The sequence below is a fragment of the Gymnogyps californianus genome, chromosome 1, assembly GCF_018139145.2.
Source record: "Gymnogyps californianus isolate 813 chromosome 1, ASM1813914v2, whole genome shotgun sequence".
In the NCBI taxonomy this organism is placed as follows: domain Eukaryota; kingdom Metazoa; phylum Chordata; class Aves; order Accipitriformes; family Cathartidae; genus Gymnogyps; species Gymnogyps californianus.
In genome coordinates this window covers 72,367,678-72,511,856 of record NC_059471.1, presented here as the reverse complement: position 1 = coordinate 72,511,856, position 144,179 = coordinate 72,367,678, and the positions used below count along the sequence as shown (strand labels likewise).

General features: G+C 40.2%; 3 protein-coding genes across 3 annotated transcripts; 1 reads left to right on the top strand and 2 right to left on the bottom strand.

Annotated features, from left to right (window-relative positions):
• Window positions 1-28,435: 28,435 nt before the first annotated feature.
• LOC127021046 (cytochrome c oxidase assembly factor 5) lies at window positions 28,436-37,703 on the bottom strand. The gene is made up of 3 exons (XM_050903967.1): window positions 37,546-37,703; window positions 36,950-37,033; window positions 28,436-34,819 (listed from the first exon to the last, which is right to left on the bottom strand). The coding sequence occupies exons 1-3, from the start codon at window positions 37,645-37,647 to the stop codon at window positions 34,778-34,780; spliced, it is 228 nt and encodes a 75-aa protein (XP_050759924.1). The 5' UTR covers window positions 37,648-37,703; the 3' UTR covers window positions 28,436-34,777.
• Window positions 37,704-37,834: 131 nt separating this feature from the next.
• Window positions 37,835-42,687, top strand: UNC50 (unc-50 inner nuclear membrane RNA binding protein). Its single transcript, XM_050893486.1, has 6 exons — window positions 37,835-37,877; window positions 38,528-38,811; window positions 39,703-39,823; window positions 41,654-41,793; window positions 41,870-41,971; window positions 42,534-42,687. The coding sequence occupies exons 2-6, from the start codon at window positions 38,532-38,534 to the stop codon at window positions 42,668-42,670; spliced, it is 780 nt and encodes a 259-aa protein (XP_050749443.1). The 5' UTR covers window positions 37,835-37,877; window positions 38,528-38,531; the 3' UTR covers window positions 42,671-42,687.
• Window positions 42,688-47,878: 5,191 nt separating this feature from the next.
• On the bottom strand, window positions 47,879-125,682 carry MGAT4A (alpha-1,3-mannosyl-glycoprotein 4-beta-N-acetylglucosaminyltransferase A). The gene is made up of 15 exons (XM_050893472.1): window positions 125,383-125,682; window positions 97,183-97,350; window positions 94,462-94,602; window positions 91,171-91,304; window positions 77,872-77,918; window positions 77,164-77,277; window positions 76,468-76,543; window positions 74,905-75,019; window positions 66,105-66,235; window positions 65,153-65,260; window positions 64,554-64,747; window positions 52,135-52,213; window positions 50,467-50,533; window positions 48,724-48,836; window positions 47,879-48,551 (listed from the first exon to the last, which is right to left on the bottom strand). Exons 1-15 carry the CDS (start codon window positions 125,474-125,476, stop codon window positions 48,525-48,527), a joined length of 1,608 nt encoding a protein of 535 aa, XP_050749429.1. The 5' UTR covers window positions 125,477-125,682; the 3' UTR covers window positions 47,879-48,524.
• Between the last annotated feature and the right edge of the window lie 18,497 nt (window positions 125,683-144,179).

Sequence of the window (144,179 nt, the reverse complement as noted above, 5' to 3'; positions counted from 1 at the left end):
CATTGTCCTCTTTAAGTCCACACACTCCTTTTTGTACTATAAGGAGGAGCTATCAAGTACAGGCTCTTCTTGAGGAGATGGATGACACACAGGAGGAACGGATAACTAACAAGACCACTTCTTTACATCTTGGAAGTTTCAGAGGCTGCTCATCCTCCTTTTTCCTCAGAAATCTCTTACTCGTCAGTTTTCTCACAGTACAAAGAGCAGTGGAGGGAGGTGAGGAAAAGGTAGGTAGAGAGAGAGCAGTATTATGGTATTCCAGTCTCAGCCTAGTTTCTAAAAACTAAAGGCAGTAACAGCTGAAGTACAAGACAAATCTGGTTTAGATGCAGCATTGTGGAGAATAAAGCACCAGTCAGAATGAAAAACTGTCTTTAGCTCACATAACACTCAACATACCCCAATTTGTGTTGCAAAGCAGACCAGCCCTAGTTTTTCAAAATGGCCTAAAATTAATCCCAGCAAAACATGAGCCACTGGATAGCATCCTTAGCATACAATTTGGGAGAGCACTGAGAGCAGCTGGTGCAGAGCAGGATGTCTCTAAGCTAATCTCTAAACTGCTGTCAAGTCCCAGTGTGCTCCTACTATCATCTGCAAGCACAAAAATGAGACAATTCAGGAAATGACTGTTATTCCTTTTTCTCTCTCCTCAATCTCTCAAGCCTGAGAGCTAACAACCCTAATAAGAAAAAGAAAGAAAAAGAATAAAAAAGACAGAAACATTTTTTAGATAAGTAATTAAACTGGTATGTCTTATTTTAGACAGAGATTACACAGTTAAACATCCAAAGAGTATTCAATCTCCTGGAAAATTTTTATCATGTTGCCAGTTTGAATAAACAAAATATGATCTATTTTTGCAGCACACAGACTGACATATGGGTGCTAAAGAAGGGTGAGACTTGTACACTTGGGGCTGATTAAAGGTAATGCCCCACTCATGCACACATGCACCACAATCAAGCACTTACCTTTACTTGCAGGTGAAAACACAAAATCAATCAGCTAGTTTTTTAGTCATTTTGCTCTATTTTGCCAAGTCTATCTCCTTTGTCACCCTTCAAATGATTAAAACAGAGCTGCCACAAAGTCATTCAGACCTAATTACCTACTTCAAAGATAGGCCTATAGGCAGGTATAATTTTTAAAAGTAAAGGCAGGAACGGTTTTCTCCTGGCATTCTTTTAAGCAATGTAAAACTTGTGCCAAAGAAATAACTATTGTAGTTACAAGAAATCCTTTAATATATTTCTTGAAGACATGTCACTTAGAACATGAAGGTACACAGACTACAAAACTTGAATCCCTTTAGATTAAGTTCAGCAAATACAGAGAATACATTAAGATGACAGTACAGAAGTACAGACCTACCCATCTTACTGCACAGGTCCATATTCATCCACATGTGGCTTAATGCTGCACTGGGAGACTGAAGATCAAACCAAGGAAAGGTATGCTTGCAAAGAAAATTAAGGCATGTTTGCAAAGCAAATTAAGGCAGAAAAACACCTTAGGATGAAACTACTGGGAGAAGCATCATGTTGACAAGATACACCCTCTGTCATTGTGTTGTCCCAAGGCTGGGGCAGGGTCATAAGTTTTAAAGCAGCTGTGGACCTGTGCAGTGTATCAGGAATTATAAACTGTGTGATATTCAATGTTTTCCTTAAATGCCCAATTGCTAACATTGTAAGACTAGGTGAAAGTCTCAGGTCTGACTTCTAAAATTAAGTAACCATCACTGCAAATCTCTGCTCTTTCATGATTTAGCAGAGGGAAGTTTGAAGACATGAACCACAAAAGTTCAAGTGCTGGAACTCAGTTAGGACTTCCACCTCAGGATTATTTAAAACCTTGTCAATGTTTACACGTAGGTTGAATAGTGAGTTTTGACCACTGGCAGCAAGGCAGCTGCACCCAAACCAGCTTCCAGTTGCTTGGACTGGAATACTGCAGAAATACTTAGCCCAGGTTCAGTAGCAGAAAGGAGAATCCATGTTGTCACATGGATTATTCTGTTCCTTTTGAAATTCTGCTCCTTTTGAAAGGAAAGGGAGAGGAAATGCAGAAGAGCAGACACAGAGTAGCTGCCACAGGCAGCTGCTAGCTATCCTTCGTGAATTCATAGGAGACCCAGGAAACCTGCAGCCACAGCATTTCAGCCATGGGACCAGAAGAACCAGCTAGCCCAGTGAAAGACCATGACTTCTACTTGTCTGTTGTGAATCTCTTCAACAGGGCCATGACATCTGAAACAAGCTTGCATCTTGAGACATGAGAAAGTGAAGAACTCCTAACACTGCAACTTGCTCTTCACATGAAAATGCACGTGACAATTGAAACAGACATATAAAGACGTGCTCCTGCAGTCAGACTAGGGCCTAACCACAGAAATATGTTCTCTTTTTTTAAAATCCAGCAACCAAATAAAAGTAAGGCTTAGTTCAGTGTAGTAACGTTATAGTATTAACCTGTGTATGGGTGTTGTGGTTTAGGCCGAACCAGCAACAAAGCACCACATAGCTGCTTGCTCACTCCTCCCCCCGCCCCGGTGGGATGGGGAGGAGAAAATACAACGGAAGGCTCGAGGGTCGAGACCAGGACAGGAAGGGATCACTCACCAATTATGGTCACAGGCAAAACAGACTCAATTTGGGGAAAAAGAAATCAATTTAATTTGTTACCAATAAAATCAGAGTAGGATGATAAGGAATAGAACCATATCTTAACAACGCATCTTCCCCCCACCCCTCCCTTCTTCCTGGGCTCAGCTTTGCTCCTGATTCCTCTACCTCCTCCCTCCCAGCGGTGCAGGGGGATGGGAATGGGGGTTGTGGTCAGTTCGTCACACATTGTCTCTGCCGCTCCTTCCTCCTTGGGGGGAGGACTCCTCACACTCTTCCCCTGCTGAAGCGTGGGGTCCCTCTCACGGGGGTCAGCCCTCCACAAGCTTCTCCAGAGCAAGTCCTTTCCATGGGCTGCAGTCCTCCACAAACTGCCCCAGCGTGGGCTTTCCCATGGAGTCACGGCCTTCTCCGGGCCCAGCCACTTGCTCCAGTGTGGGGTCCTCCACGGGCTGCAGGGGAATCTCTGCTCCACCGTTAACCTCCATGGGCTGCAGGGGGACAGCCTGCCGCCTCACCACGGGCTGCAGGGGAATCTCTGCTCCGGCGCACCTCCTCCCTCTCCTTCTTCACCGACCTTGGTGTCTGCATGGCTGTTTCTCTCACATCCCACTCCTCTCTTCACTGTAGCTCTTCTTCTTCCTCCTCCTCCATCATCTTCTTCCTCCACCCTCTTTTTCAGCAGTCTTTTCCCCTTCTTAAATCTGTTATCACAGAGGCACTACCGCTGTCGCTGGTTGGCTCGGCCTTGGCCAGAGGCAGGTCCGGGTTGGAGCCAGGGAAGCTTCTAGCAGCTTCTCACAGGAGCCACCCCTGTAGCCCTTCTCCCGCTACACAAACCCAACACAATGGGGCAGAGTGAATTGCAGCTTATTCTTTCTAAAATATGTGATGCCTTTTAAAAGACTAGTAAGATTAAGGGACTGATCAAGAATAGCAAATCTCAAAGAGCAGATACAACTAGTACTTTCTATCCAACCCAAATATTATTCTATAAAAACAACACTTTTAAAGCAGTTGCGGGTTTTTTTGGTTGGTTGGTCATTTTTTTTTTAAAGGCGTATTGGTTAGAATCAAAATAGCATAACACAATCTTAGACACATGAAAAGCACTGATGCAAAAGACAGAAATGCCATTCTTTAGCTCAGAAGACCTGCCTGTCACAATCAGATATTCTACATTTATGGCTATAAAGATAAAAGCTCAGGATCAAAGTACTGAAGTTATAACTTGTTAAACACATCAGCTGAACCACAGCAAACACAAAGCACAGTCACTTAGCTTAACTCACTCCACTGTGAACTACACAGATAAATAACCTTACATCTGCAGCGAGCTAAGAACATGCCTGCATAAGATTACTACTATATGCTGGCCTGTTAAACATCAGTAACAGGATAAGGAGTCTGGTCCTCAACTCACTGACGTGAATAGACAAAATCAGCCCAAATACATCTTTGACAAGCTAGATTGATTGCAGATCGAGGGCTGCTGAAGCCGTGCCGGAAGAACACCTTTTGACATGTCAGGCCATCCCCGCGAGAGACTGTTGCATGGTGAATATGATATAACAGTAACAAATGCAAAAGAAGTAAGGAGATAGGTCAGTCAAGGATAAAAATCAGGACTTATTACTCAGAGGTTTTCTTACGAAAATTATGATTGTTGTTCACTTCCACTAATCCACTACTAACACTAGGATCAGAGAGTTATCAAGATGACAGCTACGTAAATAAGGTGGAATTTTTCCCAATTAACAGTTCTGCAGACATATCAGTCATTCTTTGGGCTTCTCAAGTGGTTACGTTAAGTAAATTTCCTATGCTAAAAATTAGTAGATACTGAAATAAAAATCAGAGCAAGTACTGTGCTGACTTTTAACGTTATTTTAGGTAGTCTACACTGGACACCACCCTAAATTTTCTGTATGTCATCAATTCTAGCAATGTTTTTTTTGGCTCTTGGCAATGAACTTTTGCTTTTTCTTTTCCACAACCATGGAAAAAGTGAGCTAGTTCCCTCCATAAGGACAGTGCTTTTCTCTCAGAAGGACAGCACGAACATGAGACTTTCCCCTAACAAGACACAGGCACCTCCTGTGCATTGCTACATCGCAGGGTGCTCTCTGATCAATTACTTCTGCCCTCTGACTCTACAGCCACACATCCAGAAGCAAAGCCATCTCCCTTTCTCCCTCTAGTAACGCCCTTCAATATGTTTTTGAAAAATGCTCAAGGACAAACTGGTTTTCCCTATGGTTATAGGTAATTTCTTTAACAGAAGTTATTTAAAACACTGATTCCAGTCAGATAACTCCTTATTCTGCAAGTAACTTCACCGATGTCAGTAAAACCTACTCAGCACAAAAAAAGCACCAATGCTCGACTTCAAGCTGTTTTCAATATGTAGGACTGGGTGACACACAGGAAGAATTCAGTTTCCCAAGGCGGGAGTTTTGTGCCTCTGAGCACAGCTGCCAAACGAAGAGGAGAAATCCAATACACATTAGCAATCATGATTGTCTCAAGTGTCTTGTGCAAATTTGTCCCCTTTAGAAAATGGCTAGGAAGCACTAATCAATATCTATACATAACTCTGAATTGCTTCACTTTGTGTATGGCTGAAATATTCCATTTGGCAATGAATTAAAAAAAAAAAAAAAAGGCCAGAGAATCTGTGGGGACACAAAGCACATCAAAAGGAGAGATTAGCAAAACCTAACACATTTGTGATGCACATTTCTGGGTTTTTTTGACAGGTATAAACAAAAGTGACTGCAAAACTGGAGAACCTCTACTGTAAAATGTAGACTACTTAAGAAATCCTTCTTAGCAACTGTCTCCTTGTTTCATGCTTAATACAGGAAAACCACTTTAAATATTCTAGTGACACAAATTAAAAACATTAACAAAAAGCACTTAACTTTGCAGAGACCTCAGGTTCCTCTGACACATGTTGCCTTCAGATAGCAATCCCCAAGTCCCATCTGAAATCTGTCAGTGCTTTAGACCTCAACTTGCCTCTGGCTTGCACCTGTTATCCCCATAACCCTTCAGCAGAAAGAACTCATGCCACTAATATGTCATGCAATTTTTCACCTCTTTGCTACAAGACTTTCTAACGTGCCTACCTGTAGAAGCCCAAGCAACTTGGTTCAAGCCAGACTGGTGCTGGTTTCACCAGTAAAACCTGCAGAAAAAACAATCTGAGTCAGTCCTTCACTCCCATCCTACTTCCAACAGCAGGCTCACGTCCCTCAGAGTGCAGACTGGGTTGAAGCCCAGACAAATAGGAGTGTGCTTACAGCCTTTACAAAAACAGTAATACTGATGCAAACAAGCACATCCTGTTTCAGCTGGCTTCCAACAGTTACCTAAAAACCTCTTAACTTTGCTTAAACTACATTTAAGTACCAGCCTTGTATTTTGTCTTCCAATTAATCATTTCTCAGTTCCAAAGGTCTACAAGTAGAAAGGAGACACCGAAGCTAAAGCAGGGCTTCTCTATTCCCCAAAGAAGCAACATGCAGCCACCCCAACTCACCTGCAAGAGCTAAACCTTTCAGACTTTGTTGATGAACCAGAACATGATGTCATTTTGTTTAAAAGAAATTACTTTTTTCATCTAAAACCAAAGAGCTACAAGTTCTAGTAGTATTTCTGTTTTCTGTACATTGCTTGTTATCTTTCCTCATGTTTGCTTGTCCTATTTCAAACTTCTTGGGATTTACATTCCAGAAGGTAAGAACAGCTCAGTTTAAAATTACTTTCAGTGGTCCACTAGATTTTTTTTCATTTATGCACACTCTAAGAGAGAAATACACTTTTTAAAATAATTGTGAATGACATGTCCTCTGTCTGTTCACATGATTAATTACAAATTATTTCCTTCCTCCTCAGTCTGTTTCACTTTGAAGTTCTACCTTTGCAGGAGCAGTTATTACACAGTAAAATCATTCAGATGAGAAATTCAGGTAAAATGCAAATCCTGCAAAAAACCACTGTACTTAAAATAAAATAAACAGCAAAATGAGTATAAACAAGTACTATGACTTTTCATCATTCATAGCTATGGAGGTCTAAATGTACACTCTAAGGGTCAGATGTTCACTGTATACTTTCATTAGAGTGCATGGTTTTAGAGGCAGAAATGTAAGGTTACAGGACTGTGACTGAACACAAGAAGGTGGCCTTTTCCTGTACAACAGATGACATCTGCCTCCACCTAAAACTACAGCGAGTGTTGATCATGAGACTTTCAGGTTTAATTGCCTGTAACCACAAGCAGTACAAACCACAGTAGGAAGTCAGTTAATGAACTTGCAACAAATGTAACAATTGCTACCAAGACAAAATTATGAGGCTGTTTTAAGTAACAGTACTCCTTCCTTCCTGCATTACTTACATTTTCTCCTGCTACAAAAATTTAGAGATGCTTTTTTCACCTCCAGTGTCTAAGATTTTCACAGAAGTAAAGGTTTGATCCAACACCCACTGATGTCAGAGGAAGAGACAAATCAGACCATAAAGAGAGGGAAATATCCAGGTTGTAAAAGGCCTGTTCGACCAATTCAGTGTCTGGCTTCAGCCGTTTTTAATGACAGCAAGAAGAGCCAAGAACAAAGACTCCCTGAGCTGGAGACTTGGCAGGTATTATAAGCAAAGACGAGGATGGGTTTTGTGTAGTCTTCATTCTCTGTGTACTTACCATCATGAACTCCATTCACACACTGCGACCTATTTCAAAATAGAACTTGAAATTCTTTTTTAAAAAAGGAAAAAAAAAAAAAAGAAAAATATTGGAAAATACCACATCTCTTCATCCTATCTTCTGTTACCTACAAAAGTTTCTAGTGTTGTCCCTACTTACCTGAACATGCACCCTGTACAGTCATAAAGCCAAATTTAGGAGTTTGTGTGTATGTGTAATTTACATGCATGTGTAAGTTTGCATATTTGTAAATGTTTCTCACCCACCAATGTGTATACAAACACCTATTTCTGAGCAGAAAACCATCTACAGATGTCTCATTTATTTGCTCTCTCTGTGCCCCTAGCCAAAAAATAATAAATGTAGGTTCCCAGAACTTTATCTTAAGCAAATCTGTCATTATTAGGTCAAGTTCAAAGAGGAAAGCAGCCAACAGGTCAAAAGAAAATAACCCATAATATTTTGATTGGCCTTTTCATCGTTTTTGGTGAGCTCCTGAATAACACACTGTACAAGAGACAGCTACCAATTGTTTTCTGTTTCACTGAAATTAAAAGCCGGTTTCAAGGGCAGCAACAATTTTGTCCAGCAAATAAATTATCATAATAATTTACCGTCACGAGTTGTCTCCTTTTTTATACTTCATTTTCCTTGAGCGATAAGAAAGCACTCATTTTAATTTCTCATGCATTAAGAAATTCTCTGTCTTAAAGCCTACATTCACATTGCATGGGAAAGAATACATACTTTTTCCAAAGCAAGATCATTATTGATCGCACTGTAACAATCAGCAGCTGCCATACACTTCATATCCCTCTGTAAAACCAAACTTACATTCAAGACATACCTATCAAATTCAGGACCCCAGCCTCATTCAACTGTCCAAAGAGAGACAGCTGACTAAAAAAGCACCCGGCATAACAATCTAAGAAACCCACAGTCCATATGCAGCACAAGTTCATACGCTTGTGCTGCATATGTTAAGAACCAGGACTAAGGGAAATGCTGAACACTCAGCCCAGTACCACAGTGCTTTCTTGATGAGGCTGACAAGTCTCCTCTTGCACTGGAGGGGGTCCCAGACTGGGTTCTGTCTACCCACGGCTGCTCACCCCTGCTATCAGTGATCACTTTGGACAAAAACAGAGGTAGTAAAGGAGAGGAAAGCCTGCAGATTCTAATACAGATGGCGACTTGTACCGAAAAAATCAACAAAACCACCCCAAAACCTAAAGAACTACTACGATGCTTGTGCTTATACTTTTTCTTGGGATATTCTAAAAGGACTGGAACTGCCACCAGTCAACAGCCACATATAGCCTTTTATATCACCCTCCTATGAGCCATGTCGCATTTTTTCCCCCATGATGCAAGCAGCCATAAATAGATGTGGGAATCCAAAAATATTAAATGAGTTTTGTGGGATTTGTTTTCTTTACTTAAAAAGGGAGGAAGGATGAAAGAAAGAAAAAAAAAATCATACAATGCAATACATTTAATTACATTTAGAATTGTCTGGGGAAAAAAGAGAATGATCTGAACAAATTTAGCATCTGAAACAAAATCCAGAGTTTTACAGCACACCAAAATAAAAACACACAGACATACAGAACTGTCCCAAAGCCAGAGTACAGGATGTGTGTTTACTTTATGTAGAAACCATCATTGCACACAATAGACATTGATATCTATTAGTTACGACATGAGAATATAGTTTTTCCCTTCTATTTGATCTACAGTCACTCAGAAGAAAAAAACAAGGAATTTGACTAGCTTACAGATGCTGTTGTCCTGTGCTTGGTCTGAAATGGTTTGCTTTTCCTTCTCAAGTATATCTCAGTAAAATATAAACTCCAGAAACTTACTGTTTTTCTTGAATATTTTGTTTTTCACTAACTATAAGGTAAAAAAAAAAATCTGAAACCACAATCTGAAAACCAAAGATTCAGGAAATTTCTAAAAATATCTGTGAAAATGGTAACTTAAATCATGAAAAGAAATCTCTCCAGACAAATACTTTCTTCACAAAATAGAAATAAGCATCCTGCCATATTTACTGTTGGTTTGTTTGTCTTATAATTATAAATTTGAGCAGTGAAAATAAAAAATACAAAGCTTCCTACATCTGCTTTGTGAAGAAAGCTCCAGAGACAAAGAAAGACTTTTTCCGTCTTGAGATCTCCAAATATTTCTATTGTCCAAGACATTATACTTCGACTTAACATTTAGTGATTTTACAGAGTTTTTACTAAATAGATGATTTTTACTACTGTAACACAGGCAAAATAGTATTGAACTTCCATTTATTGGAGGTATATTAGAGAACAGAATTGGTGACACCCATGTCACCAGTTAGAGTTCAAGCTTTGCTGCAATTTTAGTTGAGAAAACATTTTTCTCCAAAATCTAGAGCATGCAATTACTAAAGAATTTGGAAAGTGTATGGTATCACAGGTATCACTGAAACTTTGATTCAAGGAAATATTGATATTTCATTGATATTGATCTTGAAACTTTGGCATACAAATGTAAAATTCTGTTTCTAACAATAAGACTGTTAGCTATCAGAAGAGTGAAACATTAAACAAAAATCCCAGAAAATATATGTCTGCACGTATAAAAGCAATCACTATTCAAAGTTTCCAGACAAAACACAAGGTGAAAAATAAGTGATGCATCATTGCTGCTAAAAGTAAAGCCTATTGTATCCTTTCTCTTACAACTTGAGTACATGTTCAGAAAAAAACGTACAGAATTTTTTCATGCAAACGTTTTCAAGTACAGAAAAAGTATATGCATAAGCATACAGAAAAAGCATATGCATAAGCATACAGAAAAGCAGAAGCATTCAATCCAAGCAGAAGACAAGTGCCTCATGTTCTTCAAACAAAGCTCTTAGTCTGAATAAAGGAAAAAGTTTAATCACTTTGCTCAGTTAAGCCTGTACATTTAAGAAATATTTCTGGATAGGAGCTTTGAAAATGATCTTTTAAATGTTTGTATGAAACCAAGGTGATCTAAACAAAGAGGCCTTTTTTCTCTGTAGGCATCTTTTTTCATTAAAAACAGGCCTTTCAGTCAAGACCTGCAGTGTGAAGGAAAATATACTGCTGTTGCTCAAACTTTATACACTATTTGTTTAAGATTTAATTCCTCTGAGCTGTCAAAACACAACCTTTCAGCAGTTCAAACCTTCAACCAAAAAAAAAGAAGACATTCACAAACACCTTTGGGCTCACAAGGGGAGACCTGGTTTGCATCAGAGCTGACACAAAAGCCTTTTGCAATGGACAATTCTCTCACACAGTTAATAGCCAGCCTAAAAACAACAACAACAACGTCCCCCAAGATACTCATTATGGACATAACACTGCAAGTTTGAAAGTCCTTGTGCATAAGCGTTTTTATTTTGGTTTAGTATCAAACATTTCTACTGTGCACTTTGGCTACAGCCAACACTGCCCTGGTACCTGTTCATGCTGTGAGTGGCAGAGCAGGGCTCTCCACTTGGAGCAGGCAGTGTCCTGCATTACCTCAACACACAAACAGCCCTTGCCCTTCCCCTTCCCCTCCTATTGTCAGCAAAGGAGGGACAGGGAAGATGAAGGTCCCCAGTACTGACCCCTACAACTAAAACGTATGTGCACACACAATCCAGGTCCATGCGCTCCCTCCCTGCCACACAGGTTGCTTTGTTCAGCTGGTGTTAGCGGGACCCCACAGTTGTGCAATTACCACCTCACCAGGATGTTGGGCTAAGTCACATTTCTCCACTCAGCTCTAGTCCCACAACTCCAACAGCTGATGCAACAACAGAAAAACAGCACCTGTACTGAGTTATAAATTGTCTTCAGCAGAGAGCATGGCATTCTAGATGCCAGCTACAAAGTACTATGTTGAGCAAATTACGTGAGAAGTTTCTTCTCATACATGCCCAAGAACCTAAAAATGGCTCCACCTTAGCTATACCGGAGCAGTTCCCCTTTTGCCCTGCACGGGCCCATTTGTGTCTGTAAAAAGTATCTTTTACAATCAGATCTAGACAACTACTGCTAATGACTCACTGAAGTACCATTACTAATCTAGGATTTATGCCATCATTTTTCAGTCAAGAGTGATTAAAGAGATTTGGCAATCCTGCAAACATAATTCAGCATCTCTGGCACTGTTTAGAAAACTGTGATCACAGCTTTGCATGTATTAAGACTGGTGGCCATCTGCAAAATTTCATGCTGATGCATCCAAAGAACATATATTCAGCCAGCCATTTGAACTGTGGGTGAAAAAGATGCGTGGGAAAAGAAGAAGATAAGATCCAACAGAGTATGATTAAGCAAATACCCTGTTCTAGAGAGGCTAAAACTCCACCATTAAAAACAGACCCTCTGTGCAATGCTGTATCAAGTGTTGCATACACATTTTATAAAACCAAAATATTTTTATATTAACAACAAATTAAAAACCAAGACTTCTACTAAAAATATAGACAACTGATTTTGATACATCACACCTTAAAACAGTAATTATTTAAACGTGTTATCAAACTGCAACAATGTTTCTCCCCCACACTTCCCCTTTCCTTTTGACTTTGTCTGAAATCAGTACTCTAACAACAGGAGCAAACCCACATTGCTTCAAGCATTCTTCTGGCACCAAGAAATGGAAGCAGGGTATAAAGTTAATTAAGAGTGCGATATTAGAAGCTGTGGTATCAGCAAAGTGAAGGTGCAGACAGCAGCAGATTTTCTGTGACTCTTTACTAGAGAACTCGTCTCCACTTCCATCTGAAAGCCAAGATCTAGTACTCTGAATATGGAAATTCAGTTAAAGCCTGGAGGTTGAACTGCTGCCAGCAACAGATTTCAGATTCAAGCAGATGGAAGACAGAAACTCCAGCTCTGACAGGTAGGGACTACTGCTGCTATGTGGGGCTACGCCTTCGTTTGGAGGGTTTTCACACAGTTGTTGGCAAATCCTTTTCAGAGGAAAAAGTAGGCCAGTCAGCCTGACAGTGCAAACAAATGACAGTATCACATTTCCAAAGCCTTTCAATGTGTTGCACGTCCTTCTGATCATTCCCCCCCCACCCCGCCATTTTCCAGTAGAAATCATGGGGACATCACATACCTCCCACTCCGGCTTCATGCCCCTCCTGTTCTCCAGAGGAGACCACTCCCTTCCTACTCAACTTAAAAACTTTGCTCATCATGCGTGTCATTTCAAGGATTTCCACACTGGCCATTGCTACCAGGGACACTTCTCTTCTTGGGTCTAAACCCTGCCCTCATTTCCACCCCTGCTAGCACCAGAGCGTTGCAGAGGAATTAAATACCCAATAAATGCAATGTCATACACACGCACCAGTACCAAAATACCACTTTCAAATGTGAATGTGACAGAAGAGGAGGTCTCTGGGAAAGGACTTTTTTGAGCATCTGAAGCACACTGAGCCAGAATATCAGGTCTGAACAGCATATGGCAGAGTTTCTTAGTGTAAAATCAGAGGCACAAGAGCAGGACACGTGTCTGAAAGGCAACATGGAAAATGGCTTTAGCTGGGCTGCCACAAGAACAGAAGGGCTATGAACCATTCTGGTATTTTGGTAAATATGGGCACATGCTATATACACATACAGGCACAGTCTCTTTTTCTCACACAAATCTTCACTAGATGTTATTTAAGAATATTCAAATGAATGCCCAAAACCATGCAAAAAACAACAAAATAAAACTACCCAGCCATAAAAAGGAAACACGTAGCTTTATCTTCCTTTTCAACCTTCAGCTACCTCTCCATTACCTTACTCACAGCGCCTGCTCTCAGACCTGTGCAACATGTCATTTAGGAGAAACCAGGTCTACACCCAGATTACTTCCAACCACACGTACCACAACAGGAAATCACAAATATATCCTGCATCATTATATCATCTCATTCCTGTCTGCAAACAATAACCTCAGACAAATGCAAGACCCTATTACAAAGTATCTCCACTAAAAACAGCAAACAAAAAAAACCTTTTCCCTACAGTTACCCAACTGCACAATGCTTTTAAACACTATTAACCAAACCCTTCCTCAACACACAACCATTCACCTTGTAAGGGGGTGCAACAGCTGCTCAAAAGTAAACAGGGAGGCAGGTGACCAGATGGGGAAGGGGGCTGATTTCCATTTGACAGCCTGAGAAGGCTTACACTTTAGGAAGGACAGGAACAGCTCTTCAGAAGCAGAAGCTGTTCCTCTGACCAGAACCAACTCTCATGCCACCTAGTCTGGAGGAGGATAGAGTTGTTTCTTACTCAAGGGATGTTACCCTCTCAATTTCGGTTCAGTAGGAAACAAAAACCCCTTTACATCCAATAAGCCATGGTACTCAGAGCTACCTGACAGAAAGGACTACAAGCCAACATTTTAGTAATGCATCAAAGTTCCAGCTTCAACACACAACAGCCACAACAGTCTCACCTTAAAAAATATTCTAACCAAGCATCCAGTCAGAAGTAAAAAGCTGTTCATTTGGGCCATGAGATAAGAAATTGGTATGTATCCTGGAGCTGATGGAAATGGGAAAGATGAGATCACGACTGCAGATTACTGACGATACGATAACAAGCCATTTCCTTAGTGTCAATGGCTTGTTGAAGACATAGTCAATTGAGCAACCATGGTTTTATTTTTAAGTCACCTTTCTTCCTCTCTGGAAATTAGCTACATTTGCATATTTCTTTCTACCCACAGGGTAACCATTAAAGAAGTTTTTATATTAGTAATCATCATCACTAAAATCAAAGCATCTGAGAGAGTATTTTAGGATAACCATGCAAAGTGAAATATTATTTCTATATGCATCGACTGCAATTAATAGTTTTCTCTAATTTAGGTATCTGTAGTAGTCAACGTGGGAACCTCATGTTTCACTTTCGGGTTTTCTTTTTTCCTGTTATGCTTTAGGAGGCTGATTCTGAAAGTATAGCAAATTCCTATCACTTAAAAATTCTACACGGCCTCTGTACTGGACCTTGTACCTCACACAGTGCCTTGAAGGTACTCCTTTCAAGCATTAGTTCAGTATTTTGAAAATTTATTGTGCAGTGGGCTGCTTCTCCTTTCATTTTCTTTCTGAGAAATGTGAATCTCCCAATTTTTAGACTTTTGGGTGCTTTCACTTTCTGACTGCTAATTCTGTTAATTCAGTAGTACCAAAGTTCCCTCAGAGTTCATAGTTCCCCTTCCTTGGTTTTTTTCTTTGCTTGCTTTTTCAAGTCTTGCTTCTTGCAGTTCTCTAAGTTATGCTCTCATGATCTTCAATCATAATTCTAGAGGGTCTTTCATTATCTCCTTCCCACCAACTACATCATAAAAATAATGACAGATAAATCATATTTTCCCTATCTTCTCCATAAATTAATGTCAAGGTCTTTTAAAGTCCGTTTCCCTAGAACTCATACATATGGCTTTTCCTAATCCTGCCAAACTTTTGCAGACAGCCCATGCCTCTCAACTTGTGCTCTTTAAGTACCTTTTCTATTCAGGTATATCTCTTGCCACCTTCATGGCTTCACTGTTTCAAATGGTCTCAATTCTAATCTAATCCTAATCTGCAAGCATAACTGCAGCAATGAGGAAAAAGGGGCCATCGAAAAAAATCCCCATTTCCTTCTACTTATGGAACCAACACTTATATTTTCTTTTTTATTCCCCAAGCTCCTGACACTTTTTAGGTGAACCGAAGCTCTCCTCCTTCCAGAGCCACACAACATTACCCTCCCTAGAGGCATATGTCTTCATGGGCTCTCCAACCTAGCTGCTAAACAATTAACCAAAAAATGGGCAAGAACATAGATGGATTTTTACCACTTCTTGCCTCCTCCAATCCTTAGACGTCACAGTTTAAATTAGACCAACGGTTCACAAGCTCTAATTTATAAATCTCAGTAGTAGGTCCCAGATGGAAATTACCGGGGTACACTGTGCTCTCAGAACCTCAGAATTCTTCTGGGAGGGCACTCATCATGACAGGGAGGGTCACAGTACTGGCTATGGGAGCAGGCTGCAATGAAATGCTTCCCATAAAACACCTGGCTCCAAACCTCTAGTTCAGAGACTGCATAGCTCCTGACACTGTTCTGCTGCAGAAATACCACAAAATGGACTTGTTTACATTTCACTAATTCTTCACTTTCTAAAAATTCCAGGTAGATGTAATACATATAGATACTGATGTTGGCATCAATCTGGCATCCTGTGCATAATTTTGCACCATGAATCCCTAAGACAATGAACCATATACAATTACACAGGTCCAGACATATTTAGAAGCCCATATAAAAGTGGGTTTTGCCCATCCTCATAACCACTGTGAAGGGCCTCAGAGAAACCCAGAAACACAAGAGACTTTGTAGAACCTCCAACAATTATTCCCTCAGGAATCACTGTTCCTTCTGACTTTTACCCACGTCTCACAATACTCAGCCTTTTCCTGAGAATCTCAGGTCCTTGAAGCATGTATTACACATAGGAAAGACAAAACCTTTCACCTTATCAGTAATCAGAATAGAGCTTGCAAACATGCCTTACAAGTCAACTTGTAAAGAGGGCACGACACATGTTAGTTCTTCAGCACCATTCACAGGCACAAAAAATTTAAAGACAGGAGGGTTTTCAGGAAGAGTGGAATATGAGGTGACCACACAGCATGCTATTTTACTCAGTATTATTGAACAGGGACCATCAAGATTGGGAGCTTTTAGACAGCTTTTAGCTGTCTCCCAAAGCTGGGAGACAAATATGAAGTCTATGGCAAAGATTATTTCAAAAACTCTCACAATTTTGAAGGCTTCCTGTGATTTCCAAATGCCCAAGGTTGATAATACTACTGCCACATACATTCCCGACACCCTTTTTTAACTGTGGCATGTAAAAGTTAGGCCTCACAACCTCCTTTGTTCAAGAGAGAATTACTCATGACCTTATTTTACGTGAGACATGACCACCATGGCTTCTCCTACGACAACCTTTCACTGATTTTCACAACCAGTTTCAAAGAACTGTTTCCGTTCCCCTCCTATCAACCTCACCCATAAAGCTCACCAGGTGCTTGTCCCAAGTGCAAATTTCCAGAGTAGGAAGTAGGAAATGGGAGGGGGAAAAAGGTGCACTTACAGCAAAATAAATTTCCGCCCTCAGACTGAAAGCTCTCAGGAGCACCCTTGCCGAAGAACTACTGTACCACTGTGTATCTCTCCAGCCCCTATGCGTCAGACATGGTGTGGAAGGGAAGACAGGTTCCAATGATAACTCCTGGGATGAACTATCCTGCTGATATACACGTCAGTGGAGAGGACTATGTTGTTTGCCTTCTTTCCTCACACAGCAGTGGATACCCCAGGAGGAAACACATTCTGGGGATTTTAATGCTCCCAAGCTAGACAGGAGATGTTCAAAGCAACCCTAGACTGCTACAGCAAGATGGTAATAAAACAGCGCTCTGCTGTTCCAAGAGTAAGAACATGTTACTTTCCGAGCTGCAGTACCCCGAGATAACTCTGAGGTAAGGGAAACCAGGGGGGAAAAGTGCTTTTGTCCCCTCAGAGCAACGGGACAGAAACAGAACAAGGAGGCAACATAAAAGAACCACAGAAATAAAGGATTTCTGTTCCTATGCCAGGTCTTTAGCCCCTGAAACATCTATGTGAGACATGACATTTACATAACAAAACACTAGAAGTTTTCAGTGCTCTTCCTGAGAAGGGAAATCTCACTAGGAAAACACTGATCCTCACAATTCGTTCCCCACTAATTGTCTCCCCACGTGCCTGCTTTCTGCTAGGACTGGAGAGCAGTGTTTTTAGAGCAGCTCTTGAAGTCTCCCTGTGCTTAGCAGCTAGTCTAATTGCTGAGCTGCCTCTACACAGCAGAGCAGAAGCCTCCACTCCACCAGCATCTCTTCTCCCAGGGCAATACTATCCTGCTGAGAAGTAACAGGCATTATGCACTCACTGAAAAGCAGCATAGTACACATACAAAGAGCTAACAGTGAGCCTGTGATGACTTCTAATGGCTTTATTTACATCTCACCAGTCCGTTTTTAGCAGCAGGCTCGTTTTACCTATGAGATTTTAATACAATTGTTCAGTTCACATCCAAGCCTGCAGGGTGCTGAAGTTCCCAGTTTCTGACAGCACCTGGACACTTATCGCTCTACTGTAACCGGGCTACTTCTGCTATACAACAGAACTGCTAAATATTTTATGTAGGCATGTTCATTCAATATATTAATTAGATATTTAATCTGAAATGTTCTCAAAATTGAGTAAAGCACACACATCCAAAACTCTCATTGCAGATTCACTCACTATAGGAGCTTTCACATAGATTTCTCGACTGACTGTATTTTGCTGTGCTCTCTTTTTATAGAGTATATAACCTTCTGGTCATAACAGATTGCTTGCTCCCAGCTGGAAAGCCTCTTGGGAACACAGAACTGTAACCTACCATTAATATATTAAGTACAGAACATTTCAGACACCATGACGCAGAAATCACAAAGATAGAAAGCTACGTGAGAACCTGATGTAGAATTAACAAGGCTTGTTCCATATTCATCTCTAGCTCAAGTGAAGCAGTAAACCTACAGTTCACATTGGAAGCCTGTGTCTCAGGCACTGCTACCGTAGCCATTAGTACTTCCAGCAGAAATACAGTTCTTACTGATACTTCTTGGAAAGGGTAATTTTACTAAATTATAGACTGGGTCAAACTAACAGGAAAAAAAAACTATTCTTGGGTAATCTGTTCTTGCCAAAAGAAACATATTGTAGAAAAGATTCAATCAGAGCATATGTAGTTTTCTCAAGTCTTATAAACTTGGTGAGATGAAGTCTGTCTATTACGTGATGAAAAAAACCCCTAAGTAATGCAGACAACTTAGATGGCAGCACCCATACGTTTTGAGTTAGTGCTCAACAAATGCTTCCTTGTAGTTGTTTGGGAAAGGTACGTTGCCTGGGGAGAGAAAGAGTTTTGGTATACATCAAAGCAAAGATGCGCTTCAACATTTCCACCATTCTTACCAAAGGGGAAGAGTAGGAAAGTCTCTGTTTATATTGAAAGCAGTTCCTTGCTACACAAGATTTCCCCCATTTTCTAATGGGCAAGTCATCTACATGCCATCACTAGTCCCGCATTGTTTTAAAAACCTCTTATATGCCACTGCATGCCAAACATTATGCTGTTGTGTCACTGCACAATAGCTGAGATACATAGGTTCACATGAAGTGAATGAAAAGTGCTGTAAAGCACTTTCTAATCCTTCACCAAGAGAGAAGCAATCAGAAGGTGGGCCTGGTAGCACCACTACCTGTAACTATGGCTGCCTAACATCACTTCTTATAAGGCTGCTGTTTTCAGTTGCTTACATTTTCCCAAAGTGTGTGCCCAGAAATTTTTCATGCTGAGTGTTTGTGTCAGACTGATTTTTAAAGAATAATCGTTAGTTTCAGCTAACACAGTTCAGCTACTGCCAAAAGTAAGGGCTAAAGGAAAAATGTTTTGCGTAAATTTAAAAAACAAAAACTGGCAGTCTTTCCTTTCTATCCTAATCCTTTAAAAAGTCACAGTAAACACAGATCCAGTAGAGATTCACTCACAACTGAAATCTCCAAAGATGCCAAAAAAATGAGTACTCTTCACTTCCACAGGTGACCTAACTGCACATGCACTGCCCTACAGGCAGACTCACTGCTCCAGCCCAAGGGGTTCGGAAAACAGTTCCTTTTAATAATCATTCAACCTCAGTTTGGCTGAACATTGAACTGGGCCAACAGAACCTGTATCTCTAGGACAAGCCTTCAGGAATAAGAAAGAAATATCAAATTCAAAAGCATGGGGAAAAAATGGCCAATCCGAAGGAGTAGGAGAAGTAGTAATAGATTCGAAGAGCAATACCGGCAAAGTTGGCTTAAAAAAATGAAGGTGTCAGAAGACCAGGACTGAGGTCTGGGTGTAGAAATAAGGTCAGAAATTACATGGCTGGGAGGAATCATTGCAATAAAGAGCTGGGGAGCAGACAGGTATGCGCAGACCAAAGAAACTGGACAAGTAGCATAAGGAGGAAAACCAAGGAGGGCAGCCTAAGCTGGCGCAAGGAGGCTGGGAACCAGCTGTGGGAACGGGAGAGATACTGGACACAGACTTCAAGGGAGAACCAGCCTTCTTCGGCAGAAACAATAAAGTATCAACTAACTTGGGGTGTCCAACTCGAGACATCCATGATTCAACTTTGGAAGTATACAGTCTTTTACATAATATATGCAGAAACAGCTGGGAGGGCTTAGCAGTTCTGTAAAACTGAAACTAGATCTTAAACGAGGCACCCCAAAACTGAGAAATATTGTATTGATCAATGGCAAAAGGACAATTTTTAAAGACTTGCCTCGCACCACACAGGAACTGTGGGGAGTGGTAGGGTTGCGTCCCAGGCCTCTGGAAGGATGCAGCTCTCAATCAGGAAACAACCTTGTCCTCCTCTTCCCTCAGTTCCCTGCTTTGATTGCTGTACAACTTCCAACCTCTGCAACAAATAAAGCTGTTGCACTCACCGATGTTCTTTACTGCACAGTTCATCCCCAGATTAGGCCCCTCCTGTGCATTAAATACAACACAGAAAAGTAGATCATCTAACTAAAGATTTAGCATAATTGGAATCCATGAGGCCAAACTGTGGTTACATGAATTGCTCTTCTAAGACAGCTATTTTGTCAGCAGTGTAAGTCATTTGTGGTTAAAAATGTTGTCTTCATGCCTATAGCTGTCCTGTTTGAATGGGGCAGCATTGCCTTCCATTCAGCATGGAACCAACAGTGCTGAACACTTCCCCTGATCCCAGAAATGGCAACAGATGGTCCACCCACACTTTAGGAGCAAAAGTTATGATCACTAGAAAACCTCAAGGACCATGTTCATCCATGTTTCTAGAAGTATGTGACTGGACAGCAGAACAAGTTCACGAGTCCACAGGGAGTTAAGTGTCACACGACACTACCGCCTAGCTTCCATCTGTGACACCAACTTTTAAACATGGCTAGACATACATGACTTTTCTACTGATATTATTATCTACTGGTCTCATATTAATTGTTGTTATATCTGTCTGTGTGATACTGTACAATTTTGAACTTAAAAAAGTGACCCATAAAAACTGGAAGGGATAAGATACCCACAATGTAATTCTCTTGTGCAGATAATGTCCATACTCACAAAGCACCCGAGGAATGCTCCACAGACTTCTGGACCTGGACAGGAAGACTTATCCCAGATTTTACATTTTATATGTAGCATCTCCCACAGACAATACACAAGCACCTTTTTTTAAACAAATGCTGTAATGTTCAATAAATTCTGATATTTACAGAACTGCTATCAGAATTAACAATGCACTAATACTTACTGCTTTATGGTAAAAATGTAACAGAAAAATGGCACACAGAGCTCAGCAAGTAGCTCTGGTGACTGAAGAAATTACCACGCTGCCGTTCAAGTTCACGGCCTCCCAAGCAAAGTCAATGGACCAGATCAAGTGAACACTCTTCAGAAATGTCAAACCAACAGTTTAAATTAAGCTGCTGAACTTTGCGCTAAAGTTGCTGAAGCGCAGGCACACATTTCGTTCCACCTGCCCTGCTGTGGGAGGCAGTAATTTCCAGCCTAGTGAATGTAAAAAGTAGCTACAGGATCAAAAGAACTGTTGGTAGCAAGACAAAATGCAGCAAGATGCACAGAGAAATCCAGGTGGGTAACAAAAAGAAAAAAAAAATCTTTAGAGGGTCTATCAATAACTACTTTATTCTGAGCAACACTGAAAAAAAACACAAGTTGTTTTTTGAAAGAGCACCATGAACAATTAGAGGCTTAGCAAACTATGAAAAACTATTCCCTTAACACTGGTCATCACAGAGAAAATGTAGAAAAAGAGCTGGAAAAAGAACAGAGGAGACTCCAAGCAGGCTAGTAGTTTTAAAACACCTTATACAAAGCAATTTAATTCTGATGTCTTACTATAACTCTTAAAGACTGGACAATTCTTGAAAAATTCTTCTAAAGCCTGACTCCCAAGCTTCAGACTGCCAAGGGTTAAGGCTTGAAACAAACACAAACCAGAATTATAGAAAGATCCAATGCCTAACCCTAGCAGTAAGCCTAGTACTGCACTTTCCCCAACACAATAGATTTAACAACAGAATGAGCGGAAGAACAAATTCTCAGCAAATCTAGTGTCCTCTGTGCCTCTGCTGTTAGCCATAATTTCTACTTTAGAGACTTGTCCTACTCATCGCAAGGAGAAATTCCAGGCATCAAATTATTTCTAAGCACAGTTCATTTTGCTTGTACATGCTTCTGTAGCAGGAAGGAAGTTACAGAAAACTCAGTGATACAGCAGGGTACTGCCAGGTAAAGCAGCTATTCAAGCACAGAGTTAATCTGGACTTCTTAGCCTTGTAAAAAAGGAAGGAACTCAGCATGTGCAGAGGCATTCGCAGGCACTGATTTTATTTGTAGAATTCTGTACAGTTTGCTACACTGCAGTAAGGGTACCTTAGCTATAAACTGCCCCAAGGAATTGAGGCGTGCTGTTTCCAAAGATTTGCAACATCTGTACATACACGCTTCCTATAATTAGCCATATGGTGGAAAGAATAATTGTTCTTATAAAAGTTTAGATGGGTGGTAAAATGTATTACTTTCTTAAGCAAGACGAAAATAGCCATGCTTGTGAGAGCACACGACCCCAGCTTCTCTAAAGCATCTTATCTAGCAATGGGAGTTAGCAGCATGCAAACCCTGTACCGGGCCTTTGTCTGCAGGTTCTCATTCAGAGTGGCACAGCTCCACTCGCTTCCCATATGCTCAGGTTCAGGATGCATCTGCCAGGGAAGCCCAGCGCTAAAGCCTAGCCCCTGCTTTTGCATTCTCCCCAAGTACACCCCAGCTGGAGCTACAGGTTCAGAGCTCCTCCAGTTTTTTGCAGAAACTACAACTTTAAAGTGCTCCACTGGCATATGCTATGAAACATAGATCAGAAACACATTGGATGCATTTTTGTATCACTCTCTCTCCTCTTTCCCGTGTGGGCCATCTACTCTCTCATCCTCCCTGCTCTTTTCCCTTCACTTTCCCCCTCTATATCCACACTCCTTTTCTCCCACGCTACTCCCTTTCACCTCGCTCAGTTATCTCCTCCACAAAATCTGTTCTGTCTGCAACAAACTGGAAGAACAGAGCTGTATTTAGAGAGCATCATCCCTCACACAACAGGCTTCTCTGTTAGCACGGCAGAGCAATAGGCCATGAACAAGGTGCAGACCTTTGTGAGAAATATAAGAACATCAAAGGGGTTATACTCTCATGAGTGGGCCAGGTCTACACGTAACAGCTCAAGAATGTCAATGTCTTTTTCAAAATATCCTGCTGATTTCATACAAGGTCTTAGCGATATCTCACTGCTGTATGTAATAAGTACTTTTAGTGAATACAGACGCACATTCACAAACCTCAGTTGCAGAGGAATTCCTGATCATGCATTATAAGCTGCACAGAAAGTCTCCTTCACCTAAGATCAAGATCTTAACTTGCCTGGAGATTAGGGGGAAAACTATGTTACTCTCTCGTATTTCATCAAGATGGTTTTAGCTAAGTTAGGATGTACCTTGGTACTTCAATTTCCCTATTTACTATTTATTCATATTTGGTAAAAATATCATAAATCCAAGAAACTCACACTTGGTGGAAGTCTAAATGGCCAGGGATAGCCTTCATGCTGAGTGAATACACTCTATTGCAGCTTTCAAATGTTGTTTTCAAGAAGTGCTAACATATTTCTGCAGTGCTGGCACCTCCCTTTCCTCTGCGAGGGACAGAAAAGTGGCTGGCTCAACGGGCTGACAGAAGCAGAAGCACAATGTCCACCTGTGCTGGCTGATGCACCGTCATTAACCCCAGTTTCTGAAACAGGGAAAATACAGCAGTAACTGCCAGGGAAGTCTCGGGTGTTTGCCTTCCATTATCTCGTACACACGTCCCTTACCGCGTACCATACAAACCACAAAAGCCAGCTGTGACCCTACCACTCCCCTGTGCAGCTGACACACACATCCTCCTCTCGGTCACGTCCTTAATTTACAAACATCCCTGTTATTTTCCTTACTTCACCTAGTCCGTGCTTCATTCTCAACCTGCCCTGCCTTGGTTGTTCTTTGGTTTTGCCTCGCACGCTGCCAATCTGTGGCAACGCTTCCCTTACAGTAAGCAGACCACTACAGAGAACAGAACGTGGGAAGCAAAGGAAGGAGAGCAGTGGCACTGGGAAGTGGCTGTGAAGCGGGAAAGGGAAAATCCTCCTTCTATCTGAAAGCCAGAAGAATCAACTTCATCTATATTAAAGAGCTTATCATATTACGTTAAGTAGCAATAGGTGTGATTTAAAGACATCTGAGGCTATGCCTATCTGTCTGACAGATGTGGACGAGGTAGATACACCCCAAAGCTTTCTTCTTCCAAGGTCAACATTTTCCAACAACGTTTCTGCAAAGGATGTCTGTTTGAGATTTAGGTAGATAATCCAACAATAGAGAGGAAATTCAGTTTGTCAGAAAAGAAACAGGAAGGGAAGTGACAAGCAGAAGCAAAGAGCGCGTAAGAGAGAGCTCTGAGCTATGCTGCCTGCATTATCTGATCTCCTATCTCTCTTCAAGGACAACAGGTAGAGATTTCAAACTTTGTCTCCAAGCAAGGCAATTGCTCTCCACATCCAGGTAAGAAATGGGGAAGTTTTTCCAACAAAGTAATCTACAAAGCAGGTCCAAGAGGTATTCTAACATTCTAAAGGTGCATCTTATGTACTAGCAATTAGGTAATTAAAATTTGCTGTAACAAAGCACATGCCAGAAGCCTGAATTAAATGTTAACAAGGAAACAAGAACCAAAAGGGGATCTTTGGCCTTCTTATTTTCCTTCCTAATTCCAGTACAATAATACAGAGATTAAGGAGCCCAGAACATATAGGAAACAGAGAAGCCATTTCTCCTAGCAGTCATTTCACTCCACAGGGAGAACTTCTTCCATTTAATACAGCATCTGTGCAACCAGACTGAACTTGGAGCAGGTCTAAGAGACGGCTGAGGATGTCCAACCTTCAATACATCTGAGATCATAAGACCGAAAATTCTACTACCCTAGTAGGGGTACAGCCTTCTGTCTCAGCTGACAGCAAGCAAGACAGCAGTAAATGAGTTTCTGCAGAGGTGTGATCACTGTCTTCAGTAACGGAGCCAAACACCCTCTGAAGATCACATGGCTCTTTTGCCACACTTTGGCAGGGTTCTTTGTTTCTCCATGGGTCCCTACAAGCTACCACTCACTACAGATTAAGTTAAAATCAGCTCGTTAAAAATAAATTAAATCACAAGCAAAGCTGTCATGTATCAAGAAAAATGCATACAGCCTAGATACGGATACTGGAAAACAGCACTGAAATCATGATTTGCTAACAAATCTGGTTACTGCCAGCAGGGAGCACTGAATAAAAGAGGTCACATCCACCCCAAAATTTTGGGAAGTGCCAGAACTTCTAAATTTAAGAATACTGAATTTCAAGTTCTTGCCAAAAATACATATGTGTCCGTCCACCCCATTTGCTCCCATCTAACATTTGCACTGAGAGTCAGAGAGACTTGTGAAAAAAATGGCAAGATACTGGCATTCTCTGAGTTCCTAGAAGCAAGGCAGCCCATTGAACTAAAACCTTCAGAAGCAGCAAAAAAACCTAGTAAGTTTTTAAATTAAGGACTTTTGAAAAAAGCATTAGCAAACGGTGGCTCCTCAAGGGGAAACAAATAATCTTGTTTCCAGGACAACAGGGTTCTGCTACCTCATCTCCCTTGCTTTAGAGTTTGAGGGCGTACAAACACAGAAGGATCTCTGCTTCTGTTGCTTAAAAAGTAACCCAGCAAGACCTTCCCAGCTAGCTCTCTACTGCCAACACAGACAACCTCAATACTACAGACTTCTGCAGAAAGAATGATATTGGCCTGCAGATGGAGAGCTACTGTCAACACAGAGTGCTTGACTGCCCAGGCAAAAGCCCTTCTACCATCTATGGAGCACATGCAGTCCATGCTGAGCTTTGACCAGCATATATTGACTTTGCTCACTGTATGGGGGAAAATGTATGCCACTGGGACAAAGCTACAGCTTCATTCTTAGCCTGTTCCGTCAAAGCCACGTGAAACGGATGATGGTGTACCAGTACTGCAAAGGCAGTGCAAAGGCATTTCTACTATATTTCACAACCATATTCTAGCTTAATAAATGGGAAAAAATCTGAAATATGCACCAAACTAAACATACAATCTGTTTCCTTTTAAGGCTTCTCGATATGGGAAAGGAATCATAAAAGCTGGTCTGGAATAAATTAAGGGAGGTTAAACGTTCTTAAACATCCTATCACTTTCCACAGCGCACCCTGCTCACTAAGCTCTGCTCTTCAATTCCTGTTCCCTGAACGATGGCATCGCTGCTGAAAAAGCGGAGCTCACCAAAGAGCATGGGTGCACCACGCGTCATCAGACAGCAATCACGAACGGACCCTCTGATCGTCACTTTTTCAAACTCCTGCTAGCAACCACGAACGGACAATCCCACCTCAGGACAGGGCCTCCTGCACACACCAGTGTTTCTGTGACTCTTTCTGAGCACGAAAGCGTGCAGGTGTGGAGGGCGTAGCGCTGCTTACAGTCCCGACCACACCACCTCACCCTGGGGCCACCCTACCACCGCAACACCAAACGCGGCAGATCACAAATTTCTCAGGGACGCGGGGCCTGCCAGCCCGCCCTTCTACGAACCCGCGCCGCGGCACAAAGCCATGAAAGCAGCATCCAGGCTAATACCGGAAAGCGCCAATCTCATAAAAATACCTGGAAACAGGAACGCACAGGAGCTTTCAAGCACCCCCTTAAATAACAAATTAAAAGGGACATCATGCCTTTTTTTGATGTCTCACTCTTGCACCTCTTCCCGAGACAGCTGTTTATACGCCCTTATTTATACACGACAGCCCGGCGCAGCTCACGTACACTCACGCAGACGCCCAGGACGAACCTTAATAAAAGATAAACGCAGTAACGCCGTCAAACGCAGCAGCGCGCTGCAGATGACAACAACGATGACCGAAACCACGACACGGCACGAACCAAACCCCGGGTGCCAGGGCCTCCCCAAGATGGGGACTCGGCGGGTGCCCGCCCGGGACGGACGGCAGGCGAGCGGGCGGTGCGCTCTCAGCGGCGGCAGGCGACGAAGCGCGGCGGCGCTGCCCCCCGCCCAACGGCCGCCCCCCGCGCGCGCTGCCACCGCTCCTGCGGCGGAGCGCCGCGCCGCCCCCACCCCCCGGAGCTGTCAGCGGCGCCTCCCGCCTCAGCCGTACGAGACCCGCCGGCCCCAACCGGGCCTGGCCCCCGCCCCGGAGGCGCACCTTCTCCCTCCGGCCCCCCTCCTCAGAGCGCGGCGGAGCAGCTCCCCGGCTGCCCTCGAGAGCCCGGCAGGCGCCCCTCGCTTACCTCCGCAGCCCCGGCTCGCCGGGCACCGCTCCGCGGCAGTCGCCGGTCTCGCGCCCCCAGCGGCTCCGGCGGCCCGACGCCCGTCCGCTCGTGACGGCACCGGGAGCGGCGGCCCCGCCCCGCCGCTGGGCCCGGCCCCCCGCGGCCGCCCGCCGCCGCCGCCGCCGCCGCCGCCGGGCCGCCCTGCTCCGCGCCGCGGGGGGCGGGCAGGTGGGGAAGGCGAGGGCGGCAAGTAACGGGGACGGACGGCGCGGCCACGGCAAGGCCGGCATCGGTGTCCCCCCCCCCCCCCCGCCCCGCCGGGGCTGAGCTAACCCTGTTTTCAGGATGCCTCCGGTTAGCCGAGGCTCGCCTTCCGGCCTGCGAGCGAGCCGCCTGCGATTTCGTGCTTTGTCATCTCCGACTCCAAAGGATCCCAAAATACAGAAACTGGGATTCTCTCTTGTATCACCATCTGCAGCCAGGAATTGGGGGATTTTGAGAAAGAAAATGTCACGGGTCTGAGAAGCACCCGCATTGCGGCTATGAAGCTTGGGCCAAATAATCCAGAGTGTTTCTTCTCTAATAAAAATGGCAGCATGTTTCCTCCGTTCATCCCTACTCATTGTCCACACTTGAAGTTGCTTGATAGCTGGCTCAACCAGCTGCATTTGTTGAAACTGCTGTATAGCTGGAGTCTGAGCTCTGTTTCTTAAATCAATTTCTATACCATGCTGCTATCAATGAGGGATTTAACTCACTCAAGCAACGTTAAGTGTAACTTGAAAGAAGACGACATCACAGTCCAGCTCTGGCTCATTCTATTATTTTTACACGGTGCAAAAATGCCATGGAGAAGACTGGTTACTCACAAGCTGCCCTGTGGGAACTCCCAGGAGGTACATGAGGGGCTCCTGCGCGCAGGAAACACGCTGAAGTGAGGAACTAGTGGGACACACACAGACACACTTGTCTGGATGCCTCCAGCCAACTGTGCATGATCTGCAGAGAACCGCTGCCAAGTACCAGCTGAGTCAGTCCCAACACCACTCTAGTGTAAGAATTTTAATTTGCCTGTTGCAGTTCCCCAGTGCTGGAAGCTGCCAGCTCAAGTCCTCAATATGATCCAAATTTGGATGGAGAAGCCAGGAGATGCAGCTTGAATTTTTCATTTTTCTTTCCACCTGTCGTTGGTGAAATTCCATGCAAGCACTTCTGCTTCAAAATCCACAGAACTTATAAATTTTCAATGCCTAGTCAAACATATGTGATTTTTAACATTCATCTCTGGTCATAGTTTAGCACAAAGCCAATGAACCATGCTATGTTTTTAAACAAAAAGGAGACAGAAAATAGGAATTCCTCTGCATACCATGCAAGTTTAAAGCCATCCTCTCATAAAAATACTAAATATGCTTGGCCAGAACAGGCTAGAAAGCAAGTAGACGCTGTCACTAGCACCCTTCAATTTGAATACAGAGTTCAACAGGGTTAAGAAGTACAAAACATTGTAGTTTATTTGTAGCTGATGACAATTTTTAATCATAATGAACCAAAATACAACCTTTTAAAAACAGCAGGCTTGGACAACTCCCCACCAAGGACCCTGGAAGAACGGTGTTTACTACTGATGTTCACTTAGCATCAGTGAACCGGAACAGCACTAAAACCCGACAGACCACAAGGGTGCTTATGTCGCACCAGTGCTGAAGGAGGATGTGGAGAACCACCATGTTATTTACAGGCAGAGCAGTCTGAGTTACCCACAGCAAAGTAAGAGAAAAGCCAGCAGGGTAGGAATAGATAGGGTAGGCAGGTTTATCATTTACCTGATTTTTTGGTAAGATTATAGATTTGTTTGATTAAGAAAATTCAAGTAACAAACCTCAAAAACTAATTGGCAGAGGGCAGTTGTATTTGAGTAGAGGCACTCGGAAAGCTGCCCTGGGACCATTACCAGGTTTAAGACTATTCAACATTCTCCTCAAAGATGTGGAAGCAAGTATGAACTCACTGCTGATTCTATTTGTAGACAACGCAAAAGCTGGCACTATGGTGAACAAAAGAACTGGACCATCACATTAAGAGTTCTGGAACAGCTGATACAGCAGACTGTTAAAAAAAAAATTTTTTTTTTTAAACAGCCAAATCTCAGGTTATACATCCAGGAAAAGAATACAAAGCCATACCTTGAACACTGGGAAAACAGCAGACTGAAAAACTATTGACTCTGAAAAAGGCATCAGGGTCATAACGGACAAGGAATTGAACACGAGATCCCAACTTAACACTGTGACAAAATGTGACGTGCATCTTGGAAGCACAATCAATAGCGTACAAGGAATAAGTGGATTTTACCCATATGTAGATCACTGAAAACACCCGTAACAGGGGTTTGTCTCCTTCTTAAAAGGAGATTACAAATTTGTGAGGGGACTAAGGAAGACAGGCATAACACAAGATTTTAGGAAGTCAATCCATGCTTTTCATCAAAAAATACTAAGAGCATGCTTATTTTTTTTTTAGTTTTAAATGCATTCAGCAGGAAAATACAAGCTACTACTGACCTCTTTTGCAGAGCCATCCCTCCCCTTCTCCTGTAAGTGAAAGCTGAAGCCAAATTCTAATCACAAGACAGACACACACTTTTAACAGAGGGATTACTAGCTATTGAAATACACTATCAAAAGAAAACATAGATTACATTTTATGCCCTTTTCAAGAGCCAATGCCTTTCTCTAGCATAAAAACCTTCACAGGAGGTCAGACTAGATGAAAGGTGTCAAAGTCTCTTAACTGCTAATACAAAGCAGGAAGGGACACCTCACTGGATGTCCCGTCTCAGCTGATAACGGGCTTTATGTAGTTTCTGCCTTTATATTGAGCAATGCAAAATTTTACACATCTGATAATCAATCCCCTCAGCACATTGCCTATTTACCCTCATCCTCCTCAGTATGCTAGCGATCCAACAACCTGTAAGATTTCTTCCCACTCAGATTTCCAGAAACCATCCTGCTATAGCCATTAGAGAGCTATGGCTGATACAGAATCAAAAGCCTGAGACAAGCAGTATCTATCAAATACTAGACCTCCGAGACCTACGTACCAGAAAGACTTCAAAACTTCCCCCACCAAAAAAGCCTCAAAAATTCCTGCCACAGATTGACAGAAAAAGTCTATATTCCTTATCCTTCATGATAATGAAGGACAACACAATAGAATTTTACAGTAGCACGGTTTATCATTAGAACTTATGAATTACAAGCCAATTTCCATATTCGCTGTTTTTCCCCAGCTCCTTTTAAAGTAATAGTAGCAATATTGCAAAAATAGTTTTGGATTCGCTTGTATCATTGCCTCTGTTACTAAAAATCTTTAAGAAATTATTCCCTTCCATGTCACTGCAGCCCAATAGTACCTACACGCAAAGAAAGAAAATGGCACATGAAAGCTTTCATCAGGGCAAACAAACCTCAGCTCGATATAAAAAATAATTTCAATGTTTCTCTACTAAAATACATTATTTGAAATGTATCACCTGCTACTGACATCATTAAGCAGCTATTAAAATGCTAATCTTGTTGCTCCTTCTCCTTTCAACGTTTAAGGACATTATTAATCAACCTACTGTAAATCTTGAAAATATAGTCCACTTCAAGAAGTTGCTCTCTATGTTTAGAGAGTTTTCTTCCTACAGAGAGTCAATCAAATCATCATGGAGTGTACCACTGACAGAAAAAAATGGTTAATAATTTTCTGAAGATATCTGCAGCAAAACCATGCCAGAGACAAACAATTCAGCATGCACATTTGGAAAAAGAAAAAGGAGAAAGGATCTTAAGGTTTCTGGTTACTATTCTGTCAACTACAGTTTATGACGGAATTTAAACTCTGTCATGCTCTTCAGCTTTAGACAATGAGATACATATTTAGAATAAATACACATATTCTAAATGACCACGTATCAACTGCTAAGGCAGCACGAGTACTTGTGAAATTCATCATGTCAACAAAGCTGCTACAGTTCTGTATTTCTGTTTTCCAACCAAAGGCTTAAACAACAGATACTGCTTACCACCTACATTCTGTGGCTGCATTTTTAGAAGATGATTTCACTTAGTGCTCTTCTTATGAGCAGAAGGTGTCAGTCTAGTTTGTTCCAGGCTTCCACTGAAATAATAGTATTATTTTAAAAGTTTACTTTGAAAAAAAGCCTATCATCCAACCTGCTACTCCCCAGAAACATGAAAGTGAAGAGAGAATACACAACCAATTTCTTACGGCAACCAGTGAATAACAAAGCTCTTTGTAATAAAAATGCACACATTCTGGAAGCATAATTACTTTCAAAAGTGTTATGTTTTTTTTTTTAAAGATGCTTTGTCTTTCCTTTTAAGAGGCATAACTTAAATAACAAATGCATGCATACTTGTTGAATGCCAAACCTTTTCTCTCACTTTTCAATATATGTACACATGGGCCTTCATTAAACAGATTCTGCTTAAACAATATGCTTATCACTTCATACTAACTTGAAAGAACAGAGTTAACAACCTAAAGAATTTTCAAACCAGAGTAAACTATTATGGCCTATTTTTTATCATAATAAACATGTGAGTAGTTCTGCAATATGTGTTTACAGCTATGTAAAAACAACCATGTTTGCAGGATTGGACCACAGAGAGAACATGTTAATTGATGAAACTAGATGTAGTAGCACAGACAGGTTCTAACACTGACGGGCCACAGTCTGCGACGTTAATCTCGAGAGCATTCAGCACCCTTTGACTCTGCCACCATGTAAAACAAATGGGAGAAATTCGAGTAGCAGCGAAAGGTTTTTGCAAACTGTGTCCTGTACTTATTCAATACAAATTATTAACACTGCATATATTTGTGATTCTAAAACCAGTAAGAGCCTTTTGGCGCCATTTCAACCTTTTGTCCTCAGCAGTCCAATTTCACAGATTCAAATACATTACACGTTCAATCTTGCAAAATCTACCATAGACTAGAAATACGTATTTTTTTACTAAAAGCCAGTGGTGTAGCACAAGGCATGAGACTTAAAAATATCAATATATTCAAATAAAAACATTTTTGAGTATTAGGAAAAATACTTAGGGCTTTCCATTAATGAAACAAATTCTTTTTCACACAAGAAACATTAACAGTTCTCAAGTAGGACAGTGCTCAAAGTCCCAAGGCAATTATATAATTAGTCATTTTTAGACAGAATATTATGTTACACAATATTGGCATTGAACAACGATAGTCTCTTGAGTGAGCCAGTATTTTGATACATATTATACGTATTTTTATACTGTCCTAGATAGCTTAGTAAACCATTAGGAAGTTTTGACACTAAGATTCTATTGGATCAAATAATATACGTATTCTGTTAAATTAATTAAATCCTTAAATGTCCAATAGCAAACACTGCATTTAATTTTAACACTTGATCTCCACTGGATCAAGCCAATTACTAAAAATAACTTTAACTAGTTATCTGTCTATGATCTGTTACCTGCCTGCGCCTTTCCAAAAGGAGTTTCTGCAGCACCATTAGGTGAGGCTCAGTGATTATGGCTGAGAAAGGAACTGACCACCTGAACCATCAAGCCCATAGTCCCCTGTGGCAGGGCAGACCATGGAAGAGTCCTTGACTATCAAAACCACATACCATTCCCACTCTTCTCTCTAACTGAGATTTAATTACCTGCCAAGTAGCTTTAGATTTATTTTTACTCCCTTTTTTAAATTTTTTTTTTCCCCATGGAGAAGGCTTCTGAGTAATACTTCGAAATCAGAGTGCTAAGTTAAGAATACTCTTATAGACATCACATCAATTTATCATTTTACTATACGTAAAGAGATAATATGGTAACTAGGCTGTGGAAAACAAAGGATGTTTACAGCACTTCAACAAATGAACTAGCTTTCACATGATCAACAGAACACGAAAATGTGAAATCGGCGTTGATTTATGATTGCAAAAATAAAATCCTACACATACAAGGAATATAAACATACTTTGACTGATCACAGAGCTGTTGCTTAAGACAGACAGAATTAAATAATCAACATGCACTCATTCACTGAATTCATCAATTTTACAAACAGTAAGTGTTGCATGCATCTGTTCAGACTAAGTGTAAATCAGCCACACGGCTATAAGCTTTAGCCGAGAAAAGAAGTTGCTATGACTCTCTCCCCTCTCACTGTTTCCTAATGTTGTTTCTAATCAGCTTGTCTGAAGTTATTTGTTTCCACATGTAAGAGTTATTTACTTCTTAAAGGCTTCAAAAGGCAGGGAAGGAGGTAGAGACACTGAAGGAAGGAAAAAGGAATATTCTTCAGAAACGAGTTCTTTAACAGAAGCAGTAAATATTGACCACAGTCACAGTTTAAGCACTACGTAATGCTTGTTACCCCCATAAATCCTGCTTCCTTACCAGGGTGGGGCAAGAGAGACTAACTGACAGATGTTATCTATGTCTCAAAGAACACTGTCATATTGCAGACAGATCTGCCACAGTCATCCTTGATCAAAGGAAAGCAAAACAATATTTTCCTCTATTAATTTCTTTGCTTTTTCACTACAGCTGTTTTATAACTTATGAAACTATATAAAATGTGACTAAGCACAGAAAAATTCTAAAGGAAGAGCAAGTTTTAAGAAGAATACAGCAGAAACTAGTTACAATTTAAATGAATGTGGATGGCAGTTTGAACATTTTACACCCATAAATGTGAACCAAAGAATTCAGAAAGAAATGACAAAGTAAAAACAAGAAAAATGCTCACAAAGTACAAAGTAAATTTGTGGAACACAACTTCCTATAAACGCAATAAAGTCCAGGTCATCATCTGTCATTTGTACATACGTTTGGATTAGTATTTATACACTTGCTTGGAAAATAATGCAGAAAGATCATTCAGGGTCATCTCAGAGGAACTTAAATACTGTTGTAAATACTTCTAGAACACAGTAATAGCAGCCATGGTCTCCTTAACGGTTGGCCTGAGGAACACCTTTCTCACTCATCCAAAGATACATAATTAGATACATCCTGGCATATAGCTTTCAAGTCATTGACTAGAATAATGCTATAGTTCTCTTGGACTTGTGTCAATACAATGAGAAGACAGATTACTGAAAGATAAATCAGACATCTTTTAATTTAGAATAACCAAATTTTAATCTAGTTGTCCAACAAGACTAGACTGTGCTAATAACTACGTACATCAATCATCACATTAAAAGGAATTTGTAGCAAGAGATGCCATCCTTGTATATGTGGGACTGCAAAAACATCGCCACTCCTACCTATTAGTGCAGGTTTATTGTGTAACAAACCTATTGGGGAGGAAGCAGCTTGCACATACATTTCACAACCTTGGTCAACTCATCACCTCTGGAAACAGGTCTATCCTGAGGTATCCTCTGGGATACCAGTCGAGTGAACTCCCAGTTTCATACCTTGTATTATTTGTAATAGTAAAACGTGATCAGAATTAGTAAAACCACAAAAGACAACTTCACTTCAAAACCCAATGATAACTTCTGCAGCTTATTCTGGATTTTACGTATTTTATTGCAAGTGCGTGACAAGCACCCATTCTGGCCAGAACTTGCAGTTTTATGCTTGCCTTCTTTTTAACATTTAAACGCACATCCAGGTCAATCTATCGGAATACTCAAGAGTAGATACCTTTCACAAAAATACTGCATGAAAGGATGCAGCAGATGATACAATCTTCTTACTTCAGTCTCGCTTTTGCTTAAAGCGCTGATGAACCCTGATTTCCCATGGCTCAGTCTCTTCACAAGGACTTCAGTATCCCTTCCTTCCTCTGAATCTTGCCCTGGTATCCAACTGAAAATTGAAGTCAATATATTAAAACCATACATTTTGCAAAAGAAATACTTTAGAGTGCTTGTGCTATCTTAGCACTTTGTAACATCAGAAGAAAGCACAGAATAAAGCAGAAGTCACTGTAAAGAAAATTAGTGATGTAGCCAACAAGTCATAAGGTTCTTCCAAGGAAACAGACGTTGTATTATCTTAAATCTCACACAAAATTAACATTATGTGATAAGCATCCTGTGCATTCTGAAATAAACAGTGTAACAACATAAATGACAGAACAGCATAGTGGGATGGCAAGGAACACATGAAAGCAAGGTACTGTAAATCTACTTAGATCTGTTTTTCCAAACTTAACTGATGAGCTGAAGGAGGAAAATTCAGATTGGGTTGAAGTGGGAGTCACTGCAAATGTCAGTGAGGAACTTAAATACAACAAGTGTCTGAAAAAAAATATCAGTAAAAACTGAAATAACATTCAGCTTCTAAAATATGCAAGTTTCTTCTTGGCAGTTACAAAAAAGCATTTAATGGAAGGCAAAAAATGGTGCCTTCCACCAAACAGCTACGGTGCAGCACTTAACCAAAACTAAATTGCAAGTTCTTTCCTAGTGCAGCAGAAAAACATACTTTGATCTTGGGAGAATTCTTCTCAATTTATATAGTCAGTCTTGAAGATGGCAGTTACAGATTGCAATTCAGCCGTATTCAGATATTAGACTGAGGACATATCTTTTCCCTCCCTTAACTAACCCTCTTTCAGGATTCAGAACTGCAGCAAAATTTGCAAGGAGCTAAACTGCAAGATGGCACAGCTTGTCCAATAACCTAGCAGCTTCCCCGTTAAACCTTGTTCCTACTTTAATATCTAAAGTGTACTAAAGTTTACTCCTCTGATAAGAGATTTCCTAACAAAGAAAATAGCATCTAGGAAAGATCCCTAATGATTTCAGTGTATTGCAAATTATATCTACAGTTAGTGTCTAACTTGTTTTTAAATACTCTTTAAGCCTCACTATTACATCAAGTAAGAAATTTGGCAGAGCACAATTATTGACATTTACAGAGTTAACAGGACAAGAAAAATGCCACTCTTCAGCCTTAGAATTTGGAGCAGTTAAACAGAATCATGTAAGAGCCAGGCCTCTTCCTGCGTGAAACTTAGTTTCATCAGGCTCCCTTAATGATCTACAGACAGAAATACAGGCCCATCATCTGGAGATACATACGTTGCTACTGCAGCATCAAATAGGTATTTCAAGCATTAAATACACAGCATTTTTTCCTATCCACAGAAATAATCATTTGTCACTTTATGGATTAATACAGTTCGTATAGGAGAGGTACAAAAAGCTGCTATGATTTAAGCAAAAATACAGAATGGAAGAAAAAATTTAAGTACGGTTTCAGCTGTATATTCTTCATTATGTATCACATCGGCTAAAAATAAAAATAAGCCCTGCACTACTCATGCTTAGAAAATTTTAATACCATCTTTGCCACACCTTAACTATTTTTTAAGTGTTATGGAAACACAAGCAAGATGTTTCTAGACGAAGAACTCCTATCAAAATTGGAGAAACTTTATCTAATTACATTTTTACAACTGGCTTCTCACTACCAAACTTGATAGCTCACTATATAAAAAACCCAAAACTGTTCTTTATCATGAATTCAAGCCCTCCAAGCAAATTAACAAATGCAAGAGCCTGCTTCAACAGTGGAAATCTCTTTCAGTAGGACATTCTTTTCACTTAAATGTTCTTTGTTCATAGACAAAAATTAGCTTATCCATATCTTATCTTACAACTACCTGATCTACTAATATTGTTTAAACCAAAGCTTTACTAAAAAAAAAAAAAATAGTAAAAATACCTACCTCATTTACATGTCACACACTAAGCCTAATTCAATTTAAATATGCTTTTTTCCCATCTTGTTCACACTCTACAACTTTTTCTTCATGAGAATAGTGTACAACATCTATATTTTAAATGGAATTCAAAGGCAAGACCCGTTCTGCTTAATGACACCAGTTTTACTGAATTAAAGTGGTTACGTGGTTTTCTTCAGAAAGCAGGGAAAAGGACAGAAGCAACCAGGCTGCTAGCAGAAGAAAAAAACACTACAAACACTTACCATTGATCTTTTGCATGCAAAAAATGTCATTTGCAAACTCCTACAGTGTCCTTCTCTCAAACATTGTTTAGGGCTTTTGTTTTCCTGTTAGACGAAAAATAAAGGATTAAGGACTTAATGGATTTCTGCAGTTTGTCAAGGAGACATCAAAATACTTCAGACAAGGTTTATTCGGGATTTTGCTATGGTACGGTGACTTGCGCTTTCTTCTGAAGTTATAATTTCTTAATCTGCTTAAAACACTAACTAACAGGCTTGAAAAGGACGAAATAACAGCTTCTCTCCCCCGAGGGTTCGTTCACGCCAGCGGGAGGCCGCCACTCCCCACTCAGAAGCGCACTCCGCACCCGGAGATGTCGGGACTGCGCGCCCCCCCGGCCCTAGCAGCAGCAGCAGCAGCAGCAGCTTTCCCCCGCCAGAAGACGCCCCTATGTCAGGAAGGGCCGCGGGTGCGGCGGGGCCCGCTTCAGACAGCGGTTTCCCGTGCGCCTAGCCAGCCGGGACGAAGGGTTTAACCGGGGCGAAGGCGAGCGCAGCAGCAGCGACGCGGGGCCGGAGGCTAGAGGGCTGTCTCCCGGGAAGGCGGCAGCGCTCACCTGCAGGACGCAGGGGCTCTCTAGCAGGCACTGCCGCAGGTCCTCCCTCACCCCCCCGCAGGCCCGCCCGTCCTCCTCCTTATCCTCGTAGTACTTGGGCATGGCGGCGAGGCCGGCTCTACGCCTCGCTGCGGCCTACCCAGACACCACTACCGACGGCCGCCGCCATCTTGGCGCCCCGAACCCTGCCACCGCTTCCGGCGGGGAGAGGAAGGGGCGGGGCGGCTCCGGGAAGGAAACCGGAGCGCCTGCGCCGCGGACGTTGCCGGAAGGCGGCGGGCGGGCGGTGGTGCCGGGTGAGGCGGGGGTCGCGCCGCGGGCCGGGGCAGCAGGTGAGGCCCCGCCCCTGCTCGCTAAGGGGCGAGCGGCGCGGAGCTCGGTGGTGCGAGCCCGTCCGTTGGGAGGGAGGGAGGGAGTTCGGCGCTTCCCGCCCCGGCGCTGAGGTGCGGGTCCTGCTGAGAGGGCGGCGGCTGTTTGTGGGGCGAGGGTCGGTCGCGGGGGTCGCTTCGGGCGATGCCGGGCTGGCGTGGGCTGAATAGCGAGCCGGGGAGGCGGCCGGTAATCTCTCCCCTGCTCCTGGGCTGCGCGCTCCGGCCTTTCGCCTCCCGCGAAGCCCGCCGGCCGTTAACGCCTTGAATCGCTTTTGCGATTGCCAGAAGGTGTGGTGCCGGGAGAGAGCCTGCTTCCCGGGCGCCGCCGCGCAGCCCCGCGGGGCTGAGGAGGTGGGGGCGCCGGCGTGGGGCTACGTGACAGGCAGTACTGGAAGCAGAGTTGCCTGCTCCTGGTTTCCCACTTGCCGCCTCCCCAGCAGTCAGCAAAGTGACTGCCGGGCCGTGGCAGGCTCGCCTGTGAATGTCATGGTTTATACTTGTGCGTCGTCTTTGTAACTTCGGTATTGCAGGTGTGGCCTGCACCGCGTGATTTTATTTTTAGTCCTCGTTATACACAAAACTAAATGCATCTTTTGAAATTCCTTCTTTAGCAAAATGCTGCCAACCACTTCAGTTAATTCTCGGAGCCAGGGCAACGGTGCACTGAGCCCCAGAGATGCAGCAAGGCATACAGCTGGGGCAAAACGCTACAAGTACCTGCGGAGGCTCTTCCACTTCCGACAGATGGACTTTGAGTTTGCTCTTTGGCAGATGCTTTACCTGTTTACTTCACCGCAGAGGGTTTATAGGAACTTTCACTACAGAAAACAGACAAAGGACCAATGGGCAAGAGATGATCCTGCTTTCTTAGTACTTCTCAGTATCTGGCTCTGCGGTGAGTGCAGGGGAATAGACAGCATAAAAGAGAGGGAGGGAAAGTTTAGGGATGAATATTCATGGCCCTTCTAATCACACACACACACACAAAGGACCAGTCCATATGGATTATGTTTTAATCAAAGTAGACTACAAGAAAATGGTCTAACCTTCTGGAAGTTAAGGTGGGAATTAGAAAACAGAGGAGGCGTAACTAATACTATGTAGTCCTGAATTAATCTCTCTATTGCAAGTCATTGTTTATTACATTTCAAACTATGTAGCTCTCTGTAACTTTACAGATAGTAATAAAAACCCATGCCACACAGGAATGCTTTAGTTAAAAAATACTGAACATTTGGTTTATCTGAATATTATGGATAAAATACTGTTTTTACAATAAAGGCCCTAGTGAGATTCAGTATATTGCAGAATTAAGCTATAAACAAAGCGTCTCATGTAATTTTTAGATTGAATTGAAAACACAGTAAGAAGAATTATCCTAGTCTTCTGTTATGTAGCACATTGCCGTTAGTAATGTCACCACACACATGGATTGGGTTAACAAGAAGCTTTTATAAAACAAAGCATATTCTATTGTAGCATTGTGTGAATTTCTAAAAAATAGTTTGGGCAAAGCAATACAATTTGCTGTTATATCGTTAAGCCCAAGTACAGATGAGTGTTCCCCAATCTGTGAAAGAGATTATATTATGAATACATTGCATTATACCTAGTATTTGGGGGGGGGGGGGGGGGGGGGGGAAGAGCTGTTGGACTGAAAATCTCAGGGAGAAAAATAATAAGGAAACTGGAGATTTCATAACAGTATACTCAAAAAAACCTACTGGTTTAAGATCTCATGCTTTCTTTTCCACAGCTAACTTTAATAACCTTTTTCTCCTTTCAGTGTCTACTGTAGGATTTGGATTTGTGCTGGACATGGGTTTTTTTGAAACAATAAAGCTGCTACTTTGGGTTGTATTCATAGACTGCGTAGGCGTTGGCCTCCTGATTGCAACTCTAATGTGGTAAGTAGTGATGTCTGAAACTGAGTTCAGTATTGCTGTTCAGACACGGATAGTCCTCTGCTGTTTGCAAGACACTTGTTTCTCTGGGGCAAAATTATAAAGTATGTGTTGACTATAGGTTTTGTGCTGTTGTGGTAATTGTTTCAAAATGTTGCTTTAAAAAAGAACCCATCTTTTTCTTTACTATTTCCTGCAAAAGATGAACGTTCAAAAAGTCTGTATTATGATGAACATTTCAGCTTGTTTTCTTTCTTCTTGAGCTGGTTAATCTTCAGCAATAATGCCAAATAAAAAATGTGGTGATCAAAAATAATATTCTTCATTCCTTATTTTGGTTGAACAGCTTAAGTAATGTAAGCCCGAGGATGATTATGTTTAAGTAGGGCAATATACAATTGGCCCATGCTTCTTGCTGAAGACTTTAGCTATTTCCACTACAAGCAATGTCTGTTCTATTTCACGCGTGTTGGCTGTGTTGCTTTGGTGGTGGTTGCTGCCAGTCTTATCCTGTAATGTCCAGAAGCTTACAGAAGGGGAGAGGCAATAGCGAGTCAGTTTTATAACCCAGGCCTCAGCACGATATAGATGTGTCCTGCACCAGCAAGGGAACCATGAACCAACAGGAAGTCACTGTTTCTGTGCTGTGGCAAGGGGAGGGCACCAAAGAAAGAATTTTTATTTTACCAAGAACTTAAGGAAGCAAGGGCACTTGAAGAGTTCCTAGTAATGGAGCTGACATCCTAAACGGATGCTGATTGGAAAAGGGATGGATTCCTTTTCAAACAGTGACCTCGGGAAGTCCGCTTGTAGTTGCAAAATTCAGGATGAGGCACATACAAGAACTGTAGCTGATAGATGAAAGGTCCATCTGACATACTCTCCTGTCTGGGACAGCAACCCATAAATTGCGTGGGGAAGAGCATATAGTAATGCTTCCCCCCCATCCTCCAGCAGTCTGTGACTCGGGATGCAGTCTCCTGAACCAGGAAGACTTCAGCATCTGCTGGTCTTCCTCTGGCCTTTAGTCCAGTGCAGGCTCACCTTCCCCGCCCCCCCTCCCCCCAAACCTCCCCCTGTTCCTGAGGAGTCTAAACTCCTTGTTGCCTCACTTCACCTTGCACCCAGGCTCTGCCTCTTTCTGACCCTGCCCTTGGCACAAAGAGTATGTCAGAGGAAGCTACCATGAAAGCTCTGGTCTCTTAACTTCGTATTTCTGAGCTTATATTGACTTCTTGTTCCTCTTCCAAATGGGAGAAATTTTCTGATGTCAGCAGAACTTCAGCTGAAGAAAACAAAGTCTCAAGGCTTGTTCCATAGTCTGTAACAGCAGGCAGCGCACCTGCTGTTAGCATTTCTTTTCACTAAGAAGAACGGGCTCATCTTAAAAGCGCTAGCCTGCCCTCTTTCTGTCCTTGCAGTGTGCCATTTCTGTAGAGATGAAATAAACCATCTCAGTGTGAGGTGTACTGATCATGTACAAGCACTTTTCTGAAGTCACCTCCGTGTGTGTACAAAGTGGCACACTGCCTGAGAACTCATAACTGCATTGATAAATTGTAGCACTGAGCCATTTAAAAAAAAAAAAAAGCTATGTTTCTGTATTACCAGCAGTGTATTTCAGCTGCTCATTGAATGCAAGGGAGTAATTATAGTTTTAACAAAAACATTTTAACGGTAGTCTGGTCTGCATAATTCTTGCTTATTTTCTCCCAGATACTTTGTCGGGGTAGAGAATTAAGATCACATATGGCTTACTAGCTCAAACCAACGTTTTGTCAGTCGGCCTTATAGATTCACATTAATGACATTCTCAAATATCTTTTCATGTAGGTTCATTTCTAATAAGTACTTGGTGAAGCAGCAGAACAGAGACTATGATGTGGAGTGGGGATATGCCTTTGATGTTCATCTGAATGCTTTCTATCCACTTCTAGTCATTTTGCATTTTATCCAGCTGTTTTTCATCAACTGTAAGTAGAATATTTTGTGCTCTCTGCTTCAAAATCATGCTCTGTCAAAACAGCTGAGAGCAGTTGTCTCTTTCAGATGTCATCATATCTGATTCTGTCATTGGGTATTTTGTTGGGAATACATTATGGCTGATTGCAATCGGCTATTACATCTATGTGACATTCCTAGGATACAGTGGTGAGTAATGGCAACTTCTCTTTGACTAAAAACAAGAGCAGGATTTCAGTCTATTAATTTGATCTTAGTCTATTAATTTGTAAAGCAGAGGCTCAGCTGGGTGTTGAAGTCGTTCTTTCATTGTGGTAAAAGAAGTTTGATAGAAATTTACCAATCCATGTTTCCAGTGGGGTGGACATCTTAACCAAAGAATTTATATTCTTCACCACACCAACTTCCCTTCTTGTATTAGACCTGTAGCACCACAACTTGTTTTTCTTGTTGCTCTGCAAATCCACTTCAAAATGTTTGCATTGCATAAAAATTCTGTAGTGAGTTTAAGACTATAGTTTTAGGTAAAACAGTTTCCCAGGCCATTACCTATACCAATTAACTCTTCAATGAATCTGTGATAATGGTAGGACTAGTAGGGCAGAGATGACAACGCTGCCCTTCTAAGACGGCTGGCAGAGCAGTGCTATTTTTTTCTTGCTATCTGTCTTCCCCCAAGGCCGTTCTACAGGAAGCACCTTTTTTGAAAGAGCACTACTTTATACTTGCTGCATTGTTGCTTCTGTTTCAGCACTGCCCTTTTTGAAGAACACAGCTATTCTTTTGTATCCGTTTGCACTTCTCATCGTGCTCTATTTGATCTCATTAGCATGTGGATGGAACTTCACCAAGATGCTTTGTTCCTTTTATAAATACAGAGTGAAATAAAACCAGGACTTCATGTATCTAGTGTTTATTTTGTTTTTATCTTTACTGTCAAGACAGCTAAGAAAAAGTTAAGAACATTTTGTAAATGGTTGTAAATTTCTCTTTATTGTAGATAATTGTGTAAAAAAGTTTGAAGTGTCCTTTTTTATTAAAATATTTACAACAGTAAACATGTTAGCAATTTTGTTCAAATACTTTTGCAGTACATTCTAAAAACAAGTTACTTGTACATCTCTAGCTTAAATTTAACTGCAACAAGTCTATTTAGCGTAACTCTTACTGCAGATATTTTGCACATACTGGCATAAGCTCTACATTATGAGGGTTTTAAGTGACACCAAAAAGCAGTTTTCTTTAAGAATAAGATTGGAATACCTTGCCTTGGGACTGTGTGAAAGTACGGATCTTAATAGTGTTGCGATGGTAAAGCAACGACTGTCTCTAGATACAGAACTGTCCCCTTCTTTTATGAAAGAACTTGAGAACAGATTTATTTTAATGACTACTTCAAATATACATGGACAACTCTGGCACACAGAAGAAACAGTGATGAAAGGCACAATTAACATGACCCATATCAGGTTTCCAAATATAGCAGCAAGTTTTTAAACCCAATCTCTAGAAGTCCAGTGGGTATTATTACATCCACCGTTACGAGTGGCAGGTCAATGAACACAGAAGGAAAGTACAAGTTTAGTTTGGCTACAAGGGTGGGCTCGTGGCAATGCCTGCAGCTGTAAAGTCCACAAGGCAGGAGTATAAACTGACCGTCACAAACAACACCTTCTGGAAAATGAAGATGACAACTTTCCAAAGCAGTGTTCAGTATGAAACATGAGCACTAGGATTCAGTTTCCAAAACAATGCAAGAGTAGACTGGTTACAGTAAGACTTAATATTTCAATACTAGAATTTGATCTCTAAGGAAAAACTATATTTATCTTAAAATACCAATATGCTGGCAGTGCATCTTACAGTACTGTGTGTTTCAGCCACTGTTAAGGCTTGGAGAGAATCGTGTTCCCCTCTCAGCAGATGCTGAGCAACGTTCCCCTTTTAACAAGGAAAGCACTGAACTGCTGATCCACGGAAGGCGAAGGATTCCAGTCAGGACCCGCTCCCACCCTGGCTAATGGCACGAGCTCCCGTCCTGCAGGCAGCTGCAGCCTAACTGTACACCTGTTCCCCAACAGGAATCCTAGCACCAGTGATCACCCACTTCAGTTCAACAGTAAAAATACTTCATATTTAGTGCCCTATGGTGCGATACCATTGAAATCAATGAAGGACTCAGGGCCTGTGTACCTTCTGTTTAGAGATATCAAAGTTTGTCCCCTTGAAAAAAGGCTTCACCGTTCTCAAAATTAAGCTACTTTAAGTTCTAGCAGCTCACTGTTTACAGCAGAAATCAGCAAAACCCTTAAGAGACCACTAAGGTCTGAAAAGTGACACTCAAATTCATCAGGTCTGTGTGGGGTGTGTTTTTTACGTTGGCAATCGATGCTAGCCTGAAAACACCAGTTGTTTAATAGCCTTTCAGCATTATGCTGGTGATTGTAAAGATGATTTAAAAACATAAGGGTTTTTTTCCCTTTCTACTACAGTTACTTGCTTTAGCTTCTTCAGAATACATCCTTCCTAGTAAGAACAAATATAGAACCTAGGGTTAATTTATCTCGGGAGCAAGGTTTAGAGAGATGTAATTCTCCCCCCCCCCCCCCCAAGATAAAAATAGTATTTTCCAAGTTGGAAGCAAACTGCAAATTATTACAATACTTTACCTGGAGCAAATATTTCCAACAAAAACCAGAGATTACTGAAATGATAATACACTTGGGAAAGTATGAAGGAAAAATGTTACACAGTTGTTCAATTTTGCCAAAGACTAATCACACTCCAGACCATTCAAGGAATCTTGTATCACATGGGCAAAGTATAAACTGCTTTGCTCTAAAGTAACTCAAGGTATTTAAAACCTGCTTTTGCAACACCTAGACAAGCAGCGATACAGTAGAAGAGTCCAGTCATTTATTGGTCCACGAATCATATGTTTATCTGTTTGAATTTTTCTAAGCCATCTTTCAGTTAAGAAAAAACAAATGTATCTATAGGAATATTTTCTATCAATGCAAATACATGGTTGAGATGCCTGCAAAAGCGCAAAGCCTTATACAGTGCTTCAGAAACACTCTTTAATTAAAAAAAAAAACCAAAAAGTGCTAATTTGGGATCACATCCTGTTCACATTACTTACAAATTTTTCAGTAGGACTACCCACTGAATAAGCAAAGCAAGATTACACTGACAGTCTTGTATTTCCTTGGTCCAGAGCAATCCTGATCAGCTCAGAAAAGCCAGTGCTCATATCAGCGGGGCTGTTTGGCATCCAGTATAAGAAGTTAAGAATAATTTGCCCAGATAATGAAGGTTTCTGGTAATGCCTTTGGTTTCACAAAAGTTCTCTTTTCTGAAGCTTCAACAGCATCAGAAGGAGCTAACAGAATCATAGGATAATGCAGTTTATTTTGAAACACTTTCCATTATTTGATTACTATAAGATTCAGTGGCCTAGAGGGGATTTTTAAGGCCACAACAAAAATAACTAGAAATAAGATACATGTAGGAAAAAACTCCCAAAAATCAGGTAACAGGTTTACGATGCTGAGGAACTCTTGTAATACTCTAACTTACAACTGAGACATGTAAGAGACACCAGCCCCTCTGGAGCATATCCAGTCATAAACGGTGCCCGAGCTAATGACTGTGGAGCCAAACAGCCGCAGCAGTCGTCTTTCACCATAATTCCAGGAAGGAGACTCGCACCACTTTAGCCTGACTTGGGGGCTGGAATTTGAAAGGTGGAAAGCCCAAAGTAGCTGTCTGCAGAAATAATTAGATATAGAAAAATATTTTCCCTGCTTTTTCTATTTCTCAGCAAAATTTCCAAGCAAATTTCCAGAACTCTCTGACTACACCAGGTCTGAATTTACCTGAAGCTATGGAACGTAATTTGTATTAATGTGGCACATTTATTTAGAGAGCATATAAGCTCAGGAACATTTAAAGCATTTAAGCAGCCCAGAGTATTTCCAACTCCTGCTAGTAGAATGTCATAAAAATGCAACTATCTTTAGAAAAAACCCCACATATTTTACCAAGCACTAGTTAACTTGTTGTCTTTGATAAATTTCATCTCAACATTTTTGAAAACAAAATATACTGTTAACCAGAGTCCTGCAATCAATGTGGTAAGGGTTCTATATATTTAAATATATTAGCAGTGATTCATCTTAACTACTGTGAAACATCAGGAACAGTCATGCTTTGAGAATAAGCACACAGCTTTCTTAAATAAGTGGTACCAGTAAACTTTTGAACTCATGGAAAAAGATGAATGTCACCGTCAGCAAAACTACTTATATTAAGAAACTGCAATATCTAACATATTTCTGCAATCTAAATTGTAATAAATAGCTATAGTTTAAATTACTTGCATCATTCATTCACAGGCACAGCTGAGAAGAAAACCTAAATACTTTCTTAGACCTTTGCTAGCTAATGTGTGATAAAAAGCCATTGCATGGCAATAATTTGATGGCATGGCATTATACATATAACGAACTGGGCTGTGGCACCACAATAGGCTAGATTCACCAGGATTCTGAGCCTATTCACCCATGTTCCTAAATCCAAGAATAAACTCCCATTTATGAGGCCAGTGCTTAGCTTATGCCCACAGTCTCTATGGGCAAGATGAGCTTTCCAGGTAACATTTTATTTACACCATCTGATGTGATCAGAAAAAAGTAAACAAGGCCCGCCTGGTAGCTTTCTACTCTTCTTCAACTTATACCAGTCAGTCTAAACAGAAGGTCTTATCTCTGTGTACAAATCTTCTCTTCCCTGTGTCCCCAGACAACATAGCTAAACCAAAATGACCGTGGTCTGCAGAAGTAGTTAAGCTCTTAAACTTGAATATCGCTGAACTGTCAAAGCTATGACACAATTTTCCAACAAGGCAGAAGAAAAGACTGGTTGACTCTATATCCCAGTGGTGATGGCTTGCAGTGCTGGAGAGTCAGGTTTAGGCTCCTGCTCCTTATAAATGTGTCATGAAAAAGAGGCCAAATCCGTTAGTCAGACTTTCATGCTGGAGATATGAATTCAAGATCCCCACTCCAGATCAGGGACCCCGCAACAGGTTTTGTGCATCTGTGCCCTGACCACAAAGGTGTTGGGGATAACGGAGTTTTTTTTCCACAGGGAAAACTGGGCCAGCTTTTGAGATGTTAGTTCAAGGAGGTTGGTTCACAGCTCAGCAGAGAACCCCCAAGCCAGGGTAGATGCCTCCCTCCAGTGTCCATCAGGCACTTTGTTCCTATTGAAGAGAGGAATTTCTGCCTCTCTTCTTCCTGACCATTTCTGACTGCGTAACTTAAATCTTCCCATGCCTGTGTCCTTACACATAAGCACCTAAGCAGAAGGACTCTTAAGAGCAGTGGCAGCATTAGTACTGCAAAAATTCCGCTCTGGCTTTAATCCAAACCACTTTCTGTTCCTGACCGAGTTTCTGATTCATTTAAGATCACTGTTGTTTCCCTTGAAACGAAAAGGCAGGGTACTAACTTGAGGCCAAATTCAGTTCCTATTAAAAGTTACTGCGAGTTACTACACTGATCAACAAAGGAGTCAAACTGAAACCTTGTTCTTGAACAATGGAAGAAAATAAAAATAAACCGTAACTACTCACTGTAATGTATCTAAAATAAACACTGCAATAACAGAACTTTTTAACAGGAGATCTCTGTAGATCAAATGTATCTAACTACTATTAATTCTTTTGATAAAAGGTAACCTCTGTCACTCCAAAGCAAAGCTGGAGAATGATTTTTTTCAGTACAGAAAATGAATTTGTCCAGGCTAGGAAATGTCTACAAAGATTTTTAGAAAGAACTGTTTGGAATCAAAAAAATTCTTCTAAAATGCAATGGATTAATCTAAAATCACTGCAGATTTAGTACATAATGTGAAACAAGACACTTCAGCATGCTTTTATGTGGCTACAAACTGTACATAGTGGAATTTCATAGCCCCAAAGAATAACGCTCTTCAGAACTCTGTTAATGCCTCTGAACATCATTCAGATTCTGTGTACAAAACTACATAATTTAGAAACTTAATCTAGTTTTTTTAAACATGGCAGTATATTTGAAATATGGTATTAGTTTATGTTTGCATCTCCAAAGAAAAATGTAGAAAGATAACTTAAACTAGAGAATTCATAAAAAAAACTATATCAATTTAAAATTTTACTGCATAAAAATATGTACTTTTCAAATTATTTTAATAAATTAAATATCCCTAACATTTTTAATATATATCCCTGACAGTCTATAAAAGAGGGTTCTTGTTATAGAAAATAAATGGAACTCCGAAAGTACCCCCTTCATAAAACATATTTAACAATAATTTTCTTTTTTTCTTCTTCAAGGAATGTAACAATATGTACAACTTCTCTGTATTACTATACTATCAAAATAGTACAGGTTAAGCGTAGCAGGGTTCTGTAACCATAAGATGGCAAAGTCACATTGAAGTGAAGGACAACTTAGGCCTCAGACGAACATTATCAGTGTGGAGCATCAGTTTCTGGATGGATCAGACAAGAAGGGGTAAATACAATCTTCTCATCTACAGTAGATTTCACAAGAGGTAGAGTCCAAGTGAAAATGAAAGAAATTTGGAATAAGGTGCATGCTCAGTATTTTCAATTTGTGACTTGCTAAGAATGTCAGATTTTATAGGAAAAGTTTTCAAGGATTCTTTCTTTTTCCTCTAAAGCAGATTTCCATGATCAGTTTGTAATCTTTTTAATATGAATCTGAAATAGAGAATCAGAAAAAAAGAAGTCATGTTTTAGGGTATTACATTTCTCAGTAATAAGAGGTAACTGTTTTCAGCGTTAGCCGAAATTTTGAGCTTCAACACACTGACAGAATGAAGAAATCTCACATTTGCCAGTTTTACTTTTAAAAGGTTATACCACCTCTCACCTCATTCAGAATTGCCCAGACTGCTGAATTTTGTATCACTGAAAGCCGGAATGATGAAATCGGGTTTAGGCTGGGATCAACTGTTCCTTCAGCTACACCGTTTTCAAATTTCCCTGCAAAAGAAGCAAAAGTATATCCTCAATTAACTCCTATTCAACAAACTAAAGTACAAAATCTGTGTCCAGAAAAATGTATCTGTAGTATCACAATCCACAGGTGAAACCTATTGCTGGTGGCTGTACGGTTGACTGGTATCATTCCCAAAACAAAAGACAGCGAGCGATTTTTGGTGTCAGATTCAGCTTTGCAGCAGCAAACAAGATGGGGTGTATCATCAGAGCACACCAATCTGAAGAGGATTACATGTAAGAATAAAAACTTTGGAACTGTCTAAGGGTAGGAGCATCTCAAACTCTGGGAAGATTTTGGCACGGATTTTCATTTAATATCATGGAACTAAACACGAAGCCCCTGCCTTATGTGTTTTCAAGGAGGATTAAGGACAAGGGATATCATTCATTCTTAATGTATTCCTATTTAAAGGATCTTCAATTATATTAGGATGAATAAGAATCCAATTTAAAAGCCCATTTAGACTTTACACCTAAAACATATACACAGCAACTGCAATTCATTAAGATGAAGAAATTTGCTTTCATTATAATAGGGATGCCCAACCTATGTCCAGCAAGCTAAATACAATCTATGAGCAAAATTTCTCTTCCTTGACAACAGGTATCCTGACACCTTCCCCACCAGCCGCTTGGCTACGGAAATGCCAGTCTCATCCCATGACAAGACAGCTGATTGTCTGTAGGGTGGGTTCAAATCCAGGCCAAGCACAACAGCTCACACAGAGGCACTTGTGCAGTCACAGGACAGACGAGGTGATCTTATACAACCTGGAAATGCCTCTACAATAATCTAGGTGATCGATCCTGGCAGAGAAGTTGGATGTAGCTGCACTACAACTAAGAGTCACACTAGATCTTTGTTTACTACATCACTCTCAGAAAAGAAATATTGGACACAATATTAAGTAAAGCCTACAAGGTCACTGTCCTGGTTTCGGATGGGACAGTGTTAACTCTCTTAGTAGCTGGCATAGTGCTGTGTTTTGGATTTAGTGTGAGAATGATGTTGATAACACTCTGATGTTTTAGTTGTTGCTAAGTAGCACTGATCTTAAGCCAAGGACTTTTCGGTTTCCCATGCTCTGCCAGCAAGCAGGTGTGCAAGAAACTGGGAGGGAGCATAGCCAGGACAGCTGACCCGAACTAGCCAAAGGGATATTCCATACCATGGAACGTCATGCCCAGTATATAAACAGGGGGGAGTTGGCCGGGGGGGGGGATCGCTCCTCGGGCATCAGTGAGCAGGTGGTCAGCAATTGCATTGTGCATCACTGGTTTTTTGACTTTTTTTTCCCCTCTTCTTTTTTTTTGTTATATTCCTTTTCATTACTATTATCATTATTATATTTCATTATTATTATTGTTAGTATTATATTTTACTTTGGTTATTAAACTGTTCTTATCTCAACCCATGAGTTCTACCTTCTTTCCCGATTCTCCTCCCCATCCCACTGGGAGCGGGGAGGGGCGGGGGGGGGTGAGGGAGCGGCTGCGTGGTGCTTAGCTGCTGACTGGGGTTAAACCACGACAGTCACGTACCCAGAAATGAATGATCAAACCTCAGTTTTAGGTTTGTTTTGGTTTTAATGAAAATGTCTTTGTGACATACCTATCCTGAAGTAACCATCCTCTAAGCGTTTGTCTTTGGTTTCTTTGCTTAATACTAGTTCTTCATTCTAGAACAACAAAGCATAAAGGAGATCATTTATTTTGACACATGACTTTGCCAGGGAAAGACAAATGTGTATGCACTCTTGTTATATATTCAGCATCCATCTTTTCTAAATAATTATGAACCAGCCTAGAATAGTTATTTATAGCCTTAGACAAACCAACACAAAAAAAGCAGCAGTGTTCCAGAACTGAACGGTATTTGGCTTCAACGTAGAAAAAAGAAGTACTTTAAGTGCCCCACATAACTCGCATGGTAACTGCCATGTGAACAGAATACATAGCAGATACTGGCATACACAGTAGAAGAAAAGCAAAGGCAGAATCTTGCCTTCTTCTCCTAGGTTGAACCAGAGATTTCTCTCAGGACAAATGAAACTTACAGCTTACTTTCTGATGTAAGAATTGGGCGAGATGAAAAGCCATCAGACCAGCGAGGGAAGCATGGCAATTGTCACTGCCTCACTAAAAAGGGATGGGTATCAGTAAGCTTCTTTAATAAGCACGGAAAAATTAAATTGTAGACCAGAGCTTCAAAAACAGCTGGAAAATTATAACCAGAATGACATGATCCAATACTAAGAGACCCACTGTAAGAACTTCCTAGGAATCAATTAAAAATGCTTGACAAAACAGGAGATTAAATCTATCAGTTTTGGTTTTGTTGGGTTTTTTTAAATTCCTACTTTTAAGGGGGGCTGCTGAAAAAGTGGTGGGTTTTTTTGGTTTTGGGGTTTTTTGGGGGGGAGGGTTGGGGTTTTTTGTTGCAGTTTGGTTTTGGGGGTTTGGGGTTTTTTTGAGTGTGTTGCTTGAGTCCCAGACAAATCCAGTCTGGGGGCACTCTAGTGTCTAAGGGTTGTTTTTTGTTTTTCTAAATTCTGCTTAGGGAGGATCAGGGTCAAAGTACCTGAATGGGCTTCCAGCTCTACTGAAGTGCATGCTGGAGAAATAGTTCCCTCAGGAGAGTACCTATCATTCTGCAGCTGCTGTCCTCATATTGGTGACATTTTTTGCTGACACCAATGGCTTAGGAACAGGCCAGATGCAGAATTTCCTGTTTACCTTTCCACAAAATTGTGTCAATAGCAATAGAAGCTCAGTAGCATTACTTCCTTAAGGGATGCTCCAGTTTGAGGGACATTTCACAGCCGAGTGTAGGCAAAAAAGAGATGCTTGACGCACATTTTTTTTCCTCATTATCTTGTGCATTCTTGCAGTATCTTGGGCCCAGATGAAGTGCGGGCTGCTGCTGGTTTTGTGGTTGAATATATTTCCAAAGGTCTTGAGAAACAAAACCCATAAATCTTATAATATGATATAATATCCCACAATATGATATAATATCCCCCATATTGTTTTGTATAATTAGAATCAAACTGACAAACTTCTTTTTAGGGGTGGGGGTGGTCAGGATTTCCTGTTTTTGCTCGCTCCCAGGAAGGCAGACTGCAAGAATGGAGAAGTGAATTCCTCTGTGATCATTTACTTTTTTTTTTTTTAATTCCCTATTTTTTAAATTTTCCTCACCCTGTTAAAGAAGTCAATAAAATTAGGAGGTTTTGCTTTTATCCTATAATGGAGAAGACACAAATCAATAAATTCATACCTGAAAAGGCAAAACTTCCACTGTTGTGTTTAGAAGTATGTCTCCTGGATGCTCTGGATTGCCACTGTGAAACAAGTACCTATAAATGAAAAGGGAAAAATAAAACAGTCTACATACATCAGTCAGAATTAGCTAAGTTACTACCTTACATGTTAATAGTCACAGAAGTTACAATGATAAACATAACTTTTATACTGGACCTACATCAGCTGGCGATAAGAAATGAAAGATGGTTTCACATACTGCTGTAATTGAAAGGGCTACAGTTTTGCATTTTCTAAAGAGTAGTTCCGCAATATTTTACTTAGAAAGGTAGTTTCCATGATCTGATCTTGATAGATTGCGTTACACAAAATGACCAACACTGCAGTCCTTATTTCCTGGCATGCACTGGCATCACCTCCAGAAGCAGGAGCCCTGCCTTCCCTCAGCCTCTCCCCATCGCTCCCCACCACGCAGGACGGTGCCCACAGGATGAACTCTGCAGATCCATTCTGAACCAGTTCTGGGAACCTATCCAAGTCAGCATTTTGCCAGGCTGGTTTTCCCCAACCCCAGCTCTCCACTCTGGTTCATTGCAAAGTCTCATTAATGACTGTGCCAGGAATTCCCAACCCATATCCACACCCTTAACGTTACCTGAATTCAAACTTCTATTCCAAAGACGGATTTTTTTTTTTTTAAACAAAAACATATGGTTTTGATGTGTTTACACACGCAGAAAAGGATCTTTTTTTTTCATACCTGTACAAACTCCCCGTTACCCTTATTCGGGTATGCATTTAATGAAATTTCTCTTTTCTTTTTTCAAATGGGACAGAGTAAATATGTTTAAAACTGTATCAAAACTATCCCTATACATATCAAGCAGTGAAGTACAAGTGTTCAAATTCTAGCTGCCCACTCTCAAACAGCTTTTGCAGTACTACGCATGTGTAGATAATGTTACAAAAGACACAGTTTAATTCCCCTTTCTTTATATACAGCACAAACTTCATATTCTTTTGAATACATATTATGTAAACAAGTAACAATATTTTTTACCACTAGGTGGTATCAATGCTTGAAAAATTGTTCATTACTTACCGTTTTTTCTAGTGGACCACAGACTTCATTCAGATTACTGTCAAAAACTACCTAGGTATTACACCTACTCAGATGCCACTTTTAACAAGCCTATTTTACTTTTAATACATTTAAATGAATATGTAAAAATCTATCAACACATTTCAAACCTTTCTTCAATTGGAACTTAGAGAAATTAACAGTAAGCACCATCTTCAACATTAAATACATCACCAGCCAGAGACAAAATTAGTTCAGAAATTATCACTTGATTAAAATTACAAACATTAGCTCAATTTGCAATTTATTAAGACATAATGGGAGATGTAAATTCCAGTTTGTCTTTATCCAGTATGTCTGAAGCCAGCTAAGTACCTGCCATTAATCCATACTCCATAGCTACAAGACAAGTAGAAGAAAACAGAGCTCTCTGACTCTGACTTAGAAATGTCTGTGATCCCAAAATGGTAGAAGTAATTTAAAAAAATACACACAGAGACAGACATACATATATAACATTTCTTTTATCAAGGCTCAGAAAAGGAGTAAAACCACACACTGTCATATAAGAAAGCTACACTGATCTCTATTGCACTGGTTTCAGCAGAACTGCACAGATTGAACTGCAAAACAAAACTGGATTCAGTAAGCTTCAGCATTTTATGTGCTTCAAGAAAAATAATTTCCCCACTGTAGTTTAATGTAAAGGTTAGTCAATTCTAGAGCACACAAGCTACCTAAAACATCCACAGTTCTTCCAAGAAAAATCTTGTGACCTTTTCTAAACATCAGTGACATCCAAAAAACCCCAAAGACTTAATTATCCTTTCTAGGAAGATGCTTTTATTGTATGTTTCAACAATAAGCAAAACAAAACTCTTGGCAAAGCTGACCAGATGACTAAAAGTATATTCTGCTGTCTTCTGACCTAGCAGATCTAACTTGCCATCCTTTAGTCTGTCAGATATCCTAATCGTCACTGGGAATTTTTCTCTTGAAAACACTGAAAATTCTAAGGAGACTTACTTTAAAATGCAAGTGATCAAACACTCACATCTAAGGTGCTGCCATCAAACGCTCCAACCAAACCACAGACTGATTGCTTTTCCTTAGTGCTTTCTAGTTCACAAATCTTATTTCTGAGAAGACACACCTAAAAAGCCACAAAGAAACTCCCCGTGATCTGCGATCACTGTGCTCTCAATGAATGATAATGGGTTTGGGATGTTTGGGTGGGGTTTTTTGGGGAGGCAGGCAGGGGGGAAGTGGTGGTGGTGGGTTATTTTTTTGTTTGTGGAGGGTTTTTGGGGGGGGGGTGTTATTTATTTGGGGTTTGTTTGTTTGTTTTTAAAAACAACTCTGCAACCATACAACCATAGCCAACCATTTCTCCTACTGTGCTATCAACTTTTGACACTGAAGTGTGGTTTCCTCCCCCAGCAGTGATCACTCCATTAGAGCAATGCACTCGAAAGTTGGCACAATGCCAAAATAATTTACAGAAGTAATAAAATCTGATTTCCAGATTTCCATGTAATCAAACCTGCTTTTTTAGTATGTTTTCTACAACTATCTGTCTACCCATATGCACACACAAATATAACACATGCATATGTCACATCTTATTTAAAATTATGTTTAGAAAGGGATATTTTTATATCTGAGCCTTGCTTGAACACTTGACAGATAACACCTACTTAGACATAAAAAGTTACACAGATTAAAAATAGAAGTATGAATACACATACACAGTCAATTCACATCTATGATGAATCTTTTGCTTAGAAATAAAATTTACAAATTAGAAAATTTAATTTGAAATAAAATTTAATTTACAAACAAACATATATTCTACAGCTCCTAAAATAAGCGTTATTAGCTATTCTTTCGTAAAACTTGCCTTCCTGACATACTGATAAATCACAACCTTTCAAGGTTTTCAGACTATGACAGGTATTTCTCAACACAGATACTGAAAGACTCGGAACTAGCTGTGCTTTCATCTGCTAAATTATTCTGACATCTGTCCTGGGATTTACATGTGACAGTCCATGTAAACAGTGAAAACATGCTTTTTTTCTTCCTAGTTAAGTGACTTTTTTCTTAGGATGGAATCACTAAGATATTCTTGTCTACCTGCTGCTTAAACATAACACCTTCTGAACCATTGTTTCAAATTAAAATTCTGAAAGCCTAATTCTGAATTCTAAAAATACTAATCCCAAACAAACACAAATTCACCTAAAGTTAAGAAAAAGTACTGCTATTACCTTATGGAATATTACTTCACAGCTTTTTTTATTACAAAATACAAACATGGACACATTTGGACATTCTTGATGGAAGTCATCAGAGAAAAGTAACTCTAACTTACGACTGGTAAATTAAATACTAATGTATCTGAATCTTAGAGAACCTTTTCCTCTGGCAGTGCCTTTTTAAAGAGTCACAGGTCAAAGATAATAATAGCTACTGTAGATATTCAAGAACAGAGACAACCTCCTCTCTGCCAGAAGTTACTAAATGTACGAACTAACTTACATTCTGCTCATGACCTCAATGTACTATGAGAGTAATAGAGGATGCTAAACATCAACACCTCATGTGGCATAGAAAATTACACAAAATTTCAAGAGCACTGAAGGTTTAAAAAAAAAAAAAAAAAAGGGAGCAAAGTCAAAGCTGCAAAGAAAACTTCAGTTTTCATATTCAGTGACTTGAGTATTTACCCACGTTGAGGGTTTGACTTCTTGCCACAGAGCTAGATACCCCTATAAAATCAAGCCAATTGGAGGGGAAAAAAAAAAAAAAAAACCAATAAGCTGAAACAAATATTCATATACATCCTAACACACAAAGGGAGGGGAGGGCAGAAGTATGATTATCATTAATACATTGACAAAAGATATCATTAGTTTGCCAATGCGGTTAACTGTTATGGTACTTTAAAAGCCTACACTCAGATTCAGAACTCCCCCAGTAGTGAGCACCTGGAAAGATTCTCATCTTTCGTAACATCCCCCGAAAGATGTGTATAAATTAATATCAATATTACTAATCTGCACTGTTAGCTTTAATATTCTTCTTTGAATAGCTAAACCTTTCCATCACCGGTACTTTAAAAAAAAAAAAAAAAAAAAAAAATCCCAACTACACACACCTCTTTACCCTCCTCCTATTTTGCTTATGAAGGGAATGTATCTTTCTTCTTTCCCTCACATCAAAGCATATTTAGGCCCAGAAAAGTGCTATTCTCTCTATTACCTAATTTGTTTTCTTTTAGGCATTAAAAAAAATCTGTCTTACTGTCTTTTGTATTTTATTTAAATAAATAGAAGTGACAATGATTTTTTTAATATATAGAAAGTGTGATTCTATGCATTTTCTATTTTGTTGAGCAATTAAAAATTAGAACAGAACACACAATAACTTTATCAGTAAATTATGGCAGCTTTATAAAAGGAAATAATATACAAAAATTCTTTAAAAAGCACAATTCACATCCACTGTCAATATATTTGGGTTTTGTTTTGAAGGAAACAAAAGACTTATCTCACTTGATGCAAAACAAATATTCTAAGAATCTATTTATGAACGGAGGCCTTTGTGCTCTGTAAACATCAAGAATCAAATCCTTTTCTCTATATATCCTCCTTACATCTCTTTTTAGCAATCTGATATATTTTAGTATATCCCATTTGCAGAAAAGGAAAAGAGGTAGGAAGGCAGAGAGGAAATGTTTCCTTCCATGTTTGAGCAAATTACCCATAGCAACATGCAGCATAACAGTTTTTAATTTGGCACAACATGAATTTCTATAAAAGCAACATTCAGTCAGCAAATTACTGGCTCTCTACAGATGCTGTCATCCACTGCAAGAGTCATTATTCACCAATTCTATCCAGTATTTTTGATCACTGGATGCAAATGTGGTAAAAGAAATCTAATCTACCTCCTCTCTGTCATTTTCCCAGAATCCTCATTGGGAAATGTATTTTACTGCCACTGGAAACTGGTATTAACCATGCATTATTTCCTCGTGCAAAATACAAATGGAAGATGAATAATTTCTTCTCCCTCTCTCAAGCTCAATTTCTTCTCCTATCCTTTATGCCTCTTACCCACTCTTTCGCAAAAATTGCTTATACTTCAAAAAAAAGCTTAATTCCTCAAGTCTATATATACACCCACCAACTACTCACAATAGGTAAGCAATCTAATGGGAGCTTTTCCATCTTGTTGTTGTAGTTCCCGATTTGGGGGTGGGGGGTGGGGTATGAAATTCCACCAAAACCACCCCATTAACTTCTATGCAAAATGCCTGGTAAGATTTCATTTCCTCTGCCAAAACCAGCCAGTATAACTGTCCATATTTAAACTGGGCTGCATGTTTGACAGCTGCAAGGGATGAATTCCCCATCTTTACAGAAGTGCCGAACCAGCACACCAAAAGGAGAGAACTTTCTCATGTTTGTCAAAGGACCACAAAGTAGCCTGACTGAAGGGGTGATGGAGGGATTTTGAGGAGTGGTCTGAGTCTTTTTTATCCAACATACACCTAAGAAATTCATTTTCTCACAACACTTTAAAAGTCAGTCTAAATCTTTTGATAAGGTTACCCATACCATTTCCTAACTTTCAACTGTGCAATATGTGTAGAAGGCATTTAGCTGGGTAAGAAAATCTCATTCCCAGGTCTACGCTTGCCTTCTGTTTCCCAGTGAGGACTACGAGATCAGCTTTCTAAACCTGCACTGTGCTCTCTGGAGTATACACACATCAACTGTAATAAAAAAAGAGTCTGACATTAATTTTAACTATTTTAATTTTTTGTTTTGGAGGTGGTTTAGGTTTTTTGGTGTTTTGTGGTTGAGTTTTTTGTTTGGGTTTGTTGTTGTTGTTTGTTTGTTTGTTTTTTAAGGGAGAGGCTGTTCTCTGTCTTGAAATCTCTGCTCTTCTCTAAGGAATTTACTCATTTTTCCACCACATCAATATTAATTAAAAGGCCCTTATGTTCTTTTGCAAGGTTACTTCTGCTGAATTTTTAATCCAGTGAAATGTAGAAAGGCTTTGGGGTTTGTTCTGTTTTGTTTTTTTAACATGTGTGTGTGTATACGTGTGTGTATGCACATAAACATTTTTTTTCCCCCAGCTTAATTCTCCAGAAGCACAGATAACAACTCCATTCAGTTTTCTTAAACATAGGCATTTGCCACCATTTGAGATGCACTTGGGTATGAAACCTCGTCACAGGCTGGCAAGATGCAATTATGACATCTCAGAGACTCAAGCCCTTCTGGAAATCAGGTGAAGTATTTTAGGGTATCTCAAGTGGCATTAGACATGTAACATTTAGGCAACAGCATTAAGCCTCTAAGATTTCTGACTAAGAACTGTAAACCCAGGAACACTGCCAAATACACAAATCTTGAATATTAGTGCCATTAAGGAGGAAGCAGCATGTCCTTGGCTCAGGCAGCTCTTTTCTTTTGTCTCTGATCCATACTTTGGTTTTTTCTCCCCTTTTCATATGAAGTTCTTGCCTCATTGTTATGGGCAGAGTTCCATGCCCGGAGCAAACAGCATCAGTGGCTGGGAGCCTGCCTGCCAAATCCCTGCTGTCAGTGCATCCATTTGAGGATGTTCTACTCATTAGTACAGAAGCTTATGTAAACACAGAAACCAAAGTCCTCAAATTGTCTTTTTTATACACACTGAAGATATTATCCCACCTGAAATACACTGACAAATACCAAAACATTTAAAATAATAAATTAAGAGACTTTCAAATATTTCCTATCAACTGACACACCATTAAAGCTTAATAAAATGAAGATTTTGTTAAACTTTAATAAACTATATTACATCTTTAGAATCAAAACAAAGATTATTTCTAAATCATGCACTCTGTGTGTGTGCACATATGTGGTTCTTCAGCTAAAATTGCCCAAGAAAAGTTGAATGTATTGCATTGCGCTGAAGGAGAGTTTCTACACTGACCAGTGATTATGAACAAAGAATAGCTTATACATCAGTCAAGTTACTGCTGTACTAATCTAAAACCCAAACAATTTTGCAGTTCCCTAGGTTTTAAGTGGTTGTTACTGCAAAAGCAAATGATGAGAAAGTTTCACTTCACTGCCAGTTTTGGAAAGCTGTTTGAAAGTCTTTTTTTCCTTTGTAATGCATTTGATCTTGTATCTCTCTACCCACAGGAGGACTTGCATCCCATAGGATGGATAATTAACTACATTTTAGACATGACCAACTGCTATAGAATCATAGAATCATTTAGGTTGGAAAACACCTTTAGGATCACAGAGTCCAACTGTTAACCTAACACTGCCAAGTCCACCACTAAACCATGTCCCTGAGCACCACACCTACAGGTCTTTTAAATACCTCCAGGAATAGTGACTGAACCACTTCCCTGGGCAGCCTGTTCCAGTGCTTGACAACCCTTTCAGTGAAGAAATTTTTCCTAATATCCAATCTAAACCTCCCATGGCGCAACTTGAGGCCATTTCCTCTTGTCCTATCAGTTGTTACTTGGGAGAAGAGACAGATACCCACCCTATACTTTGTTTTTGGTAACTTTGTTGTACTTAAAAAAAATTAAATTCCTTTTAAGTTTTCACTACTAGAGAACCTGTTTTAAAAGCTGCATTTATTTTCCTTTACAATGGTGTGACAGTAATAACAGGCAAGCAACTGTCACTTTTTTATGCAGGTATTTTTCAGCACTGTCACAATAATTTCAAAGCAGACAAAGTAATATATATGTTTAGTTAGCAGGAGCCCAACAAAATACTCTTCACACTCAATACATTGATTTTCTAGCTTAAATAGTCAAATATATATTTCTTGCATGAGTGGGAATTCTATGGTGTGAGAAGATGCCACAGGAAATACATGTGAGGTTAACATCACATGTTCCTTGGGATTCCAGGGTCAACAATATGGAAAATCAGATGATTAGTCTCAAATACTGCATATCCGGTATCTATGCCAATATCAGAACACAAAGTAGTAAATGTAATCTACAAGCTGGTTTGTCAAAGTATTAAGATTTCACTTTAAAGCTGAAATTCCAGTCAGCAAGTTCTACCTCATAAAATCACTTTATTAATAATCAATGTCACATTAGGATGACTACCTTGCTAAAACTTGCTAACTTGCTAAAAGAACACCACAACTATGGGGCAACTACAGAGTTAAAAGCAGTGCTGGGGGGGAAGGGGAAAAAAAAAAACAAACAAAAACCAAATACCCCCCTCAAAAACAAACTCTGATAATCCTTTTGAAAACATTCAAAGTAACACTACCAAGCAGTTACATACAAGAAAGGATGAGCCTCATATTTTAAAAATCTAAAGCAAACTTAGATATATATACTGTTGAGGTTGGGGTAGGTTTTGGTTTTTGGTTGTTTTTTTCCCTTTCCACAGTATAAAATACATCCTTGTCTTTTCCTGCAGCTTTTTTTTAAATAAAGATCAGCATTTGAAAGCAATTTATACTGAAACAAACCTGAAGCCTTTTTTATAAATATCCATTCTAAATTCCTATTGTAGAAAAGCTGACAAGTGTAAACATAATCTAATTAAAACAGCCATAGGTTATGTGCTTCCAAGGGCTTCCTTGATGTAATTAGTGCACATGTTCTTTGAAAACAATATCTGATTTGTGTCAATCACATCTATAGGGAGGACTCTGAAACTTACGCTGTCAAAAAAGAGATGGTTGTGATGACGATGGACACCAGCATCACTTAAGTGCTGCAATGGAATGTCTTTCTGGGATTTGTTTTGTTTTTTTTTAAACCAGGATCACATTCAAAGTTTATTACCTCTGTTCAAGATTCACTACTCATTCACCAATATTTCAGAGCTTCCTACATACAAATAACCCTCACGCAAAGCAATGTCTAAAGTCAAAAGCTCTTCACAATGAGCTGCTTGGGTACAACAGTCCTCACTGACATCTCTGAAGAAAAAGAGTAACTAGTGAAGAAGAAAAGTATCTTGAATCTGTTACTTATAGCGAGGAAAATGAATTTACATTCAGTACTAGCATTAAAGTAGTAATAATATATGCTTCATAAAGAAACTCTTAAATATAACTGTCAATTTTAATAATTGTGTGCTTGGAACAACAGTGTACATATCAAAATAGCAAAGTGGATTTCAGTAATTATATAACAACCTAAGGGAACAGAAATTCAGTATTTCTTATCTTTACGATGTAGGCAGTTTTGAGCATTTAGAAAACAGTCCATCCATTTATTTAAAAAAAAAAACAACAAACCGAAACCAAACCACACCTTCAACACTGCTGTGTAATTTGTTTTTGAGAGGAAAGTCAGTGGATCTACTTTCATTCTCAAGGATATGCTACTGAAAAAGAGGTATGTATCTTCTTATTGCAAAAATAAGAATGAGATCCTAGCTTACTATTAAGGCACTTCAGTGTTCTGGCTGGAGATCTTTTGCTTGGAAAAAAACTAAAAAGGTTCAGTACAAAAGCTGTTACTAAAATGAGCATTAGATAATTTCAATTTACACATCCCTGTTCTCCAGGTGTGGTTTAGAACAAGCACCACCTATTTGACTGTTCAATATTCAGCAGGGTTCTGCCAACCAGGTCTTGCACAAAATAACCACAAATGTTACTTTCTGCTCAGAGAAGTGAGCTCAGTTCTCACTTTAAACTATTAAGAGATCCTTGCCAAGTGTTATCCTTGACAATATTCTCAGATCTCAAAAATGAAATATTTAAAGACTTAATGAAAGCTAATTACTGAACTGCTATACTCAGCAGAAAATTTAAGTTCAGTTCAGCAAAACGTTTGGCATGGAAAAATAAACTATAGGAACAAGTTAGTGCTCTGTCATAGTGTAACAGACCCGCCATTCATTCAGAGTTGCGGTCAACATTTCCATTAAAAACTTGTTTATCAAGAATTTATTATGGGAGTTATTAAGCAGCTACACCTCAAACTGACTTGGCAGACAAAATTTTCTGTAAATTCAAAGAGCTTTTCTATTACTTTAAAAAAAAAAAAAGAAAAAAAGGAAAAACCTGTTGCATCCCTTCAACAAACACAAGATGGCTTTCAAAAGCATACTTTCTACTCTTAATTCCCACAATAAGATATATCTCCCCACCAGGTAAGTGTTCCTAATGCTCGGTCCATTTTCCCTTTTCTGTGTTTCAACCTGCAAGTCATAGTTTTATTTTTGACTGCCTCAGCAAGCATCCTTGAAATATCAGGGAACATCATTGCTCTGCTTGACCTTCACCTACCAAAATCTGCTGCTGCTGAAGTAAAGCAGACAAACAAAAACAAGTCCCCAACAATTTGAAATTACAACATCTGTAGCCCTAATCAGCCACTGACTTCAGAAAGGCGAAATACTGCATTTTTGAGGACACTGTGGCAATAGAAGCTAAAATCATAATAAACTTTGAAATGGCTTACAATGATAGCTCAAACAATGTTAAGTCTGAACAGGTAGCATCATTCTAATTGGTGGACTTCCTTTGAGGAAGCAACAGAATACAACATGTTCCCTTTCTTCTAAAACTAAAATGCATTTCTTCAATAAATAGAAACAACAACAACAACAAGATCATATCATCCTTGACTGCTGGGACTGTTCTTAACACAGCAGGTAGATGTAACTACCTTAGGCCCAGCTAGAATTTTCCAGGGCACAAAAATGAACACTACCTTCCCACCTTTTGCACAGATAATTAGTACTTACTCATTCCCCCAATTCCCTCACCATTAAGGTAATACATATCAAAAAATATCTTATTCAGACCTGTGCATGCCATTTTTTAAGTAACAGTGTTGACCTATGACACTTGCTAGCAATGCTTTCCAAAATTGCCATCGTGCATTTGACTCATCCTAATCTACCCCAGACCAACATTTGCTGCTTACAGTTACCCTATTCATAACGTAGATGCATATAATTTTTTTAAAAAACCCAAAACCAAACACACAAATTGGACAAAGTTTACTTCATAACTTCAAAAAGGAAAAGTTGATCAAAAAAGAAATCAATGAATTCATACATGTGAGTTGAAAAACATATATTTTTTTAAACTGTTGGCACAGGATAAAAAAGATTCTGTCTTTAATCCAAGGAGGTATGGCAATCATATTCCTCAACACATGCATCTTGGAAAGCTAACCAGGAAAGTCTTTTAAAGCGTAGCAATCAACTGAAAGAGTAATTTGACATCTCAAACGACAAACTTCAGTTTCATAGGTCAGACTAGTTTGGAACAACATAGTAACAAGGAAACTACTGATCCTCACTGTTGCACTAAGCCAAGGTGAAGACTTAGCCTTTGATTATGTACCAAGGCACAGAAGCTGACTAATTGGATTCAGTTCAGGACTGCAAAAAAGGCTGCTTCACAAGAAAAGCATCCAGTCAAATTGATCCAAAGAAACTTTGCTCTACCAGACTATAAGTACTGGCCTCAAAAGAACACACAAGGTATGTGAAGAAAGGAGAAAACGAATTCACTAACAGCAACACTTAAACCGCCACTAAATAAACAATTTATTTTATAAGTCTTGGACTACTGTGCTGGCAAGACAGTAAAAAACAAAGCAGCAAATGAGTCTTAACAAACTAAAGGACGACTACACTCTAAAGCGCAAACTCTATTATCCTTATTTAATCTGACTAGTAGCTAAAAAGAAGTCACCTTTAGTCCTCTAACAAGTCACGGATATTTGTATTTCAAGGGCACCCCCCTCTTTTTTTTTTTTTTTTTTGTTAAATCTTAATTTTTTTTAAATAGGTCAGCTTGGAGTCTTAGCACGGTGACTTTTTTCAAGCCCTAAAGCTACATCTAAAAACCATTACCCTTCAGAGTTCCCAGCTTTCGGATCTGGGGACATCGTGATACGCTCCAACAAGATTTCTGATCTGGACAATCACGGGACCGAGGCTGCAGGGCACAACATACTGTACCACACACCATGCTGTACAATTGCTCTGTAATTAGAAGCAGACCAACCAAATACAAATAGAATCAAATTGGCTTCTTTTAAATTCTCTTATGAACTGCCAGAGAAGCACCGGTTTTGAATTGCATTTATCAAAAAGGCTCCGGATTAAATTAAAAAAAAAAAAAAAAAAAGAGCAAGACAAAATTTACAGTAGTAAAAGAATTAGAGGGAAGACACTAATGATCATAGTTTCAGCTGAACTCCAAAGACCCTACGTCATTTCACTTTAGGTTATAATGACAGCCCCATATTCTATCTTCAAGCATTCTTGGCGAACAAGCAGCTTTAGATATGAGACCAAAGGCAAATAATTACTAACCTTTCTACATTGACTGGCTTGTCAAATTTAAATAGAATATAATCCCCAGCAACTGGTGTGACAGCCCAGAAAAAATCTTCCCCTACGTAGGTTTTTTCTAGCGTATGCCCCTGGTAGACTTTTAAAGATGTCGAAACCTCTGCAGGTGGATTCACGTGGATTTTGTGCAGTAATGGTTTCAGGAAGTCTTTATCCTAATTGAAAGAAAGACAAACATCATGCTGGTCAGACAACCTGTTTTATTATGTTCTTTTCCCAAGTGGTTACACTTAAAACAAACACTTGCATAAAATGGACAATCAATGCATTACTTATTTTCGGGTGTATCAGACCTTGTACTGATTAACAAGATGAACACACCGTTAAAGTGAAAAAATTAGAAAAAATATCCCCTAGCAAAAATCCACAAAAATAAGCTGGGATTAGCACTTCTTATACTTGATAGTAACCAGTTTAAATCAGATTTCATTCCAAATGGAGTAATATACAACATGCTTGAAAATGCTAGACAACAAGAAAATGCCTGTTTTCTCAAAGGCTACAAAGTTTTTCATTTAATCAGCCTGCTCTGGAAAGGAAGGAAAATTTTAGCTACTAACTGTGAGTTTCTGGATCTTCCCTGCTAGAGAGGAGTGGAGGCCAACATGCTGGAAAAGAGAAGGCCTGAAGCGTATCCGTAGGTTAGATTTCTGTCGATCACAATGTTTCTGAAAGGGGGGGAGGGTTTTAAAAAAAAAAAAAAAAAGTCACATTAGTAAAACCAACACAAGGTTGCTGAGTTTTTACTGCAATTATGTGATGTTACATGAACCAAAAAGACTCAACAAGAACACAGACCTATTTATCCAGTTGTTCTTGTTTTCATTCCAGAAATCTACCAAGACTGTTATGCAAATACAATACTGTTCAACGTTCTTGCACAGAACCTGTTTATTCAGTCTTTCAGCAAGGGTGCTACATGAGAAATGCAGGATGAAAATCCAAAGTTTATTCCCCATTCAGAACCTCCTCTATGACTGCTATCCAAGCAGTGACATTCTGCAGAGCCTCAGTGGGGGTTATGTGAATGAGTTTATTTTAGGACTGTTACACACAGAAACTAACTAGACTTTTGCTTTTCATCCTACTGCATCCATCTCCAAAATCTGAACAATAACAGTTATAATGTCTCTGGGAACTCTCTCTCTAAAGTTCTTTTTGAGATTAAAATCTTGGTAGGAAGAAAGACTTTCAGGACATGCAGTAACCATAATACACAGTATGCTAGCCTGCAGCTCACCAAAACCAACTCATTCACCATCATGAAAACATTTCTTCACTATATGGGTGGTGAGGCACTGGAAGAGGTTGCCCAGAGAGGCTGTGGATGCCCCATCTCTGGAAGTGTTCAAGGCCAGGTTGGATGGGGCTTTGAGCAACCTGGTCTAGTGGAAGGTGTCCCTGCCCATGGGAGGGGGGTTGGAACTAGATGATCTTTAAGGTCCCTTCCAACCCAAACTATTCTATGATTCTATGATGATTTTAGGAGCTTTATAATAAAAACAAACTTACAGCATCTTTCTCAGGGTTACACACTTTCACCCAGAGGATATGGTCCAGGAGCCAATCAATAGGTTTCTCCTTATAAAACATAAATATGAACTCTACAATAAGAGTGATATCTGGAGACTGGAACATTTTACCTGTGATGACATTAAGAATAACTGGAGTTATTTTACATTAAAGATAACATTGTCTTTTGAAATCAGTGAGACAATAGATGATAAGTTTGTGCCAAGACAAGAAATGTTAGTGATGAACAACTTGAAATCTCAATGTTATTAAAAGCTCTATACCTTTCAGCTATGCAAAACTAAATAAAACAACTACTCAAACAAGAACTTGTTGGAATGTATCTTGGTGCTATCAAAATATTCAATGTATACTACAACACAGTCTCCTTAAGAACAGAAATTGTCAGTCTGCAAAAATAGAGAAAGAAGAGTTATGGATTTGTGTATATTATTCTCCACGCCATGTGCAAGCTTCAAGCATCCGAGACAAGGAGCTGTTGTAAGTGTTATCTGCCCGGTCACACAATTTCAGCTTTTGCAGGTACAAAAAGCAGAGATGGAACACCTACCACTAACTCCAGATCCTTCTGTGTAGAAAAACAAAGGGAAAGAAGGAAGCTACTAGAACATAATCGGAGACAAGGCAACTTAAAAAGACAGACATCACATAGCAGCGACTGGAGTTTTTTTCTGAAATGCATAGGCGCATAGGCCATGAGTAAACTCATACTGAGCTCATTTCCAACTAGCCACACTCAAGGCAGTCAGCTGCCTAGTAGAAAGTCTAAGTCCCTCCCACAAACAAAAACTGCAGAACTTCTTCGCCAAGTACTGCCATGACTTTGGGGCTTCCAAGACAGCACACTGCTTGGTCAAGTACAGATGGACTTCTGGGTGGCACTGTGCTACAGGATTCTTGGGAACCCTGCAAACTGTGAGGCTTAAAAGAGGCCTTGGCAAAAGAAGGAAACTTACTGTTGATGAAGAAAGTCTATTTACTGTCAACAAGAGCAACTATTCACGTGGTTGTGGAATACACTTCACTGCCAGTACAGGTGTCTGAAGAGAAAGGTGGCCAATACACTGGGCTATTTTGCTAAACTGAATGCAGCACTTAAGAAAGGTGCCTTGTATGAAGACACTGCTACCAGGAGCAACATGTAACTGGGAGTACGGCAGTCCAAGGCTGAAGACAGACTGACAACAAGTGCTTGTACCAGAGAGTAAGTGCCAACTGAACTCCCAAAGGCAGCTCCAGATTTGAGGGCAGATTCAGAAAACATCATCAGGTTTGCAGATTAAGTCTGCCTCGACTTTGCTAGGCTACAATGGAGGAGGCAAGGGAGAAAGACATTACATGATGGTGAATCTCTTAGGAGGACACCAGCTGAAGTGATTCAGTTCTACAGATGGTGCTGAGATGTGGGCAGTGCTGACTTAGACAGGCATAGGCTCTTGGGGCACGTGTGCATTAATGGATCAGAGTCCAATAGAAGCTCTTCTCCAATGCAAGTCTTCTGTCTGTCCACACTTGGGAGTTCTGTACAACACACTAACATACAGCACTTAGGCATGTGAAATGTTTTTTTTTTCCACTTGTAATGTATGAGGCCTTCATAGGCTTTTTAAATAACAAGTTCCACAAGTGGTAGAGGTCCTAATATTTTCTCCTTCTACATTTAGGAAGAACAGCTGGAGCAGACGTTAAGAACAGGTTCTTCTCTGAGGTGGCAAAAACACTTCCCACACTCATCAGAAAATGGGATTTGGTTCTCTTCTACAAGAGGACAAAATTCTTTGGAAAGGCCACTAAGGAGCTGTATAGGCTAGTCTGGATGACAAACAAATAGGGAACAACGTTTTGTATGAAGCTTAAAAACTATCAGCAGTATAGCACTCCACTTGAGCAGGTGGCTGAGTGGAAATGAAGAAATGGTGCAAGCAGTCTACCTTATTTAGCCATTAAGGAGGATGTTCACATTTATAGAAACAGAAGAGAGAATATACCTGAAGTATCACCCTGAACTAGTACTATGCAAAGGTAAAAAGTTATCTAAAGTGATTAGGAACATACATTTCCACTGTGAATGTACATGTGGATTATCACTCAGAGCCAGACACCCAGTTACTTCTCTTTCTTTTGAGGCTCACTGAAGTCTGTAACTCACAGAAGATTATGGCAAGGCAGCATAAAAAAACCCCCAAGCAGCTGGGAGTTCAAATCCCTGTTGTAACAGGGATGGAAAATTTCTCTACTGAAACAGGTGACTGAGCCTGGCAGATTATACAATATCTCAGAGTAGATATAGAATGCCAGGTTGTTAGCTTACATATATTAGCAACAAGGATATTTTTAAGGGAAAGCATCAAAGTTGCAGTGGCCCTGTTATGTGTGCTCTGATACTGCCAGGTATCAGACTCTTACATATGGAGATTTGCTTTGAGAATGCCAGGATCTCAAATTGCACGATCCTTTATTTTCTCAAAAAGAGAATACATACTTAGGACATCACCTAAAGGGCCTCGTCCTTTCCAGAAAACAGGTCTGATGCGATCTCATTCCCTTATGACTTGTATGAAATTGGATAAGAACATAGCCAATGAAATAATACTTTAGTTTGGAATTCTGAGATGAGTTTGGAGGGGTCTGAGCGAGGCTACATCATGATGCAGTGCAATAAATACAGAAGAAGCATCTGACAAAAGTCCCAATTATTTCACCTGTTGGAATGATGCTATATTCATAAAGCAGACCATTCACACAGTGGAGTGGAGAAGTAAATGTGGTAAGACATTAACTGACCTGACATTGCTAAATCAAAGTTGTCCCTTACAAAAACCTTTAATTTGGCTGTTTATAAAGCAAAAACATTGACATCACTTGTAAGTGCTTGTTGCAATGAAGTCCTCAAATAGGCATCTCCACTTGAAAATACTCTGTAACTAAAACTTGAAGCTCCCACTAAACAAGGGACAACTCCTACTAAACTAGGGACAACTGCAAAGCTTTCTTCTTTAAAGATGTAAGAAAGGTGTTACGATTTTTTATTAGTATATTGTTATTATTTACACACTATACTGTTGTCATATTGTTTAACATTATTTGTGGAAGTAAATATTTAAAAATGGGTAGGAAACAATCATATGATTTATACAATGTTGTGTAAAATATTCATGAGGAATAACAGCTCTTTCAGCTTGTCACACTTCCAACTAAATGGGCTCCCAATTTTCCTTGTGATTCATCTCTGCCTACTGCTTTCAATAGCATATGGTAGGAGAAGAGAAAAATATGAGAAATCCTAATCAAATATCAGCTGAAAAATGGGACTAATGAGATGTTTCTGGTATGTTTATGGGACTGAAACCATCGTTTCTAGATGAGACCTGCTGAGCTAGTCTGTCAGCCACACCTGCTTCCATAGGAAGTGGACCTTTCCATGTGGTGTCAGAGAGATGCACAATACCACACAACTCAAGACAAAAACATCCCCACATTATTGCTCCAATCTCAATGGAAGCAGACTGACTAAAGAGACAGTTTATCCTCTTCCAGGAGGTACACACAGTCATGCTGCTCTGGAATCCTTTTCTGCTTCTACCCAAGGACAGAGCCACAGAACCACACTGCACATTTTTTCCTTTGACTAGCTGATCTTCTGAAGAGCACAAGGATTACAGTCTTCAGTTGTCATCTATGGTGAAAAGACACTCACAGACCACGTCACTTAAAACCTGAACGTTAAGGTACAGGATCCTTACCTACAATTAAATAAGCAGAGAACAAGACTGAAGGTAAGAGTAGGAATTTACTCTTTTCCCTAATTTAAGTTATCCTAATTTTACCTAAAATAGAAACAGGATATCAACAAATTATTTACTTCCATATGGCAAACTTTTCTAGGCCCAGAGGCACTTTCCTCTAGGCCTAGACTGGCATACTACTGTCAACCATGCAGTCAACCACCTCTGACTCAGGGAATAATCTAGTTAACATGATAATTTCAGAGGATGCACCAGGGAAAAAAAAACACAAAGCAAAAAAAACCCCAAAAAACCCCTGATACATCCAACTGCAACTAGTCAGAATATGTTAGGTAAGCATCAGCTGGCTGTACCTGCACTAGCATCTTCAGACCCAACTGGCCTCTCTATATTACACTGCCCAGCATTGTGGAAGGGTTCAACAGTGCAGGCAAAGCCTTCTCACTTTAATTCGTAATGAACACTGGAGCAAAGATGAACAGACAACACCCTGCTCCTGAGACAAGCCCTCGTCTCCCTTCAGTAACCAAGGACAGACATCCACACACTACTTGCTGAAACGCTGTCACCGCCTTCCACACCCAGCTTGGCACAGCTTTGCCCCAGCTCCTTGCCCTTCAGTATAACACAGCATCCCTCATCTGTCATTTCTGTCTCAGGATACCACCAGCACAGCACAGCAGTACTGCCATGGATCACTGTCCCCCTTTTCTCCCCTAGAACACTCTTCCTACACCAGCTCAAAAATAGGCCTCTGCAGTGAAGCCCCTGGTAAAACAGGTCTTCAGAGCTCTAGACCCTTGACTGTCCACAGCTACTCCTTGTGACGGAAAGCAGCCCATCACAACTCCTGCTCCACAGATCCGACACCCCCGCCCCTCTGAATCCAAACCAGCCAAGCCCTTGCCTAGCCTCTCCTGAGCGAGGGTAGCAGCAGCAGCCTGGCTTCCCTAGGGCATAGCCATAGCCCAAGAACAAGAAGTAGCATTTGCCAAGGTCCTGCAGTCCTGTGGCCTCCCATGCAGCTGCAGGTGAGGAAAGTGCTGTGAGCCATGGAGCCATTGAGATGCCATCCAAATCCAGCCTACAGACTGCCCACTGGCCATCCCCAATATGCAATCAAAAATCATCAAGCCAAAGAGACCTAAGCAAAAACTGCAGTCAAAATGCACTGCCTCAAAACCAAAGACAATGTGAAAGAATTGAAGCAATGGCTCATCTTGCACTGTGTTCATGCACTTGGTGACAAAATTTCAGAGGTTTCAGATCCTGGGTGCATACAACCTACCCTTGGAAAGAAACTTCAAAATCCAAAAGAATTAAGACTCAAAGGTAAAATCTTGCTCCATAAATCACTAGAGATTTACAAAATGTGGAAGACTTTCTCCATATTATTTATCTATATCAATAAAAACGAGAGCCAGGACTGAACAAAAAAATATATTGCGGAACATTTTCTGCTATTTATTGTGCCCTGCCAAGACTTCTATCTGATTTTCAGTCCATTTAAATGCTATCCTTAGTGAACTATTCTGGCCCTCTCAGTATTTTGTTGGCAAGTACAGAACACACACAAAATGAAAAACTTTGTTTTCTACAGTTCTCTGAACTGCAAGTATCTAAATCATTCATTTTCATTCTTCCACATAAGCATCATTAAATGTATTCAGTCTACACCAACAATAATTTTATACCTGCAAGCACATATTCTAACTATAGTTGAAGCTGTTCAATGCTTTCCCTGTTAATGATATGGAAATTACTGGCATTAAAACCAGAACCTCTTTGAAGTTATTTAAATCTCAAATATTTGATCTACTCTTCCCCAAACTTCAACTATGTGGACAGCTTGAGCAAAACTGTAATCAGAACAACTTAAAATAATCAGAACAACAAGCCTTAAAACATCAGGGCACAGTAAGATTCAGAGGACCTGTATACGACAACCAAAAGGCTGATTTCAGATGGCTCCATTAAAAGTTTGTGACAGCTGGCATTACCGCTACAGTGTAGAGTATTGCAGATCCTCTGGAAAACACTTCAGCTCACAGGTAGTTGGAAGACAAATCGATACTTCTCATAAAAAGCTAGTAGGACTTTCCTATGTTGTGTCAGGGACCGCAGTGCAAGCCAGAATCCAGAAGAGCAAAAGATGCATCTCCTTCCACAGAGCTTCTTACGGAAACAGCATATGTCTCACCCATTATTTATTAGATACTTGACAGCACTTAAGACTATGCTTTCAGTATTAAAAAAAACTAAAGGAAGCAACTTCTGCTCTGTGGTAGAGGTGACAGAATTCTATAATCCTGCTGTCAGCCTAAATAGCTGCATTTGCCTCTTCCTCACATAGTACTTGCATAAATTAGATTTTCAGTTCAGAAATACACTATGACAAAAAACATTTTTACCTAGCAAACTTGCAAGCTGATCAACGTTTCCAATAGCTTACAGTGAATCAGCCACATCTCTCTTTTTTAGAGATTATATCTAAATCAGTAGCATCTAGGCAATTCAGTGTTCTATTTTCTCTCTTAGACATCTACACACAGAACTCATCCCCAGTTACAAACAACTACTTTTGCTCTTCTCCATAGCTATCCGCATTACCAAATTACCATAGTATCAGTCTGCACCAAGATCCATAAAGGGATAGCAGAGATGAGGCAAATCTACATTACTTGCATAAAATTTCTATGCAATATATGGTTATAGCACACCAATGTGTCTCAAAGCCAGAAGTTTTAGTCACTTTCATGAATACTAATTTTTCTCTCAAAACTTAAAAGCAGGATAAGTAGTGAAATTGGGAGAAAAAAAATCTAATTTAATTTTCTCGGTAGAAAAGCAACATTAAGTTGTGTAGCCATAGCTAAATGCATCTGAAATTCTACTGATATTGTCTAATTAAAAGGAGGCAAGCAAATATGATACAAGGAATAAAGAACAGGGATGCAAGCAGCAGGAGCTAACAGCTACATTTAACTACAACTATTTTCAGAGCCTACACTTAAAAAAGTATATAGACAGTATAGAAAAACAACTTTAAAATAGTTTTAAACAGTTGTGCAGGTGATTAAGCCAAATCTCAGTATTAGGAACTATCTACCTACCCCTTATGACTTAGACACTGTGCCCTCTATAGCAGCACTCAGAACAGAAAGGGGTGTGAAATATACAAATAATAAGTGATATGAAATACATCTACATGGGGTAGACAGTGCATGTCCAAAACTGTCAGTTGGTTTTACACCCATTTTGACATGTCAGTCTTACAAAACTGCAATTTGTAAGCGAGTAAGCTCTACTACTAAATTAAGCAAATGTAGAATGAATGTAAATTACTTCGACAGCCCAGGAACTTCATACAGAATTTACGTTGAAGTGCAATTAGGACTGGGGCTAAAACTCAAATTGTGGGCTTAGTTGGGGTTAGAGTTTAACCAAAAGTAGAAACAAAGCCTAATCAGATGCTGGTATTCAACCAGTCTCTGCAGCCACAGAATCACAGAGACTTGCAAGGGGCTCCCCAAGAGAAGAGACAAGTCTATTTACAGCAAAAGTTCCAGTAAATTATTTAAATGCTTATTTCTCCATAATAGGCAGCTCCATCTCCTGTTTCTCTCTTCTACCTCTGAGGCCACAAAACCAGTCCCATAACTATTTCAGCAACAGTGCATCTTTGTTGGTAGCCCAAGGCAACCAAGCAGATCGGTTATGTGGTATCGGTTATAAGGAGACTTCCCTCTGCCCATTTCCTCTCCTCCTCTCCATTGTTTCTGTAGGTTAGACTGACAGGCAAATGTACAAAGTACCATTTTGTATCCTAAGATAGCATGTTTAGGAGACAACTACTGTTTTCGTTTCTACTCAGTGAATCTCTGAGACCCTGAAAGGCACGGAACTATTGCCTCAGCAGCACACCTGATGCTGAGCTGGAAACAGGGCAGGACTTGCCATTCACACAGTGCCAACATTCTCAGTTCTCAGTGCTACCATTATGGGTCACTGAGCTAAAAATGAATCCTTTCTCTGGAAAGTAGATCCAAAGTAAAAACAAGAGAACAACAAGAATTTCTGAAAGAAAGACAGAACTCAGGACTGCACTTTATCTGTTACATGTAGGATTTTCTTCCTGTTCTGGGCTCAACTTACAGCCTTTGCACCAGAATCATTTGTGTTGACTACATACACGAATCTCCACAGTCTGACTTAGCTTTTGATTTTTCCTCGCATATCTCCAGCTTAGTGCTTTTAAACAGATCATGACACATCACTGCAGTAATGAAATAACCTTTTGATTTGTAAAATCCCTTCAAAATTTCTTTCATTGCTTTTCTGTTAAGTCTAGTACCTTTCAATAAAAACATATTAGTGTAAGAGCAAAGAACCATAAAGTAATTTCAACAGCACCCTGGTAGTCAAGCCACAACAGCCCGAGAGGCTGCATTAGCTTCTCTCACTATTGTTCATTGCAAATGACAGATAGACTACACCTAAGAAGGAGCAGACTGTCATAACTTCTCCTTGAAGAAGTAGAAAGGTAGAGATAGAACAGGCTTTGCAACCAAGACAAACTGATGCCTGCTGATTCTTGGAAATTTTGGCACAAACACCAATGAAGTTATTTTAGGTGGAGTTAGTTTTCATGCTTTTTTCTTTTACTTCAGTCAGTTGTGTTTTAATGCCATTTGTGTTTTAACGGCACCTAAATTCAAAATAAGTCATTCCTTGCAGTTCTACTGTTAGTATTTTTATAAATTAATTAACTTTTGGTTATAAAAATGGCCTCTTTTCCAACAGTTTGAGCTTGCCTCAGTCATACGAAAGTATATGAAAATATATATGGAAAAAAAAACCAAAAAAAACCCCACGAGTTAAACCAGAGTTCCTAAAAAAGCTAATGAATTTCTACTTCCTGGTCTATTTCCAGTACAAAGAAGATAGCTTTCTTTGAAGTCAGATCACTATTAATTCACAGAGTCTGAGGATGAATGTGTTCTTTCAAACTACTAAAGTGAACATTTTCTTACCAATGAAACCCAGCTGAGAAAATTCTAGAATCATCCAATCTTCAGAAGCGAGCTGAAGTGCGAAATTTTTTATTGTGCTGAAATAATTCTGCTTGACAACGATGTCATCTTCAAGCTAAAGGAAGGTAGCAGTGATATTAACATAAATAAAAAAAAGCACCCGCGAAGCAATAGGAAAAAGTACAGCTAGGGAATACTGATTTATAATATATTGCTAACACATAGCCATATATTTCCAATGCAAGCACTGCTATAAAACCTAGACGCTATAGCCAAGAATAACTATTGTAGGGATCAGTCTGTCTATTTGTGAAGAACTAATCCAGAATCTTTCTGTAGTAAAAATCCACAAATGTATCTCAATTCATTACTTCAGAACATTGCTTTTCTAGCTTCTCTCTTCACAGAAAAATCACCCATGAAATAATGTTAGACTAAGTGACATCATCAGTAGAACAAGTAGAATATCTGTATTATTTGTACACAAACGTGACTGTTTACTCACGCACCTAACAGCACTGAAAGAATTTCTCCTCTGAGACAAGAAGCTAAGAGACGCTGTCTACAGAGGTGGGATTCATTTCATCTGGCTTTAGCTGTCCAACAGAGGAACAGGTGGATAGTCCAAGCCAATCAGCTAGTCCAGGCAGCAGAACTGCCAAGATGGGATGCTAGTTCATGTAATGGGATGCTAATTCATAGTAAGTGCAGGCCACTGCTTTAAGGATCCTGCTTCTCCTGTCCTTTCTCCCGGTGCATGCATGCTCTCCCCCTTGTGCTGGCACTAATATTTGTGCGACTGCCTAGTTTCAAGACGACTGTCTCATGTCATTGGCTGTGCAGCTTCCAGGAGAACTGAGTCTCCAACAGCTCTCAGGGAGCAGTCAGCCTAGCTTTGTAAAAACTAGATGAGATGAGTGGGGCTTTATACCCAAAGGACACAGTCCCAAAATTTAAATAAAGATCGTAAGCACAGTTACTCACTAAATCTGCAATACCTGCAGGTAAGGCTTCTACTTCAAAGCAGCAAGACATGATAGGAACAATTCTGAGCTAAATTAAACTTGAGAAGAATTGCTTAACTCTGTTCTTGAAAACCTCTTCAAAAAAGAAAAAAGAAAAGTCTAGCAACACATTGAAAATGTATCTATACACAACAGTCACATTAAAGTGATGCTGCACTTGCCTTCAAAAGAAAGTAAAAATTGATTTTAGCTTGATTTCCACTCAAAACTATGCTGGTTTATTTCGCCTAGGTGACTCAACAGTAACTCATTTGAGGGACAAGTTAAAAACAGTAGTTAAGCTGTCTGCATTCCTTCACTTTTTTTACTAAGCATCTTAAGACAAAATAAGTCACATAGGACAAATTACTTTCTTCTTCAGAGACAGTGTCCTCCACAAATTACTGCCTCATATACCATAACCTCCATACTTAATGCCCTCCTTCAACTATGGAATCAAGTTCTCTCTGTTCTGTGTAGGTCCTTCTGATGTGTCCAACAGCATAATTTCTGGAGACTCATTTGAAAACTTGTCTCAAAACAAAGAAGAGAAATTTACCTGAATGTAATAAACTCCCTTTTTCTGGGCATACATCATAAGAAAACAATAATCCAAGTTTTGTTTTGTTCTCCATCTGAAATTAAATTAAAAGCTTAAGGATTATTAAAAAAAGTTATTTCAATACACGCTGGCAATGCAAACTAAATCTCACTATGAAGAATGACACATATTAGTGAAATGTTAGGACAGCTGCTTTTGGCATTGTTCCCTCAGGAAATCCTCTGTGTGAAAAAAAGGAACAAAGCTTTTGCCTTATGCTTTAACACAGACATAAAACTGGTTTAACTTGAATCTGATTTTGTGAAAACTACCTGACATTTCACTAAAAACACATGTGCATTTTAAATGGTAATTCAGCAGGAATTACTGGGGTTTACACTGTATTTCAGGAAGAAAAACAGTAAACACAAAATTCTACATACAGGGGAAAAAAAAAAAAATCAAGTCTCAGTTCTCCTCCCAAAATTTAACACTAAATGAATTCAATCAAGCATAGCATTAGGGTCTGATCATGCACAGAACAGCACACAGATAGAAATGAGATGGATTCACAGAGCACTTTTAGCATCCCTACACTTTCAAGAATTACAGTAAGAAAACATTTCAAGAATTCACATCCCACTTGCCATTTCATAAACAACAAAAGTGTGGGTGTGGGAGGAGATGGGAAAAGATCTGGGGGAATAAACTAACCTCACTCTCTCTTTTGAGTCTCCAAATGTCTCTTTCAAGTTTGTCAAGTCAGGATAGTAAGTTGCAGGAGGGGCTATTACTTCCATCAAGCCAGAATTGATCTCTGTAGAAAACCTGTCAACAGAAATATCCTAAAGTCACATAAGAGATTCTGAGTTCTGTAGACTTCCTGCTTGCTTTCTGTTGGTTACAGTTATTACATCTGGTTACAACAATGACTTATTCAAATAAGGCATGTAAAATAAAAGCAGTATATAAAAAAGTATTGTTTTCCTTAGCATCTTCTTCAGAGCAATATAGCCTCTTGCCCAATAATCAGAATTCTAACTAGATTCTAAACAATTCTTTTGCCTTTCTTTTTTCAGAACCTAGTGATTTTTTTCTATAGTTCTCTTTGAACATATAGAATACAAGGCCCTAACACAGATGCCACAATTTTCCATTCATGTTAACACAATCCCATCTGTTTATGTTGCACCAAATAATTTAATCCCATTTATTGTTTTACAATTTAACTGACTTAATCACCGCCCCTTAATTTGTCATCTATTACTTTTTTGTTCAAAAGTCCAAACTCCCAAGAAACAAAAATGTATGATCTCATATATCCATAATACGTTTTATTACTTATCACAATCTGATTTAGGAAAAAACAAAAAGCAAACCCACCAACAAGCTAAGAAATCCCCCATTAAAACTACAACTTACTCTTTTTCCAGGCTTGCAACAACACTGTTAACATAATCAAGATCAGTCTGGAAAAAAAACAAACACAAAAACCAAATAGAATACTTAACAGTTTTGGAGCTACATTTTAAAAGAACCCAGTAAAATAAACATTGGAGGTAGCTGTACTTGAAAATCAATTTCAGCATGTAAGATATTTGAGTAATACAGGAACACATCACACATGTAACTATGTCTTATGTCTAATGGGAGAAGAAAACATTTTTTTTTGTGAACAGAAGGGAATAATATTTGCCTCATATCTTCACTTAACAGAGAGTTCTAATCCAGCTGTTGGTATTTTCTTGCAACCTCTCATGCTCTTAATGACAAAATGATCACTGAGCATTTGTGTAGGAAGAACTTCATATTATTGTTATATAATAATAATCCATATGAAAATATTACCAAGGAAAGCTTTCTGGAAAACAGGGCATTGAACACACATTCTTTTTTCAAAAATACATTTCCGAAACTTTGCATTTAAAGCATGGATGCCCAAACCACAGACAGCAATGAACATGCTGTGTTCCTAACTAGTGTTGCTTTTTTGCATCAGAGACTAAACTTGAGGGACTATCAATCCTATCAATCACCTGGTTCTTAAAGATGCACAGATTCTAAAAATTACTTGTTGGTTAAAATACAAATTGTGACATTCTGGAAAAGTCTAGATCATCTGACTTGTCAGAACTGGCCAATTATTCAACCTATTCACTTGGTCGTACACATGCATTCCAGGACAAGAGAGTTTGTGAACTCATAAATGTGACTGAAAACCCTGATCTTTGTTATACTTACTAATCTAATAATTTGACATACTATTTATCAGTTTTCAAAAGAAAATTTACAGTCTATAAATCAACCCACATTCTGGTGGCTCATGAGGATTCTGGAGAAATAGTTGCCTTTGAAATGCTGGAAACAAAGGAACAGTTCATACTTTTTCTGATGAATTTGTAATGCAGGTTTATCATTAAAGGATTATACACACAGAGAATAAATCCCTCCCAAGCATTTCTATAGAACCACTAATCTTGTTTGATAAAGTGCTTACCCTTTGATCTAAAAATTACCATTCCTATTTTTAAAGATTTATTTTTATAAAATCCAACATAACGCCAGTGACGCACACTTTTCCAAAAAGGACAACAGTGGGATTCTTCCAAAAGGAGGTTCTAAATACTACAAGAACGGGTGAGTAGAAAGCATTTGTCGTAAATTTTTCACACATATTTTCTTCGTAAGTGCTATGCCTAGTGCTGGACAGAAGTTCTAATAAGCAGATGAGGTGTTCACAATTTAAAAATCATCCTGCAGTGAGTTCCACACAAGGAGACTCACAAGTCCATATGGACCTTGATATATCACTAAGTCTCTAAATACACATATGGATTGTTCATGCACAGTTTATTACTGGAATGGAGTTTAAGACATAACTTTTTCTGCTGTGTATAACCGTTGCAAATCAGTGACCTGCTGACTACCTAAAAATAATTTTAGTATATCCACCTTTAACTGAAACATTTATTTTTTCTTTTTTTTTAAACATTAAAAACACAGAAATTGTTGTTTAGTCAGCATATGAAAGACAATCTGAATTTCCAGTTGGCATGCCAAACTTCAACTACCCAGTCTAGCATTAATAAATACTTGTTAAACAGTCCATACTGTAATTGCATAGAAAAATGCAAGATATTTATATAAATATATATATACATACACACAGAGAGTAGAAACATAGCTGGTTTCTATACAGTATTCCAGAGATTAAAATAAATGCCAAATTTCATCCCAACTGGAAGCATATATTTGGTCACAAGCCTGTGCCTTAGTGCAAGTCTCCTTAGAGTGAACATAGTTTTGACCTATTTTGCAGATACACCATGAAGCCTTGCTAGTGCTTTTAAAACCTTACACACTTAAACAGAATGCACCACAATCAGAAAAAAAAGAAAGTCTGGAATAAGAGGTTTTTTCCCTACGTCCCCTTATTTGTGTCCCTCATGCAAAAGGCTGGCAGTTTCCCAGTCAGAGCTGCAACAACAATAGCTTCACGTTAAAGAGATGTAACTTGTAGTCTTCCAATCTCATATTGTAACCTGTGGTGCTGTCACACAAAGTCAAGATGGTCTGGCCTAGCTGCACTGAACACGAGATACGGCAAATACCACTGCTGGTTTAGCAGGTAACCTTCCTTCTGAATCAACAATCACTGCATCCGCATAGTGCAAAAGGAGATGCCACTTTTAGAATGAAAAAGAACACTGAGATTAAAAAAGTTGATGCCATTTTTCACATGATCAAATGCATTAAAAACGTGATATCCTGCCATTATTTCTAAATAAGTAGTTGTATTTATATCTACCAGCAGCATCTGAGATTCAGAACCAGGATTTCAACATCAAACTCTTCCCCTCAGGATAGCAGGCTGACTGTCCTCTTTCTGCATCAGAACTTCCAGAGGCAACCAGCTCCTCTCATTACCCAGCTGAACACTAAGTCGGATCTTTACCAACACCCTTCAGCTGTGGACATGTCCCAGGAAGGTGGCACTTGTAAGTTATTTCACACAACCTCATGAAATAAATATGAGAATATGCAATAAATTTGATCAAGCTGTGACTATATCCAAGGGAAGAGTTAACTATACAGAAGACTTTGCAGGGTAGCAATGGAAGGAAATCTGGAATAGCCAGATAATTGCTCTAACCTAAGGATCTTCCAAGCAGTATCAATAAATTCAGCTAGTAACTGAAAAGCGACAGAAAAAAAAAAAAATCTATTCTTGACCAAAATCTATTCCCCATTTTTGAGGAAGAAAGCATTTACTACCTTGACAAAATAAGACCTAAGGTCCTCTTTATCAACCTGCAGGACATGAGACTGCTGAAAACAATTATGAATTATATATAACATGAAGGAGTAATACCCTCGTCTTCTCCAAGAACCTTAATCAGGACAAGACAAATCCAGATTAATCAAAAGGAAGTCACCCATGAAAGACAAAGTGTAACTGTTCTTTAGGCTTCCAGCGAACATCACCAAGTAGATACTAGGTTGACTTTGGAGCAGCTATGATGAACTTAAATTCTGTTTCATGGTGTCAGTGCTGCCTGCAACTATTGAAAGGAAATGTCACTGGTGATCCCAACCACTGCAGCACAACCTGTAAGATTACAGCTATGAATGTTTTTGTCTACCAAATCAGAAGGCAATAACAAAACCATTTTTTTTCCCTTAGTAAAACTCTTAAGGTTGAAGACTAAATAATCCCTAGGAGTTTGGGACCCAAGAAAGAGAAGCAAAAATGAACATTTTAAGAACTAATCCCTTTAAAGCTATTAAATGCAAAATTGTGATAGGCCACAACCAAAGAGTTAATAGTGCCAGCCACACAGATGCATTGTATCAATGAATCACATGAAGCCTTACAAACAAGTTTGTCCTGTTAGGTGGATCTCTGGGAACTAATGAAGGGCATAAGTAGGGGTGGTTAATTCAATATCAGCAGTTCAGATCTTTCTGCCTGTTCTTTCTTCCTAGTCATATGAAATTACTGATCTCTGAGAGAAAGCAAGAACAGTTGGAGCAAGACATCCTCCTTTTTTCATTCATACCAGATCAGACCAAAGATTGATTCAGCTCAGCATCTTGCTTCCAGCGGAGGCAGCCATGAACAGCTACATGGCAAAGAATAAGAACAGGACAAGCATACACAATACTCCCTCCTGCTACCATCCACACTCCAACTACCTTCAATTCAGGTTACCTCCTGAGACAGATGTGATTTTGTGTATTTAATATTCCTCAGTAGACTCCTCTTCAAGGTACCTTGCCAGTATCCACTTGAGCCTATCTAAACTTTCAGCAAGAAAAGAAGATTTTACCTTATGAGATCTATGGAGTTTCATAAGCCTGTGAACATGGCAACATCTAAGGTTTAGCTCCGTGCATCAGCAATGTTGATGAGACACATATATAGACTGCTTTGATGAATCTCTCTAAAAGAAAACTCAGAATCCATTGTGGAACAAACTAAAGTTTCAGACTGTCAGTGAAATAAGTTTTCACATCTCCTTCGTTTTTGTAAGACGCTGCCCTACAATTCTCTAAAGTACCTTCTCTAGGTGAGGTTGCATTTCAAATTTGCAATTATTCTAAGGTTTTTCTGAACAAATATTGTTATTCATAACAAACACACAAAGAACCAGAGCAGCAATGAACTTTCCAATCTTTTTTATTGATTTTTATGAGTGAGTGTGTGCATAGCAAAGTAGTAGACTATATTAGCTAGCAGACAAAACAAGAGGTTGGAAAGTTCTGATTAACAGCTAGCCAACTGTCAGACAAAACCCAGGATTTCTAGTTTTAAGAATCAACCCTTTCATACTGTTATATCCTACCTACTTTATACCTTCAAGAATGACAGAAGGTGGACTGTTTCTCAAAATGTAAGGAAAACCATGGCATTTTAGACTAAAGGTCTATTTACTGTCTTAGCCAGTAGCAGATGCATGGAGAAAAAAAGATGCAATCATAGAATATCTCAAGTTGGAAGGGACCCATAAGGATCATCAAGTTCAAGTCCCTGCTTCTCACAGGACTACCTAAAACTAAACCATATGACTAAGAGCATCATCCAGACACCCCTTGAACTCTGACAGGCTCGGTGCCGTGACCACTTCCCTGGGGAGCCTGTTCCAGTGACCAACCACGCTCTCAGTGAAGAACATTTTCCTCATGTCCAATCTGAACTTCCCCTGATGCAGCTTCATTCCATTTCCTTGTGTCCTATCACTGGTCACCAGAGAGAGGAGATCAGCACCTCCCCCTCTACTTCCCCCCTTGAGGAAGTTGTAGACTGCAATGAGGTCACCCCTCAGCCTTCTCTTCTCCAAGTTTAACAAACCAAGTGACCTCATTCACTCCTCATAAGTCTTGCCCTTGAGGCCTTTCACCGTCTTGGCTGCCCTCCTCTGGACACACTCTAATAGTCTTATGTCCTTCTTATATTGAGGCACCCAAAACTGCACACAATACTCAAGGTGGGGCCACAGTGCAGTGTAGAGTGCAATAAACAGGGTATGTAGAGAATGAATCTTCCTTCCGTTCATATACCTCCCAGTTCTTGGTAATCAACAGTTTATAATTCTTAGGCCTGACTGGTATCCATACCATTAGATTCAATAGCTCCTCCTGGATCTGGTCTTGTCAATTTGCCTGATTCATTTCAGAACCCATTTACTCACTCGTATTTCACAATATCCAGTAGCAACAAGGTCCACGATTTAGCTACATACCAAGTGAAAAATATTGTCTTTGTTTTAGATTTTACCTCTTAATTTCATTTAGCGGCACCTAGACTGCACCTGTATCACCACCTCAAACTGAGAATTGGTTCTAATCCACATATGTAAAATCTAAAGGAGCAAAACAGTGAGTCCAAACAGGGCTGGAGCCAGGCTGACACACAGGCAGAGCAAGTGCACAAACACTTTGCATCAGACCATACAAGACATGGTCTTGTACTCCAGCAGTACCAACAAGACATGGTACTGCCAGAAGAAACAAAAATAGCCTTGAAGATCAGACATCTGCCTTTCATTGTAAAGCATGGGATCCCTGTCCCCGCTTCTATTTCCTGTCTCACCCTTCCTGCAACAACTTATCTAGTGATACTGGACACATTATAAATTAAGTTTTCCTTAGTCTGCCACTAAGCACTACTCTTACTCCAATACCCACGACTTGTCTACTCAATGTGATCAGAAGCGCTAGATGCTGGACTTTGGCAATATGAAGTGCTACAGAATGGCATCTGCCATGAAAAATTAAACTGTACGCGTCAACACTGGCACATGGCTAGTGAAAAACTTCATTTTCACATTAGGTTCTCCAAAGGGGGTGGGAAAAAAAATCCAAACAAAAACCACAAAAAAACAAATAAAACATGATGGAATGCCATGATACAGTGCACAAGCAATGTAATTGTAGCATTTTCTTGTTCTGGAATTTTGACTTGCAACCTTACCTTTTTTTAAAGCTATAATTTTCAAGATGCATATTGAAATGCTCTGCAAAATGTACAAGTTTTCAGCAGTTGACTCTGCTTTGAGCACGGGGCTGGGACTAGATGATCTTCTAAAGGTCCCTTCCAATCTCAGCGATTCTCTGTGTCCTGGTTTCGGCTAGGACAGAGTTAATTTTCTTCCTAGTAGCTGGTATAGTGCTGTGTTTTGGATTTAGTAGGAAAAGAATGTTGATAACACACCGATGTTTTTAGTTGTTGCTAAGTAGTGTTTATACTAAGTCAAGGATTTTTCAGCTTCTCGTGCCCAGCCAGCAAGAAGGCTGGAGGGGCACAAGAAGCTGGGAGGGGACACCATCAGGACAGCTGACCCAAACTGGCCAAAGAGCTATTCCATACCATACGACATCATGCCCAGTATATAAACTGGGGGGAGTTAACTGGGAGGGCGGATCGCGGCTCGGGAACTAACTGGGCATCGGTCAATGAGTGGTGAGCAATTGCATTGTGCACCACTTACTTTGTATAGTTTAATTCTTTTAGTATTGCTATTGTCATATTATTATTATTATCATTATCATTGTTTTTCATTCCTTTCTGTCCTATTAAACTGTCTTTATCTCAACTCACGAGGTTTTTTTCCTGATTCTCTCCCCCATCCCAGGGGTGGGGGGGCAGTGAGCAAGCGGCTGCGTGGTGCTTAGCTGTCGGCTGGGGTTAAACCACGACACTCTGAATCTCAGATCTTGCCTTAACGGACTAAACCTCTGTTTGGATTAAATTTCTATTTCAGTTGTCAAAAAGAGTCATTTTTAAGAAGAGAAGCGCAAATAGAAGCAAAGTTGGCACTAAAATTCCAAAGATTTCTTTTCTCACAAGCCACTAGGAAAGGAAATTAAGATGCAGAATATGAAAATACTACAAATTCAAGAAGAGAAGCTACAGAGAAAGAGGGGGGGAATTCAGACATGAACTGTACAGTACATTCTAAACAATGTGGTTTACCTAGGCTGTTAGATTATCCAGACCTTAATTCTTAACTGAAATCTACTAGAAGTAAGTCTTAACTTATTCAAGAACATCTTTCAAAAAAATAAAAAAATCCCTGGGAAACAACCATGCTAATCTGCAAAGTGTGGTCATTTCATTGCTTACTAATTTCTACAATTTTATTTGATCTTTTGTAACCTCTGTAGAATAGGGGTGGAATAATTTTACAATGTATTTTAAATAATAACAAACAATGCAAAATTGAACAGCCTCCAGAAAAGGCAAAGCAAACATGTATTTGCCTTGAAATGGTGAAAATACGTATGAATATTGTTATCTATATACAAGGCATTAAAATTCACACAGGAAAAAGCAGCCACTAAAGTGGCATTTAGACCTATTTTTGGATACTTATGCAGTGAAGAAAAAGCCCTAAGGAATAAAAGTGCAGCAGTGGTTTCCAGTGGTTGCAATAGTGTACGGATATAAATAAAGCCTGCGGAAAAAGGTAGTATAATCTGTTGGAGTTCAACAAATGCAGCAGAAAAAAAATGATTTTCAGGAATACAGTATCTGCTTTCAGATCTGAAGCAGCAAGTTCAAGTTAAATACAGGGAACATGAGAACAAGATGCAAAGCAAAAAACAGGAATGCAGAATACTGTCGTAACATAGCTGTCTAATGATATACAGGCAAAATGTAGCCTCTGTGTCCTACATGAGCTAATGACTTCATCCTTCCCTTACTGAAAGTCCCCACTCTACCACACAGGTAAGAAATATCTTTCTCTCTCCAGTCATTTCTGTGATTAACCCAATTCAGTTCAGGACAGGGTTTCACAATGCAAAGCCTTTGGCAGCAATAGCAGGAATACAAGTCTATTCTTGTATCATGCCACTCTTGTTTCTCCCTACCCTTGCGCCCTGCATGTCAGCTCCTCGATCGTGAGGGCATACATCCATATGGACTGTGCTGTGAACCACAACACCACATCAGAGAACAAGTTTAGCTTTTAAGCAGGCCAGCCAGAACAAAAAAAAAAACAAAAAAAAAAAAAAAAAAGAAAAAAAGATCAAGGGACAATTCAGAACAGGACATTCAGATGCAAGTTACATTAGTGTTATACAGCCTTCTACTAGTTTTGTGCATATTACAGATGAAGCCTGGTTTGTATAGTCTGAAAGAAAGCAGCATATGTGCCCTGGCAACCTGGGGAAACCTTTTCTTGTCCTTGGGTGAGTCTGTAAATCGTTGAAAAGGTCTAGATGGTTTGTTTTCCAGAAGATAGGTAGTTGCTGTGTACAGTCAAAAGCATGTATGTGCTTCTATGATACGTGTTCTTTATTTGGAAGACAGAAGGAATTTGTCCTCATTATCTTTAGGCCAAGGCAGACCACAGTAGCAAAATTTGATAGTGTTGTCCAAAACTCAAAGTGTCAATTCAGTCAATCATCCAAGTATGAAGTCACCTGCTACAATGCTTCTGAAATAAGATTATTTGTGAGATGGAAGGTAACAGGAATATACTAGACGTTACCAAAGAGATCAGACACAACTCTGCCTATTAACAGTGATGTTCCCTTACCAGAAGCATCAGATAGTTACTGTGGCCCAGGTGCATCTCAGAAGGTATCTTATAGACAGAGAAGCACTTCAGTCATTCAAGTCTAGGGCTTGAGAAAAGAGCGCAATCCTGAATTTTATCTTTGTGCTGAGAAACTAAATTTGTCTCAGGTACATGGAAGTTTTCAAACCCTGTAAAGGATCTTTGCTTAGATCTAAGATAGATTTTTATTACTGGTTGAATCCCATATAAAAACTTTGCTAGTCACTGCCATGAAGAGAGGAGCGTAAAATCCTATGAAGGTCCTCAGTATCAGCAGTCCATCGTCTTTGGGTACCAAAGCTTAGGTGCCAAAGAAGCGGGGATTGCAACAGCAGCTTAAATATCTCAAAATTCTCACTGGCAGGCCAAGCTACCTTTCCAGATATAAGAGTTGGCAGCACATCTAGAAGTTGTGTTCATCCTGATCAGTTTTGAGTGAGATGTCCAGAACAAAGGCTACCATCTGTGTAGGCCTTTAAAATTACCTGGTGAAGATAACGTATCATTTGGCACAACAGCCTTGTCTAGCTTTGATTTTTTTAATATATATATATTACACACATACATGTGTATGTATATGCTAACATCTACTGGTCTTTCTCCAACTCAAGATGTGCAGTCAGATCTTCTGAGGACTAGAGAAATACACTCTCCAGGGCAGCTCCAGGAAGGGGTGGCTCTCAAGTTTTCAACAATTAGCAGAAAGCATGGAACATCTATGTAGCTGGGATGATGCTAATACATCCGGGTTAAGAGCAAGAGAGACAAAATACTCCTTTGTTTTCTATCAAGAGATCTGCTGATCAAAGACTTCTATAATTCAGGCCCAGAGCAAGAAGAGGTAAAAATAGAGGCTTGTTTATTTTGCTGGAGAAGTTTTCCATATTGCACTCCAATGTTAATACATCCAAAACAGGTTCAGCAAGGTTTGACCCAGTATGTGCACTCAGTGCTTAATTTGCTGAGGCTTTGTTCATACCAGCGCACAGGATGGTACCTTGCTGGGTGCTTGTATCACACTGACCCAATTAGTACAGAAACTTTTCCAAAGAAATAATAAAGAAAAAAAGATTCTCCACAAAAGGAGCACAGAGAAAACACTACTGAGGATCAACGTCTTTTAATTTAGCAGCCATGGTTTACACAGAGAGATGACCCGGCGACAGTAAAAGATAATCAAGACATTCAAGTTTTTCTAGCCTAACTGAATTGTATACACACGAACCATCAGAGTAAGATTTGAATAAGCAATGTGCAAGAAAGTGCAACATATGGCCTAGTGCTCCAAGAACAAATGGCTGGTCAATTATTGCTTAGTCAGATGTAATCAGTAATGTACAGAATTAGTAAAATGCTTTTGCATACCTGTAGTGTCTTCTGATTCTTACTGAAATGATTTGTCTTTCTGATATTTTTGGTCAAATCAAGGGCTTATAGTCTTTCCAATATACACTGATTACTGTTTGTACAGAAGACTGTGCTAAGTACAGTCACTGATTAATGAAGTGGACTGACAATAATTTGTGATATATTTAGAACAAGTCTAAGATGCATTTTCTTCATGGTAAATGAGATCTCCACACAGCAAAAAAAAATAAATTTGCTTAGATACCAGAAAAGTATTTTAATTTCTCTCATATTCAGTTGTGTGTGTGTGTATATATATGTCTGTTTTTCTACTATGATGATGTAAAGTACTTCAAAACCATGTTTCCCATGTTAATTACAAACCCTATTAAATAAAAATACTAGACAACAATTTTAATCTGGAGTTCATAGTTTCTTAAACCTAGAGCCTACAGTTTATTCTGAAAGCAAGTTCTCATACAGAGCAGGTTTATGAGATTTGAATCGCTTGTTTCAAGTCATCTGATGAGTCTATGAACTAGCTACATAGTGAAGGGGAATAAAAAGTTTTTTAAGTATAGAGGTATAATGAATCATGCCTATTTATTAGTCATCCTAATGAATACCTGCAAATTATTCTGCAGTAAAGTTATTTTAACAAATTGGAGAACAGACATATGTCAGTTACTGGGACAATTGCACAGTTTACTGTCAAGCAATTCTAGTAATTATTTAAATTGGTGATTAGATATCACATCAGTTGAGATATTTTAGAATTCCTTGAACTTCCAGTATGGAAATTTACTGTGTATAATTACATTACTGAGAAATATCCATACAGTAAATGAATATGCAGATCTCTTTATTTAGCAACCATAATGCATCTATATTTACTAGCTCATCTGTTTACACTGTTCATGCTGTTTGCACACGGCCATTAGCCTTAATTTTCAACTTGTTTTCTAGTAAAAAAGTCAAATTTACAAGAAAGGAGTGAGATTGAACTGCTAAAAAAAAAAATAGTAGTATTAAAAGAGTTTTTTAGGATGCTTAGCACAAAGAGATTACAGTCCATGACTATGGCTCCCAGCAATGCTTCTTAAACACTTGTCAATTTGATTTCTCAAATAAAGTCAGTAAGAAAATACTAAAATCCTTTTTAAAATACCATTTTTCATATAATTCTCTCATAAAAACATTTTTGTAAAGTCTTATGCTTTTTTTGTTGGTACAAGCTATAGACAAAGCACAGATAGTAATTTTAAGCTTATTAGCAAAATTACCTGACCTCACACTATGATCATTTCTTGCTGTACTTAAATTGCACAGATGTTGAGCAGAGGCCATACCTTTTTTCAGAAACTTTTAAATAGTTTTTAATACAAGCATAGTTGGTCAAAGTTCTAATGTATTTTTAAGTAAGCCTTCATTAATGCACACGTTAATGATAGCAACAGGCCAACGCATTGTAGGCAAGGAAACCCCACAGACAAAGCTGTTTTAAAAGCTAATGCCCTTCCTTTTGTTTAAGGAGAAACAGAAGTCCACCAGGGGAGTAGGCCTTCCTTCAAATAGCCAGAGAAAATGCTAAATAAACCTACACATTTCATCTTGCAGAAGGAAGCTGAAATATACAGCATAACTCACAAAAAACACAGCATAGTTCCGGATGAAGTATTTACTGTACCATATTAATCACTGAAAGAGTTCCCTGTAGCAATTACAAAACAAACTATAAGATATTGGAACTTAAGAAAATACAAAACATGGCCAAAGAAATAGTGAAGCAGGGAAGACATAAAATTGGATGGAGTAAAGAAAAAGAAATGCAAATCTAAGGAATTGTTATAACAGGACAAGAATTTAAATTTGGGTTCTTCAAATTCTTCACAGAAGCAATAGCTCCCATGTTAAAATTTTCAGTTCCTTCATAGTCACTTTTGTAGAATCATTCCCAAGATGAAAGAGAATTTCATATCACCTCAAAGGAAGAAAGTTATTTAGCTATGGAAAACTCAGGTATAGCAATATGGCTTGTCTAAGGCGACAAGAGAAACTTGTGCAGTTTGGGACACTTCACTCCTAAGTTTTGCAGAAGACAGAATCCAATGATAACACACAGTCTTCATAGCTCAGACCTCCTTAAGCAAAACAAAATGAAACTTCAGTTTTAAACCTTGAAAAGAAGCCACACTAAAAGGCAATAAAATTACTCCAACTAATACAGTGAAGAAAAACCCAGCATTCCAGTAATTCAGAATGAATTCTGTTCTCTTGATATTCTCAACCAACGGATGTTTTAAGAGCATTTTCTGCAGAAAAGCAGTATCTACCCAGACAGATAGTTTTTGACTGACTGTCAAGAAAAAGAAAACAGAGCAAATTACATTAGAAAACCATCAGTTCTCAGGTACAGGTAAAAAGTTTACAAACTTTTCAAGGAAAGCTTTAAAATGTGCCGATAATAGAACTAGAAGTATTAAAATGCCTATCTATTTTTCCACTGATTCATCCCTGAATGGACACTGGCTCACAGGATTAAAAGTGTTTTCAGTGATAACTAGAGGATTTGAATTTTCATCTGTGGGACTCATAAAACACTGTTTCAGTATAGCACTATATAGTTAAATGGATGAAGGTCAAACATATATATAAATTTCCCACTCTCCAAGTCAGACTTCTGAGAAAAACATATAGACCAAAATAAGTATATGCAATTCCCAGCAGCCAACAGAATTATTTCTGAAAGCACTCTATCATTTTCCTAAATTTGATTTCCACTAAATCGGAGCCAAACTGATCAAACAGTCCAACTGAACACTGTTTGAATTAATCCATGAAAAAGGTCCGGACTTACAATATCCACACTGTCCAGAAAATAAAATCAGTAACAATCTGTGCCTAACATCTCAAACTGCAGCATTCATTTGATGAAGGACTAAGCAGTAGCATGACGAGAATGCGAAGAATCCTCCCAACAACACCAGAGTCCCTTAGCCATCATTTTGATGTTGAAGGAATAAGGTAATTAGCACATCTCTGTCACTATGCATAAGCATCAGAAGATTTGCAAAATGATGAGTCCACTGAATTCATGTCCACTATTCCCTTGATAAACAGAAAAAGCTGGGCTCTTCAGGATCGTTTCTCTCAGAAACACAAGACTGACACTGTCTCCTTTTCATGGAAGAAGACAGTCATCTGTCTACACCTTGAAGAAAAAGTAGATCCTCATCAATTCCTGAAAGGAGTTGTACTTGTAATTAAGGTCAGGTTAGAAATTGTATAAAAATATTTAAGTGATTACCTCTCCTATGAAGACAACCATAACACAATCCAGTTTTTCTTCAGGGGACAGCTTATCAATAAGGGAGTGGAGAGTTTCTGTAAGGTAAGACTTGACTTTTCTTTTCACTGTAGGTATTCCCATTACAATGGAAACTGAAATCAAACAAATGAGAAATGTACTTTCAGTGATCGCATACAGAAGATAGAAAACAAAAATCTTATCTCGTAATAAAGCATTGCTTAAGAAATGCAGAGTTAAAAGATGGAGATAACAGTAATTAAAAATAGTTTAAAAATACACCACCCGTCATCAGGAGTATGATTAACATCATCACCACCAACGCTCAGAGCAACACAGTAAACAAAAAGTAATCCTAGACATGCCTCATTATTGCATAGGTGGGATGGGTTGACCCTGGCCGGACACCAGGTGTCCAAAGCCGCTCTATCACTCCCCCTCCTCAACTGAACAGGAGACAGAAAATATAACAAAAGGCTCATGGGTCAAGATAAGGACAGGGAGATCACTCACCAATTACTGTCACAGGCAAAACAGACTCCACTTGGGGAAAATTAATTTATTACCAACCAAATCAGAGTAGGATAATGAGAAATAAAAACTAAATCTTAAAAACACCTTCCCCCCACCCCTCCCTTCTTCCCGGGCTTAACTTCACTCTCAAGTTCTCTACCTCCTCCCCCTGCAGTGGCTCAGGGGGACGGGGAATGGGGGTTGCAGTCAGTTCATCACACGTTGTCTCTGCTGCTCCTTCCTCCTCAGGGGAAAACTCCTCACACTCTTCTCGTGCTCCAGCGTGGGGTCGCGCCCACAGGAGACAGTCCTCCATGAACTTCTCCAATGTGAGTCCTTCCCACGGGCAGCAGTTCTTCATGAACTGCTCCAGCATGGATCCCTTCCATGGGGTGCAGTCCTTCAGGAACAGACTGCTCCAGCGTGGGTCCCCCACGGGGTCACAAGTCCTGCCAGCAAACCTGCTTCAGCGTAGGCTCCTCTCTCCACGGGGCCACAGGTCCTGCCAGGAGCCTGCTCCAGCATGGGCTTCCCACAGGGTCACAGCCTCCTTCGGGCATCCACCTCCTCCAGTGTGGGGTCCTCCACAGGCTGCAGGTGGATATCTGCTCCACCATCAACCTCCATGGGCTGCAGGGGGACAGCCTGACTCACCAGGGTCTTCACCATGGGCTGCAGGGGAACCTCTGCTCCGGCGCCTGGAGCACCTCCTCCCCCTCCTTCTTCACTGACCTTGGTGTCTGCAGAGTTTTCTCTCACATATTCTCACTCCTCTCTCCCGGCTGCAATTGCGCAGGGTTGGTTTTTTTTTTCCCCTTCTTAAATATGTTATCACAGAGGCGCTACCATCGTCGCTGATGGACTCAGCCATGGCCAGCAGCAGGTCCGTCTTGGAGCCGGCTGGCATTGGCTCTATTGGACACAGTGGAAGCTTCTAGCAGCTTCTCACAGAAGCCACCCCTGTAGCCCCCCCGCTACCAAAACCTTGCCATGCAAAACCCAATACAATAGGCAATAATCAACAACCATGGTATTAATCAGATAAGATGCACCCAGACTTATAGAGTGATTAAACTCCCTAACTTAGTTTTATTTTCGAACTGGCATAACCATTCTTCACAACTCAAGTATTTAACTTCTCAGAAGTCATCTTTTAAAATGACACTGCTGAAAAACTCTATTACTTTCCTTGCACCTGATTTGGGTTCTTCTAGAAAAACAAGTCCACGTCATCAGGATTGCCTGGAAATTCCTCAGTGAAATCCCTTATCCCTGTTAAAAACGCCTCAAATGCAAAGCAATCTGGCCCCAGCTACAACGCTATTAACACCATCTTTCAACCGGCCATTTGAATCCCGTGTTCCTTAACCTTCCCATAGTCTTTCTTCTGTACCCCACCCCATACCCAGGGCTGGCTACCTACTAGGAACACAGCAGATAGCAGCAGGAACACAGTAAAAGGATAAAGCAGACTTCATAAAGCCAGCACCAGCATTCTGAGCCATCTATGTGAAATGATTTACCACATCATAAACATATAAAATGAAACAATTAAAAATGTTGTTTATCCTTCCTTATAGAGCCTGCTTCGCCTAGCAACTACACATTAACAAGCTCTGAATTTTTAAAACAAACACTCAAAAAGTACAGTGACCAGGAAAGGGGAATATGGGAAAATAATTTTAACTCAGAATTTCCTCCCTCTTTTCAATTAAACAAACCTGATTCCAATTTCTATACTGTAATTTCAAACTTCTGTCATATATTCCCAGTGGGATATAATACAGGCTTCACCTAAAACAATAAAGGAATATGAGCCTTTTCCTTCCTGAGTAACAACACTGAAATAAATGGTGTTTATAGTCAGAAAAATAACCCTATGGCTGGAGCCCACACATTTGTCACACAGGCATGTCTTCTGTTAAAAGAAGGAGCAATCAAACTTACTGAAGTAATGAAAAAAATACAGGCCAGGAATAACTAATGCTTCTTTCAAAAGCAAGGAGGGGGAGAAAAGAAAAAAAGAAATGTCTAGTGGACAATAACATGAGCCATTCAAGTCAGACGGCACACAGAGAAACAAGGATTCATCGGTGGGGCCTTCAAGCTTACAGGCACACACACACATGCTTTGAGGTATATCAGCTTGGTTGGGCTTTATGCTATGTATTTTCTAGAGCTCCAAGAGTGGGATTCCGTGGAGCTATCCTAATGACCAAAGCTCAGGATTTGTGAGGATTACGAAAAAAAGGGGATCAACAGTATTGCAGCACAACACTGATTTTTTTTTTTCCCTCCAATGAATGTCCACGTTTTATTGATGCAATTATATCTGATTATCCTAGTTCTCCCAAATCTAAGTTATACGTTGAAATACATTGTTCAAAAAAACAGAAACATCAACTCTAAAATAATTGTATCCATGCACAGTTGCCCCACAAATCTGAAAAGCCGAAGGGATATGTCCGTTAGCACTTCAGAATCTGTAACACTTGAGCTTTGTTCCCTTTTACTTAGTTACAAAAAAATTCATCCAAACTAAATGCTTCTTAATGTGTACCTTAACATAGCATGGGGTGTGATTGAGATTATGCAGAAAAGAGCAAAGCTGAAGCCAAACTCCCTTCATCTTGGATTCAGTGCAAATTCTAAGAGATATCAATATTACACAAGTTAAATGAGATGTCCTTGATCTACCAAGTAATGCAGTTAATTATATTACTAAAACTAGAAAGTCCTCCAGATATAAAACATAAAATAAACATCGTATTAGCATACCTCCTGTCCTTCCAAGGCCAACCTGCACAGAAGGTTGAAGGCTTCCTTCATTTTTCAACAAATGAGGCAAATGGTAATAGATATTTGGCACTTGAAGAGATTTTCTACTTGTTAGCTCTTTTAACAATTTCAGCGTCTCATCTGCAAATATACATGAAATCAGTAACGCAGAAAACAAATAATATGAAGTTTTATGCAGGGTAAATAGTACAAAATTCCAAGCTTGGTTCTAACTGAAAAACAGAACAAATGATGCATTTTACTGAGGCATTATATCTTGTGTACAAAGGAAGTCTTTTCTCATTTGAATTTTTTAAATAAACGATGGACAAGATTGTTTTCCCCTGAGTAACCTTGCTACAGATATAGTTAATACCTACCTGATCACATAAGACTTAGTGTGTAATCATAGAAGTAAAGAATGCTCCATTTATTTAGATGTTTGGGTTTGGGGTTTTTTTTCCCCCAATGAATCAAAATGGGAGGCTTATTTACCTAGATTATTTTTTACTTATGCTTACAGAGTGTACAGCACTATATCACCATGTAGTGATGCTACTGCAAATAACTTTTCAAAGCTACTAATGCATGTTGGAATACACTGCACATACAGACACGAAACAAAAAGAGCATTAAATATACAATTGATATTTTGAGTATTTCTGCAATAAAATAAATGCTAACGTGAATTTAATTTAGTCCATTAAAATAAAACTTAAAATAATTCTTGCTCTTTCTAGAGTAACTGCCTCTCAGGATGTCCAGGTGGCTCTCAAAGCTGCAAATAACAGTTTTTAAATTCCCCTGCTGTGCATGTTGATTTTCTTACATCGTATGAAAACAACTCTTATTTCAAATGACAAATATGATAGCATATGGACCTTTGAAAACTTATGGGCTTTATAATATCAAGTTAAGTAAAAAACTGTACTCAAAGTTTCAGAGATAAAATTGAATTGTGAAGAAGTGAGAAAAGTAATGCCATAAATGTCATTCCTCTCAGATTCTGAGTGTAGCTTCTACAAAGATAGAAGGGTTTTGGTTTGGTTTGTTTGGGTTTTTTCTAATATTTATTTTTGGGTGAAACGAAACTCCTAACCACTTAAAATCTTGAAAAAAGCTTTGTAAATAGATGCCGTATGTAAAGTTGCTTATTTTGATAGACTCCAATACAGGTACATTTTACTTTTCCTGCTAACATTTCCTTTAGCTTCAACTGCAAAAGCTGGACTAAAAATTCTGTCAAAGTATGACAGCTCTTCGTATGAATGAATAAAGATCTACATAAAAACAATCTGGAATTCTTTCAGCTTCAAAGACAGCAAATACTACATAGTATTATGTATACTTAGGTACATTAAACAATAAAAATCTATCTAATACTAAGTTCTGAGCACAAAAGTTCAGGAATTCAGACTTCAGCTGACTTCCCATCATGGCTCCACATGGAAAAAAGAGGATGTCCCAGTTGGGATCCAGACATGGTAGAATGTTAAAAATGTGAATTAGTAACTTCAGCTGCATCAGAAGAGAATAGCTCCGTATAACTATATTGTCTATAAGCAAGCTAACACATTTTTTAGAAATAAACATGGTAACAACTTAATTATAAATCCAGTATCAAAATTACTTGACTTCCTCTACGGTTGTTCGCTTTAACAGCAAAAAGATACACACAGAATAGGAAGACAAGAGTCACAGGGTATGTTAAATGTAACCTTTATCCATACCATTCCTGGAGATCCAGGGAACTACAGAGATCAGGTTGGATAGGCCATTAGTGTCAGAGTAATTCATCATTAATATCAGCACTGAGGGCCTATAATTATAACAACCACCCCCATCCCCCCCCCAAAAAAAAATTCTGTAGAAAGTAGTAACCCATAGCACAAATACAAGTAGACAACAGATTCAAAAAGCTTGATCCAGTTTTTTGATTTGCAAAACTCTTTGGGTTTATATTCCTTATTAGGCCAATACAGTGAAATTTCTGCAACGTACCAAATCAGACCTCTCACCAGAAAGTTTATCTTTATTTGTTATTCATTTTCCATCTAGAAAAATCAGAGTGACTAAAGCTGTAATAGTGTGATTTTAAAAGTTAACTTCAATAATCTGCTGAGTAGTGCAAAGGCATTCTCTAATATTGCCAAAGACAGCTCTCAGTAAACTTGAGCATCAGCCTCTGAAATGGGTAAAAACTTACGGAAGACTTTACCAGTTCACCATTTAATCACTAGTTATTAAAAAGGACTTTACCTGTACATTTTACAAACCCTAACCAATACCTTAGCCTGTATGTTTTTACATCTTCCAGCTAACTTTTAAACATATTTTAATTGCTTCAAGTTCATCCATTTCTTCTGTTTGCTCACCTTTTCTCTCAAGCTCTATTTAAAAAGTGATGTAAATTATTGTCAAAATATATTCAACATGTTAAATAAGTAACCAGAAGTTCCAAACTTTGGGAGCTACGTGTGGAATAAGTATTCAGTCCCTAAAGTCATAAGAATGAAGAGTAGGTGGATCATTAAGAATAGAAATTGGAAAAAAACAAAAACCAAAAAAATTCCCACCAGATATAACATATTACACATTCTTTATTCACACCACCGAACAGTTTCATTCAGCTTTCTTGGAATTAATTTCTTATTCTATCGTAATAAGAAGAGAAGTTGATATTGCAGAGTTATAAAAAAATAGCTCAATCACAGTACGTACCTGAAAAATTATTCATTGCATTCTTACTCCCATTTGTTTCTGCTACTGCACGCCTGAACTGCTCCAAGATAGCGTTCAGCTCAGAAGAGCGTTGCAGAGTGCGATGCTCAGCTATACGAAGACGTTCCTTCAAAGCATGAAATTCCCGTTGATATGCAATCAACTTTTCTAGAGAGAAAAAAGATTATTCTGGTTATTTTTGGAAAAAAACACCTACAGACAGATCCAACAAGGGTCAGGGACTGCTCAGCTATGCAGCATCTGAAATCCAACCAAGAAGGGCACAGCCCAGCACAATCCCACCTGAGTTAGAGACCTTAGCATTTACACAGCATTCAGAGGGAAGAGTGAGCTGCAGCAGACAGGGATGCAAAGCAGGCCTTGAGGTGGGTATGCCCCTCACCGTAGCCACAGACAGGGGCAACCTTTGAGTCCCCATTACTCAGCACCACAAGGCAATTCTGAATCCTTTCCTGGAACAGATGAAAGAAATCCTTTCTTTTAAGAAGGAGAATAGGAGCGGTGCCTTATAAAAGCACAGTTTATGCCTTTTGAAAGCCCCTCTGAATACTTTGTAAGAATGAGTGGAATTTGACAATATTTCAGACATACCAATTTCAAATCCAAGTTTTAACTTAATGATGTTGCCAGTGCCTGCAACAACAAAACTTTGATCAAACTCCTGCTAATGTAGATACATACATGTGTTCTTTGAAAGGAGACCAAAAGGGAGAGAGAAACACCAAACTCATTTGCTAGTATGTTGCCGATGCCCTTACCACCCAGCAAAGTAAGTATCTCTGGTTTCTCAACGTTTCCTTCTTCCTACTGGTCATTTCCTCAAATCTCCTGGTCACCGTCATGACTCTCCTTCAGCCAATCTACAGATACAGACTGGAGTATCTTAAGTGACTTTATACCTTGTAATCAATATTCCAGCTACACAGCTGTCATCCATAGACAGATCTTTTTTGTTGTTTACCTATCCATTCCTAACCTTTTAGCATTGCAATGGTAGGGAAGCAGAAGTTTTGCAAGCAGTTTGAATCTCTTCCTGTTGCTACATTACAGTAACACATGAGGTAAAAAAGGAATTACAGTCAACTTTCCCATTTTAATAATGCTGCATTTACTCCAACTTCTTTCAATTTACATTTATTTTCTTTTTTGTAGCTGGGATGTACTGTTCTGATTATGTTTAGAAAACATAATTAGCTAAAATGCCCTCTGTTTTGAAGACAGAAAAATAAAAATATAGTTCACTACCTCTTAAAAACATTTCCCTTGCCAGCTTTATTTTCCTTTTTTCATTAAAACCAAATGGCTATTGCTTTTGTGCCAACAAACCCAGAACACAGATGCTGGCCCACAATACAGTGCTAGGCACACTACACACTGACGACTGAATCCAGACTGCTATTTGAAACAGGACTTGGTGCTTTAGTCAGCAGTATTGAGAAGGTCAGGAAAATTTTCTGGAGTTTCTGGCATGAAGGACGTTCTTACTTGCCAATGATAAACCAAAGATATCAAAGATTGCTTGGAACCATGTCTACTAGTTACAGTAAGGTTACAAAACATTTTAACAGCTGAACAAATATAGAATTGTATTAGTGTAGATGCCACACTCAAGTATGCAAATGATATTCCTTCCCCAAAATGAACGGGTGATGGCAAGTTATATAGAACCTTGTTAATTTCTGTCTAAACAGGGAAGAACAGGTGAGCCACCAAAGGACATGCAAGGTTTTATTGAGGGCTTCTATAGCAGTGGATAGCCTCAGAAGCAGCCTGTAGCACCAGGTCTCCTTCTTGTCTGTCTTTGTGGTACAAGACAGCAGACAAACTTTAGCACTTCTTCCTACTTCGAAAAGGCTAAACTCATCTGTGGCAGAGTCTGTCTTTCTCCTGGGAAAATGGTCAGAACCCTATGGAACCTGTGGTTCAGACTCCAGCACCTCAAGTAGGATGAACTCAGGTCTTCCTCTCTTGACTTAGACAAATTCTTGGCAGAGACCATTTCTCTTCCTACACTTACTACAATATAGCAGCACATCACGCACAGTACTCCAATGACTCTGGTGCTCTAAGGGACAGCGGAGGCCTAGAGGGAATAATTTACTTAGGAATACATCAAAGAGTGGAGAACTGCGGTAGTTCCCTGCCACCTCCACCTAGCAAACTCCATAATGCAAAATCAGAAATATCTTATTCCTAAAGTCAGCTTGTAAACAGAGATTAAGATTTTTCTACCTCCCTAATTCAGGTAGGTAATACAAAAATGGGAATTACAGGACCCTTGTAATTCCACAGCAAATTAAAACTCTGTCGTAAAACCACAAGAAACTTAGAGCCCAACTGAAAAGGCAGTTTTATCACATGAAGAAATGAAAACTGTAGTTTCGTATTAAGAACTACCAATAAAAATCCCTTACTGAGGAGATGACACTTTTAGTCACCTTTAATTTACAATTAATATAATGTCAAAAATAAAAAAGGTAATTAGTTAATTTCTTTTAAAGAAATTTAAAATTATATATGTAGAAGTAAACTTTTATTTTCATAACTTATCATAGCAGTTTTTGAGCAGAGAACATATGTTCCCAACTGTGGCACTGTAAATTTTTTCCCAGTAGAAGTATTACAAAGTAGTTCAGTCCTGAGGCTCTCAGTGAACAGTACTGGTATTCCATTCTCAGTACTTGAGACCTCAAAAGCGTGAATTCCTTTAAGAAATACTAGTTGACTGGTTGAAAATAGTCAGCTTCTCACAGTTGCTTCAACCAGACGTATCTGGGTTAAGGAGGCTGCTCTAGAAGATATGTAAAATCCTGAAACTCATCCTTCAAAAATATATGACTGATTTTTTTTGTTAAGTCACAATATTATTCAGTCAAGTAAAACTAGAAAATGCTAACATTACAAATAGAACCATATTTTAAGTCCACTACTCTGAGTATTTTTCTAGTTATTTATGCAAAATGAAGCAAAAATCATTCTTTGCAAGAACTTAAGTAATTTAAAACATTTATATCTCTAACGCTACCAGAGCTAGCACTTTTCATGTATTTGGAGATTAACACGTAATTTGGCTTTTTGGTACTTGTTTTATAATATGACTGCCTGTACTTTGAAACAAAACAAATTAAATTTCTAACAGTTTTATCTTTGGCATACTCGCAGTACTTCAAAGCATTGATTAACTGCTCAGATACTTATTACTTAAAAACAAACAAACAAAAAACCACAACAGCAGCAACATCAAATTTCATCTCATACTGAAAGGCACTTGCAAAGGAGAAAATACTTCTTAGGCTCTTATAGTACCACCAACAGTGGTCACCATCTGTCCCAGACTTTAGAAAAGTAAGTGCCCCTTAAGGCATCAGGAGTTTATAAATATTCTGATTTTTCAGAGTTCTTGACTTCTAATCACTTGGGAATGAGCCTACAAGATTAAAATTAAATATCTATTTTTATTTAAACTTTGACTTAGCTCAAGTTTGGTATTTGCTTTCCCTCCCCAACCCCCTCCAAAATATGAAAGATTTAGCTTTCAAATTATTTTCACCAAAAAATTAGGACTTTTTGAGGAGAACATGTTACTGTATTACACAGAAATCCCACTTATATTTTAAATTTCACTTCTTCCCTCACAAGGAGGAAGGATTCAAAATTTGCAAGTGACCGTAGAAGCTTCTCCAGAAATTCAAAGTAGTCTTCCTGAAATGGGTATGTATGATGAAAGGCCAAAGCTCAGAGTTGAAACTGGCCAGTGCTGTATCTGACAACAATAAGGGCTTTGTTAAGTACATTAATAGCAAAAGTAGGTCTAAAGAAAACACTGGACCAGTACTTGTTGATTATGGTCACCTGACTAATAGGGACAAAGATAAAGCAGAGGCATTCTATGCGCTTTTTGCCTCAGTCTTTAATAATACTGGTAGACCTTGGGCTGCCCAGTCCTCCGAGTCGGAGGACCTCAAGGAACTTTCCATTTGTGGAGACTGAAATTGTAAGGGACCAGCTGTATCAGCTGAATGTTCACGAGTCCATGGGGCCTGATAGGATTCATCCCAGAATACTGAAGGAGCTAGCAGATGTTATGGCAGGACCCCTCTTGATCATCTACCAAAGGTCTTGGGAGTCCAGGGATGTCCCTGTGACTGGAAGCTAGCCAATGTTATTCCAATTTACAAAAAGGGCATGAGGGAAGACCCAGGGAACTACAGACCTGTTAGTCTAACCTCAGTTCCTGGAAAAATTATGAGAAGATTATACTCGGGACTACTGAAAGGCATTTAAAGAACAATGCAATCATCAGGCACAGTCAACATGGGTTCACAAAGGGAAAGTCCTGTTTAACTAATTTGATATCCTTCTATGATAAGGTCACCTGCCTAGTGGATGAAGGGAAGGCGGTGAATGCATTTTTTTTTTTTTTTATTTTAGTAAAGCTTTTGATACTGTCCCTCACAGCATCCTTCTGGACAAGTTGTCCAACTGTGAGATAAGCAGGCTCACAGTGCACTGGATGAAGAACTGGCTGAACAGCAGGGCTCAAAGGGTTGTAGTGAATGGGGCTACATCTGGCTGGCGACCGGTCACCAGCGGTGTTCCTCAGGGCTCAGTCCCAGGGCCAGTTCTGTTCAATACTTTTATCAATGATCTGGATGCAGGAGTTGAATGCACCATTAGCAAGTTTGCTGATGATACCAAACTGGGAGGTGCTGTTGACTCTCTTGAGGGAGGAGAGGCCTTGCAGAGGGATCGAGATAGATTGGAGCATTGGGCAATCATCAATGGCATGACATTTAACAAGAACAAATGCCAGATTCTGCACCTAGGACAGAGTAATGCCAGGCACAAGTATAAACTGGGAGAGGAGTGGCTGGAGAGCAGCCCTGCGGAAAGGGATCTGGGGGTGCTGGCTGACAGCAGGCTCAGTATGAGTCAGCAGTGCGCCCTGGCAGCCAAGAGGGCAAACCACATCCTGGGGTGCATCAAACACAGCATAACCAGCCAGTGAAAAGAGGTGATTATCCCGCTGTATTCAGCGTTGGTGCAGCCTCACCTTGAGTGCTGTGTGCAGTTCTGGGCCCCACGATTTAAGAAGGATGTGAAGGTCCTTGAATGTGTCCAGAGGAGGGCAACAAAGCCGGTGAAAGGCCTGGAAGGCATGTCCTATGAGGAGCAGCTGAGGTCTCTGGGTTTGTCTAGTTTGGAGAAGAGGAGGCTGCGGGGCGATCTCACTGCTCTCTCCAGCTTCCTGAGGAGGGGATGTGGAGAGGGAGATGCTGACCTCTTCTCCCTGCTATCCAGTGACAGGACGCGTGGGAATGGTTCAAAGCTGTGCTAGGGGAGGTTTAGACTGGACATTAGGAAGCACTTCTTTACCGAGAGGGTGGTCAAACACTGAAACAGGCTTCCTAGAGAGGTGGTTGATGCCCCATGCCTGTCAGTGTTTAAGAGGTATTTAGACAATGCCCTTAACATGCTTTAATTTTTGGTCAGCCCTGAAGTGGTCAGGCAGTTGGACTAGATGATTGTTGTAGGTCCCTTCCAACTGAAATATTCTATTCTATGACAAGCAGACTTGTAAACACTGTATATACAAAAAAGTCAGTGTAGCCTGTATTTTCAAAACACATTTGACCATACAAGTGTTTTATTGTTCCAAGGTTTCTCTAAAACCTAAAGAAATTGAATTGATTTTTTCTCAAAAAGTATCAAACCACTTTTTTTCATTGCTGTTACAGTAAAAAGAAAAATACTGAGCCTAAAACCATAAAGGAAACAGTCACAGGGATCAGTGGTCACCATCATTAAAAAAAGTTTCTGTTCCTCCAATATTATGACTTTTCTTCTTCTTATGCTGAAACCTAGAGTAATTTAAGAAAACAGAGGAAGGAATTCAGACAGTAAGTTATTGGCCTCATACAGCTGATGGAAGAACCCCAAACATATCTGTTCTCTGACAAATAAAACATCCCTCTAACAGCAGCTGTAGCCAATATCAAACACATTTGGTCTCCAATAGTTTCAGCATACAGTCATATTTTTATTTAAGAATAATATACTGTTTTACGTTGAAATGAGAAGGTGATGCTTTTCCATTTTTGGAAGCCAAAAGGATCAAATAAAAATAACTAGCCCTCATACTTCAAATGAAAATATCTTGTTAAGAAATGACTTGAGAACTGAAAGCATTAATTCTTCATCAGTTTCTCTTAAACTCTAGTAGTTTCAGCAAAACTCCAGAAGCTAAAACCTAAATATTTTAGCTGGCTTGATGCTGCGCACTTCTTGGAAAGTTAACACTATGTCAACTCACTCAGTAGTTTGTTTTCTCAACTTTTTTTCCCTTGTTGCAAGATGTTCTCCTAAAAATGCAGAACCTAGAATTTAGACAAGCTCACTTGAAAGTTGATGCAGCATTTTGAAAATTAAAAATTCAACTCAAACTGTGAAGGTTTGCAAGTTTTTGACCAGAGATGGAATCTCAGCTCTCAGCCTACTCTTCCTTCTCTGGGTTATTTATGATTCCCCTACTAAACAACTGTTTTAAAAAAAAAAAGTCATTCCAAAAAGACACCATTAGCCTAAGTTACAAACTCAGTCCATTCTCCTCTTAGCCACAGACAGTCTTGATTACATCATCTGATTTTTGCTCCAAATTTAGACAGCTCATAAGCGAAGTTTTAAACCAGATGCCAATTTCCTAAGCTCAACATGGAGCTTCTGAACATCTTAGCATACATCTAGTTTCTTAGTTTTGAGTTTTGTACTACTAGTCTAATCTGTTTACATACTTCAGCACATGATTTTTAAGAGCAAAGAGCTTTCCCTTGGGATAAAAAAAGGGCATCAAAGTAAAGGAACAAGAAAATATGGTATAGTTTGAATTTACAAAACCATTTTGCAGGTTATCTCAGCTCAACTAAAATAGCAAAAGAAGTCTGAATTGCAGGTAAATTACCTGCACTGGCAGAACACTCGCTGTATCATAATTCCAAATGAAACACATACTGAACAAAAAAATGGTAACAATACCTTGGAAACACAACCAAAGAAATTCTATGACTATTCAGCTTCAGTGCCATTAAAAATCATCAACAGCTCTTAGTTTTTTGTTCATGTTACTTTTTTAGCAAAATGAAATTTTTTAATGCCCCAAGCCTGTCAGTGTTTCAGAGGCATTTGGACAATGCCCTTAACATGCTTTAACTTTTGGTCAGCCCTGAAGTGGTCAGGCAGTTGGACTAGATGATCGTTGTAGGTCACTTGAATTGAAATAGTCAATTCTATTCTAATATGAAAACTATGTGCGGAAACTACTTCGGGTGCACTTTTAAATTGAGTGGAGCACAGACATCTATACAATCAGCAAAATTCTGCTGCCTCTGACTATTTTAAGTTTCACCGTAAACCACTCACAAAGGAAACGGAGATGGATTAGTATCAAAGAAAGAACCTAGGCATCTAACCTTCAATCACAATGCACTTTTGAAACCTGTATATATGTGTGTGTGTGTTGCCATTAATCTTAAAACACAGAAAGCACAGTTGAACACGATTCCTGGTCAAGATATTGGTATTATTAAAGCAACAATGACCAGAAAATACTCAATTCACTATTTAGAAGTCTGAAGAACTACTTAGATCCACCAATGAGGTTGCAGGTGCAATTTAATATTGTTGACAGCATGTAAGTACGGGCCAGTCTTGACCAAAGCTGTACATATATTGATACATGAGAATTCAGAAGATTTTATTTATATATCTTAGGCAGTAGCAGAAGAAGAACACAGAGGAGCACGTATTTAGATGATATGCATACACATCCATCTTTGTTAACACTGCACCAGGGAAGGGAGGTACAAGCATTACAGAATCAGAGATGTTTTGTCACCCTCTAGAGATGCCTCTCTCACGAAATGGGCCAAATAGTGGACAAAGAAAAAGGGTTAGAAACCATCTAAAAAGGGAAGTTTGCATTTCTGGCAATCTCTGCAAAGTTTCTGACTCCATGTAGCCTGCAACAGCCATACTATGATAGCCTATGACTCCAGTAAAAACTCTGCCACTCTCTACAAGAGAAAAAAAAGATCTGTGGCTGCTACGTAATATGCCCCCCTCTGCTTTTTTGGGGGGTGGGGGTGGGGGGCAGTGAGGGGGGTAGGGGAGGTAGAAGAAAACAGAATTGCATGAAGACTCTTACAAACCCCAAGAATGTTTCAGCGATTCTCAGTTAGTATTGCCATTCTCCCTCAAGGAAAGCCTTTTACTGTCTGCTAAGGAAGCACCATCTACAACATGAAAAGCAGTATGAAAGCTTTGCAAGCTGTTATTTATCTTATCAATTAAGCAGGTTCACAAGTATGTCAAATCACAGACCATTTCCACAACTGGAAACAGAACATACTGAACTAAGGTGACTGTATTTTTAAAAAAAAAAAAACAAGCTATAATTTACTCAAGAGCTCTATGGTGGTACTGCTCTTTGTCTCCAAAGGCAGATGCATCAGACAACAAGATCAGAAAAAGCCTTATGACCTTCCCATATCAACAGCAGGCAGTTGAGTCTTCCTTCAAACCACAAATCAGCTAAATGCCTGAAGTGATGGATCTGCCCCACAGAGAAAAAGGTAACCAGCCACAGACTTGGCACTCATAAAAGACAGCAAGGCAAGTACAGAGGGCTTAGCTTTACCACATTGTAGGCCTGATTTATATTTCCTGCTTTTACCCAACTGAACTGTTGAAACCTCTCGCCCCCTTTGTTCATTAAATAGGAACAGGAAGAATTGACTGCCATCCAACACGTAGACAGAAGGCTTTGGTTGGCAACAAAGCATTATACAAACATTCAATTAGTAAAACAGGTAAGAGCAGGAACAGATACCTGATGTGGCAGGACCTTTCCTCTGTCCAAGAGGGGGATATTCAAATTGTTATTCAAATGAACAGCATCTCACTGGCAACAGTACTAAATTCACCCATGTAACAGTTAAGTTTATGGCCCACCCTCGTGACAAACCTTTCAGTTTTCTTCTTCCAACCCCAGGGTTCCCTCTCCTTAGACCCTCACTCAAAACCAACACAGCCTGCACCTTCTCCAAAAAAAAAAAAAAAAAAAAAAAAAAAAAAAGGGCTTCAGCTGAAGCAAATCATGCTACAAGTTAAAGGTTCCACAGCAAATGTCTCATTTTTCTGTATACACTGTTGAAGAGTTATTAAAATGCCATTAAATAAATGTTTAAATCTGTGAGAATACACTGTAGTAAGTGCTAATTCAGGTACTTTTGTGATTAGTTATTCCACAACTCATTTACTCCCATTATAAAAACCCCACAGTAGTTACCATCATGCCACGGGTCAGAGACAGTAACAAGCTTCATGTATTAATTCATTACACTTGCATCAGGATGTTGATCAGTTTACAGGTTGACACAAAACAGAGGTCTTAATGGACAGAGAGCTTCCACACAGAGTTTTGTATAGAGTCAGTGGGTGTAGCAAGAGCAGGTCACTCTTCAATGAATTAGGGATTTGTCAACATGCCAGCCAATTCAATCTGGCATAGCTTTTACAGGAATGCTACTTAGGCTGAAAAAAATAAGTTCTGCACTTCCCCTAAAATCAGTTTAAATGCTTTATGTGATCCATGAAATCGTGGTATCAAGTACACTGGTATCCAGTAAGTCATGACAATACCTGCACTGACCTGCACTTCACTCCCACAAAGACGTATACAACATGTATTTTTTAGACCATGCTTGATACATAATACCTAAGTACCTTACAAGCTATCACATTTGTAGTATTACCTGATCAAATAGTCATCTTTGTCCCTCACAAACAGATATTCTTTTAAATTAAAATCCTGCTATGCTAATATGTGGCAGACTAAATTATTTCCAATGTCAGTTGTGCTGGTTTTGGCTGGGATAGTGTTATTTTTCTTCTTAGTAGCTGGTATGGGGCTGAGTTTCGGATTTGTGCTGGAAACAGTGTTGATAATACAGGGATGTTTTAGTTACTGCTGAGCAGTGCTTACACAGAGTCAAGGCCTTTTCTGCTTCTCACACCGCCCCACCAGCGAGTAGGCTGGGGGTGCACAGGAAGCTGGGAGGGGACACAGCCGGGACAGCTGACCCCAACTGACCAAAGGGATATTCCATACCATATGACATCATGCTCAGCATATACAGCTGGGGGAAGGAGGAAGGGGGGGACGTTGGGAGTGACGGTGTTTGTCTTCCTGTCACTGTTACATGTGATGGAGCCCTGCTTTCCTGGAAATGGCTGAACACCTGCCTGCCGATGGGAAGTGGTGAATGAATTCCTTGTTTTGCTTTGCTTGTGCGCGTGGCTTCTGCTTTACCTGTTAAACTGTCTTTATCTCAACCCATGAGTTTTCTCACTTTTACCCTTCCGATTCTCTCCCCCCCATCTCGACACGGGGGGCAGTGAGCGAGCGGCTGTGTGGTGCTTAGTTGCCAGCTGGCGTTAAACCACGACATCAGACAAAAAAAAAGACAGACTGAATTCCTCTAGTAAATCAAAAGAAATTCTTACTAGCACTCACTAGCACTTAAGTAATTTTCTTCTTCATCTTAAAACTGACACTTTTTTTGACAAAGGCTAGATATCCTATTTTGCATGGGTTTTGCAAAACGTAACTGTAAATACAGTAACCCAATACTGTGATACAAAATCCTGCTCTCACTGCACTGCACCATCATCCAGCATCCACATAAAGATGCACAGATGAGAAATACATAGTGGCATTTACTGAGGAAATACAAACATTGCTTCCATTGCCCTTTGGAAGTGACTCCGGAGCTCAGAAGATATTCACAAGGCACAAATAAAGCACTGCATTCTCAAATGTCCGACGGAGGAGAAGCGAGCAGAGGAATTGTCAAACCAATCACACAGGCATGGCCAAAAAGCTCTGTCCACAAAAAAGAGATATTAAAGATGTTCCAGAATCCACCTGTGACATTTAGGCTTATAAAAACGGCAAAACATTGTAACAAGCTGAGGTAATTATCAGGTGTCAAAACCTGTACCCAGGCAGAAATCATATTTATAACCAGCAATGTCAAACAGTGAAGAGTAAAGAACATTTTAACAAAATTTGCCCCCAAAAATTAAATCTCAAGTGTGCTTACAAATCAGACTCTGATTTTGTCTCCAAACTGCCTAAAAGCTGATATATGGTGTCCTCAAAATGTTACAATATATTACCATGGATGACTACTCCCCATAAGCTAATTAGCTTCCTTGCTCTTAAGTGAAATTAAAACCTTTTATAAGCAAGTTGTGATGAGTTATAAAATCTGAAGCAGAAAAGTAATCAACCATGCAAATACAGAATAAAGCAGTATACTGTAAATACTAACAACAGACATGCTATAAATAAAAGTTCTTAAGAAAACTGCTCAAGGTCAAATTTTATCAGTCCTCTTTGAACACTTGATCCTGTGGGCCTTTTTAGCTACAGAGTTTGCAGCTACGCCTATTCATAAAGCTATTTGTTTATTTTGAAGGGATTAGAGAATATGCAATTGTTTTATAAGTATATTATTTTGTGGAATTAAAGACAGTAAAGTAAGGTAGATGATTTACATATGAAAAATATATCCTACTAATCATGACAAAACATTTTCTGCTTCATGAAACAAACAAAAAAAGGTCTTGTATCAAGATTTAGGAAAACAAGTGGGCAACTCATTCTTTTATCCCTAATCTTGTTACTCAAATTGACAGGTCATTTCAGCAATCCGGTATTTCAATCTACCAAAACAATCCGGTAGAATTACTGTTTATTGCCCTTGTTTTCCACATAGAAATGTACTTATTAAGACTAGAAGTACTTAAAAAAATGCTTATTCAAGTAGCTTTCACTGTGAAGAACAGCTTATTTTTGAGTGAAGGTTCTGCAGGTTTTCCTCACTTCATTTTTTAAAAATAACTCAAGAATTATAATTACTTAATTTTTCATTGCAACTTGTTCACATTTTGCACTTCAAGGATCTGTATAAACAAATAATGTTTTTTGTTCTCTCCAATTCTAATGCACTAGCACAAGTCTGAAGTGTTTGCTTTGAAACTTTCAGAGCCTGATCCAACCTCAGTCCAGATACTTTTGTTTAAACATTCCTTTGCAGCAGGAGCTGAAGTTGTTTTCACTAAAATTTTTAAAGCAATCTGAATATGATCCTTTGTAATATCAACTGGTAAAACCTTCCTATTTTGAAATGTAAATTTCAGAATCAATTTAATTTTTCAAAAGAATGTCTACAAGTAAATTCCCCTGCTTTCTCATAGATTCCACATATACAAACAAAGCAGAAAAATGGGAGTACAAAACAGATCAGACTCTGAGAATCCGCTTCCTCCCCCATCTTTTATATCTTTAATATAAATACACTAAAAATGCTGCAGCTTACCAATCAAAATGGAAGCATGAAGCAGTACATCAGGCAGGTTTGATTTTGTTGGTTTTGGTTCCCCCCCCCCCCAAAGCTATAGAATAAAACATTTTCCTAGAGGAAAAACAATCCTAAGCAATCAGAAAGCCAAAGAAGCCAAACTAGAATTGTGACAACTGATGAATGATTTACTTCAGGGGTATTTTAATAGCTGGATAGAGCAGCCAGGAACAGTTTTAAATGTCTCCAGATGCAATTGCTCACCTTTGCCTCTATATACAAATTGCTCAATACAGAAAGGTCACAATTTAGAAAAATTCCTATACAGTTATAAACCCCACTATGACACCATTCTCAAATCTCCACTGATGAGGGCTGACAGAGGGTCTGAACGTTCCTTTGGACACAAGGAATAAAAAGAATAATATATCAGAAAATCCAGACACCCGCAACTAAGGAGGTCAAGTCAACAGAAGCATATGGTGTTCTGTCTGTGTATTGGCTTCAGACAATAAGAACAATTAAACACATGATTTGTTTGAGAAGAGTTATTGGCAGCACTTGAGCTGAAGGTCTTTTTTAAAACAAAGAACAGCAAGCTACAGTGATGGAAAAAAAAAATAAAAGAAATCTCACATTTGCAATTTATTTGTCCTGATCTGACTGTTAACTAGCATTCACACTTCTTTGCCTAGTAAACAAGACTGCCCAGGACTCTATGGATGAATATAATCCTCAGAGCTTTTAAGTTCCAGCTATTTGGTTTTTATTTTATTCCCAGTGCTAAGAAGCACTGTCAATTCTGCTGGCATTTCTTCTTTAAAGAGAAAGTGATATAAAAAGGTCACTGAAATCATATGCTAAATCAGTTCCACAATAAGCAATCAGCACTTAACACATCTCTAGCCCTGAATAGAAACACTAAGGAATAAATAAAAGCTTCATAGATTCTATTCCCAAAAAGCAAAGCTGTACAAGGAAAATTATTGCAACGTCTGTTGTAGACATACATAGCACAAAGAGTTCAGTTTAAGAAATTAATAAAAGAGCTCAGCTGAGTATGCAAATCATTGAATTCATGTAATTTGGACATTAACTCTTCACAGTGTCAGAAAAAGTTACCTTCAAACAACCTTCACTAAAACTGTCCACTTTGGTGTTTCTTACTTGTCTTGCACAAGACTCAAAGTGTACAACAGTGTAAAAGAAACTAGGAAATGGTCAACAATAACATCACAGTATTACCTCAAAAACAGGAACACAATTTCCAGTGACAGCTTTTACAAAAATCATTGTGTCACGACTATTTTTTCAAACTAACTGCCAATTAAAAAGCCACGCTATAACTCTGACTAAAATCTTATGCAGAAGACCTACTGCTCAAGCAAGCACAAAGCTCCAGTTTAGGCAAGTGTTATAATCACAGCACTGAAACACACTTTACTTTTAAGATAAAGGATAGGTCAATATCTAGCTTGCATTCTTGGCAACACTGAAGGACTAAAGCGCATTAGCTGAAAGAAAGCATTCCCACTGCATTTTTTTAACATACTAAAATAAAACAATCCATTCTACACTTCTGCAGAAATGCCTGTATTAAGCATACATATTGCATCCATTTATTATGTTTGCTTCCATCATTTACTTTATATGTGTGTGTATATACACACTTTATTGCTACCAATAAACAAGAATATCTTCTTAAAACTACATAATAGCTAATTACATTCATTTCTAACAAGATATATGAAAGAAGCCATAACCGCTTATGCTGATCCTAGCAGAGTGTGGCTTATAATATAACGATCAGCGTCTTTGTGCGGTATCGTAATTTCAACATTAAAAATAATACCAAAATCTAACCCTGGTAAAACACAATTGTTTCACATCTGTTCAAAGAGAACAAGAGACAACCGCTTCACCTGAAACACTTACAGATTTGCTGACAGTGTAAACAAATGTAATTACCCTTTAGGTAATTCAACCCCTTACAGTCAGTTTGACTACAAGTCATCTGTGACATCTCATGTTTCTCTTCAGACCTCAGTCAAGACAATATTTTCAGCTACGTTCTACAAAAAAGCACATACACCTATATTAAGATATCAAATCAAAATATTCATGCTATCTAGTGGCCTCAAATTCCTGGAGAGTTTTTTTTACTTTTTTTTTTAAATGAAAAATATTTCTCTGCATACCACCTTTTTATAAGCTACTGAACTTCTAATTCAATTTACTAAAATAGCGTTCTCTGCTGTAACAGAATTCATGAAAGTAGGGTCTTTGATTCTCCTTGTTATTGAGTTGATAAGTTAAAACTGGAAAAGGGATTTGAAAGAGAAAACAAGTTTCCATAAAAGCTCACAGTAAAAACATTTTTGTTGAAAATGTTTATTATCCAAACCAGGGTGCACAAACAGTAAACCAATTTTCCAAATCAATTTGGTAATCACTCAAGCTTTCTCTAATCCTGTCACTCACATCTTGCAAATAACCAGTCATTAACTGAACACACATTCTACACTTTTTTTAATCTTTTACATATCTGATGCCTCCACATCAACTTCCTGCTTTAACAGCTACAGTTATAGCTATATTTTAAAATTAAACAGATAAAGTTTTAGTTAAAGGTTACACACATTATTCCTTGTACTCATACACATAAGAAAATTCAAAAAACTAACTGATCTGAAATCAACTTACTTTTTTCCCTTCTCCAGCTCTTGTTACACCAGTAAACTGTGTTGTTAACATAACACAAGGTTAACTATACAGCTGGAACCAAAGCCAGCCGGTGCCTCCCATAGTGCCTAGTGTTGAGGGACCTCCTGATTCAAAGGATAAAATAAAAAATTCTTGGTTAAAAATTGAGAATAAGGTGCAAGTTTAGTCCTTTTTGTTCTGGAAGCACCCAAAAGTCTTAAATAATAACTATAATTCAGAGAATATTGATGACAGACTTAAATTCTAGTTAGGAGGAGCGTTATAATACACACAGATAGGTCTGCATTTGAAAAAACCCACAGATTCAGGTATGGTTTAGAGATGACCATCATGCTACTCAATATGCAATTGTGAGCACTGGTGTCTCTCTACCCTGTAATTGTGGCATTACATCAATTCAAAATTCAATCCTAGCCGGACACCTGAGACTAGTGTAATCTCAACTCTAACATGGTCTCTATGTATCATATTTGTTCTGTCATTGTTTCACAGACAACTTTCATATGAATAAAAAGGAGTAAAAGGTTAAGAAAAAAATCAAGGGGGGGACGGGACTAACACACATTTGTTTATGTCATATGGAAATACTAGAACAAATAATATACTTTAACAGATGAGAATCAAAATCATGGCAAACGAAGCCGTAAACAGGAAAAGAATGGTCTAGAAGCAACAACAAACATGTTTTCACAAGGTTAGAGAAGGCACTACTTGGTTTCTAGTTAGACTTGACTAAGGCCATTGGAATGTGTCACATGGTAGAAGCAGCTGAAATTTTTTATTTTTTTGGTGAGAAGTACAGTCTCTCCAAAATACTCAGTGCAGAAAATTAATATTTTGGTTTAACTTTCCCAAATCACTGTGTTAATTATATATTTTTAATTATTTTCCTGTTACACTACTCTTCATCAATATTATTGAACATTAGTTTGTGGTGCTACAATGCCACAGGGAAATGTGGTTCCATTTGTATTTCAAATGGGTTAAGGTTTCTGAGTAGAATTATAACTCTCATATTGATCCTTTCTGTAACAAGGAAGCAAAGAGTTTGTGGAAGAACTAGCACAGTGTAGGAATTATTCCCACAGAATAAGAGATCCAAGAAGCACCATGTGGCTATAAACCACATCTTAATAAAGATTAATTGAAATAAAGTATATTTTGATCTTCTCTTACAGGAAAGACTTTGGGTTTTGCTGAAGATTTGTTCAAAAAACTTTTTGCATTACAAAAATTGTACGTAAAATTCCATTTTTACTTTTGAAAGATGCAAATCAATACAGCTATAGAAGTTTCTATTAAGTGTCCCATTACTTCTATGCCATTATTGCAGTATATAAATCAATCTGCTATGAAGCTTTTTTTGAGAATGAAGGGTAGTCAACTGCATCAGCCACCAACTCTACAGTTTCACTTAAATACCACAAATGGCAACACCCCTTTAGCATAACAATCAGCCTCCTACATTTAATTTCCATTTGAAAAATGAATCTATAACACCTCAATAAACAACATAGCAAAGTAGCCATGAATGCCTTTTTCTTCTATGGCACATTTAACGATGACAGTAACCAGGTACAAACAGTAACTAAGACACACCACAAGATCAGATACAGATAAAAGCAAACAGCTTAAGCACAGATTCTTGCCAGACCCAGAAGTCTATTCTCCACTAATTCAAAAGAGGACCAAGTACAAAAATACACCCATGAACACTATCACAAGCAGTTTGTCCCACACTTTGAAGCAGGATTAAAACAGCAGTATCATGAACAATCAAAAACTAATATATACAATTTTTGTGTAAATGTCTGCTTGAGCTTTAAACAAAACAGCGCTCTCACCTGGTACTCCGGTAATTTTGTGTGCCTAGTGAGAGTCAAGATTGTGGGGCGGGGAGGGAACACCCAAACACAAACATAGATACTGCATCCACACAGGTTTCACAGATTTGTTTTCCTACAGCTGTTTCCACCCCTTCTCACTTACAGGGACTTCTATCCCAGTGGCCCCAGCTCTTCCTCAAGACTCCTGTCCAGACCCCAGGACCCTCTGGTTCCTCTGCCACTATCACCCCAGCCAGCAGAACCAGCGTTTGGCCCTTGGCACACAACTCCTCAATGTTGTCCCCCGTCTATGTCTTCCCGTACACATACTTCTTCCATGCATTAACAGCATCTGCCTTTAACCACCAGCAAAAGACAGCAGTGCTGCAGCAGACAGAGCTCTGCATCCATTGTGTGGTCAGAGGGAACGTGAGCAGCGGCTGCCCCGCTAGCAAAGCCCAACACTGCTGCTGAGCTCCAGCCCTTCTGTCCATGGGGCCAAGTGGAGGCTCTGTCCTGGTCCTAACAGCCAGTTTCCTCCACACTTACAGGAATACAGTGCTACTGACAACACCAAATTTGAACCAAGTGAGGAGGACAGACTAAAAAAGTATTATGAAGGAGTGACAGAGGGAAAAAGAGGATACAGCGGCATGTCTTAAGGCAAAAGAAGCTGCAGTGACATTTCAACTTTCAAAAAAAGTGAACGCAGGATGGCTGTGGTTAACTATCCGAGTCATTAGTTTATCATTATGACTGCACCAGAGAACAACTTAAAGCCAGTGGTACTGAATATACAAACATATTGTGAATGTCCTAGCATCAACTTTTTTCCTGCATGAGGACAAATTCTCAACTTCGCCCAATTCAAATCTTTGATCACTGCAATCTACACATAGCTAAAATACCACAAAACCCAATGCAACTCATCTCTGGATCCCCAAAATACAAGAGAAAGAAAAGTCTTTCATTCTGCTACAGGTCATCCCAAGTTAAAAACTTTATCAAACTAAGTTAAATAGTTATGTTTAAAGCAACATATTACAAATACAGGGCAAAGCATTAGTCTCTTTTTCAGTGTCTCCATATAATATAAAATTGCACATTTATTGTATACAACTGCCTTCTCAGTAAAGCAGTGTGGAGGAGGAGAGCAAGAGAAAATGAGCCCTGACCTAAAAAGGTCATCTCTACCTATGAATGCGTGTGTCCCATTTACATCAGAAGAGAAAACGGTTATTCTACCATCACACGTCTACACACGGGAGTTTCAGAAAGGTCTCCCCTAGTTCTATCTAAAGCCTCCCTGATCAACAGATACATTTGTGCACAGCAAAAATGTTTAACCCTGATGCTTCCATACAAACAAACTCTATAATGCATGCACCTCTACACATCCTCCAGAAAGTGACTCACAGCACATATGCCAACCAACTGGGCAGTAACCAAGTGGTTGTTCCCTCTCAGACATCCCAAAAGCATGTGGACTATTGTGCAATTGCTCAGCAACTACTTATCACAAATATGCACTTACATAAAACTTCCCAAAGGTGTCACTTACTGTGCACACTTAAACAATCTCTGTGTACACAACTGGGATTTCTGGTCATGCAGTAACCTGGTCAGAAACAGGATCCCTGTGCAGCAGCATCCACCCATCCAGAGCTCACAGGCTCTACATCTGAAGGATTTCTGCCCAGGCAAGATTTCCATGAATAAAAAGAAGTCATGTCCAGTAAAATCCAGGTGTACGTGTATCCCAAACCTTCTCCAAGAATCATCATATTATACGCTCACATACTGTTGAACATTCAGGGCTCAGATTTTGAGAGTTAAGATGCTGTATATTCTCAGATGGATTAGCTCAGCTACAGACCAATGTGGCAAGAAAACAAAACACACAGGAAAGTAGAACCTTGACACAGAAATAAAAAGCAACCATTCAGTTCTGACAACCTGAAAGCTTCTGAAAACTCTAGCATTATTTGTTTCTACCACAGAATTGTCAATAACTCTGTGAGTTTCTGTACATGTAAATGAAGATGCTCCTGCTTTAAACCATTCCTTTCCCTCCCCTCAGAAACCAACAAAACATACACATACAAGCCAGGAACTACAGCAAGAAAAGCTAGCTTCCTAAATTAAAATGAGATTAGTAATGGTAGATCCACAGCCAAATGTTTAACATTTTAATAGATTAGAAGAAACTTCATCTATTGAAAGATAACTGTTCAGAAGAGTGCTACCACCTCACAATTAACAACGCTGTTCTAAGAGCTGAAACTTTCAGAAATTCTTATTAGCTTGGGCACAAAATTCAAGCATTGCAGAAGTTTGATTATTGTTTCCACACATGCTAGTGGGTTGAGGTTGCTGATACTCCTTGTTTCTTTGTGCCTTGACAACTGTGTTGAACAAGCTCTGTTTCTGAGAACATATTCTTTCTAACTTGTTCTCCTTGCAAACAACTCCGGATCAAAGCTTCACCATGCTCCCACATTGCTGCAAATTAACAACCACCTTGAAAGTCAAATGTGATCCCATCACATCTGTTTTATTCAAATCTCTCTCCAACAGTACATCTACAGTTTGTCTCTAGGGGCTGTGCAACTAAGTATGAGGGCTGTTTATTTACACAACTACTTTACTAGTAATTTGTAATGGAAAAAAGATTTAGTTCAGCCCATCTCCAAATTGTCTGAGGAAACTTACATATTCATGGCATTGATATGTAAGACTATGATGTATCTGAGGACTATAATAGCAGCATTTATGCTTGATTAATTTAAAAATTTCCTATCTACTTTTGAGCATAAGATAGTAAAATTATATACTGCCACAAGCAAAAACAGAGTTTCTGTTGTTTACTGTTAGATAGATGGGTGGCACGTCTGTGGGAAGTATCCGCAGGAACAGACAGAAAGCTGTGTGAAAGCCAAGGAGACAACCAGAAAAGCAGCTGGAAGTACAGCTCTAAAATACTGTAGAGTAATTGCTTTTTAGGCAGAGACTAGCTGGAATAAAGCCTTGCACTGTGAGCAAGGAAACCACTTTCTATTCACTTTCTGCCATGTTCAGGAAAACAAAACATAGTGTGTTATAAACAAAACTAAACTATAGACTTACCAGTGTCTCATCCTAAAAAGAAACAACTTATAGGATTCTAATCCTAAAGATTGTATCAATAATGGAAAAAGCTTTTTTGTTATCCAGGCAGCAACTAAAGTCGTGACTACACAGCAGGAATAAGGTTACTGAATAAGATACTACTCTAAACCATGGGGGGGGGGGGGGGGGGGGGGGATCACACTTGAAAATAAAAACAAGTCACTTTTTGAGATTTTTCTAACACAATATTTTCATGGTTCCTAGCTATAGAAAGGGCTGGGGACATTAACAACAAATGATTAAGTGAATCTGCTAAAATACAGGCAAACATTTTATGTATTTTAAGGGATCAAATTTTATGATAATAAAGGGCAACTCACATATCTCGTGCAAACATCAATATTATTTAGTAATATACATCATATACAAACATCAATATTATTTAGTAGTGAAACGCGCTGGCATGACACTCTTGGCACAGAAGAGAGAAACTTGGCAAAGGTCAAGAATACCTAGTACAACTTAGGTTAGAAGGGACTTCTAGGGCTCATCTAGTCCAACCCCCCACTCAAAACTAATTTCAGCAAGATAGCTAGCTCAAAGTTAGATCATTCTTGCCAGCTGTAGGTCTTCCCTATCTAAGACTTATTTTGGGAGTGTCACACTGACTTTAAAAACCAGTGTAACTCACTCTTTTTCTGTTAGCCCAAATCTCTGTTGGTACCAAACATGGTATTGGTGTCTTTTACTTGTCATTGCTGGTTTAACCTGTTCTTGAAAATGCCTACATGGAAATTCTTCACCCCTCCCAATGATCTACTCCAGTATGCAACTATGCTTGCCATTACAAAAACTTTTTCCACTACCTAACCTTGCTCTCCCTTATATCCTGTTATTCACTATGGCCACAAACAATAGATTATGTCCCTTTCCCCCCCCCCCCCCCCAAGAACTTTTAAAATATTTAAAAATTATCCTCCTGTCTCTCTCCTCACACCTTTTCCTTTAAGCTAAGGAATGCCAGGACACTGACCCTTCCCTTACAGTGTAGGTTTTCTAGATCTTCGGTCACTTGTTGCTCCTTTGAACCCCACCTAATGAACCTATTTTCTTGGCAGTGCACCATCCAGAAGTGGACACAGTGCCAAGCAGAGCATAAATACGAGTTCCTGTGTCTTGCTGGAGTAGTAGCGCTCATACTTCTTTACTGCCTTGACATCCCTTTTCTGTTCAATTTCTTTTGTTTTCTGCGATAAGGTGATGACTCACACTTAGCATATGATTTACAGTAAACTGCCATTCCTAACTAGAATCCTAACACCAAATTTCTTCTCCATTCTTTATGCATACATTTGATTTTCTTCTGCTTTACCGCACCTGATGTTTTGTCTGGGGCACTTTCACCTACCTTCAACCCTCCATTCACCCACCCCCCCACCCCACCCCTTCCTGACTAGGTCTCCAATTTGCATAAGTTATTTTAAACTTCAATCTCTCTGCCTACCTTCGCTGCTCCTCCCAGCATGGTGCTGTTCGAAATTTAGTACAAAATCTCTCCCTCTCATCACCCAGATTCACTAAGGAAAATATCAACCACCACCAAAACCAGGACAGATCATTGCAAAGTCTCTCTTGCTCACTGTTAAAAATGTGACCGTGTATCTATTTGTCATGGTTTAACCCCAGCCAGCAACTAAGCACCATGCAGCCGCTTACCCCTCCCCCCTCCTAGTGGGGTGGGGAGGTGGAAGAAAAAAAAAAAGTAAAACTTGTGGGTTGAGATAAGAGCAGTTTAATAACTAACGTAAATAAAATACACTACTAACTAATAGTAATAATAATATAGTAATTGTAATGAAAAGGAATATAACAAAAAAAAGAAATAACACCCAAGAAAAGACAAGTGATGCACAATGCAATTGCTCACCACCTGCTGACCAATGCCCAAGAAGCAATCCGCCCCTCCCAGCCAACTCCCCCCTGTTTATATACTGGGCATGATGTTCGATGGTATGGAATACCCCTTTGGCTAGTTCGGGTCAGCTGCCCCAGCTGTGCTCCCTCCCAGCTTCTTGCACACCTGCTTGCTGGCAGAGCATGGGAAACTGAAAAGTCCTTGGCTTAAGATAAGCGCTACTTAGCAACAACTAAAACATCAGAGTGTTATCAACATTATTCTCACACTAAATCCAAAACACAACACTATACCAGCTACTAAGAAGAAAATTAACTCTATTCCAGCCGAAACCAGGACACTATTGTAACTACTCTAGGAAGACAGTTACTAGCAAGAAGATAAATACATGCTGGCTTACAATTCATTGCAAAGGTTTCTTAGTAGATACATCTCTTACAGGAGGGTAAGAGCAGCTGTGTCAGATGCAACTTTCTTTCCTAGGTTGGCTAAATTACTCACATGATGGTCTCTGCATGGGAGCAGCAGCCAGCGTTTTGGAGGAGTCATGCAAGCATAGAAGACTCAGGCTGAAGTATTAAGAGAAGCCACACTGAGAAAAAGTATTGCCTTTCCCCAACTCTGAGGACTGGGCCACAATCAAGAGCAGTATCTCAAGATGTTGGCTGAGTCTGGTCACATAAAACTTGGTTGCTATCAGATCATTTAAGAATCCCATAAACTGTTGAGCTAACCCAGCTAGCAGGCTACAAAAAAAGCATGGGGACAAGGTAGTGCTGCAAAAGCCTCTTTGGCTGTGATCCTTTCCACTGCAGCTCACCAAAATCACTGGTGTCAGAAGTTCTGCTGCAACAGGCACAAGACGGACACAAAGATACTGCAGACCTAAACACTGCCCACCTGAACAGCTGGGATATATATCTCTTCTGCTCGATTCACCTGGGACAGTGTGTTCACTATGTGCACAGGACTCTCCATTCCAAACCTACATTCCTGATTGGCTTTAATGAAATTCAACTTCTGTTTTTAATATCAATAAGCTATATGCCAATTTGTTAGTTTTGGAAACCAAGCTTGAAGTGTATTTTAGATAAAGACCAGAGTAACATTCATGTGCTGGTGTTAAAAAGAAAAAGGAAACTCGTATTTCCTTTAATTTCAGCTCCTGGAAGATTTGCAACAGAATTTCCAAAGGAAACCAATGCTTCCCTTCTATTTAACAGAAAAGAAAGAGACCTCTCTTCTCCAAACAAACTGGCATAAATTGTTATATGCACTTTCTACTTTAGCATCCTATCCTGTCCATTCCCTTCTCCTGCCTCCCCTCTTCCCAGTTTGTAGTCCATTTAACTTTTTTGGTAGGTCAGTCTTAATTCACATCAGTGGGAAATCAACACATAACTCTGAAAATCAGAACGTGCAGCCAGAAGATTGTAATCAGCATTTACTCAAATAACAGCTTCTCTTAGGATCAAAGCATAAACTAAGGTGGGTTATGGTTACAAAATACTAACAGGTATCTCTCAGATCTCTGATCTATTTTTAAAGAGAATATTTGCATAACCACTGCCAAAGAAAAGAAAAAAAAACAAAACCAAAACCATCTCTCTATCTCCTGTCCTCCTTGCCCTGTTTCCTCCATGGTTCTGTAGGACTCTTCTCCCTCTGGGAATTAACATTCCTGGTTCTTACTCCAAAATTTTCCACCACTGGCTGAGGCTTTTTGTTTTAGTCTCAGTTAGGTTTTCTTATGCTTGTTGTTAAGTTTAGATATTTTTCAGCACTTAATATTATTGTGGGTGAGAAACAGTGTGGTATTTCTAATTTTATGGAAACAGCCAGAGGAGAAAGAAGACAACGGTTTTATTATACAGCCCAGGCCATTTTCTCTCCAAACGAGAGAAAACGTCATGCTTAAAACAAAACAGTAGCTCCAACCATCATTACTTAAGTATGAGTGAATATCCAGCAAACTAGGAAGCTAGTTAAATATCTCAAAAGTAAAAGTCCTCTTGGAGGTCTTCCCATGTGAATTTCAATCAGTGTACCAAAATAAGCCATCCTCATACAGCGAGGAGATCCCACAGTTACGACACCACCCTTGGATGAACTGAAAAACAAAGGCTTTTTCAACTAATTCTTCATCGTTAAAGAAGAATACGTTTTACATGCAAAAAAGATAACATACACTACTAGTTTCAGATTGCTCTGAAAATTACATAGTTTAGACAATTCTGAAGGGTTAAGTTGCATCAGATTTTTACAATACATATTCCATACATGTCCTCACCACTTCAAGCAGCCAAATGCCTTCTAGAAGTGACACAAGACACTGTCAACTAGTCTGTCACTAAGAACAAAGCACGCTTACTTTAAACAAAAAGCTGTTTTGTTTTGTTTTTTTTTAATCAAAGGCAGCAGGATCAGAGTAGGACTTTAACATGGGAAGCAAGTGATGAGGTTGATGAATGCTTTGCTGAGGAATTTCATCCTACCACGCCTGCCCTAATTCAGTAAAGTTATTTACCTTCCTTCCCAGTTTCCATGCTGGTGACAGGCATCAGGAAGTTTGCTGACCAATGAAGAGGAGGAGGTTCTTGAGCATTATGGAGCATAACGCTCTTCCTGGAATATTACTTACGCAGACCACTAGTCACATGAAAGATCAAAGCATCAAGACTACGCTCTCTACATAGCGCACAGCTTTGATGTAATTTTTGTGACTGATGTAATAGGTACGCAGTACTGTTTTGTACAGTTAGATCTTCTTAAGAGCAGTGCCTTCAGAATAAAAAAACCCACTGCATTTCTGTAGCTCACAAATGAAGTGGTGAAGACCTGTGACCCTGCGCAGGACAGTAGTACCAGAAAGCATGGTTCAGTCAAAAGAGATGGTGTTAAGCATAAAGTTATCACTTGCATCAGAGTTCAGTTTTAGGAGGAATTCAAGGACATCTTACACTGAGCTGACTAACTGTGAATGTGAAGTGACTGCAGATCCTTTAAAAGTGGTCGTTCTGCGCACCAAAGTAATCAGCATTTTGGTAAGATCTGATTTCCAACATCTACTTCATTTGTGCTAACCATAGCACATTTTTAACTCCTAGAAAGCAGTCTTACAGCTCTTGTTCATGAATCCCACAGGAGATGTCTTTCCTAGGTGTATTCAGGGCTTGTACTGCTTCCTTACAACTCCAGTGCTTCTAAACATTGCATGGGATCCAGCAAGTGACAAAGATCTTGGCCTAATTTTGAAGGCTCTCTCCAACGACCAGAGGTATTTCAGTCAACCTTCTTCAAACATAGTTAAGTTTAAAACCAAAACCATGTAACTGGCCATTTCATCCAAATAGCAGTATCTGCCCCATGAAAGGTTATTTACGTAATCAGACCACTGGGTAAGCTAAAGCCATGCTGTTTCCAGTGATAGCACTTCAGAGCATTTCCTTCAGCTTCTGACAACTTTTCAGCATATCCTTAAAGTTTATAAAGCACTGTTCTGCAAAGACCAATTTTTGCACTTTAAACTAGTACCAAAGTGTATACCACTTTGAAGTGTCTAAATCCTATCCTGCATAGACTGGGACTAGGTATATTTACTAGAGGAAGACAGGATCTACAAAAATATCACATCATCCCAGTCTTGTTGCTATTCTACAAATGATTCTGCATCTTAAGTGACAATTATCCAAGATCTTAGTTCCTCAATTAAAATTAATCACTTGAAGACTGGATTAGGGTTGTTAGAAACAAGGCACTATGCTTCTACTTTCAAAAAGCAAAATTTGTTTTAGTTATCACTGAGAAGCTAGCAATTTGGGGGGTTGCTTTTTCTTTTAAAAAAATGTAAATAGTATTTTCTTTCCAAGTGTAGATTTACTTTGCTGTCCAAAGACTGACAAATACCTACAGGAATCTAGTGCATGCCATATAAATGTAATGAATAACAGAAGATGATGATCAGAGTATGTGACACCCCATAGCCTTTCAGTGAATGTGAACAGCAAGCACTGTACTTGCTTCTAAATGAGCCACTCAAAAATTTGTAATGAAAATGTTATCAATGAATTAAAATACCATCCCGCAAGGCTTACTAAATAAACATAAAATGATAAAGCTGGGAAAAAAAAATCTTAACAAATACATATAATCAGTTTCTGAACCTTTTCCATTGGTGCAGAAATGTCTCTGATTGATTGAAAACATGGTACCAAACGAACTCAAATCTGTTTTGGTTTTAGACAACCTGTGCAAATTAATAAAATGCTAAAAATAAGTTAAAAAGTAAAATAAAATTTAAAAACCAGCATTCTATGTATAAATTTCTCTTGAAGCAACACCTTAAGAGCAAGTTATCTAGACTGTAGTTTCATAACTGTGATTTATGATTAATTAACACATTACTGATGTCTTGCTACACTGATTTTTATTTAACAAATTACCATCTTAATGCTAAACAGCAAGATCTGGAAGAAGAAAAATGCAGAATTTTTATACCAACATTAAGAAAGCATTGATTCTAAGCATTCAGATGGGAAAAAAAGTCTAAAAAAAATAGAGCATTCTGACCAACAAAAGCTTAAACTGTCACCAAGTGCCATATATACTAGTACTCTCCAAAAAGCAGATTTAGTAATTTTTTTTAATGGATACTTTTCATTGTGTTACACTTTGACAAAAGAGAACAAGACTTGTAAATCATATGTCAAGTAAGAAAGAAGAAAAGCATGAGAAAGAATTTCATAGATATATATCTTTGCTGAAGTGAAAGCAAAATTCGTGTGAGGTTCTTCAGCAAGAAATGAATCAGTAACATAAAATGCAACTAGAGAACGTAGTATTAGTCAAAATGAAGAAAATACTACTTACAGTGCTCCTCAGATATCCTTTTCTTGTCAGTCTTTGCACATCTATACTTTTGTTGTCCAATTAAAAGATCCATATATTACCACAACCTTGAGAACCTGACATTTTTCCTGCTGCTTACATTCAGAAGGCTAGCCTACCGACCAACTGCTACAGCAAAGACCACACCACAAAGCATCTGCTTCTCCTACAAGTGCCCAATGGGAGGAAAAAAAAAAAACTTCAATATGCCACAGAACACATCTGCTTCTTTTATACTTAAATAAACGTTACAAGTTGGCTGTGCTACAACAGACGGTATTCCTGGAAAACCTCAGCTTCCTTTTATTGGACCTGAGGCACAACTGAAGATAATATTGTCAGCAGAACAGTCAGAACAAACCATGTATCAATCTCTCTTAAGACAGAATATGCGTTTCAAAATTACTTGATCTTTGAAGGACATAGTCCACTGTTTTTCAAGAGATCAGATGTTTATAAAGAAAAAAAAAAACCAACCCACAAACCAAAAACCTTTCTTCTTCTAGAAACCTTTGCTGAACAAGTTTATTTGCTTTACTGAAGGACAAAACCGAAACATCTTACTTGCAGTAAACAGTCCTGACCCTCAGAAAAAACGAATTTACCAAGGTTCACATGGAGTGCAGTAAGATCAACAAAGATAAATAAAAAGGTAAAAGTCTATTACACACAATAGTTACTTGATTATTTCATGAGATTGCTCATGTTATTATAACAGATGCATTGCCCATTACCTGGTCAATTTGCTCATATTACTTTATTTCTGATATTATACTCCAGCAAGAAATATTTTATATTTCATTGAAAGACAGCAAGAAAAGTCTTTCAACAATGTTGACTGGCAGTTTGCCATTGCTATCACTGAATCATTAGGGAAGACAGCAAGCAGTACCAAAAATAACATTCTCCAGCCGGGTCCATTGGCCATATGTTACATGGGCGAAAAAAAAAAAAAAGAAAAGAAAAAAACCATATGTTTTTCCAACAACCATAAACCAGGAAAAAAACCCAAAACACAATTATTCAGCCTGAACCAACCCCTTCCTCCAACAGCAGCATTTGTTTTTCTTCAGGTACATTTTTTTTTCTTTTTAAATCAGGATCACTCCAAGTTAATTTTCCTGAATCTACTAGCAGGTGTTTATTCCTCACCAAGGCAATACCTTCTGGAGCAGAGCTAGTCAACAACCAACTTACAGACTGCTAACATACAGCAGCAGCACACATGCCTGTACTATTCATTCCTCTGCCACACAGCCACATGAAGGTCAATTTGGTTTTGGAGCCTTTTACTTACCTTTCCCATTTTGCCATGCAGTATACCAGGACAAACTGAGGAAAGTAGTGATGAAAACTAACACGGTGGCCACAGTTCCATTTCGGAGCCTCATCTCATTTCAGCATCACACTTGTTTATGTTCTATTAGCGATGAGGACCTATCTGTTGGGCTTGTTGCAATGAAGTCAGCTGAAGTCCACCAGCAGCAGCTGGCCAACAGCGACACGAAATGTAGCTCTCACATATCAGAGGTATCATAAATCAATCCATTCCAAAATGTTGTAAGCTTTCTTACAGTTCTCATAAATTAAACTTCTCTTTATTCTTCTAGTCCTGTTTAAAGAAAACAAAATTTTAACAGATTATGCCAAAAATACTTACAAGAGTCCTCCATGTACCAAAATACAGAAAAGAAATACTACTATACGCTCATTACTGTGGCTTACATGCATCCCCCTCACGCTGCCTCAGTCTCAGCTCGGAGAATAGAACTTGTTAGATTAATTTGTCCTTTTTCTGTTAAGACTGCTCATATCTGGAGGAGCTGTATTTCACAAGAATTTGGTCATTAAAGAACAAACATACACATCACCAACATTACAATTTTGTCATAAACTCAAGGCAAGATCACGTGTCACTCTGGCAGGTGATGAACTGATACAGGAGTTGTTTTCAGGAAGCCAGCAACTCAAGGCCCCACTTCTAATTACTCACTTCGACAAAACCCCTCTGAAATCAGTGAGGCCTAATGTAACTGCAGCAGTAGAACCGCCCCCAGCAAACTGAGAGACCAGAGCTTTAAACAGCATCTACAAACCTACATCACTCATCTTCCTCTGCTCAGCGCAAGAGTATTTGATCCATCCACAACCATTTTTTCTCCTAGCTTAGCTGCAGCTAAAGCACAGACTCCAGTCACACATGCAGGGACAGCTCAATCTATACCAACTGGCAACAACCCAAAAGCCCCTCAAAATGCAATGATAGGACCATATCACTCCTCTGCCTCGGCCACACAGGCACAAGGACAAAACACAGAAATTACCTACAGTTCAATTTTATCCCAGAGGAAGGTTCCATATATCCTGTGATTAGAAAATCCTCAACTGGCCAAACACAGCCAGCATCTAACCACACTGTCCTAGCTGAGCAAGACAAAGAGAACAGGGAAATAAATTAACCAGCTTTAAAAGATGGGGGGGTAGATTTGTTTTTAAAGTGCTAAATCATCCTTTACAGTAGTTAAACGAATGTTAAATGTTAATGTTTCAAGTTACTGCCAGTTTTTCCCCACTATAAACTACATCCGATACAAGATGCTACCCGGCAATAAATAACTTGCTCTGGGAGCAAGGGAAAAAAATACTTTTTATTATTATGGTACCAAGAGATTCCAGTCAAATCTGAACTACTCTTTCCAAGCTTGTATTGCAGCACACACTACCTTTATCAAAGAGCTTGCAAAACAAGACATAACCAACAGGCATAGTTAACAAATGAACGGAAGAGAACAACAAAGTTGCAGAACTACATGCTCTTGTGTTCAAATCTTGGTCACAACATCCAGGTTACAGAAAGTGTTTACCTTCGGACTATGATTACCTCACATATAATGCTAGTAACATGCTTTGTTTTGAGGAACTTTACACACAGATAGGTTTGTGGCTTTAAACATTAACTCAGAAATCACATAGTACCTATGAGGAAGGGAAGAAATGCAAGTACACGAGAAGCAAAGTGGATGGTAAGATTCAGTAAGAAACAAAATAATGAGCAGGAATAGAAAAAACTGTGAAAAGCGTTATGACACGAGAAACCTGAATTCAACACAATGAAAGATAAAGGCAACCAAGAGACCTATAGAAAGCTAACATGGAGAGCAGGGCATGCCAGGAAATATCATCAGCACCAGCACTTTGAATAGGAGATGGACATAAGAAGAGCCAGAAGGGTAGGCAATAGTAATCAGGTAAGAAGATAAAAGTCTGAGTGAACTTTAATAGCAAGGAGAGGCAAAGATATCAAAACTCCAAGGTTTTATAAGGCCTGTCTGCATGAATTTAGTAAGTTCAGGTGATTCCCAGACTACCAGAATTAGTGACAAGGATACCGATAAGGTCAATGACACTAACACGGCTAAAGTGGCTCTGAAGCAAGGATGCCTGAACTGTAATCTACGTTTACCATTATTTTAGCAGCAGTCAGATCTCTCTGGAGCAGCTCAGGTGTGCACAAAGTACCAGGCTGCAAGCTAGACGGATTACCCCAGTGGGGGCAACAGACAGCTGGTCCCACATGCAAACAAGAGAGGGCAACCAGGAGAGTAAAAATACCATCTGATAATGCAAGGAAAGTGAACCGCCTGCCTTGCCAGAAAATGTGGGCATCATTTTTACATTTGCTTCAATAAAATCAAGATGTTGTGATCAGGGCTTCTCACTGTGCTATTTGAATCCACATAAAATACAGCCTGAAAGAATTCAGAAAGCAAAAAAATAAACAAAAAAACCAGTAGCAATGTGATTCAATTAGCAGTGAGTATGCACGAAATTGTGTCAAATTAATAATTATCATGGTTTTGAGTTGGCTGGTTCTGCTTTTATCCTTCTCTTCTGGTGTTGTAACCACTCCTCTTAGCACAGGCACCAGCAGCTCAGCTACAGCTCAGCAGTACTTAGATGATTATTCAAGCATTTCACTATATCAAACTGCATACATCAAGGCCATGCATGAACCAGAAGCGTTCCAGCTTTTAAAAATGCATATAGTTAAACCAGCAAAAACCCATGTGTAAATGCACATAAATTATGTAACCCCCAGGTGGTCACTTTAGGTTTGTTCAATAATTTACAATGCAAACTAAACAAATTTAACTGAGGGGTAATCCAGTTTGAGCCGACATTATGACAGGGTATAACTACATAGATGAAGCCTATGAAATTTTCCAGCACTGTTATGACCTGAACCTTTCCCACTGCAGACTGATGGGAACGACCCTGCTGGACGCTGAAGGCCATGGATACTGAAGGTACCTGGCACCTCTCAGGTGCTGAGCAGCACCCTACTGAATCACGCCTTAAATAAACCAAGAAGTTTCTGTACATATCCAGGCACTCCCAAAATACATACAAAGCATATTTCCAACTGCAAACCATAAAAATTGACACGCTTCAATGCCCCTGCAAAGGCTCTTTACCTAGTTGCTGAAGGGTTAGATGGTGCAGGATCAAAGCATGAAGAGTGCCAGACTTCTGAGAGGATGAGCCCAGACCCCATCCTGCCGGGAGGTGCAAAACCACCTACCGCGGCAGCAGTGCTGCATTTAAAAGGTTGTTCTTCAAGGCACGGGAGAACGGTCCACGATTAAAAGACAACAAGAAGGAGAAGGCGGAGGAGATTTGCTAAACTGGGGCTTTTCCACCTTATTTCCATCGAAACGCCTCAGTGAACCCCCCGGCGCGCGGCTGGGCGCCGTCACCCGCCGCCGCTAACGGCCGTTACCTCAGGCTCGCCGGCGCCCTGCCATTTCGCAGCCGAGTCCCCTCAAGCCCGGGCAAGGGGGATCCGCTGCCTTCGTGGAAACCGTCCTGAGTCAGTCGGGACCTTCCCCGGTGTCTCTGCCCCGGTCGCGGCTATTTAGTCGGGGAAGCGAAAAATCAGGCGGGGAGGTACGCACCGGCCGCCGCCAGCTCTGCCGTGCGGCAGAGGGCGAGAGCCGACGGAGATGGAGGGGAGGGAGAGCGCCGGTCCGGGGAGCTGCGCGGCGCCCGGTGCATCGGAGCGAGGTTGCGGGGGTAAGGAAGAAGGACAGGAAACTGCAAACTCTGCCGAACCCCCCTCGGGCTCCCGGCACGCAGGGAGGAGAAGGAGGAAGGGTGGAAAGAGGGGTCTCCCCCGGGCACCCCGGCCGGAGAAGGAGGGGGAGCAGCACCGCTTTGCCCCGGACTCCAGCGCTGCCCTCCACACGCCCCGCGGGCATCCCCAGCACAGGGCGAAGGGAGGGGGTGGCTGCAAGTCCTGCGAAGGAGCCGCAAGCGCTCCCTACGCCGCCGCCACCACCACCAGGCAGGTGCATGTGAGCGCGGAAGGGTGCACGCATGCAGATGGGGGAGCAGGACGGCCCCCAGCCTCCCGCCTGCCCTCCCTCCGGCGACACCGCAGAGTCCCGCGGCGCTGGGAAGGGAAGCGCGCTCCGGAGGGTGCGGAGAGGAGGGACGTCCGGCCCTAGCCTCCCAAAAAAGCCGAGTCGGCTGTAGCTGCCGCCACCCGGCTGCCGGCTCCGAGCCGGGTCCGAAGGCGGCAGCAGGGGCCCGGGGCGCGCAGGGGGAGCGGGACCCGCTGACGGCCGCTGCCATCCTCACCTGTGCGCTGCGCTCCGGCAGGGGGAGCCGCGGGCGGCGGGCGCGGCGGCGAGCGACTCCGTCGGCTCGCGCCGGGGCTCTCGCTCCACGCCCTTCCCTCGTCAGCGACGCGCCCGCCTCGCGCAACCGCCCCCCGCCCCGAGCGCCATGGAACCGCACGGCGCTCCGCCCCGCCCACCGGCGCGGAAACCCCTCGCACCGGCCAGGAGCCGTCCCCGCCGGCAGCCAATGGGCGCCGCGCCGGGGAGTGACGCTGATTGGCTAGGCGGCCTGTCGCTCTCTTCGGCCGCGGCTATAAATGCCTCAGTCTCGCGAGTTGTTGCTCAGTAGCTGTGAGGGGAGCGGGGGACGCGGGGATTTCTCAGCGCTCTGCTTTCCGCAGTGTTCCCCTTTTTAGGCTGTGCTTTTTGGGGTTTATTGTTCTGGAAGAGTCCCAAGAAAGGCTTAGCTGCCACAGCACTTGGTTACTTGTGCCCTGTGGTCAGCTGCAGGAGGTCCATCCTGAAGTTGGCTCTCCCTGGTTGCTTCAGGGTCAAGCCCCTGGCCTACTGTGTGAGGGTGCGTCTATGCTCCTGAAAGGAAGTTGAGCTCAGCAGAAGATTTCTCGAGCTGCCTGTCAGTGCCAAGGAAATCACATGGATTGGTGCCCTGCGTGATGTGCTTGCTCACCAGTGACAAGAAGTCACAGTCATGAATTTTACTGTTGAGTTCATACTTCTTCATAGCTTGTATGAAGAACTGTTTGAATTAAAGAGCAGCTTGTTGCTTCACACCAGTTAAATGAACCCTCTGTCCTTTGTATCGTTCACAAGCGTGGCTCTGGGGAGAACGTTCATGTTGCAACGGCATGTGTGCTGCCCAAGAGGCTGTTAAACAGGTACAGCTTTGGAGGTGTGAAAATGAACTCATTTTCCTCCAGAGGGTCGTTACTGCTGCGCTGTGCAACCAGTGAAAGAAAGTCAGTGGCAGCTTTACTCTATGGGTTCATTATTTAGGGTTGTGATGTTTCTGCTCTGTAAGTAATCCCTTATCTTCAGTGGTTCATTTCACGTGTTCCAGGAATTTCATGTGTGTTTTGGGGTCTGAAAGCTCCCATTAAAATCAAATAGCACCCTCAGCTTAGAGTAGGATCATATCTATGTCACAAGAGCCGTGCTCTTACCATGTAGTGCTAACTGGTTACCAGCGTTCAAATCTTTCGATTGACTCAATTGCTTCCCCTTTTTTTTCTTGTCTTCCACCTAATTTAGACAAAGTCCATAGTACACATTTTTATTCTCAGTTAAGGCTCTTATGCTGGGTATAGTGGGATAGTTCCCCACTAGAACTTTAGAAACTGTGGAAAAATCTTACTTAGTTATTCTGTCTGAAGAGTGACATTTAACAGTCTCCATAGATTTTTTTTTTTTTTTTACCAACACTTAAACACGTTACAGTATTTTTACACATTCGGGTACCTGCACGGTAGCCCTTGGTGATTTTGCTGGCTTTCTCAAAGCTGGCAAAGAGGGGCTGGTGGCAACTCAGGCAGAGCGCAAAAAAAGAAGCTCAGGAGAATTTTGCAAGGTCTTGACACCCAGGCTGTTTGTGATTTTATTCATTGAGTGGTGAGAATTTATTATGTAAATGTGTGCTTCAATCCTCCCTTTTATAAAGAAGTGGAATAAAGTGGATTTTTTATTGAGAAACAAATTCAGCACAATAACTTTCAAAGAAAAATTAGTGCATGCGCATCCTCACGCACGCACACACACACATCTATGGCAGACTTTTCTGTAGAGAGCCCAACAAGCTAAAAACATTAGAGCCACCATTGTTTGCCTCTAATAGATGAGTGTTGCTTAGGGATATGAATTTTTGCATTTCTGTGCTGGAAAAAAACCTGGTGGAGACATTTTCACGTAAAAGTCCTTTTGTCAGGAGAGCTTAGTCTGCTGAAGAAAAGACTCTGTTACAAGATGAGTTTAATGACAGTGATTTCACGAGGCCTGTCTGAGCCTTCCTACTTTTTGTTCTTTCACTGATCGTACGCTTGCATTAGGAAGGTTTATCGACTGGACCTTGACAGTATCCAATTAACTATTAACTTCCCCAACCAATAGAGCAAGTGTAATGTGGTTGTTTCTCAGTTCCTCTGACATCTTCCCCTGAAGTTAGTTTCCTGAGAAGGAAGGGGAAGTTCAAGACAGGAAAAAAAATATTCAACATTGCCCTCATCTGACCTACTACAGCAGTAATCAAATGCCTCTTGGCATATTCCACTGCTTGATGTGTGGAAAAAGTGCACGGTGAAGGAGAATGCTGCAGCTGCCAGAGAAAAGGAGTTGGGGCTGTTTGGCTGACATGCTAAAATGTCGCTTACTTCTGGTGAGGGTGTCAGCTCCCTTTTAGGCCTGAACAATATTTAATGCCGTCAAATTTCCGAATTCTTTCTTCCTGCTGAGTTATTCTTTCATCCTGCAGCCACTGCTGTTCAACTGGAGTATCAGTTTGAAATTGGAGAAGATTAAGCACTTCCAAACACTTTGTGTTTAAATGCAAATGTTAAGGTGCAGATGGTATAACAACCGTAATGGGGGAGACTTGGGGGGAGAAATTGTTTAAAAAATATGGGAAGTTTAAATCCTTAGTGTTCCAGCTTTGATTGCTAAAAAAAAAGCAAGGAGCTTGCTATTCTATACCAGCAGGAAAAAAAAAGCATGAGGAAAGAAATGCATAGTCATATTTCGACAGAGGGAATATTTCATGCTGGGAAATTTTTGCTAAGGTATTACCTGAATGTCAGAGTAAAGACAAAGTGGCGAAAGACGCTCCAGGCCTGCCATAATTTCACATATGCCGCAGTGACTGTTTCTGGCACACCTGAGCTGCCGACTTCTATAGGGCTGCGCGGTTGTTGCCATTCATCAGATTTGGAGCTCGCTTTATCCAGGCACTTTTCGTGACTCATTCAGAAGCACAACAGCGTTGTTGTCCTTGTGTTTCATGGTGCTCATGTTCTGGGTTTCCCAGGCACTAGGAAAGATGCAGAAAAGGTAGAGGTACTTGGCAGTGGCAGCAAAAGTCTTAACAGTTGCTCGGCTGAAAAATGGCTGTCTGAAAATTGTCTGTGTCTCCTGACTGACAATTGAGTCCTGTCTCAGAGACGGGATTTATTCCCAGCCTGCCACTAACCTTGTTTTTTAACAGAGCAGACACCTTGGGACTCTCAGTGCTTCTACCTCCATTTCACCTCAGTTTTGCTTTTTTCAACTGTAAGCCTTTCATGACAGAATCCTTTTTGCTATATGCTAGCTGAGCAGCCCGCTCAGTGAAGCTGTATTTCTGCTGGGCCTTTGCCACACTCCCATATCAACAGTGAAAATAAAGAAAGGCATGAATACACCCAGTGTGTATCGGGGAAGGATTGGCAATGGTTGCCCGCTGCCCCTGCAACCGGTCTGCCCCAGGCTGTCTCCTGCGTAAGGTTGCCTGCCAACCCTACAGCACACGGCTGGTGACAGGAAAAGCAAACTCCCCTTCAACCACCTTCTTAAATCTGGTGTGTCGAGGAGTCAGGCTTCAAGTCATGGTGCAGCACAGGGAAGACTTGAAGCCCTCACCTGGCACCATGGCAGGGCAGGAGGAGACAAGGCTAATGGGGAGAGGGAGGGGAGAGGGAGGGGAGAGGGAGGGGAGGGGAGAGAGAGGGGAGAGGGAGGGGAGGGGGAGGGAGGGGAGAGGGAGGGGAGGGAAGGGGAGGGAAGGGGAGGGAAGGGAGGGGAGGGAAGGGAAGGGAAGGGAAGGGAAGGGAAGGGAAGGGAAGGGAAGGGAAGGGAAGGGAAGGGAAGGGAAGGGAAGGGAAGGGAAGGGAAGGGAAGGGAAGGGAAGGGAAGGGAAGGGAAGCTTTCCCATCCCCTCCCTATGACTAGATAAAATGATGTGTGCATAACAATACAGAAGGTTTTCCCATCTCACAGCCAGGTTTGATGCTCATAGAAATTCAGATCTCATTGTGGTTTTGTAGATGTAAACTGAAACGAATGCTTCAGTGGCTGAGCTAGTTTGCAGAAGACAGTTTTTGTTTTGTAGTATTGTAAACTTATTTTATACACAAAGCTGCTAGATGTACAGTTCATGTATTAATGTGTGGCTTGTGTAGCACCTATTGTAGTGCTAATACTCAACAAATAAAGGGATGTAGAAAATTACATTAAAATATGATTGTAGATACAAATGCTTAGTAGCCAAAAAATGCCACATTTAGGTAATCTTTATTCTGCCTTTTCTGTGACTACATTATGAAATAATCTCTTGTTATATGTGGTGATGCCACTTCTCTGCACACAGCTGTGTCTCACTCAGAAGTCGAGTGTGATGGTGCCATCCTTTCCAGTAGGTAAATTGTTGGTCCACTTTAACAAGATAAAAACTGAGGTGGGAGAGAGCAAATAATCCGTCCAAGAAGTCTCTCAGGGAGGTAGGAACAGAGCTCAGCCTCCCAACTCATGTTTCTCTACCGTCACCCCCACATCACTGTCATTTCACTCGCTGTGGAGGTTCTGTCTGAGCCGCAAATGCCTCTGCCATACGCTCAGAGGTGATGAACATTTACATTTATTCATCTCCTTCTGAAGGCAGAGGCTTTTAAACACATTCCTACTGTTACATAAACATAAACCTGGAAACCATGAAGTTCATATTGTGCCAATATTGCTAACAGTAGCTGAGGTCCAATGCCTGGGTAAAGAACAGCCAGATACATTTACTATTGAAGAGAGAGTCCAAGTGAAAGGAAATCACGTTAAGAATTAAGGATTTTGATTGCCAGCTCATTTTCCATGTGCCTGCTTCATGGTACTCTCTCTCCTAATTTTAAAAGATGGAAAATTTTTCAGGGAAATTTTGAGAATTAGACTTTGTGAATTGGACATCTTCATTGTAAGCAAAATACACTGAGAAGATGTCTCCTTTCACTTACCTTGGGGTAACTTGGTGGTTGGTCCACTGATGGCAGGGAAGCTGCAGTTAAAGGGAAGTCTGAATCAGGCCCTCAGCAAGTATAGGTTTCTGAAGGTACCCTTTCCTAGCAAAAATAAGTACAGGTCCAGACAGCACGGGAAAAGAATCCGCGTCAACTTACATAGGCAAAAAATAAGATGTTTTAGAAGGAAGGGTCTCTCAAAATCTGGTACATTGTCTCATTGGTAGATGAAGCTTTGAGAGAGACTGTGACTCCTGTATAACTCTTAATTTATTTTGTGCAGAATTGCTACAAACTATAAAGATTTTCTAGCTCCGTCCACTACAAATGCCCAAATACCCACTTGAGTAATGCACAGTTAAGACTCTAGCATATTCTCCAAAGACATGGAGATTTGTAAAATGTGAGCTAAAATCTGCGAAAACAATGCAAATCTAAATTTCTGACTGCCAAGAAACACAGACTAAAACTTTATACTCCAGACTTCTGGCATAGGCTCCCCTGCCACAGAGGGGGCTGGTCGCACGTTAGTCTTTGCATCATTTTCTTTGTCTCACCTCTCTTCTTGTCTAGCCCAGCCTGGCTCTTCGTCTTTAATCCTCCTTCCCACAGGAAGGTGGGGTTGTGCAGGTCATGGTTCAATCCGCTTTGTTAGGATCAGACGTTCAGAGTCAAAACCAAGCACCAAACTGTTGGCTAAAACCCAACTCTGGGGCAAGTAGCTCCCTCCTACCAGGAGATGTCTGGTCAGTGGGTGTCTCCTCCTCCTCTTTCTTCCACAGCTGACTGAAGGTCAGATCTGGACATCCTCTGCAGACCAAACTGGAATAAAGCAAACATGCTGCCACATCCCTTCACTTTATCCTCTTTTTCTGATGGGGGTCAATAGCCTGCAAAGAGCCATGCTATGGCGAGGGCTCTGCAGATGGAGGAGCGGGGGAAAAGCTTCCTGTGCTTTCTTGCCCCAACCTGACATCTTTCTTTGTAGAAGGGGGAGCACTGGGTGAAGGATGAACTTGGTGCACGTTTTCTGCCACTACAGACAGCACGGGGCAGGGGATGAAAATTCCTTCTCCCATCAAAAGATGAACCGTGGGGTTGGTGGCCACAAGTTAATAGATGGGGTTGTTTACAAGGATGGAGCAGGCTGCCTCTCCGTGAATAACACTAGCTGTATGATCCTCTGCATTCATTATTGGCAAACTAATTGCCAGCCAAAACTGTATGTGGAACCTGATGCTGGAGACAATGGTCGGGTGAGCATTTGCACTAACTGCAGTCATCGGCTGTGGCCTACCAAGCCTGGAGTCAGCGTTGCCTCAACAGACGAAGAGGCATAGCCCTTGCTCTTGTATCTTCCTTACCCCAGCACCTCCTGCTTTGATCCTGTGCCACTCTCCTGTCTTCCTCGACTGCTTTGCCTTCACAATCCTGTACTAAAATTGTGAAGAACAACCAGAAATTGTTAAACCAGCTCACACTGGGATGAAGGGAAGAAGAAGCAGATTCATGAGTGCCTTGACAAAGCATGACCTTGCAACTTGTGTCCTTCTAATCATGTCCAGCCCCATTACATCAGACACGAGAAAAAAGTTCAAATCCTAGGTGCATCCCTAATCATTGGTAAGGGGGTTTTGGTCTCCCCATCAACCTGCCCGGTCTAACCTTTACCCTGAGAAGCGTATTCACTGTGCATGTCATTCTACACCGCAGCAGGGCCATGGACAAGCGGGCACAAATCTACTCTGTGGAGGATGAGAGCTGTCGTTTGAACCCAAGGTATGTGCCAACGTGATTCTGTCAGCAGCTGATTTGGGACAGGGGGGGAGAGAGAAGGAATAAGAGCATGATATCTTTAGACCCTCTTGCTCGAGTTACCTATAGTACGTATCATTAGCCTTAACTTGTATCCCTCCGAGACACGGCAAGTGTCAAGACAATCCTTGTGAGCGTGTGAACTCTGCAGCACTGAAAATAATTATCAAACCCACTCTCCATTTAAACTAGCAGAGCTGTTGCTCTGCTTTAATGAAAAGATCTCATGCTTTGCCCTATCGCAGCAGGGGTCCAGGCTGTATTAAGTCATTCTGACTGGCCTTAAAGGCTTTAGTGATGTTTCTTTCATTTGAGCGTTATCTTTCTGCCAATTTAGAATCCCATCTCCTCCCCACAAAGCAAACCTATAGTTATCCAAGCAGCAGTGGGAGGATGGTAGATAGCAAGGAAAACATAGATAGGACAGGAGCATTCTTCATGGCATTTAGAAATAATGAGTGCAATTTCCCACATCTTAGGACTTTTTAGACCAAGGTTTTAGGAAAAAGAGAAATGAACCTCAGTCAGACAGGAGCCTTACCAGTATATCTGGAATAACATGTAAGTAGCAACAAGCTAGGCACTGCTGCAGCTCCAACAGGCAACAAAAATAACAGTAAGAACATATGAGCTTTGGGACTATCAGACAGCTCCATCCCCCAGGAAGGACACCGAGGACATACATTTTTAAATGAAGCGGTGTATTCCTTTCTTCACAGATTCAAAAGAAGCTTTAGATTCCCATCTCCACATGCAAACTAGGTGTTCAGCCTCCTCTCAATTGTATGCAGATTACTCTCCTGGCACACAAAGGGAAACCAGCAGTTTAAGAGCAATATGTTGATATTGTATTTTATTCCCAAAAAGTACTTTTCAGAATGACAGCTCCTAGTGTGATCCCACATGCTGTGCAACCGCGTGGGCAAATGCTAATTCCACCCACCAAACACGCAGGTAATGAGAGTGAATGGGACAGGGGTCAGGAGCAGACACCAATCAAAGCCGTTAAGTACCGCTGGCAGCTGGAGACACTGAGCAATTAATAAACTCTTTCTGAAGTTTGTAACATGTCAGTGATGACAAGTTTGATAACTGCAATAGCTGTATCACTAGCATATTGCATGTTATGCATACTATTACTGTTATTCCTATCCTGAAACAGAGCTGTAACAAATTACAAGGCTGACACATGCAGAGTCTTTTGGGTTTTAAGGTGATTATACCTTAACCCTGGGTTACAGAGTTACGGCACATGTGTACGGACGTGTTCAAAGTCAGGCCTCAGGACGACTCCTGTTTATGGATAATTAAACCCTAAAACCATCAAGGGCTGAGTTTTGTCCCTGACCGCCAGAGCTGAAGGGGGAAAAATGCGAGGACAAGGGGGAGAGCGTCACGTTGGGCACGGGTGAAGTGGGTTTGTGTGGAAAGCAATGGCTTTCCTCACCATCTCTCCCGTGCTGCAGGCTGTGTTGCAGCCCACAGCCCTACCTCTTCCCGCCGCATGTAGGTGAGGTTGCCAGCTGCAGGAGGGTGAGCCCAGGGCTGGCCTTGCTCCCCAGGGAACACAACTGGGATGGTAGGGGCTTCTTGGCAGAAAACATCCCACCTTGTCCTCGCAGATTGTGACTGCAGCCTGGCCCTCAGCCTTACCCTCGTGCTCGTCCTGTTTCATCAGAACCTGTTTATATTTTTAAATCACAGTAATACCATATCTGCTGCTAATTACAGCCCAACAATACTCAGTGTGCAAACAAGGCCATCATCCAAGTATTGTTTTGCATAACCAGAGTGCTGGGGTTGTGAACATTTGCATAATGTTTAATTATTTAGTCAGAACATAAAATTTGTCTTCCTCTCAAAAACATTTTTATGAAATGTCTCAATAATTAAACACCACTATGTTTATTAACAGCAGGGAAGATTCATAAAATGTATTAGTCAGAAACAACCAAGTAACTACATCTTGCTACAGTAATCAAAATATGCCAGTCCAAAGTAGGTCCCCAAGCACGGCAAACACCAGCGTGAACACCTACATGCAACCAAGCAGAATATGATTAAAAGCGTAACAGTTCAGCGGCTGTACCTTGGAGGGGTCAGGGAGCGAGAATTCGGTGGCTTAATTCACTCATAAATCAATATATATAATTTTGAGAAGACTGGTTCAATTATATTAAGTCAGCTGAAGGGACCCCTGTGTCTATGAAAGGTAGAGTTTGGGGTCAGCGGGAAGGCGTCTGCAGGCTCCTGCTCCGGCACACTGCCTGTTGGAAGGCGGCGGGACCCACACACCAGGTGACAGGCCCACGTTTGCACGCCTTGTGTGGGACCTGGGAGCAGGGGGTGGTTCTTCATGGGGTTTCTCTAGGCAATTGCCTACCAGGCTGAAAAAAAAGTAAAAAAGGATCTAGGAAAGTAGCCAGAGGCACGATCTGCCTTGACAGCATAGGAAAGGGGTTCCTCCTGCAGTGTTTCTGCACCATCGCTTGCTGATAGGGAAGAGGGGCCAGCTCCAACCTCAGTTATTTTGGTGTGTAAATAGAAAAATTGCCCTAAAATTAATGGTCAGAGTCTGGGCTGAGGTTGCTGAATGTGTTGGGGATGTCCCAGCACCAGGCGAGACCCAGAGGTTCTTTTATGCAAGTAGAACTCACAGGCTGCAGAGGAAGAGACGGGCACTGGCTGTCACACACTGGACACCAGTTTGATCAAAATAGTTTCTGTGCCCAAGTGTAAAAGCTCCCAGTTGTACTAAGTTGTTTGAAGGGAAGGAAGAATTCAGGAACAGAAATTGTTTCTTGTTAAAGGAGTAGTGACCCACTAAGTTAGGAAGAAGAATGTCTTATGTCCTGGGAACAAGCGTTCGCCTCTAAAATCAAGTATTTTAATAATTTGAACTTATTAGCTTACATAGAAGAGAAGTGTAAAATTAAAAGGTTATTTTCTTTAGGCAAGATGGAGATTTTTATTCTCTGTTTTAAATTCAACTTTATACGTCAGTTGTATTTTAATAACGTTATGTAAGAAATTAAGCTTGTGTCCTTCTGCCCTCTCCAAAAGTCATCTGTTACTTGCTAACAAGGATTCCAAATTACTCAAACCAATTTCTGAGACACGCATGCAGTTAAGAGGCTCCCTTTTTGTCCATCAGTTACATAAAAGCAGCCAAGGAAACCACCTCTTCTCCTCCCGTATCCTTGGCGCAACTTCTAAGACTCAGTTTGAGCGTTATTGTTTTGCAGCACTGTGCCGGGGGGTCGTGTCAAACAGGAGCTGGTGAGGGTACGGCTTACTTTGGTAGGTAGATTTGAGGAGCTGTTTGTGCAACGGGGTAAAGCAAATCGGGGAAACCAGCACAAGTCCACCTGTTCGAATAACCACCCTCTTCTTTCCCCACATGAAAATGTAAGCCTGCATAAACAGGCTCTGGCAGCGAACGCTGCCTTCTCCTTAAGCCAAAGCAAAACCCTCCTTCCCATCCTGCTGTAGGGAAGTAGGTCACGGTAAAATCTGCCTCCCCTGATCTCCTGTCCACGATCACAAGGTAAGATAAATTACATCCTCACATTAATTGGGGAAATTGTGGCGTGAAAAGGCAATTCAAAAGCTCAGTGTCTCTCTGGAGAGCAGCTGACAGCATGATCCACCATCAAAAGTGCCTTGCAACCCGCTGCCCCAGGCTGCTCATGCCCTGCTCTCCGCTGACGGACCAAGCTCAGTAGCTGGATCTGATGTTGAAGAAATGCAGCCACCCTTCAGCGGCAGGCAGCCCACTGTGGGCTGCTTCAGCGCACCAGGAAAACAAACCAAAAATCACAGAGGAGGAGGAGGAAGCAGCAAAGAAACCGGGCAGTAGGAATTCCCTGCTGAGCAGGAAAGGTTGCCTCCGTTATCTCTAGCTCCAACTTCTTTTCTTTGCATTGCTTTTCTTCCTTCCAAGATTGTAACACCACAGTATGCAGACCGTGCCCACCAAATTACCGTGCCGCACAAAAGCACGTGCAGCACATCGAGTCCATGGTGAACGCACACTCACGTGCGTGTTGCACGCCCGTTAGTAAATGTGAATTTATGCTCGCCTTGTACTTCTATGCCAGCTTTATGCTGAGGCCTGATAACACGTGGTCCAGCATGACGCCTGCCAGCCGGGGTTCATGTGGCATCGTGCGGTGTACGGCTTGCAGCATGCCGGCAGGGCCTTGCCTCGGTTGGCCCTTGCGTTTCCCAACGGGTTCTGTGAGTGCTGGAGCTGGATGTACTGCGCCATTGAACCACCACGTAGCCCAGGGGTTTGCAAGAGCGTACGGGTGAGCTTTTCAATGCCACGAGGCTGGGGTGCAGGGAGTGACTCGCACCACAGCTCCCCTTACTTGGGAGTCTTTTTTGTGTGGTTCAAAATAAAGGCATGAACCAAACAAAAGACTTCATTAAGCAAAAAGCAATCCCTTTTGCATACTCGAGGCGAGTGCTGCAGGAGGAGGCAAAGGAGTTAAAAGAAGTCAACCCTTGTTTAAAGGAGTGGCCAGATGGGGAAGATGATGTCTGTTTTGCCGGAACAGGCTCAGGGCCTTATTCTTCTGCCTTGTCTGCAGGCAGCCTGCCCATCAAAATTATCTCCGGTGCTGAGTGCAGAGAGGACGAGCCAACTGCTTATTAAGGAGTCTCTGTTATTTCTGCTGAGAAAGGTGGCTTTTATTTTCCTGAAGGGTTATTAACTGAATTCTCCTCTTGTCATAACTCTGGGTGTTTTTCTCTGCTCTTTCCAGACAGTTCTCCTTGGTTCTTCAATGTAGGCAATGGTTTGGAGGGGTTTACTGATAGTCTTGTTAAATCTGGGGCAGGAGGAATAAAAATAACATGGGAATAGGATTTCTTTGGGAGACACGATCGCCAGAGCATGACTTTCAGACAAACTTGCCTCTGCAGTTCAGCGACTTCCAGTTTCTGATATGGTGTTGAAATCTTTACAGCACCTTGGGCCGTCACTCGCACAAATAGTCCCGTGAGTGGAGTTAGAGCCCAGAGACAAGTAAATACTGTTGCTTCACCTCAACGCGGTCTGATACCAACTGCTGGTTGGGGAGGGCAGCACGGGTGGTGGTTGGCAATAGGAGGGTCTTGCCAGATTCCTCTGCCTCCTCTCCATCTCTGATGGGGCCATGCTTTTCCGCAGTCTGGCCCAAGAGCAGCACAGGTGGCCCGGTTGCCTTGTCATCCTGGAGCTGCCGGCATGGGTGACAAGTGATAGCGTGGAAGCCATGCGCTGGTAATCGTTGCAGGACCCATTGATGCAAAGTGCCATTTTCCAGTAGACAGTGAATGGAGATTTCTTTCTTTTTCCTTTTTTTATTAAAGTGTTTCTCAGGCAGAGTTGACTTTCAAAGGCAGGGTAATAAATTACATGTCAATTCTAAACTTTAGAAATCAAACCATATTTGGGAAAAAATGGGGACTACTTGCTACAGTGAGTTAAGATACCATGGTACGTGGCTCAGCATCCTTGAGTAGACTTCAGTGGAATTATGAACCTGCAACATATACCATTTCATATGCAAATAAGTAAATAAACAAAGGAAAAAAAATCAACACTGAAAGTACTCAGTGTGAAGGTGTGTGAGATGGAAGGAAGGAAAATTGTCCTCTATCACTTTGCTTCAGTAATACCTTACACACTCTTAGCTGCATTCCTAACAGTTCTTAATAGAGCAATTTGGGATCCTGGGGAGGGAGATAGTTCAACATTTTCCTGAATGACCTCCATTTAAGCTGCCTCAGGTGTGCTAGAGACGTTTTCTTCTGGGAATACAGCCAGTGTACATAGAGAATCAGAATCTGCAGCAAAGGTGCTGCAAGATACTGCAAAGGAAGAAGATCTGAATGGACTATGAATATGTGTCCCATCAGCCTCCAGCTTCAAAGTGTAACATGATGCAGAGAATTATCTGGGAGTAATAACCCATAAAAATCTTCACATGGTATTTATTTTGTGAAGTCGGACAATAAAAGATGCCATGCTATAAAAACTCAACGGTTCCTGTTGCTTGTTGTGCATCTTGGCGAACATCGGGAGCATGCGAGCCTGAGACCTGTGCCCACTTGGAACTGAAATGCCTTCTCCTACAAGAGTTAATCCCGTGTAGCCACTCTGTGCTGGATCAACACAGGGTTACATTCCCCCCTGGGTTTTTATGAGACATGCAGCACTGCCCAGTGTTCAAAAATGGCTTTTTTTTTTTTGGACTCTGTAACAGCACAAAAGTTATCTTCTAACCGCAAACACAAAATCCTGTAATTAAACCTTTGTTACCCACAGCAGAGCGCTCATCATGTATACAAAGCAAACATTTTGGCAAGTTTATTATGCTCCTCGAGACTAAGAGGGAATTAATGGCATTGCAAAATTACAGCAAGCTTCTTGCTACGCTGCTGCTGGATATTTTCATGGTAACAAGATTTTATATTCCTCTTCATCTTGAAAAAAAATGCAACAGATTTAGTAAACGTTTTTACTGTCAAAGGCAACACAGTGCAAAACACCATATCAAAGTAAAGGCCAGAGGGATATTTTGGCCTTAAAAATTTACTACACTTCGCTGTACATTAAAAATCATTTAGTCGTAATTTTTTACTTAAAATTACTAAACATTAGGAGGTAACTAATTAGGATAATCCAACTAGTAAATTGCGTAAATCACCAAATCTAGAGTTTTTGTGCTGAAAGATGCCTCATACATGATTTCATTTGCATTGTGTGCTGTCCTTCACCGCTGGGAAGAAGAACGCTTGCAGACTGTCACCTTCCTTGTCAAACGGAAAGCCAAAGATGTCTCATGCAGCACTTCTGAGAGAGGAAACTTCCATTTTTCAAGTCCATTTTGTTATTATTCTTTGACTGTAATTCAAACTATGTTAGTTTATGTGCATGAGTCACGAACAAAGGGTGAATTTTTACATTTTATTTCCCTGTTAGAAGTTATACACCAACAATATATATTGCAGCTGCTTGAGCAAAATGGATCGGCCTGAGTCAGTCATATTGCTTCTCAGCTGGAAAAGTACAATGACGTCCTTAGGAAAGCTGATCAGATCTGAAAGGCTTTTCTGGTGGTATCGAGTGTGAAACATAAATCACTGCTCATACAGAGAAGAAAAATAGATTTGTATTTGCATCTTTCCATTGCCACAAATGAGCCATTTGACCAAAGAAGAATACACGGGCTCTATAACTATTTTCTGCCTACCTGTTGACAAGACAGCTATAGCAAGACCTACTTGCATGACCCTTTGACTTAGAATGAAGAAATCTGGGTACAGACCAACGCCGTGAGAAAATAAAGATTCCCCTAGCCGTCAGATCAGAGGTCCAGGTAGCCAAGTGTCTTCTCTTGCACAAAGGCCAGGGCCATTGGCAGTGGTAGGAGAATATGAAGAAAAGTCCACCAGTCACACCGCCTCCCAAAGCCTTTTGCAATCTCCCAAGCCAAGGCCCTGGCTTTCATGTTGAGCAGCACTTGATGGACTTTGTCTTCCACTGATTTCTCTAGCTGCTTTTTGAAGTCAGCTAAACCCTTGGTATCTATAACCTCCTATGGCAATCAGTTCCAGTGTAATTAGTCATTGTGTGAAAAGAAGCACATCATGTTATCGCTTCTCTGAAGCATATTTTGAGATAC

Coding starts and splice junctions, on each gene's coding strand:
- LOC127021046 (XM_050903967.1), bottom strand. CDS start 37,647: ATGCCCAAGTACTACGAGGATAAGGAGGAGGACGGGCGGGCCTGCGGG. Junction 37,034..37,545: donor AGAGCCCCTGCGTCCTGCAG/GTGAGCGCTGCC, acceptor TTCGTCTAACAG/GAAAACAAAAGCCCTAAACA. Junction 34,820..36,949: donor TTGCATGCAAAAGATCAATG/GTAAGTGTTTGT, acceptor TTCAATTTTCAG/TTGGATACCAGGGCAAGATT.
- MGAT4A (XM_050893472.1), bottom strand. CDS start 125,476: ATGAGGCTCCGAAATGGAACTGTGGCCACCGTGTTAGTTTTCATCACT. Junction 91,305..94,461: donor TGGCCTTGGAAGGACAGGAG/GTATGCTAATAC, acceptor GTTTGATTTCAG/TTTCCATTGTAATGGGAATA. Junction 77,919..91,170: donor TGGTTGTCTTCATAGGAGAG/GTAATCACTTAA, acceptor TTTTTTTTCCAG/ACTGATCTTGATTATGTTAA.
- UNC50 (XM_050893486.1), top strand. CDS start 38,532: ATGCTGCCAACCACTTCAGTTAATTCTCGGAGCCAGGGCAACGGTGCA. Junction 39,824..41,653: donor CTGATTGCAACTCTAATGTG/GTAAGTAGTGAT, acceptor CTTTTCATGTAG/GTTCATTTCTAATAAGTACT. Junction 41,972..42,533: donor GACATTCCTAGGATACAGTG/GTGAGTAATGGC, acceptor CTTCTGTTTCAG/CACTGCCCTTTTTGAAGAAC.